The sequence below is a fragment of the Mauremys mutica genome, chromosome 3 (genome assembly GCF_020497125.1).
Source record: "Mauremys mutica isolate MM-2020 ecotype Southern chromosome 3, ASM2049712v1, whole genome shotgun sequence".
NCBI lineage: Eukaryota > Metazoa > Chordata > Testudines > Geoemydidae > Mauremys > Mauremys mutica.
Window position 1 is genome coordinate 34,827,777 of NC_059074.1, and position 144,179 is coordinate 34,971,955.

At 43.9% G+C, this 144,179-nt stretch overlaps 3 protein-coding genes across 5 annotated transcripts in view; 1 reads left to right on the forward strand and 2 right to left on the reverse strand.

The window, feature by feature from the left end:
- Positions 1-1,811: 1,811 nt before the first annotated feature.
- Positions 1,812-107,369, reverse strand: RNF144A (ring finger protein 144A). Of its 3 annotated transcripts, XM_045012056.1 has the most exons (9): positions 107,030-107,368; positions 44,995-45,140; positions 20,739-20,843; positions 20,485-20,545; positions 17,058-17,265; positions 13,953-14,100; positions 11,781-11,870; positions 6,540-6,674; positions 1,812-2,668 (listed from the first exon to the last, which is right to left on the reverse strand). In XM_045012056.1, the coding sequence occupies exons 2-8, from the start codon at positions 45,127-45,129 to the stop codon at positions 6,543-6,545; spliced, it is 879 nt and encodes a 292-aa protein (XP_044867991.1). In that variant the 5' UTR covers positions 45,130-45,140; positions 107,030-107,368; the 3' UTR covers positions 1,812-2,668; positions 6,540-6,542. The 3 variants fall into 3 exon arrangements, with proteins under 3 accessions (XP_044867991.1, XP_044867992.1, XP_044867990.1); XM_045012057.1 differs by lacking the exon at positions 6,540-6,674 and having other exon boundaries at positions 107,030-107,369; XM_045012055.1 differs by having other exon boundaries at positions 1,812-6,674; positions 107,030-107,364.
- Positions 107,370-108,806: 1,437 nt separating this feature from the next.
- RSAD2 (radical S-adenosyl methionine domain containing 2) lies at positions 108,807-121,238 on the reverse strand. The gene is made up of 6 exons (XM_045008747.1): positions 120,908-121,238; positions 117,588-117,749; positions 116,959-117,188; positions 114,606-114,755; positions 113,205-113,237; positions 108,807-112,555 (listed from the first exon to the last, which is right to left on the reverse strand). The coding sequence occupies exons 1-6, from the start codon at positions 121,236-121,238 to the stop codon at positions 112,391-112,393; spliced, it is 1,071 nt and encodes a 356-aa protein (XP_044864682.1). The 3' UTR covers positions 108,807-112,390.
- An 8,773-nt stretch (positions 121,239-130,011) lies between these two features.
- Positions 130,012-144,179, forward strand: part of CMPK2 (cytidine/uridine monophosphate kinase 2) — a 15,378-nt gene continuing 1,210 nt past the window's right edge. The window contains exons 1-5 of the mRNA XM_045011521.1: positions 130,012-130,718; positions 132,410-132,524; positions 133,744-133,945; positions 141,647-141,880; positions 143,963-144,179. The exon at positions 143,963-144,179 is cut by the window's right edge and continues 1,210 nt beyond it. Coding sequence (XP_044867456.1) covers positions 130,077-130,718; positions 132,410-132,524; positions 133,744-133,945; positions 141,647-141,880; positions 143,963-144,086 — 1,317 coding nt within the window. The 5' untranslated portion in view covers positions 130,012-130,076 and the 3' untranslated portion in view covers positions 144,087-144,179. The remainder of the gene's footprint in view (positions 130,719-132,409; positions 132,525-133,743; positions 133,946-141,646; positions 141,881-143,962) is intronic.

The window sequence follows — 144,179 nt, forward strand, 5'->3', positions numbered from 1 at the left end:
TTTTTTTTTAAAAAGGCTCCATAGGCAATTTTGGCAATTACAGGCCAATAAGCCTAACTTCAGTACCAGGCAAATTGGTTGAAACTACAGTAAAGAACAGAAGCATCAGACACATAGATGAACATGATATGTTGAGGAAGAGTCAACCCAGCTTTTGTAAAGGGAAATCATGCCTCATCAATCTAAGAGATTAGAATTCTTTGAGGGTGCCAGCAAGGGTGATCCAGTGGATGCAGTGTACTTGGACTTTCAGAAAGCCTTTCACAAGGTCCCTCAAGGAAAGGAGTCATGGGATAAGATGGAAGGTCCTCTCATGGATCAGTAACAGATTAAAAGGTAGGAAAGGGTAGGAATAAAGAGTTTTCACAGTGGAGAGAGATAAACAGCAGAGTTCCCAAAGGATTTGTACTGAGACCAGTATTGTTCAACATATTCATAATATGATCTGAAAAAGGGGTAAACAGTGAGGTGGTAAAGTTTGCAGATGATACAAAATTACTCAAGATACTGTTAAGTCCAAAACTGACTGCAAAGTTACAAAGGAATCTCACAAAACTGTGTGACTGGGCAAGAAAGCGACAAATGAAATTTAATATTAATAAATGCAAATAATGCACATTAGAAAACATAATCCCAACTATACATACAAATGATGAGGTCTAAATTAGCGATTACCACTCAAAGATATTGGAGTCATTGTGGATTGTTCTCTGAAAACATCTGCCCAATGTGCAGCAGCAGTCAAAAAAGCTAACAAAATGTTAGGAACTATTAGGAGAGAGAGAGAAAAAGACGGCATTATGATATTTTCTACTATGTAAATCCACTGTATGCCCACACCTTGGATACTGCCAGCAGTTCTGGTCACCCCATCTCAACAAAGATATATCAGAATTGTAAAAAGTATGGAAAAAGCGCAACAAAAATGATGAGGGGTCTGGAACAGTTTCCGTATTAGGAAATTAAAAAGACTGACTGTTCAGCTTGGAGGAGAGATGACTAAAGGGGGATATGATGCATGGTGTGAACAAAGTGAATAAGGATGTGTTATGTATCCCTTCACATAACACATGATGCAGGGGTCACGGAATGATATGAATAGGCAGCAAGTTTAAAACAAACGTAAGGAAGTACTTCACACAATGCACAGTCAACCTATGGAACTCAATGCCTGGGGATGTTTTGAAGGCCAAAAGTGTAACTGGGCTCATAAGAGAATTAGATAAGTTCATGGAGGACATCAATGGCTATTAGCCAAGATGGTCAGGGACACAACCCCATGCTTTGGGTGTACCTAAACCTGTGACTGCTAGAGGCTGGGATTGGATGACAGGAGATGCAGCACTTGATAAATTGCCCTGTTCTGTTCACTCCCTCTGAAGCATCTAGCACCAGCCACTGTCAGGATATTGGGCTACATGTACCATTAGTCTGACCCAGTATGGCAATTTTTTGTTATTGCGTGAAACACCACAGGCACCGGATAGACAGGAACTCAAACTACCCACCGTGGGAAGGTGATGGGCAAGGCTGACCTTGTTGTGACCTGAACCTGTGGTGCTTTGGATTATAGGTATTCCAAACTGATGCTTGGAGCACCAAATGAACCCATTTAAGACCTATTCCAACTGACTGAAACGATCACTGGATCAGACCCATAGCAAGTGCTTTCTCTCTTCTTTGTTCTGATGGAAGGAGCAGATGATATAAACAACTATTGTAACAATATTTAAATTTTCTTTAATTGTATTAATTGTGTATTAATAATTAAAAGCCACTACTCTGAAGAATCACAGGAGACGCATTCTTTTAAAATATCTATTGAAATTACAAATTAAACTTTCAGTATGATTCAAAGTACAAAACACAACATTAAAAGGCATTCAACAGCTCTTTTATACATCACAGTGTTAGTGGCACAAAAAGTACTTACATTTCAAATACATAAACAGAACTTATTTTTACACTGGTCAAATACATCATCATTTATACATATGCATGACTCCTTCATGTGTATCTCTATACAAAATTAAAATACATCCACGGTAAAATAAGCAAGAAAGGTTCAGTTATGTAGCACGTTCCTGTACCTAATGTTCCTGGAATTCTGTAAAAGAGAGACACAAATCAAAGCAATTATGAAGATCACAGGGCTTTAAACAAAACAGCATGCTTTACTTAGCAAAGAAGCACTGATGCAGGCTTTTCTTGATATCTTTTATGTCACTGTGTGACAACTTCCATGTTCTGTCCATTTTTGTAAGATTTTAGAATATATAGATATATATAGGAAACATATGGAGTTTGGTTTCAAAAAGCAAACTGGCATGAAGCTTTATGCATACTGTACATTATCAGGATGAAGAATGCTTTTTATTAAATATATGTATATCCTTAATAGGAAAGGGAGAACCTAGAAAATACACACAACCCCATTTTTGATTTCCTACACACAAAATTTTAAAATCACAAAGTGTAATAGCCTCTTCTGATCTAGGAATATTGTTCCCCTCGTCCTTCCTCATCAGACAGAATATTTTAGGAATCTTAATTTTAAGTATTTTCTGCAGGTCAGGTCATCAATTCTATGCTAAGAACTGGGCCATTCAGTTCTTCTTTGTGATCCATCATGATTTTAAGATAAATATTCTAGGAAAGATTATGATGCCTGAAAGAAAAACAAAATGGAAGTTTGCATGATACAATATGAGGATCCATGCTGAAGGTAGTTAGAAACAACTGAAATATTAACATAAAATAACACTGCTAAGTACTTATATAATGTCCTCTGTCAGAGGATCTCAAAAAGCTTTAAAAATAATTAAGCCCCACAACAACCCTGTGAGGTAGGTGAGCATTGTTCCACCTATTTTACAGATGGATAAACTGAGACAAAGGAAGGGTAAGTGACTTTTCTAAGAACACTGAGAGGGCCCAATCCTGCACCCACTGAAGTCAAAGGGAGTGCTTTTGCTACTCTTTTCAGTCAGAACAGGTCTGAGCCCCAAATCAGCGGTAGAGCTGGAGGGAAAAAAACAACTACCCTGGCTCCACTCTGTCTTTTCCTCTAACCACTAGAAACTCATCCTTCCCAATAGAACATGCAAACCATGTGCTCTGTTAAATTTCATTAAAAACAGCATTTAAGGCAATGCAAATGAAGTAAACAGTAGAATAGATATGAAACACAATTGAGATTAACTGCATGGTCTCTATTTTCTGATGAAGGTTTATAACAGATTGTCTGAAATCTGTTATAAATATTTTCCTTAGAAATGCAACAAAGGCATGAGCATATTTAAACCCACTATTATGGGGCAGTAATGTCAGAGTTTAAAACAATACATTCAGGGTAGTAAATGCCACAGCATCAACAGAGCTTGTAAATCAGTGATTACTGAAGACATCCACTCTAAGGAAACAAAACTGTAGTGGTAAAATTTAAAAATAAGATGTAAGGTTATGATATTCAGCATGCCTGAAAGTGATTACAGCATATTCTTTGTGAATATACACACATTATTATCCAAAAGTCAAGAAGCTGTATCAGCTGACAGCTTGGAAATCTGCTATAGTGAACCCAAGCATGCTGAGATCAGACACAGTCCTATATGTTGGATAGGATCAGATAAACCCAGGCATTTGTGTCTGTGTTAATGGTGATCATCAATTGAAATCTAACCTTTTCAAAATGTTTGCATCTATAATGCAGTGTGGGATTTTTTCCTTTCATTTTGAAGTAAATTTAGTGCTCTGCAAAGGTGTCAGTGACAACTGTGAGGAGTGAAGTTCTCTATCAAGGGCATCACAGAATCTCAACACTGCCCTGCTTCACCCCTGATCTGAAAAGACTACTTCTAAGAAAGACAAAGTAGAGGTTAATCTTTATGCCACAATACCTCAGATACTAGATTGATAGGCCCCATTAAACCAGTTTCTTGTCTGGAACTGCCAATTAGAACCATTTGTGATTTAAAGGAAAATGGTGTGTTGCTTAGTGCTCACATAAGTGGAGTGCAGAACTGCTAGTCCAGGAAATCTGGGGTCTGTTTTGCCCACTGAAAAATTAGTTCTCTGATGCTGCAATTGGATCTGTCCGGTGCAGATCAGGATTGGAGAATAAGGGCCAGAATTCAAGCCTTCCCACACTACCTCGACACCATGCCTCAGATCTGGAGAAACTAGTTATTCATCCAGCGGTACATACCTATTAATCACATACCTCAAAACGATGATTCAGGACAATGTGAGTTAAGTACTATCCTGAATCAGGGTGCTTTTCTAATCCGGTCAGTCTTTTGCGATAAGGAGACACATCCTCTAGGAGGAGCTTGACTGAGACTGAAACCTCATTAGCCATTGAAACCAGGGCTGACCAGTGGTGAGTAGTTAAAGTATGCCTATCCCACTGATAAACTCTTATGAGCCATTCAGCCCTCCCATGCTATTTCTGAATAGCTAAGCAAAAAAAAAAAGAAAAAAAGAAAAAACTCAATATCAGGATTTCGCCATTAAAGTTCTGAATTATACACTGTAATACCAAGCTAATGATGTAACATACAACTAACATTGCTTGTAATCAGATTGCCATCTTAAAAAGGTTGAACATCTTAAGACAAAACCAATTTCTGGATCTCCTGCAAGCATCTCTCATTTAGCCAGTTTGAAATACTAAATATTTTTTAAAATCAAGAATATTGAGGTTGGACAGAGGAGAAAATCTTCAAAAGTACCTAGGTGATTTAGGAATCTATTTCCCATTTTCAAAAGTGAATTATGCCCTTAAGAGTCTACATCTCACTGAAAGTCAATGGGCTTTTAAAAATTTTACCCTGCAACATTTCTGTTCAAATAATAGATATGCAAACTAAAACTAAACATAAAACAACAGAACAAACAGTTTTTTTGCTATGTCAGACTGCTGTTATGTTTTGTGGCCTTGGTCCTTGCCATGTCTTAGGTGGTGAGCCCCACTGACTTCCACATATACACATCACTGCATCATTTCCTACTCCATTATATCTTTAGGTTCTCAAACACAGTTTAACTTCCACTAGCATGCTCTGCAGAATAGTGGGCTCCGTGTGGACACAGATCTGCCCACGTGTACCACATTCCATGATCAGGGCCATTTCATTAAATTTTTGTCAAATTCTTTTGCTGTTTTTGAAGCCTGCATTTACAAAGGGGTCTCTTACAGTTTTCCATAAAATACTGCAGAAGAGTAATTTCTGTGTATTAACAATATGTTAATTTGGACATTTTACTACCCTGGAAAACTTATAACATTGTAAATTAAAAAAAAGAAAAGAAAAAGAAAAATTATGCCACATAAGATAATGTTGGAACAAAACAAACTAATCCTTAAAGAGAAATTTGTTTTGTTTTCTCACAGTATGATTATTAACAGCACATATGATATGAACTCTGGGAAATGGAGTATGTATTGTAAATGGTAGACAGAACTTTCACAAACACCCCAGGTGCTTTAATTACTAACTATAAGGATGTCTAGTACTTTTCATATATTGTAAAGACAGGAATCATTGCTGAGCTGAGAATCTGCTGATAAGCAGAATAAGTCCTGTAATTTTTTCCCCCCCAATACCTGCCTTTAAGACAGAAGCGAGCTATCTTGAACTTCCAAATATTCAATAGCACAGATATTTACACATTTGGTTTAATCAGGATTTTTTAATATATAAATAAAAGACTGAGATACCTGGATTAGAAGTTATGTAGCCCTGTAAGTGTACCAGACCCCTTAACAGCAAAAATTAACCACACAGAAAAAGACTTGTGATCCAGTGGTAATCAACACCAACTATACATTTTTTAAAGAATCTTGATTAGGTAGCAGGTTTGTGACACCACTCAATCTTGCAGCTTTCATATATTTATTTTGTAAAATGTAGTTTTTGATTGAATAGCATGTAAAACTTCCTAAAATTCTTGGAAGGCAGCAATTCAAGCTGTACCCTCCCCAAAATTCAAGAAAGGCATATATGATGGCCAAAATGCACCTTATTTATTTCCATTATGCTTGCAAAAATAAGTACTAAAGAGGTTTTTGCCATTGCAATATTAATAAAAACACAGTTGTAATAAACAGATATATTAAAGCCACATTTAACTGATAGGTGACTCATAGGAATATGAATAAGACACCTCATTTTGACGCAAATGTATATGTGAAAAAATTAGATTTGATTTGTTTTTAAGTTGTTTTGCTGATGTACCATAGCACAGTTCCTAGTCCACCAATATAGCCTCTGTGGGCAACATGAAACCATTAGTTTTATCTAGAGTATCTTCATCTCTTAATATCAGACATTTATCTTGTTCCACAACATTCTCTAAACACCTGACTTGCCTTCCACTACTTTACTTATTAGTACTTGGTCTATGTAACTGTACTAACAACAGTTCCTGGAATTATGGCACTGTCACAGAAAAGCAGGATGGGGGAAGTAAGGCTACAACAATGTAAGTGCAAGAGGGGGAAAAAAATGTGTGTGTGATGAGTCCCATCTTCTCACAATCTAGGTAGGTAGAGGATCATCATCTCCTTTATTACATTTGCACTTGCAGCAAAGGACAAATGGGGTAGCGAGTAAAAGGAAAGGTGAGGCCACTAACAGCAGTAGACCAAATCCCGCAAAGATTCCCACCACCTGAAAAAACAATGGAAAAATGACATGCATCAGTACTGCAATTGGCACAGCAGGGTTCAAATTCTGCTCCAACACAAAGTCAATGCACTAGGGGAGAAATCTTGGCCCCACTGAAGTCAAAGGCAAGACTCCCACTGATTTCAATAGAGCCAGGATTTCACTATAGTTGTACATCACAGAAGATTTGTGTGTTTAATAAAATGTATATAACTACAGTTAACAGGTGATTACTAATTTTCAGAATGGGAGAATGGTAGCAGGCTCTAATCTTGAGAAAATAGTTACTAGACTGCAACGGTCCTTTTCCCCTGTATCAGTCTGAATTCACATCGTGTCACCTACAAAATTCAATAGTGCCCGCATGCATGCGTTCACACACCCTAGATTAAACAGATGTTAATTTCACTGAACAAAAAGACAAGGATGGCTTTTCTATGTCTCCTGCACCTACCCACTCTTATTCAGTTCAAGTGGATAGTTTTACCTTTCTTTCTTGGTCGATAAAATGGGAATTTTAAGCCTCTAGCATCTGTGGTGTTTGAGGAATTCTGCTGCTAAGGGTAAACATGTTTATATTGGGGAAGTTCCACTGACAGATTCTTACAGATATTCAAGAAGGGACAATGTTTTCCTTTCAGAGAGCAACTATTTGGTCTCAAACAATTTAAAATTCAGTGTGAAGCCATCTTAGATATTTCTATAGTACCTATCAGTACACGAGTAGTTATATGAAATGTTGACTGACATTTTAATGTAGTCACAAGCTGTTTGCAAGCAGTAACCATGCATTTAAAGTTCCCTTGAAAGATTTAAATCTTTATACAGTTGAGGTTGCTAAGCACTACCTGTGCCAACACATCTAGAGTTTGAGTTCCTTTATCTTTCCTCTGTCACTGAAAAACCCCAATACAATCACCCACACAGCTGATAGAAAAAGGGGAAGGTGTTGGTTTTCCTACCAAGGAGCAGTCTCTGGGACTTTGCTCTGAGGCACCAAATTTTGCATCAGCTTCTGGCTAGCAGGTACATAATGCATTTGATCCCCCATCTCTCCCCTCTGATTGCTGAAAGGGAGGAGTATTTTCTCTCCTCCTTTCTACTCTCTCCTCCAACCCGAGCTTCCTGACTGCTACTAGAATGGTAGAGTGATCTCACCATAGTCTACCTCTCCTTCAGCTTCCTGGCTGCTACAAGGTTGTGAGTGGTTCTATTCTTCCCACAGCCTCCTTTTTTTTTTTTTTGAGTGCTTCTCAATGAACAGCTCCAGTGCCTGCTGCGGCACAGAGTGAAACTGACCTATTTCTCATCAGTTTCACTGCTGCCCACAACCTTCCCAACAGCAGTAGTGGAAATCGACAGTTTAGGAGCTAGAGGGCTGCTCGGGCAATCTATCTGACCTGAGCAAGTTGAGTTGTTTTACAATCCAACCCCAACACCCTCCGCCCCCTTCCCCAAATCTGTCACCGATGCTACTGCCTCCAGCCAGTGGGGTCAGTGTGGCCACTGTGAGCCCCACTTCTGCCAGCCGCTGCTCCCTGATGCACTGGGAGCTCTGTGGAGCAAGAGGCACTGCATCTCACTGGTGCACTCACCCAACAGCACACACACTGCAACAAGTTGGCGGTTGCCAGCAGGAGTGAGGCATGCTGCTGCTGCTGCTGCACCAACCCCGCCGGCTGGAGAAGATAATCAGAGGTTACCCAAGCTAACCTGAGCCTGAGAGGGTTGGGCTGGGTTGTTTTCTGACCCTCCTAACTCCAATCCAACACTTGTAGTTGGGTCCCAGTTTTGGGTTGGGTTGCTGGGCTCTTCTCTGAGCAGCAGAAACACCGCACAATTAAGTGAGGCAACTCTGCACTGGTTTCCACTCATTTCACATTTGTAAGGTTATAGGTTTTTCTTAAATTGATGCTAATTGCCTGAGAAAGCTTCCTACGTGCCCTAAGCAAATGAGAGTGTAGATTTTGGAAGGCCTGCTTGCAACAGCCTGCCTGCAAGTCATGCAACAAACCCACCAAAAATTATTCACAGAATAATTGTGAATAATGAATACCTGGGAAAATCATCATCTGCTCATGAACAATTGCAATTTGAATGCTCGGGCTTCCTAGGCACTACGGTAATACAAACTATAACACTACCATCACATTATTCATTAGGAATTCTTCTCCCAGCTCTTGTCAGATACGAAACATTCTGATTAATTGGCAGATATTCATTTGCCATAGTGTAGAAAATATACTCTAAACCTAAATTAACAGGCTTACTGATACCTTCTCTACCAGGGACTATTTTTCGTCCTGAACACTGGATTTCTTTTTGCAATCTCCTTTATCCAGCTATTTTTTATTCCAGGGCTGAAAATCAATACTGAGTTCAGCAGGTGGCGCTGCTGAACAAAATTAAGTTTGAGGAGTGGAGTGCACACTGCTTTATTATGTAATATTAGACAAGGATTCTTATTTTAAAATAAAAAGCTTAGTTGTGGCTCTCCAGAGACACCAATCTCAAATTTCTTTGTCCTAATATTTTTATTTTGTGCCAAAAGACAATTACTTTAAAATATGATGTGATAAGTACCTTTCACCACATATCCCTGTGTCAGACAGGCAGCTAATCTGATGTGTCTGCGCTTCATGTCTTTGGGGTACCTGCTGACACTGAAGGGTGAAAGCAAAGCCTAGATTCTTCCCTGAGCTTCCTTTAAATGCTACTGAGCTGCAGCCCATACTGGTCTTTGGCGATAGCACATACCCAATTAGCCATCTGCAATCTTTTCTGTGTGCACTATGGGGCACCATTAGCTGACCAGAGCCACGGTGAAATTTAACAATATAGTAGACTGGCAAACAGCGCTCTTTACAATCAAACAGGAGGCCAGCTTACATTTTCCTTTCAGTTCAGATATGCCAGTCAGTGAATTTACCCAGGATTTTTAAGATCAGGTCAATAGGTTGTCTGGTGAGAATCAGTGATACATGTTCCACTGGGTGGACTCAGCTGCTGTTGAACAATAGGCTATTTCCTAGCATATGTAATGTCTAGAAGTGATTTTTGCACTGGAAGTACACCACTTTGCATTACAGCATCATGCCTTTCACTCTGATGTTATGTTATGCTCCTCTTGGGTAATACTCCAAGAATGTTTAACGTAAGGACCCCCATCCTGCAAACACTAGCAATCGTAGTGCTCACTAACCTGGCTTCAATGGGAATTCTCAGAATATCAAAATATCAGAAATATCAAAAGTCTCAAAAATTTGGGACTGAGTGTAACAGCTCTTGTATGTCATCCAATCAACAGGTGCTCGTGCTACACTTCTTGACACATCGGTTTTTCTAATTAGCAATGCCAGCAACATCAGTCACGTAACCAATTACACCATAGCTCAGTGTAGCAATCATTACAATGATGGAAGAAATAGATATGACATAATATTTGTAACAAGAGTTCTTTTCATTCAAAACCCGCCTGTTTTAGAGTTCACTAAACTTCAGCAAATGTGGGGCAATTTTACAAATCCTTTTAATGCAATTTTGGCTCAATTTACTCTATTTATAAAAATAAAAAAGCTACTTTCACTGAAGCATTCCCCTAAGAAGAGAGAGGATAGTGCGCTGACAACAGCTGAGCTGCCTAGTGGATTACCACAGGGCTAGAAACACAGAGGTTCCAAGTTCTAGTCCCACTGCTCACACCTAGCACCAGCATGACAACCGTGAAATGGCTTCTTAGAGTCAAGGAACTGTGTCCACTTTTTCCCTGCAGGCTTGTCAGGCCCCCAAGTCACATGCTGCATCCTCCACATTTCTTGAAACTGACGCAAAAAAACAGAGGGCACCTCAGGGCTTGGCTACACTTGAGAGTTGCAGCGCTGGGAGTTACAGCTGTGTTCGTACAGCTGTGTAGGGGAAGCGCTGGTGTGTGGCTGCAATGTGGCCGCATTTGCAGCGCTGTTGGGAGTGATGCATTATGGGCAGCTATCCCAGCGTTCAAGTGGCAGCAACGTGCTTTTCAAAAGAGGGGGGCGGGGTGGAGTGTGACATGGGTAGAGAGAGAGAGAGAGAGCGCGCATGTGGATTTTTGGAGCGGACACTGTATCAGCTCCCTGCCTTGCAAAATCAGAAAATTTTCCCGACTCCTTACTCTTAACTGCAAACAGCCTGCAGCCCAGATAAGCAGCTGCTCCAACAGACTCCCTTTCTCCCCCCTGCCCTCGCTGTTTCTCTCCTCAAGCAAACACTCATCCCCCCTGCCTGCCTCATTCACAGCAAGGTAGTGGGTTATCTCATTTGATTGTTCACAGTCAGTTACAGATTGATCACAGCAAACAGGAGCTGTGTTTGTTTTTTAGATAAGCAGCTTCCGGAGCCCCGAGTTCACAACAAAACAAAGAGAGGCAGCATAACAAAACAAAGAGAGTAATTTAGTTAAAAGCATTCTGGGATATCTCCTAATACCCTGGAGGCCAATAACAGCGCTGGTGTGTGGCCACACCTGACTAGCAGCGCTGCATCACCAGCGCTGCACTCGTTATACCCCAAGCAGACCAGGTGTACAGCCAGCGCGGCAGCCAGGGAGTTGCAGCGCTGGATGTGCCTTGCAGGTGTGGACAGTTACTAAGTTGCAGCGCTGGAAAGCCTCCACCAGCACTGCAACTCTCAAGTGTAGCCAAGCCCTCAGTGAGATATGCCTGTTGCCTGCTTCACTGTGAAACAGGGAGAGACTGAAATCTGAAGCAGGTGAAGAAGTGGGGCAGGGTACAAAAATCTTTTGCTCATGATTGGTTCTTTACTGCTTGACTGACACCAGAGGAGGGAATCAACCTAGTGTCCATGCAGACTCAGCAAACCAGGAACAACTTTATACCAATAAACTCAACCAGTCATGTCAGTTAGGAGTCAAAATCCAGGATGGAGTCTGACTGTTATTCCCTGGTTAATGTCTGTCCTTGTACCACAATGCCCTTCTCTCAACTGCTGAATGGTTAAGACACTTTGACTCACATGCTTCATTTGATCTCTTTGTAGATACAACTGAGAGAGAGAGAGAGAAAACCATTTTACTGTGAACTTTTATGAAGTTTTAAAAAGCTCTGCACCTACTTGTGTTCTGTGCCAGATAACAGATGCCCTGGAGTGACCTAACTTGTTTCGACAAGGTCCTTTGTCATAATGTATAAGGAGGAAATCATCCTATGAAACATTAAACAGAAACATTAGCAATTAATAGAGAGTCTCTTTTCCTTCAAGATGGAGCAGATAGCGGCAGCAAAACAACAACAAAATATCACAGAGGGGAGCGGGTTTGAAGATCCCTGCAAAGCACTGAATATGAGGAGAAAAGTTTCAGAGTGGAAAACCAACTAAAATTGGATTTGTATTCTTGCATGGGTCAGAGCTTCCCAGAGTTGCTCCCCACCGGGTTACTATGGAAGTGATTTCATAAGATGGAACATAACACAAATAAAGCATGTGTTGGTAATAAAGAGAATGAGTTGTGCTGTGCCTGGAGGACAAGCCAATGCAGATCAGAGTAAAGCACTGTGGGAACCTTTCAGCAAGACGACAACAGCAATAAACAACAAATAAAGAACTAATCTCTCTATTTTTGTGTCTTTTCGATTTCCATGCACATCAAGTTAATATTGTACTCCCCCTTCCTTAAGGTAAAAGGTAATAATTGGAGATATACCAATCTCCTAGAACTGGAAAGGACCTTGAAAGGTCATCGAGTCCAGCCCCCTGCCTTTGCTAGCAGAACCAATTTTTGCCCCAGTTCCCTAAGTGGCCCCCTCAAGGATTGAACTCACAACCCTGGGTTTAACAGGCCAATGCTCAAACCACTGAGCTATCCCTCCCCCTTTCTTCCTCTATTTGATGTCAGATCATGTGGATTTCCCTGTCTAGCAAAGCTACTGGGTCTCAAGTGCAGCTAAGAATCCTTTTTCTCAGGAAATAAAAGGTCCTATCTTCTAACCAGGGAATGAACTGAAAGGAAAAGCGATATAATATGGATAAAAACATTTTCAAACCTGATTGCTTACAGTCAAGCACCTTAATAAGCAGACTGGTTTTCATAGTGCTGTGCACCCACAATTGGAGTCAATAGAGTAGTTGGTGCTCATCACTTCTGAAAACAAACCTGCTTATTTATTTAAATAGGAGTTCAGGCAACAGAATTTGAAAATACTGTCCATGCTAGGTCTAGAACATGGGAAGAAGAAAGCTACTTCTTGGATCCCAAGCCTCTCAAATGTGGCACTTCTTTTGCAGCTGGGAAAGCAAACCAAGGCAGATATCTACCCAGTTCTACAAAGAACGACGCATCTGCTTCCAGATCTGGATTGGTCACACTTCAGTACAGCAACCAACGCAGGCACAGGGGACCTCTAATTTTAACTAAGCATGGGAGTACCCAGGATTTAAAACTTAACCGTAAGGCACTCAAACATAACAATTGCAGGATTTGGAATAGTTAGGGAACATTTTTGGGACATGAAACATTTCCTCTGCCATTGTTAACTAGACTTTGCAATAAAACGTTTCCTTGGCTAATATGTGGAAATAGATGTAGCATATTGTATATACTCCAGTGCTTGGGCACAATAAGATATTGGCTTGTTTGTTCTTCATACATCAGTTCATTGGCTTTTTCTCTTACTTTGTCCTGAAGAAAAGATGTAATAACCAAAACAAATCAACATCAAGGAACAACTCTCACTACCAAAGTTCAGCACTAAAATGAATACTGACACTCTACATGGGATTCTGTATTTAGGGCTACCTTACACTATCATGCAGAGCTGAAAGAAATACAAATATATTCACCCTGAAAACACTCTTTAGAATATAAATTCTTCAGGAAGGAGCTGTCTGATTTGTGTGTACATGGTACAGTATTCAACACAAAGTGAGAAAAACTATGTAGCTGCAACCATGGAGATGGCAAAGGAAGAATAATTTTCATCAAATTTCAAATTACACTAACTTCTTTCCATCTCATTTACGCAAAGGGTGAACAGCACAACAGCTCTTCAGGTGGGGCAAGTAAGATCAAGAGCACAAGTACCATCAAGTAACCAGCTAAGGTCCAGCTCTGCCCTTGCCTATGCATTTTAGCAGAGAAATAGGTGCTAACAGTAGTGTTACAAAAGGTTCAGAAGAAACACAGAATGTGAAAGAGCAGCTAGTGAGGATATCCATAGGACAGTCTGAAGTCAGCATAACAAACTTGTAAGCTTACAATGTCCACCGAAGCAAACAGTGTATACTCACATCAAGAGATTCCAGACAGTACCAGCAAAAGGCATGTTTGCAGTTTTTACACATCATTTGGGCACAACCCTCATCTCGCTCGATATAAACTTTGCACTTTGGACAGCGTTTGATGGGAGCATCATCATCTTCCATTTTATACATAGAACTGTGGGAAGACATTTGCAGAAGTTTATAAGGTGTGTACCCATACGTGTTTGAAGCAAAAATAACATCCTAATTGAAAAAAAATCTGGGTTTGCATTTTAGTTTTGTTATCCGCTTTTTTTTGTTTTGTTGTTAAGTACCCGGAAAGCAGCTCTAGTACAACAATTAATTTGTATAGTGCCTATCAAACAGCTATGCACTTACCAGACAAAACACATTTCTCTCATCTACCAATTGTTTTCTGTGACCTGGTGACATCAGTGTGTACAATGCTCTCAGCTGAGCACGTGGGAACCAATCTGGAGTCAGGTTTTTACATGCCTAGTCCATCTGCCTTTCTCCTCCTCTTTTTTCTTATGGGAGAAGGAGAAAGGATCTCAATGGGGAGAACAGAGAGGCTGGCAATGCCCAGCTGACCCAGGCTATGGCCCATGGGCCTAGGGATTCCCTGAATGAGAAGGCAAAGGGAGAGACTGAGCGTCTCCTGCTTCCATGAGGATCCTCTCCTAGGATTCTCCTCTCCAAGCCAAAGTCCACTGGGTTTTCCTGGATACCCTGTTCCTCCCAAGGCTTGCCTCGTCTGTCACAGTTCAGGGCAACTGCATCTGCAGCTCCCCTCTGTGATCCACTGAGAGCACCTACTTGAAAGCTCCCAGTTCCTCAGCTGTCACTCTCTTGGGTAGACTCCATCGTAACCAGGGTTTCTCCTGGCTGCACAGTTCCCTGCCTACTCTGATTTCCCCAGCAAGTCAGACTGCCTAAGCAGGCCAGCATCTGCTTTCTCTCCGAAGGACAGGAAGAGAGGAATTGCCCCCAGTTATAAGTTACCACACAGCTCTTTATAAACAAGCACATTTATTCTTAAAAATTAATGCTGAGCACGTGGGAACCAATCTGGAGTCAGGTTTTTACATGCCTAGTCCATCTGCCTTTCTCCTCCTCTTTTTTCTTATGGGAGAAGGAGAAAGGATCTCAATGGGGAGAACAGAGAGGCTGGCAATGAAAAAAGTGAAAGCATTATAGAGAAAATATAAAAACAATACAAGTTCCTGTATGCATGCTAAAAGCTTACCGGGGTCACCCCTCAGTTTTGTGGGGCCTCAGTAAGTCAAAGTCCTTCCAAACCCTCCATGGAATCATTGACCCCACCCCCTTTCAACAGTAGATCCTGTCCATTTGCTGGATTAGAAAGAAGGTCCTGAGTCAGTTTAAACTCAGGGTATTTATCCCTTTCTTTGTCTCTTGATCTCTGGATAATCCAGTCTGAACCATCAGATATGAGCCTCTGCAAGTGCTGGCCCCCCTCTGGAGGTGTTACAACCTGAGTGAACTTGCCTCGTACCCCCTACTGTTCTTGGTTCCTAGAGGAGATGTGGTCACTCTCCCGCAGGGAATTACATGCAATCCCTGGCCCACAATGATACATAAACTTCATACAGTAAGTTCTCCCCAGAGATACTGCAGGAAATTGCCTTATCTGTCATATTCCCTCTCTCCAGTGCTGGCAAGGAGCTGCTGAATCATAGTGCAAACACCTGGTTCACAGTGCTGCTTCTCGATCTCATTCCTGCTTGCAGTACCATCACACAAAAGTGGAGGTTCAAGCCACATGGAATGGGTCCATGTCAAGGAGCAGGAGTGAGGGGGCATCCAAGGAGCATTTTTTCTTCCCTGATTTCCTGGAAGAGTTTTCAAGCTCCTCCTGCTCAGTGAAGGCTTTAGGACTCTGTAAGGTCTGGAAAAAAGGACGGAGCCTCAGACAAAGGTGTTGACAGAAGCTACTCCAATGGGAGGCAGGAGAACAACAGGTTTCCCAGCCTGTAGGATGATGAGAGGTGGGGAGGGGACTGGACAAAGTCCTGACTCCAGATTGGTTACTACTTCCTGACCGATAGATCAGAGGAGACACACACCCGTGACAACCACGCCATGGGAAAATATTTTGCACACACAAATTACATTTGTCATTCCCAGCACGTGCTGGCACAAACTGCTGCTGGGACAATGGTCGCCAGCAAGTTGCAAGGACAACCGCCAAATGTTCTAAACCTACAGAAAAGAAACACAAATCAAGCAAAATGCTGAGCAAAACATGCCATGAATCTCACCACACTTGTGCTTTGGCCGAGCGTGAATGAGAGCGCGTACCAAATCTAGGGGTGTTGAGAGTCCCACTGCAGGCTATGTAGGGTTTTACCCAGGAACTGAGAACAAGAGCAACCTAGCCAGTCAGCTGTCACTACAAGATAGAGGGGGAGAGGCAGTCTTGAGAATAGCCAAGCCCCAGACCATTCATGGCTTTAACGATCGTGACCAACATTTTGAACTGCTACAGGAAGTGAACAGGGAGCCAGGGATGAAGCCTGAGCACAGGTGTTATGTACATACAGTGACCTGCCCCATTCAGGTGGGTAGCTGCATTCTCTACCAGTGGAAATTGCTAACTGGTCTTCTAATGCTGCCTTCAACAGGGCTCAAGAATCACTCCCTCGCTCCTGGAAGAGCACCAGTCATGGTGCAACTGACAGAGGCCTCCTAAAGTAGCAAACCAGAATCAACCAACCCTCAAGCCCCTGGAACAGCAGCAGCAGTGGCGGGCAGGGGGACCTGAGGTGGCTGAATGTGTCATTGGCATCAATGGAACAACAGATGGAACAGATGGATGGGCAAGCAGAGCTGCAGATGGTGCCAGGAGCCTGGGTCGTCCCTCTGTGCTGCTTTAACTGGCTCCACCTGCTCCGTGGTGGTGGGACTGCCAGGCCACCAAGGGAGCCATCACCATCCATCTCTGTGTCAAGCACAGTGTCTTAAAAGAAAAGAACTGGAATGGCTGCTGAGGACAATCACTTAAAAAACAAACAGGAGAAAATGGCCTCTTGATTGGAGATGAGGTTATATTCCTCGTTACGCATCAAGTATATCTGTGCTGCTACCACTGGGCAAGTTACAGTACTGTACCTTGTCTCTCCTGGGAGGAAGGTGATTGGCATATTCTCTTGACAGCCTTGTCCTGGATGCCAATTGGATTTACAAGATGAGCAGAACTCTATGTCACAAGCTTTGCATTGGACCAGCTGGGGATTTTGAGGCCCTGATTCTTGAAGTTGGCAAACTGCCTGGCAGGCAGAAGATGGACACCAAGTCCGACATGGATCCAAAAGCACTTCTGCAAAAAAAGAGTATAAAATAACCAGAGTCAATGACAGCTACAGGAATGTCCTTTAATTATATACGGCTTAAGAATGCTCACATGCTCAGATTGCTCACCAGACCAGCTGTTTTCAAAAGAGGGCTCCAGTTTTTTTTTTTGCCCAGTCACTTATGGCCTGATTTGCAGATGTATTCAGCATCAGAGATATCTAAAATTAGAGACCACTTTTGCAAATGTGGGCCTACCTCCCTAACACTGCACTTCTCGAGATTGCCTGAACTAATTGCTTTTACATTGTTCACAGAACCACAGAACCATAGGGAAGACAAGGGTCATGTAGTCTAACCCCTTGCCAAGATGCAGGATTTGTATTAACCATCCAAGACAGATGGCTATCCAGCCTCGTGAAAACCTCCAATGAAGGAGTTTCCATGATCTCTCTAGGCAGTCTGTTCCATTGTCCTACTGTTCTTACAGTTAGGAAGCTTTTCCTGAGATTTAATCTAAATCTGCTATGCTGTAGTTTAAATCCATTGCCTCAAAATAAATCAATTTTTCTCCAATCTTTTTATGGCAGCCTTTCAAGTATTTGAAGACCACTATCATGTCTCCACTTAATCTCTTCTTTTCCAAACTAAACATACCCCCAGTTCATTCAGACTTTGCTTATATGGCTTGCATTCCATCCCTTTGATCATCTTTGTTGTTTGCCTCTGGATCCTTTCCAGTTTCTCTACATCCTTTCTATAGAGTAGAGACCAAAACTGGACACAGTACTCCAGCTAAGGCCTAACCCGCGCTGGGTGGAATGGTGCTATCACCTCCCATGACTTACATGCTTTGCCTCTGTTAAAGCAACCAAAAATTGCATTTGCTTTTTATTGCCACAGCATCGCATTGATGACTCATGCTGAGGTTGTGATCCACCACAACTCCCAGATCCTTGTCAGCAGAGCTGCTGCCCAGTTAGTTATTTCCCATTCTATATTTGTGCATTTGGTTTTTCTTCTCTAAGTGTAGCACCTTACCTTTGTCTTTGTTGAATTTCATTTGTAGCCCAGTTCTCCAGTTTCTCAAGATCCCTTTGAATTTTAGCTCTACCCTTCAAAGTGTTTGCAACCCCTTTGTCATCTGCAAATGTGATTAGTATGCTCTCTACACCCATCTACAGGTAATTAATAAAGATGTGAAATAAGAGTGGCCCCACAACGGATCCTTGTGAAACCCCACTTGAGATCTCTTCCAATCTGACATAATTCCATTAATAGTTACTATTTGTTTGCAGTTGTTTAACCAATTACGTATCCACTTAATGGCAGTTCTACCGAGCCCGCATTTCTCCAGCTTACTTATCAGAATGTCAGGTAGGACCATGTCAAAACCCTTGCTAAAGTCCAAGTACATTATGGCCATCGCATGCCCCCTATCCACCAAACCAGATATCTTGTAAAAGAAGAAAATCAGGTTGGTTTGGCATGATTTGTTGTTATAAATCCATGCTGGCTGCTAGTGATTATCCCTGCATCCACCCGGTATTTGCAAACTGAATATTCTATACATTGTTCTAATACCTTCCAGGTATCAAGGTCAGGCTGACAGGTCTATAGGTCTCCGGTGCCTCCTTTTCCCCCTTTTTAAAGATGGGCACTACGTTAGCCCTTCTCCAGGCTTCTGGGACCTCTCCTGTCATCCATGAGTTTGCAATTATTATTGCCAGTGGTTCTGAGATTTCTTCAGCTAATTCTGTCAGCACTCTGAGGTGAATAGCATCAGGCTCTTCTGATCTGAATTCATTCAGATTGGTCAAATGATCTCTGACGTGTTCTTTACTTACCCTGATCTGCATCCCTTCCCCTTTATTGTCTGTAATAACTTTGTTAGTCAAAGTTAGTGTTCATTTTTAACTTATGGATTAAAACGGTCTCTGAGAAGGGGAGGGGATATTTTAAATTTTATTGAACAAAATTATACAATTAACAGAGCTTATTTCAGATTTGGTAGGGATGTGAAATTCTCGCAATAGAAGTGTTTGTACAATGCCCAGCCCAAGGGGGCCCCATTTAAAGTTGATTGATAGGCACTGCCATAATAAAGATGACAAATTAATAAAATAAATAAAAATAATGCAAGAGAACATTATCTAGTTTTCCTGGAGACTGGTTTACTGGTAACTCAGGGCCTGATCCAAAGCCCAGTGAAGTCAGTGGAAAGAGTCTCATTGAATTCAATGGGGTTTGGATCAGTCGCTAAAAGAACCATAAGCAAACATAAACCTCAGTCTAAGTTCTCTCTCCTAGTGTTAGCGGTTCTTAAGCTATTCCACCCAGACTCAAGTTCCCTTTGCCTCCTAGAGTGCCACACCAACCCCTCATATTTAGATTAGAATCAACAAGCTGCACCTGTCACTATGCCTCACCAACAATTACCCCAGACCTGAAGAAAGCTCTGTGTAGCTTGAAAGCTTCTCTCTTCCACCAACAGAATTTGGTCCAAAAAGAGAGATTACCTCACCCACCCTGTCTCTCTGCTCCCCTGGGACTCAACACAGCTATAATACTGCAAACACTAATTTTCTTGCAGGATTCCAGCACCCGAATTTAGATTGGCTCCATAGAGGAGCCCTACATTTCTATACAGTCCTAGGTACTGCCATCCTACCATTAGTGCTATATAAAGCATACAAGTGCATGATGCCCAGAGAATTCCCCTTTCAGTAACATATTAATACAATATCAGAGGGGTAGCCATGCTAGTCTGGATCTGTAAAAGCAGCAGAGTGTCCTGTGGCACCTTATAGACTAACAGACGTTTTGGAGCATGAGCTTTCGTGGGTGAATACCCACTTCGTCGGATGCATGGCTCTTCGAATGAGCCATGCATCCGACGAAGTGGGTATTCACCCACGAAAGCTCATGCTCCAAAAGTCTGTTAGTCTATAAGGTGCCACAGGACTCTTTGCTGCATATTAATACAATATGCAGCAGTTTTCTGTCTGCAACTCAGTTTCCATCACATGGTACGTGGCAACATGCATGCACTAGCAGATAAAGGAAGAAACAATTTGAGCTTTCTTCCGCTCACAAATCATATAAGGCTCCAACACTACTGTATAAACACACACAGGACCACAGTCTGATCTCTGTGACATGGATCAATCTGGGGGTAACACTATTCCCACAGATTTGGAAGCCAGCCATTGGTCTGGAGTAAAGGCTGATGTTTCACGCTGTATACCTCTTTCAAACTGTAGCTTCTTGTACCTTTGCATGATTTCTGATGCAACCATACACTCAATCTGTTAAAATAAAAAAAAAGAGAAATTACGAATTAGAACAGCAATAATCCAAGGCATTCCAAATGAATGGAGACCCAGCATTCAACCTTTATAAATGATTAAATCATATTAAATCATAAACAACAGCTGTAATATGCCCTGAGCAAGACATGTCTGAATATACTGAAAGAACCAATGTGCTGTAAAAACATACCTCATTTTCTTGTAGATGACCTCGTTTTGGGCAGGAAGCATCAGGGCAACTAATTGCTGTTTCTAGACCTTCTTTGATCAAAAGTTCCACATACTGTTTCAGGCACTGTAAAAGAGGAGGGTGTAACTATTCTTCCAAATAGCAATTATTCATGCTTTGACTTGCTCATCTGAAGATTTAAAATCACTTTGCAGAGGTGGGTAAATATCTCCTATCTCCCTTTTACAACTGGGGAAATAGACAAACGCATTTAGAAACTTTCCAAAGTTATACACTAAACTAAATAAGTGTCAGGAACTACATCTCCTGAAATACATTTCCATGCTCTATTCATTAGACGGCTCTGCCTCAGTTACAAAATACACAGTAAATAAGAAGCAAGTAAAATGGAATGTTAGGAAAATAAAAGAAAATTAGATTAACCAGTCTTCATAAATCCCTCAGATTTATATCACCGGAAACCATAACATCTTAGTAAGCAGTAGCTACCCATTAACAGTCATCTGTCAAGTACAACAGAATGGGAAAGGTTATTTGGCTTGTTTCCCATTACACAGAAAATAACTAACTGAACTTCTTGGTGAGGATATATTTCATTCTCAATGTGAAGGAAGAATGAACAAATGAGGACTCGAAAAAGAATAGCTACTTCCATATGAATGCCCTGCATAATAAAACAATTATAAATTCATAAATAATAATGCTGCATATATGTAGTATTCTTCATCCTAAAGGATCCCACTGAGCTTTAGAGAGAGCAGAATTGAAATTATGGTCTCTAAAAGGGTGGTATATGGCAAAACACACAACTGGAGGGAGGAAAAGGGTGGTTTGGGCTAAGGGCAAACCTCTTCGCTTATTAAACGAGCCACACAGGGATCAGATTAAGCCAATACCATGTGATGTACTAGCATTTCTTTATGACCCTTAGCCAGTCTTATTTCTCCTCAGCTGCCATCTTGCCCTGGCTCTCTCCTCAGCTCCCCTCTTACCAGCTGCCACCTTCTTGATTTATGATGTCAGTACCATAGGCCAGTGGTAGAAATTTTTGAAACCTGGCTGTGTCTAACTTTTGAGTTAAAGGCTTGACCCAGATTCCTCCCCAACCTCACCCTCTCCCATGTGGAAGGGAGGGCTACCACCACATCAATATGCGCCAAGCTGCTGCTAGAGAAGTTGGACCTCCTCTTCCCTCCACAAAACTCATCTTTGGAATAAATCTTCCCCTCCCACAATCTGCCTTGGAACAGGGAAAGGACGAGTCAACCCTGCTGGAATATAAACCACCGATTCCAGAGAGCCTAGGTAAAGCACAAACTACTAAACCATCCTACTCCAGTTCTAGGCAATGGAAACAAAATACCCAAAATTATAAATAGCACTTTAGTCCTGCCATCTCCCAACTGACAGAAGCATCCTAAGCATCAACATCTCACTTTTACTTATTTACTTCACCTCAAAATCACTGAGTATTTTCAGTGCAATGGTAAGTATTTGAGAAGCTGGATCAAACTAACCCAACCAACCTAGTGCCAGAAATAACATGAGTCATGTAGACTCATGTTATGCTTAGAAACACAATAGCAACTCAAACTTCCCTCTCTGCTCTACAGGGGAGAATCACAAGTAAATAAATAAATAAAACTTTAAAGTTCTCTCAATTGGCTTTCAACTGAAATAATGAGTGGTGAACAATTTCTCCAGTCTTAATCATACCATCACATATAATGCACCCAGTAACTGCAGAGATCCACATTTATATTCTGCTCTTTCAGTCTTCCCTATGCACACTGTGCATTCTTTAAGCCTGCCTCCATGGCTCCTTTGTGAGGATTTGTTCTTAATCCCACACTGATATTTTGACTTCCTCCTCTTGCATCTTGACTGTGGCAAAATCCTCGCTTTCTCCCAACATCATCATTTCAACTACTGCAGAGTGTTACTCCATTGGTGGCAATATAGCCCTTTATATCCCAACAAATTCTTTTGTCAGATTCCCCATTATGAGGGGTGTTGCGTTTTTTTTTCCCAGAAGAAACAGTATCTCAGCTTCTTGGAGAAAAATAGAAAGAAACTGAATAGCTGATACTTTTAAAAGTTACTGTTTCCACAGCAACGGTAACTCCGCATCTTTGCGGACAGTATATTAAGGCCCATCTCCTTGCCTTTGTCAGAACAAAAGCAACAGAGACAGGGATTCACTGCAGGAGATGCTTGGCTCCTGGAATGTTTCTGATCTACAGTCTCCTGCTCTGCCGGGATTGGGGCTGCTGGGAGTATGGCTGGCAACTACACCTCTACCCCAATATAATACGGTCTTCGGGAGTCAAAAAAAATCTCCTTATAGGTGAGGCCGCGTTATATCGGGTTTGGTTCGGTATGCCGTCCCGGCTTCCCCGGCGGGGATTTAAAGGGTCCGAGGCTCCAGCTGCTGTGGGGAGTCCCGGTGTCCCTTTAAATCACCACCAGAGCTCTGGCAGCAGGGCTCGGGCGGGGATTTAAGGGCCCGGGGCTCCCCGCAGTGGCTGGAGCCTCTGGCCCTTTAAATCACCGCCTGAGCCCTGCTGCCAGAGCCCCGGCGGGGATTTAAAGGGCCTGGTGCTCCAGCTGCTGTGGGGAATCCCGGTCCCTTTAAATCACCGCCGGAGCGCTGGCAGCGGGGCTTGGGTGAGGATTTAAAGGGCCTGGGGCTCCACACAAATTTGAATATAACACAGTAAAGCAGCGGGGCTCGGGTGGCGCTTTAAAGGGACCGGGACTTCCCGCTGCTTTACCGCGTTATATCCGAATTCGTGTTATATCCGGTCGCGTTCTATCAGGGTAGAGGTGTACCACAGACAGCTGAAATCTGTGAGACCAGGGCCCTGGGCTGTGGATCTCAGCACCACCAGTGGCAGAGGTATCAGTCCTACCACGGTGCCATTGTCGGCTCTTCCCATCCCCCCCATCTGTAAATGGTGAGCGTGGATTCAGATGAAACAGCATATATATTTAATGACAACACTTAGCACTTAAAAGAACACTTTTTGAGCTCAGTGCGCTTTACCATCATTAATGATTAATTTGGCAATTCTCTTCACCACCCTGTTTAGGTCCTTTGCCAAAGCCAGTCAAACATACGTTTCCCTTTTCTAATATCCTCTAGGGAACGGAGTAGCTCATCCCTGCCTTGTACAATACTCAGAGCCTTCTCTATCCACTAACTTATCATTGAGCTTCCCATACTCTTAATACCAGGCAAGCCAAAATGGGCTTCCCCTGCTACATCTGCTTAGGAACCCAGCTGCTGCCTTGAAGCCAGTAAGTGTCAGGCAGAATCTGTTCCAAGTCCTGTCCCATAGGGGTTTTATTTCAGGCGAGGCTCTGTCTGTTCAAAATTCTCTTTCCCATAAAACAGAGGCTGCTGGGGCTGAAGAAGCATCAGTGTGAACTCCCTCCTTTTGGGTGGATCTCTCCTCCCGCCCACTGCCTGGAAGTGAATGCATGAGGTGCCACCAGCATTAGAAAACCAAAACTGGTAGCACGGTTAGAAATTCCCCATTGCATCAGCACATCACTATGTCCACACAGGGAATGAAATACAAAACAGATTATGTGCCCAGTTCACAATCCAGGGCTCAGTAACTAACCTTGGATGCGATCCCTTTTAAACCATACCAGTAAAATTACTGTAGGATTTTCCTCCTGTTATACCTTTTGTAAGATTGCCCCTTTGTTCTTCTAGGAATAAAGTGATTAAAAAAAAACAACTATCCATTAATTGCTATTTGAGTGCAATCACTGAAAATGACCTGTAAAATGATCAGTGCTATGTAACAAATCTCCTAGGAGGGAAGAGGAATTGAGATTAGCTGCCTACTGGATGGAATGGGTGAGAGAAAGTGACAAAGGCATCCACCTCCTATATGCAGGCTCTTGTGAATACCAATATGTTAAGCAGCATTTTTATTTTCCTTGTAACTGGACTAAGAAGAATCATCTGTATCTAAAAAAAACAATTTCCATTACATTTGTCATGTGTCCTTACTAACAATACTTAAAACTTGTAAATAAACAAAAAATTTAAACATGTCATTGCAGCTGCATTAAACTTGGCAACTGTGAACTAATTATACAAACATTAATTCTTTAGTCTCAGTAGATCAGTATCTGAGGTGATGGAAGTCCTGCTCAGAGAAGTTCTTCATAACTACATGCATCCGACGAAGTGGGTATTCACCCACGAAAGCTCATGCTCTAATATGTCTGTTAGTCTATAAGGTGTCACAGGACTCTTCGCCGCTTTCATAACTCAAGATACGTTTGTTTCTCAGCAAGGGAGAGTAAAGCAGCCAGTGTACACTGGCCAGTTTCTCCCAGCTCCTGACCTCCACATTCCCCTGCACATGTGCACACTACCATTTTCCCTGCCTTTTCCATTCCCTTCTGTCCTCACTTTCCTCCTCCCAACACAATTTGCCAATCCACCCATACGAGCCGAGGCACTGAATGCTGTTCAAGTAAATGAAAAAATAATAAATCCACTGGTCCCAATCCCTTTCCAACCTAGGTTTTCCACCATGGAGGAAATCTCATTCACAAGTTCTTTGAATTTTTCTCACATATCTGGCTTCAGGAAATGATAACGCAACAACTGAAAAATTCCAACATTGTCACCATTTATAAAAAACTTGAAGAGCACCTGTGATAACTATCTCAGTATCTCTTTGCTTTCTGTGGTCTGCAAGATTCTTGTACCGATCCTCTTGAACCAACTCCTGACCCAAATCATCAAAAAAGTTCTGAGTTACAACGTTGCTGTTGTACTCCGTGGAGCACTCCTGACATGATTTTCATAATTCAATAATTACAGGAAAAATGTAGGAAACATCACCAACCTTTGTACATTGTGGTTCTCAATCTAACCAAGGCATTGTATGCAGCCCACCTGCACTGCCCTACTGGATGGAAATTGGAAATTGCTGGCTAAATCTGGATGTCCAGACAAATGTATTAACATAATTTGGCAATTATAACAGATCCATTTCCAATCATAAAAGGGGCAAAGCAGGGATGTGTCCTTGCTCCTAGCCTTTTTGGTCTATTCTTTGCTGTGATGCTGAAAGAAGCCCTTTGTGGTGCTTCAAATGGCATCTTTACACACCTCTGCACTTGTAAGCTCTTTGATCTTGCTCATCTATATACAAACACCAAGGTGACAGAAATGCTGATCCAGGAACATGCTGGATAATTGTGCCCTGATGGTGCACTCTGAAGCAGCACTAAAAGATCTCACAAACAGCTGTGCTTACCAACCTAACTTTGGCCTCACCATCTTGCAAACGAAAACCAAAGTTCTGTATCAGCCTCACACCTTCTATGGGTAATCTCAATTATCACTTCAAAAGTTTTTTTTCTCCTGCTGATTGATTAGACTCTTTCTGCTGGTATGCATACTTCCACCTTTTCATGTTCTCTGTATGTATAAATATCTCCTGTCTGTGTGTTCCATTCTATGCATCCGAAGAAGTGAGCTGTAGCCCACGAAAGCTTATGCTGAAATAAATTTGTTAGTCTCTAAGGTGCCACAAGTACTCCTGTTCTTTTTGCAGATACAGACTAACACGGCTACTACTCTGAAACCTGTATCAGCCAGTTCTTAAACAACCTTACCAAGATCCCTCAATAAGCCTGGAATGTATCATGCTCCAAGCTGTCAAATAGTTTACTTATCTTAGCAGCATGTTGAACAATTAAGTGACAATTGACCGCAAAGTGGATGCAAGCCAGTGCATATATGGTCGCCTCTCACTGAACCTGGAAGCAACATGGAATCTGTGTAGACAAAACACCAAAGTCTATAATGCTGTTGTCCTCATGACATTGCTCTATGGGTGTGAAACATGGACCTATTAACAACACATTAAAGCGCTAGATAGTTTCCGTCTGTGATACCTACAGTGATTGCTGGGCATCAAATGGCAGGACCAGGTTTCCAATACTGAAATCCTGGTGAAAGCTGATTTGGTCAGCATCGAGGCTAATATGATCTGTGCCAGTTGAGATGGACTGGCCATGTAATTTGAATGCCTGAGACCTGTCGACCTTTACAGTCCCTTTTAGCCCTACGATGCTATGGTTCAAACACAAGTCTTACATTCTGAATTAAACCCCAGCAATCGTAAGCGAGGAGGGCACATGAAATGTTTCAAAGGCACTCAAACAAAATCTGTGCAAACACACATTTCTTTGAGCAACTGGCGATTGATGTTACTGCATGGCACCACATCGTAAGGCTAGGTGTGTCCATGACTTTGAGAAGAATCATCTGGAGCAGCTGAAAGCACAGTGCCAGGCACGGAAACAACTAAGCAATCAATACAACTAGGCAAATGGCTCTGTGGCCAGTTCAGTGAAGGCTGTTCTTCCCAAACTGGGCTGTGGTGTTATGCAAAGACCCATTAGTACCAAACTATGATGGCTGACAAATCCTCAAAAATCGAGGTGACCATCATCATCCTCACACACCTTCCCTGGTCCAACAAATCTCCTTACACCCTTGACCCTTCCTCCAGGCTGCTGTCTGGAAGAATTCTTGTTTCATGCAGTGGTCCAGGATTTTGAATATAATGGATTTTGTAGGAATGCTGCTGTCCTTTCACTGCTTGCTTTAAGAGGAGCCTGTCTGCTGTCAGGAGCATTGTTTCTTGAAGAAGCTCCCTCAGTTCAGTCACACACATGGTTGCAGGGGGAGCTGCCTCCTCTCTTTTCACCCCCGCTGGGGGCACTGCTCTCATCACTGCCTGCTGTCTGCTGGGCTAGATGCAGGAATTACTAGTTGACATTTTAAGTTCTATGTTAGGAAGGAGGTCAAACTAGATAACCATAACAGTCCCTCTTGGCCTTAAACTCTGTAAAAGAATGAAATCTGTGATGTCCTATGTCTCAGAGCAGTTTACATTTGGTTTGTTACAGCTCCCGATCTACATTCTGAGCCATGTGTAACTCTTCTGGCAAAAGGATAGTAGACAGCTGCTCAAATACTACAGTGACGGGTTTAGACAGACAGAGATGAGAAATGGAAGTAACAGATACACAATGTTATCTCTCTCTTCTTTGCAAGTTACATTTTACAAAGTTGTGTGGTTTTGCTATGAAAGATGATCTTCTGCTTTACAAAACGATCATTCTGTGTACTTTTGTTGCACATCCTCACATGTAAAATAAGTGAAAAATCATTTGGGGAGAAGAAATTCCTTTCTAAGGAAGACTCAGCAATGCTGTATTTATTCCCTTGCTGCTGCACATAGCGAGATATCCTATGTAACATTAATCATATCAGATTGACAATTTCAATTTCGCAGCCAGTTTAGCAGATGAAGTGGTTAAACTGGTAGACAGTTTTACCCACCTCCCAGTGTCTGGCTTTTGACTACACAGCAGACCTGGGACATGGTATGCAATTTATTCCTAAAGCAAAATACAAGGAAAATACAAAAAGGTAGCTTTGTTTGCTGTTTTTAAGCTTCTTTCCCATCTAATAGCTTGTGTGGCTCTACTATGTAAAAGGCTGGCAGCAAAGCTACCAGCATGACCGCTGCTCTGTAATCACTGAAAGAGAAGGTACTTAACCTTGAGAAGCTCCAGTATACAACTTTCCCCCATCACTGCTTCTCCAGTGTGCAAGATGCTCTGTGGCATCTACAAATCTAGTTAGATTTCTTCTTAGCACCACACTAATCCTACTTGGCTGACAAGCAATTTACTACACAACATCTATGCACATTTAATCATGGAGAGATTTGTAAAAGGCAACTGAAGTGACTGTGGGAAGGATTCCTCCTTAAAACAGCAGTGATTGACCATATGTCTACTAAAAAGTCAAGTAATATATTACTGCATCCATTCCCATAGATCACCTAGATACCATGGTGACAGATGTGTGCTAGACAGATCTTTATCCCAGTTATTCTTTTTTGAAAATGATCATTTTTATAGACCTGTTCTTTGAAACAAAGCTCTATATTAAGGCTAAAGGGGGCAAGGCCGGAAGCCATGACACCCTTCTAGTGTGCATGTGGCTGTCTGCAAGGTCTTCTCCAGCCATCTTTTGTTGGATCCAACACAAAGCTGGTGGGATAGTATGGACTCCAGCATATGGCGCAGATGGCAAAGCCACCTGAGCTGATGTTGAGTCACGTGGGAAGACATTGGAGGCTAGTTGTTCCAGCGCCTGACATCCTCATTTGTAACATGATGACACCACCATTTGCCTTCAATATATCATTGCTGTTTCACAATGAAAGCATGCAGCATTGTGTCTCTGTGGAGGTCCCTGTTTCAGAGCAATACAAAAGGACAGAAGCCACTGCTGTTTGATAGGTACACATCTTAGTCTGAGTTGATATGTGGCCCTGAGAAGACACCATCAAAGAGCATGCATAACACCCATAGTCTTCCTGATTCCATGCTTCATGTCAGCAAAGCAACCTCTCTCCTGGGTGACAACGGAGCCACGATACTCAAATGAGTGGACAAATTATGCTGGTTGGCATAAACCAGCACTACAGATCCCTCAGTACTGAGTGGTCTGCTTAGAATAGGGGCTCCAGTGGAGGAAGGTGCCCACAATTCCAGCGTCAAAGACCCAATATGGTACAAAAAGTAGGTGGCACCAACCAGGGAGCACATGGATCCACTGGATCCACTAAGCAGCTTTAGTCAGCAGGATTTGTATGAAACCTTGGACATAACTTAACTCTACCCCTCAACTACTAGAGCCAAGGGAAGTGAAGTGGCCACCAGGGCTCCAGTTGTGCAAATTCACTAATTAAAAAACCCAGTGCGGAGGCAGACCTACCAATATAGTCCATGGACTGTACTAGTAAGTCCTGCCCGAGCTCTTCCATTACCCAGGGGTTTTTAGCCAGCAGATCCACATAGTCAAACACCCCACTAAGCATGTGTGGTGCACTACCAAATTCACAGCCATGAAAAACGCATCATGGACCACGAAATCTGGTCTCCCCCCCGTGAAATCTTGTCTTTTGTGAGCTTTTACCCTACTCTATACAGATTTCACAGAGGAGACAAGCGTTTGTCAAACTGGGGGTCCAGACCCACAAGGGAGTTGCAGGGGGGTGGCGGTATTGCCACCCTTCTGTGCTGCCTTCAGAGCTGGGCGGCTGGAGAGTGGTGGCTGCTGATTGAGGGCCCAGCTCTACAGGCAGTATCACAGAAGTAAAGGTTGCAATACAATACCACACCTTACTCCCTGACTTCTGCATTGCTGCTGGCGGTGGCTCTGCCTTCACAGCTAGACTTTTGGCCAGTAGCCACCAATCTCCAGCGGCCCAACTCTGAAGACAGCGCCGCCGCCAGCAGCAGCACAGAAGTAAGGGTAGCAGTACCGCAACCCCCTCTACAATAACTTTGCGGCCCACCCCTCAACTCCCTTTTGGGTCAGGACCCCTACACTTACAACACTGTGACATTTCAGAGTTAAATAGCTGAAATCATGAAATGTACAATTTTTAAAATCCTATGACTGTGAAATTGACCAAAATGGACTGTGAATTTGGTGGTCATGTGACTGCTCCTTTTCCCACTGATGCAGCAAACACCCCCAGGGAACATCTGTGCGCGCTATCCAGAGAATAACAGTGTTCCTCTGTGCTGTGCCTTGCTGCAACCTATTACCCTGGGCAGAACAACTGCCATTCTACTGCATTAAGGGATTTCTGCACTAGTTTGGGCAGAGGGAGGTGGCCCTAAAACCATGGCTGTCAAAGTCATGTACAATCCTTCTTGCTCCATCATCAAGGATGGGGTTGAGTAGAGAAAGATTTCTCTGAAGAGAAGCCCTGTTGGCTTCTAAAGCATTAGACATGTAGGTGAGGTGAAGCTAAAAATCCTTTGAGACATTATAACTGATTGCTGTGGAAATCATTAGCATGCCAGATTAGGACCAACAAGCAGGAAATAAATGAGCTCAAAAACAAAAGCCTGTTTCCTGTCAAATATCTCAAGTAAGAAGAGGAACGGAAACACTGAGCTTGGAAGGTCTCGTTGATCTATATGTAAGACTAACACCTCAGGATTCACCTTTACTGTAATGCTTGTAAGAAATCAGCCAGTTTATAATGGCTGGAGGAGCAGATGGGGAGATTTGGCATTTTATGTACTTATAATTATCAGGACAGAAGTTGCAAGAGAATCTACGTATAAAAAATTCTACATATTTGATTTTCACCCATCACCCCTACCCTCGTAAATCACTTGTTTTCTCAGAAGATGAGCACAGAGGCCATATTTCTTTGGGTGTCTGCACTGTGCACAGTACCGTGGGGCCAAGGGCCTGACCATACTAATGGAAAATAGATAATACTCCAGTACATACACCAAATCAGTTCTAAACAGAGTGCTCCACAGCGTTCCCCATAAGATATTATTGGGTCACCATGGATAGTCCGTCCACACAGACAGTCAGTGGTGCATTACAACCTACCTGGCCAGGTTCCACCAACATTTTGGTCCTTGGTATCCAGGCACCTTGTCCATCTGCACAAAGACAACATACAACAGCTGGGAGCTGTGTGATGTGTTTCTTTCTGGTCACACTGTGGTGTGATCGGAGAGAAAGTACTATGAACCAGGGTGCCTATCCTCTATGCTCATGCTCTGGCAACAAATAGCTGTGAACTGGGCCCTCTGCTGTTACTCTCTCACTGTCCCATTTCCAAATATGAGTTCCAGACATATTCACCTACATTTTCAAATTAGTTTCAGGAAGCCTCCCCACTCCCAAGCCCAACTCCCCCCAATCCTCATTGCTAACCCTACTGCTCCCTCCACCCCACCAACAACTCCACTGAAAGTCCCACTAACACCCCCACTGACAGCCCCTTGCACCCCAGATACCCCATTCAGTCTCCCCCGAACCCAGTGCCTTGTACTCCAAAGAACACACAGCGAGGTGAGCAGAGTTGCAACTTACCTCCCCCACACCCCCAAGGCTATAAGCAGCTCATCCATAGGTGGCATTTGGGGAGGCAGGGCCGCAATTATACCCAGGGAAGAAGGAAAAGATGTTTGCTCTCAGCAGGGTGTTTGAGGTAGAATAGAAAAGCATGGGCCCCCTCCCTCCCCAGTCCCTCTCCTGCTGCATCCAAAAGCCTGGGGAGAACAGGGCATGGACCCCCCCCACCCCCACAACTGATACTCAACCCCCCATGCTGCACTGAGTCCCAAGGTGAGTCAGCCTGTTCCCCCTCCCTGAACCCCCCTTCTCCTCCCTGCTACAGCCAAGGCCTTGGGGAGAATCACCCCATCCCTGACTTACTGACCAGCCCCAGTTCACTCACCTCATGCTGCCTAGGCTCTCACACCACTGCATCCCCACACTTCAAATCTAGGTTTGGTCCCAGGCCCCCGTGAATCATGCTCTAGCCCTCTTCTGAAAATTGTTGTCAGTCAGAATTATGACATGAGACTGCCACAAGCTCATTAACACTGCTCAGTACTGTGGATCACCACCTACAGTATTTCCAAGCCAGAATCCAAGGCCACTGTAGCAATTCATCAGCTGCTCTTATATTTACTTTTTCAGCACTTCTATTATAAAAAAAGGGAAGAAAACTGCAACTTTTCCAAAGCGATAGTAAATAAAAGGGTTTGAGGCTTTTGTTGAAGAAAATGCATATAATAGTTCAAGATAACAGCTAACAATTTATGTTGATTCATATAAACTACATTTTAAAACTTTAAACTAAATGTTTTAGTCTGTTTTCAACAACCCCATATGTAGGAAGGAATTCTAAAGCCCTTGTTATGCAAACAGAATACATATTCCCTTATGATGCAGTTTGAGGAAGATTTCTTGTGACAGAATAGGATGAATGCCGTAGGTGTTGGCGAAATGTATAGCTGCAGGAAATGACTGGCCTTCACGTTACATATTCCAACCCACAGATAACAACCCACTAGTTTTCATGACATCCAAATGATGAAGATAAGTATTAATCTCATTTTGCAACATGATAGCAAAGAGTGAGGTGAACTGACTGGACCAAGGCCTGACAGCAAGTCAGGAGTCCACGATTCCCAGCTGCAAGTTCATTCTTCTAGGATTAGGCCACTTCATTATTATTATTTGCACCTCAGAGCCCCTGTCATGGATCAGGAACTGATTGTGCTAGACACTGTACGAACACAACTCCACTGCTACGAGTCTGCTCTATTCATCTTGCCTAAAGAGTGTTTGTATTTGTTTAGTGAAAGGGCTCGATGCATCACAATGGAATGGTGAAGAATAACACGCCTGTTAAAAAGTTACTAATTCTTGTGAATATTCACAAGGAAAAATCTTTTTAAAACCCCCACACTTTAAAATGATCAGGATAGCTCCTTTCAGTGGAGGGGACGAAAAGCCCTGCTTTAGAACAGCAGGGAGATGTCTCCCAAAGGCAGGTTTCCCCCATCAACCAGAGATAAACCAGTGCCTAACTGGGAAGGAAGCCAACCTTACCTGGTCACTTCCACATTGTTCTTTGTTCAGTCTGCATCCGGGGGGCGGGGGGGGGGGGAGAGGGAGGGTAAGAGAGAACAGCTGTAGCTTTGGAATGAGGGAGAACAAGATAATTAAGTCTCTCTCTCTTGCCTAGTATCAGAGGGGTAGCCGTGTTAGTATGGATCTGTAAAAGCAGCAAAGAGTCCTGTGGCACCTTATAGACTAACAGACATTTTGGAGCATGAGCTTTCATGGGTGAATACATTCATCCGACGAAGTGGGTATTCACCCACGAAAGCTCATGCTCCAAAACGTCTGTTAGTCTATAAGGTGCCACAGGACTCTTTGCTGCTTTCTCTCTTGCCTGTCTCCCAACTCAAGACCTAAGCAGTTCTGAATGCTCTGTTCCACTCACGATGGTAGAGGAAAGAAAGAGGAAAGTGACCACTGACAGCTATCAGAAGATCAAGAAAGCTAGGTATAGGAAGGAAAGGGAGACCCTACGGTTACAAGGTAAGTATCTTTAAACTGTAACAACAACAAAAAGGGGCCTAAATAAAGCAATGACCTGAGTTACTCAGGCAGCGGGTAGAACCAGGAAAGCCAAAAGGGAGGCAGACTGTACTCTTGGTGAAAGGGACCCAGTAACAGCTGGTGGAGACTATCCACATGTAGAGCAGAGTGAAAGCCTGTTTCATATGGTTCTGTCTTATCGACTGAGAAATCAACAAAGAAAGAGAGTCTCTAAGATTCCTAAAAGATTAGTGAGATCTGCAGGATGAGGGCTGTGGTCAACATCTGCATTCCTCAGGCCCAAAGGAGCTGTCCACAAGGGTGAAGCTCAGTGCAGAAGGCAGAACTTTCTGGGATGTTGTCCAAGGTTGTGGAACAAACTCTTGCAGGGTCTAGGCAAACCACCTCAAACCTCACCATTTTCTGTTGCAAATACCACACATGCTTCTTTGACCTCGTCCGTGATACTATAAAAAGATAGCACAGTGTACAAAAGATGGATTTCATTTTTAAAAAGTTCCCCACACATTTGCCCCCTGGGGAGACGAAGGAAGAAAACTAACATCTGTGACTTGTGGTTCTATGTCACAAAAAGCTCCTCTAGAAGGCACTCAGATTTCATGGTGATCGGCACAGTCTAAGAACAGAAACATTTTAAACAATGGGAAAACCAAATGGAGCTTTGCCCAAGGGTTTGTCTCGAGTATGAAAGGTGTTATCCAGAACACACTAGCTAGCACATTCTAAACCTCGAGCATAGAGGAGGCAATTGTATTTTAGCATGCGCTAAGCTGTTTGAGTTGAAGCCTAGGCCCCCTGCCCAGTGATGTTAGCTTTACCAGTTGGTAGGTTTTAAAATTACAACTGGCCTTGGCTACATTATGCGTGAATCCTGAAGTCTATGTGAGTTTTGCCTTTTACTTCAACAGGATCAATATTTCAGTCCTGAGGTTTAGAACGTGCTAGCCAACCCATTCTGTTATCCAGTCAAGCCAAAGCCTGACAAAGGACTAAGGGCTTGGCTACACTTGCAAGTTGCAGCGCTGGTAGAGGCTTTCCAGCGCTGCAATTAGTAACCGTCCACACCTGCAAGGCACATCCAGCGCTGCAACTCCCTGGCTGCAGCGCTGGCTGTACACCTGGCCGGGTTGGGGTGTAGCGATTGCAGCGCTGATGATCCAGCGCTGCTCATCAAGTGTGGACACACACCAGCGCTTTTATTGGCCTCCAGGGAATAAGGAGATATCCCAGAATGCTTTTAACTAAATTACTCCCTTTGTTTTGTTATGCAGCCTCTCTTTGTTTTGTTGTGAACCTCCGGAGCTTTTCTACCGGAGCTGTTTATCAGCTCCTGTTTGCTGTGATCAATCTGTGAACAATCAAATGAGATCCTCCTCCCTGTTGTGAACGAGCTCTGTGGAGCTCCTCCGTTGCCGCTGCTGCTATCTAAAAAACAAACAAAGCTCCTGTTTGCTGTGATCATCTGTACCTGGCTGTAAACAATCAAATAGAGGCAGGCAGGGAAACAGTGGGGAGTCCTGTTGCCTGCAGGCTGTTTGCAATTAAGAGTTAAGACTAAGGGGTCGGAAAAATGTTCTGATTTTTCAAGTCAGGAAGCTAACACACAGTGTTGGCTCCAAAAATCCACTCTCTCTCTCCCCCCGCTCCCTGTCACACTAGACCCCACTCCACCCCCCTCTTTTGAAAAGCACGTTGCGGCCACTTGAATGCTGGGATAGCTGCCCATAATGCATCACTCCCAACAGCGCTGGAAATGCTGCAAATGTGGCCACACACCAGCGCTGGTAGCTGTGAGTGTGGCCACACACCAGCGCTGCTCCTACACAGCTGGATGACCAGCGCTGCAAACTACCAGCGCTGCAAACCGTAAGTGTAGCCAAGCCCAAAGTAATGACTGGTTTGATTGTTGGGCCAAAACCCCACAAACAAAAGATTTGAATGCGAATATTCTTAGAGCAAAAATTTGAGGCCCTTGATGCACTTTGATCCCAAACAAGGTAGGATTATAGTGCTCATAAGAACAGTGTTTAGGTGCTAATTTTAAACGGAAAATGTATGGATTTATTTTTCCAACTCTAGGTGACTATTAATTGAACCACCACATCCCCAAAATTAGGATTGTACATTGCAGTGAAGACTTAGCACTGTATAAGAGGTCTGCTGTTCGCTAACTTTCACTGGTGAAGGTGACTAACAAAAAACAACAGTACAATGATTTAAAAAATCTGCAGTTTGAATACAGATGCCAACATAAATGCAATTTAGCTTTAAACATGATAATAGCTTAGACACAGTTTGGCTTCCTGGAGGACAAAGGTAATAGCTTTTCTTGTGACTAACACTCAAAAGGATAGTAACAGCAGGTAGTTTATTTTCCTCACATTTCCTAGATTTTTGCAACTGTAGCACACTACACAGCAGCTGAAATATTCCCAATGGATTTCACTGTGTACACAAAATTTAGAGAGCTCACAGTCATTGTATGTGCATTAACAATCACACTGATAAAGCCCATAATGGAATACTGTAAAAACCATCACAATTGGCTAAATATAATATGATGGGAAATTGTAGTGTCTTTGCCACTCCTCTGCTGCTAAGGCATAATCGGCTCCATTCAATTCACTGGCAAGTCAGCCGGTATGCAAAGGGAAACAATACCCGCATTCTATCTTTCCAAATAGCAATGTTGTGGTATTGTGTTAATGTTGGGAGGAGATAATCCTTCATGAGATTCTGACACTAGCACTTCTGAGGTCATACAGGGGGCAAAGATTCCTCAACGCTATAATATTTCTGTCTGTGCAAATCAGCACATTGATCTAAGTTCTGCATTCATTGTCCTAGTACCGCACTGAAAGGCTGCTTTGAGAGTAAAATATTCTTGCTCTCTCTATATATAATGTTAGAAAGTGACTCTAGAACTAACACAGAGAAAATCATCACAAAAATACCATTCACATTTTTTAACCAATGTGCTACAATATTATAAATATTCTGTATTTCCGTCATAGCACTTGGACAAAAACTTTGCATGCACTGGTCTGTCAAGAGCGTAAACACATACTGAGTTGAACATTTTGCTGGTGTATTTTCACCGACACTGGAGGAGCTGTACGATGGATTCACTAGTCCACTGTATCTAGGGCCTAATCCAAAGACTGATGAAGTCAATGGAAGCCTTTCCACTGATTTCAATAGGTTTAGGATTTGGCCCTTGGTAAAAATCAATTGCAGTCGTCAATGTAATTTGTTAAACTGTAAACGCTTCAGGGCAGGGACTGAGGCCTTGTGTTTAAGGCATTCATGAATTCTCAGTTGAATTCCCAGCTCTGCCTGACTTCCTGTCTACCCCTTGGGAAAGTCAGGCTGTCTCAATTCCCCATCACTACAAGGGGGATAATAATATTTCCCTATCTCACAGGGAGATTGCAAGAATAAATGCATTCATGTTTCTGAGGTCCTCAAACACTACTGCGCTGAGGGCCATGTAAGTATCGAGAGAGATGGACTGTTTAGGTATTTGTGTAATGCACCGTCTTGAGCAGACTATTGAGGATAAACAAATACTAATTCTAAGAACTGATTAATGTACCTGATTGAATTGGAGACACTAAGTTAATGTCTCCATGTTAAGTTTACTTAAACTGTTCCTAGGGCACAGTTTATCAGCACTTCCTAATGATTTATCTAGAAATAGAAAGCAATAATGATATTCTACCGGGAAGAATGGAAGAAGTGAGCAACAGTAGGGAACATGTCAGGGAAACATACCTGGTGTGGCAGTTCTTCTCTGGGCTACCATTTGGAAGTTACAGTGAAACGAAACTAAAATATCCAGCAGCTGATTTAGGGAATAAAGATGTGCAAAACCTAGCTGTGAATATAAAAACTATCCTATGGGCAACAGACTGGTTTTGCATGAAATTATTTCATACCCTTTTACATACTTGACCAATCACTCCCTAAACAAGGGCACAATGAAGCAATTCTTATTTTTAACTGAATGGGCACGGTATTTGTCCCAGGTCTCTCTCACACATTTTTTTCCCCCAATTCGAAATCATGGAATTATGATATTAAGAAGAACTTGAAGAAAGAAGTGACATTAAGGATAGAAAATGCACCCACAGCATTCACTAAACTCAACATCATATGGAAATAAAAGATTCACAGCACAGAACAAAACTGAAAATTTTCAACTCAAACATAATCTCAGTGCTAGTATACAACTACAAAAGCTACCAAAATGGTAGACGGGGGGGGGGAAAAAATTACTTACCTTTTCGTAACTGTTGTTCTTCGAGATGTGTTGTTCACGTCCATTCCACATTAGGTGTGCGTGCGCCGCATGCATGAGCGTCAGAAACTTTTCCCTTAGCGGCTCTCGTCGGGCCAGCAGGGGACCCCCGCCTGAGCAAGCGTCACTGCGCCGTGCATATATACCCCGCTGGCCCAACCCCCTCCAGTTCCTTTTTGCCGGCGACTCTGACAGAGGAGTAGGAGGGTGGGTGGTGGAATGGACGTGAATGACACATCTCAAAGAACAACAGTTACAAAAAGGTAGGTAACTGTTTTTTCTTCGAGTGCTTGTTCACGTCCATTTCACCTTAGGTGAATTACAAGCTTACCTTCGGAGGAGGGTAGGAGTCACGGAGCAATTGATCGGAGGACCGCTCCGCCAACCGCTGCATCCTCTCGGGCCTGCTAGTCGACCGCGTAGTGGGTTGTAAAGGTATGCACCAAGGACTGGGACCTGTGCCAGGAAAGCCACTGAAGCTGCTTGCGCCCTGGTCGAGTGGGCCATGACCGCCGGGGCCGTGACCCTGAGAGGTCATAACATGCCCGAATGCAGTCTGTAATCCAGGAGGAGATCCGCTGCGCTGACACCGGGAGGCCTCTCATCCCTTCTGCCACGGCCACAAACAGCTGTGTGGATTTACGAAAGGCCTTGGCGTGCTCCAAGTAGAACACCAACACACGGACATCCAAGGAGTGCAGACTGTGGTGACTTGGGTCCGCGTGGGGTTTGGGGGAAAAACACTGGCAGACAAATGTCCTGAAATTGTGAGACCATCTTTGGGAGGAACTTGATGGTGTGTGACAAGCTACCTTGTCTTTATGAAATATTGTATATGGCGGCTCTGAGGTGAGTGCCCTCAGCTCAGATACCCTTCTGGACAAGGTAATGGCCACCAGGAATGCCACCTTCCAGGAAAGGTAGAGGAGGGAGCAGGTAGCAAGGGGCTTGAACGGGGGCTCCATGAGCTTAGGACTAAGTTGAGATTCCATGGGGGAACTGGGGGGCGTGAGTAAGCGAACACCCTCTCCAGTCCTTTAAGGAACTGCCCCACCATTGGGTGGGAGAACACCGAGCCCCTGATAACCCCGGGTGGAAGGCGGAGATGGCCACCAGATGCACCCCGATAGAGGATGGGGCCAGCCCCTGCTTCTTGAGGTGCAGTAGGTACTCTAGAATGGTGGGCACTGGAGACTGGCATGGCTGGAGCTGTTGGGGCCCAGGCCAGCACGAGAACATTTTCCACTTGGTCAAGTAAGTATCCCTGGTAGAGGGCTTCCTACTACCTAGCAGAACCTGCTGCACAGGGAGAGAGCACTGGCTTTCCAAAGCATTCAGCCACAGAACTTCCACGCTGTCAGATGCAGTGATTGCTGGTCGGGGTGGAGGAGCCGCCCTCCGTCCTGCATGATGAGGTCCCGGTGTAGGGGCAGGGTTACCGAGGCTTCCACCGACAGCTCCAGGAGCATGGTGAACCAGTGCTGGCGGGGCCAGGCCGTGGTGATAAGAATGACCGCCGCCCCGTGCCTGCGCACCTTGAGCAGGACCTTGTGCACCAGAGGAAGCGGGGGGAAGGAGTATTTTAATTCCCCTCCCCACAGGATCGCGAACACGTCTGCTATTGAGCCCAGGTTGGGCCCTGGAACGAGCAGAACTGTGGGCACTGGGTGTTGCCCCTGGCGGCAAACAGGTCTACCTGGGGAAACCCCCACTTGCAGAAGAGCGAATACATGACATCCGCTCTGAGTGTCCACTCATGACCTGCTGAGGTGGTCCGCCAGTTTGTTCCACACCCCCAGGAGATGTGACACCTTGAGGCGAATGGCATGGGCTCTGCAAAAGTTCCAGAGGAGGAGAGCCTCGTGGCAGAGCGGCGAGGAACGGGCTCTGCCCTGCTTGTTTATGTAAAACATGGCGGTCGTGTTGTCTGTCAGAACTGTCACACTGTGACCACTCAAAGTGGTGTGAAAGGTCTGGCAGGCTAAACGAACCACACCGAGCTCCTTCACATTGATATGGAGCGACTGCTCCGCTCCCGACCACAAGCCGAGTCCTGAGGTCTCCTAGGTGAGCTCCCCATCCGAGGTCTGACACGTCCGTCACAAGTGTCAGGTCTGGCTGTTGTGCAGCCAAGGGGCTGCCTTCGCAAACCACGGTCTGGGACAGCCACCACCGCAGGGAGTCTAACACGTCCCTCAGGGCTGTCACTACCAAGTCCAGAGGGTCCCTGCCTGGGCGGTATACACGGGCGAGCCAAGCCTGCAGCATCCTGAGTTTCAGTCTGGCATGCTTGACCACATGTGTGCATGCTGCCATGTGGCCCAGCAGCCTCAGGCAGCATCTGGCCATTGTAGTAGGAAACTGGCACAGGGAGTTCACTGCTTGCTGGATGGCCAGGAATCGTGATACTCGGAGGCTCGCCTTTGCCTGTACTGCATCTAGGACCGCCCCTGTGAATTCCACTATCTACGTTGGAATGAGGGTGGACTTGGGGGTGTTGACCAGGAGCCCCAGTGTGCGGAATAGTCTCAGGGCCACTTGCACGTGGGACCGAACCTCCAGTCGTCGAGGTCTGGGTAAACTCAAACCCTCTGCCTCAGTGAGAAGGTTGCCACCACCGCCATGCATTTTGTGAACACCTGTGGTGCCGCAGCTAGGCCAAACAGGAGAACTGTGAACTGGTAATGTTCTTGGTTCACAGTGAGGCTCAGGAATCAGCAATGCGCTGAGTAGATGGTGATATGAAAGTACGCATCCTTCATGTCGAGGGCAGCGTACCAGTCCCCCGGATCCAGGGAAGGGATGATGGTGCTCAGAGAGACCATGCGGAACCGGGCCTTGACCAGGAACTTGTTGAGCCCTCGCAGGTCCAGAATGGGTCAAAGGCCTCTTTTGGCCTTGGGAATGAGGAAGTAGCGGGAGTAGAACCCTTTCCCTCTTAGGTCCTTTGGCACCAACTGTACCACCCCCGCCTGTAGGAGTGTGTGAACCTCCTTTTCCAGTAGGTGCTCATGAGAAAAGTCTCTGAAGAGGGATGGGGAAGAGGGGTGGGGGGTAGGCAGGGAGGAGAACTGCAGCCTGTAACCACTTCACACCATGCGTAACACCCAGTGGTCCGACGTAACACTGGACCACGCACAGGAGAAGCGGGACAGGCGATCCAGGAAGCAAGGGGATGGATCCAGCGATTGGTCCGGTACGCTGTCCTTGACAGCATCTTCAAAAGCCTGGTTTAGGGCCGGGCTGAGACTTATGCTGGCCTTGGCTCCAGCCTGGCCTATTGGAGCTATTGTTATCATCATTACGCCGCCTCCCGTTATCCCCATTTCGCCTGAGGTAGGGCTCCTGCCTAGGACGAGGTTGGTAGCGACGCTGAGGAGGCGGCTGCGGATTGAAGGGCTTTCATTGGGTCGCTGGGGTGTGAATACTCAGCAACCCGAGTGTGGCCCCCGAGTCCTTGAGGCTATGCAGCTTTGCGTCCATCTGGTCCGAAAAACGCCCGGTCCCTTCGAAGGGGAGGTCCTGGAGTGAGTTCTGGACCTCAGGCGACAGACCTGACTCCTGCAGCCACGCCGAACATCGCATGACCACACTAGATGCGATTGTCCTGGCCGCCACATCCGCCAAATCCACGGACACCTAGAGAGAGGTCTTCACTATGGCCTTGCCTTTGTCCACCAGCGCCATAAACTCTGTTGGGAACTCTGCAGGAGACTGTCCTTAAACTTCCCCACTGCCGCCCAGGAATTGAAGTTATGCCTGCTGAGGATGGCCTGTTGGTTAGCAATCCTCAACTGGAGATCTCCTGAGAAATACACCTTCCTGCCCAACAAGTCCAGGCGCTTCACTTCTTTGGCCTTAGGGGCCGGGGCCTGCTGCCCATGGCGCGCTTCCTCATTTACCGCCGAGACTACCAGGGAACATGGGCTTGGGTGGCAAAACAAGAAGTCGTACCCCTTTGACGGGGCGAAGTACTTGAATTCCACACCTTTGGCTGTTGGAGCGCTGGAGGCCAGGGTCTGCCATACAGTCTTATAGTTCGACTATATGGTCTTAATAAGTGGAAGTGCTATTCTGGATGGACCCTCTGGGCTCAGGATGTCCACCATGGGGTCCTCCTGCTCAACCATCTCCTTGGCCTGTAACCCCAAGTTATGAGCAACCTTACACAGCAGCTCTTGGTGGGCTCTGTTGTCTATTGGCGGAGGTCCTGATACCGCTGTGCCTGCCACCACTTCATCCAGGGATGACGATGTCAGCAGCTGCTCCGCTTCCTCTTGCTGGTCCCCCTCCCCTGAAGGAGGGGCTTCCAGCTCAGGCCCAGACAGCTGACCTTGGGGTGGCACCGGACTCGGTGCCGGTTTCTCCCGTCTCTCGCTCGGTGACGGTGCAGGTGGTCTGGATGCCATGGCTTCCTGCACAGAGGAGCATTGGTGCGGGGACTGGGACCGGTGCACCGAGTGGCTGGTCCTGGAGGGAGCCCCTTGCCACTGGTGGTGGGCCCAGGGGATTCAGAAGGGCCAGTGTCCCAGTGGTCCCCACTGGGGTTGCCATCCAGCTAGGTGTTCTCTGCTGTCCGGTGTGGGTAACTGTACCAGCCCAGGTTGGCGCCGGATTCTGGAGACACCCAGCGCAAAGGCCACAGCGGTGCCGTCGATCTGTGCTGGCGGGAGGTCGACGAGCAGCTTCTTGCCGATCGGGAACGGGACCAGTACTGCTGTTCACAGGACCGGAACTGGAATTGGTGCTCCGAAGACCTGGACCGGGACTGGTGACTTCCGGAAGCCTTCAGTGACGGCCGGCTTGCCTTCTCCTGGTGCCGGTCTCTGGAGGGTGCTCTCCGGTCTCTGGAGAGTCGTAGAGGTCACTAACTGGCATAGGCTTGCGGCTCGTGGCGCAAGCCTTAAACCCATGAGCCTGCAGCATGCCCCATGGCCTGGGGCGGGTGCTGGAAGCCTCCAAGCACCTAATCTATCAAGAGTCCACAACAACAGAATGCTAACGAACTGATAGCAGCTAAGTACTCTAAAGCTAAGGGATTGCTTCCCGTAGGAGAGCAAGCATTTGTTCCAATGCCACCACAGGCAGTAAGAAGGAACTGGAAGAGGTTGGGCCAGCGGGGGTATATATGCATTGAGCAGTGGTGCCGCTCAGGTGGGGGCCCCGCCGGCCCAACAGGTACTGCTAAGGGAAAATTTTCTGATGCTCGTGCATGCAGCGCATGCACACCTAATGTGGAATGGACGTGAACAAGCACTCAAAGAACTGGAAACCATTTAAAATAAGTGCCTATTAAAGATTCTAGGCATTGGCTGGAAAAACCTCATCACCAAAGAAGAGATCCAAGAATCACCGACCAGCGGCTTATCTCCAACAGAATCACAAGGAAGCACTGGACATGTCTGGGGCATGTACTCCACATGAAGTCATCAAATGGAAACCAACTAGTGTGAAGAAACGAGGGCACCCAAGGGGAAACTTTAAGAAGAACCCTTAGTAGGGACAGCAGAAACAGTAGATCTTAACAAAATAGAGTATGTAGAAGCAGCAGCAAATGAGAGGAATGGAAGAGACTATTTTCCACTCTTTGAGCCAACACTAGTGCAGGAAGGCTGTAATAATAAATAGTAAGTGACTTTAATGAACAGGGTGTTTTGATTATATGTTATTTTTAGATGCTGAATGTAAAAAAAAAAAGTCAATGCAGCTGTTTATAGACTGCTCTGATATCTTTGTTTGAAATACTGCTGCTAAACACAGACACTTCCAAGTTTTCCCTTTCCCTCTCTGCTCCCTCAGCCCTTCTGCTTCAGTTTCTCCATCTATAAAATGGGGAAATCAACTAACCTGCTTCACAGCAGCTCTGAGAGCATTAATCAGTTGATTTCTGTAGAGAGTTTGGATGATGGCGCTTGCTAAGTATCACATTTAAATGCTCATGACAACTACAAACATACAATATCCTGTATTTAACTGTCACTATGCTCTTTCCCCTCTCTCATCCAAGGCACATACTCACGCAATAAGGCAGTGCTGATACAGAGCTGTTACAAAACTTGGGTTATTCATTATTTGTTGACATAAGCACCCATAACGTGCCATGTAGTTTCCAAACACAAGAGAGTACCTGGCCTCTGATCCAAACAGACAAAAGGAAAAAGGATAGTTTACAATGTCTGAGTAAAGTGGTCAAGGAGGTAAACAGCCACAGCGAAATACTGCTTGATTATCCCAGTTGCTTCCCCACCCTTTTTAGGTGGGGCATAAAATTAGTTGCTAGCTCTAGGTTAAAAAGTGCAGCACAGATCTTAATTCTCAGTTCAAAGGCTCTAACTGCTGCTCACATCAATTAAAAAAAACAAAACAAACATGTTTGACAGATAACCTGTAACTCCTAGATGTTTTATCTTTTTTTATATGTAAAAAGTGAAAGTCACACAAAGCCTGAAAAAACAGGATGAGAGAAATCAGAATGGCCTCCCTCCCAATCACAAATAGGGCATGAGGCAGCTCTGTAGCCTTTGCACAGACAGAATTCCAGCTCCTTGGCTTTAATAGAGTGTATAATCCTGACACTTATTACACAAGGATTCGTGACCACTGGACCTGTGTGTGACTGCAGATGTACCAGATAATTCCTCTCCTGTCACTGGCCACACTGTAAGCCACATTCACCCTCCACATTGGGATACATGAGCCTGGCTGTGGGAGATTTTCAGACTGGAAGCTGCACAGGACCCCTGCATGCCTACCCAGAGCACAGGGGTACCATCGCATTGTTGCACTTCCAATGCTTTGGGGACCATCTCAGCGCCAACACTTTTGAGTGAATTGTACTCTACTAAAGTCAACATAAAAAACAATGCCTCATCCTGACCCTGAGATATAATAAGGCTATTTTTTTATACACACATACAATAAAAAAGCAAACCAACCAGAGTACAGAAGATGCATTGGCATTGTGCTATTGTTGTCATCTGTTCCACGGGATATTCCCCAAGACAGAGTTTACAGGACACCAAAGGGTCAAGTACCAAGTCCCAGGTAGGCCTGTATCTTGCTGTAGTCATTGCAGAGCAGTCTGAAAAAAACAACAACAAACGTGAAAAAATAAACATTTCTATCACAGCCTTACTACATTCCTGGGCAGTGCAAGGCCTTATTTTCCATATCCACTGCTGTCTACTAACTGTTAGGAAGTTAAACACAGTAAATTATTATTATAATGTGTACTGTGGTAGTGTACAATGTACTGTATTATGTGCATCTCAAAGATACAGCCCCACACCTGAGAGAACATAGGATCTAGATAGATAAAGGATAGGTGAGAAGTGCGGAAAAGGGATGTAGCATACAAGCAAAGTGATCCCGGGGATAGTAGGCACGGAAACATCCCATTAGTTGCAGATTTCTCTTTGCTGGAAGTTACACACTAAACTCCAACACCCGCCCCCCCTTCCAGCCCACAATTCTGCCCTCATCTGTCTTCCACATGGTATATCAGATTCCTTTCACCCTCATTTGATCCTCCATCGCACATAAGGGCCTGATACAAAGCTCATTGAAGTCACTGGGGGCCAGATTTACAAAGGCATTTAAATGCCTAATGGGATTTACAAGAGAACCTAAGAAAGGCAGGTGCCTAAGCCCCACTGAAGTCAGTGGGAGTTAGGTGCCTAACTTGTTTTACACAATCTCACTAGGTGGCTAACTGTATCTTTAGGCGCCTACCTACTTAAATTTTAAATCTGGCCCTGGGAATCTTTCCACAAGCTTCAAGGGGATTGAGCGCTGGCCTTCCATGAACGAACAAGCATAGCACCACAGTGCAACAGTGCCAGAATTTCAATTAAATGCATGAGTTTATAACTCGGTCATAAAAGTTCACTTGTAAGTCATTCATTTAATTCTGATCCATTTGGGCAGTGACCAAAAATCTGGAGCAGTTAGCTCTGGTGGCATGTATGAAACGAATGTGTGGGCTCTATCCAATGTTCAGTGGGCAGTTAACCAAAAAACCCCACAGATAATTGCTCCTCACTAGCACCTCTATCAACTATTTTGAAAGACCAAGGACTAAATAACCCTCTTCGTCCTTGGAGGAGATCTTCCAGGCCAGTGTTCAAGCACAGTGGTGAGATAGCACAGGATAGGCTTTCATGGCTTTATCTATTTTCTGGCTAAAGAACTGTCACTCTCCAGCACTGAAAATTCCATGAAGTGTTAATATACTTACTTTGGAAAAGGCTTTGCTCATGGCAGAAATGATCAGAGGCAAACAAACAATATTTCAGTTCAGCCATTGTTAAGTCACAGCAAAGTAGTAATTAACTGCAAATTCCACAAGGCTTTTGTGTATAGCTGTGATATACTGCTTATGCTGTTCAGTTGCAGGCCCTGATCCATAAAGCGACACTTGAATGGTTGAAAAATTAACAAAGTGAGGGCTATCAAATGCACATGAGCATTAATTTTTCACAACAGTAGTGCCCCAGACACCCTCATTTTTCCCTTTAATTCATGCTTCAAAAGGCACCAAGTTGCGTTCACCTGTTCTCCTGGCTGAGGTAAACCCCTCTTTGAAAGGCTTGCTTATTTAAAAAGAAAAGCCAGGTTCTCCCCTCTCGGGATACATGCACTGCCTCTGCGCTGCATTATTAGAGCTGAATATGATGCAAATCATGATCTAGCCAAAGAGACAGGCAGAGAAACCATTTGAGGTTGGGTGTTGTTTCCATTAAGAGCATCTGGTCATCGTTACAGTAGAGACTGTGTAGCAGAGGCTGAGGCACAGGGATGCCTGAAGAACAGACAGGCAGAGAACCTCTACCTGGATAGGAATCACCTTCATGAACTGCTCAGTATTCACTACGCCCACTCCTACAGATGCACAGCATTGCAAGAACCAATGTTTGTTGATATTTTTGTTCCTAGTACCAGCAGCAGGCTGATTACTTCACTGGTTTAATTTTAGAGTGATTTTAGAGAGAAATCAGAACGGGCTAGTCCTCATCCATGCCCCAGTCTCCATTAGATACTGGGTTCGGTAACTTCACACTCCCTTAGATGAGACTGGAATGTAAAGCTAGGTGTCATCAGGATACTGACCACACTGCCTCACTAATTCCCCCTGCATGCAGGCTGGGCAAAATAGGACCCTCTAGAACCCCACATGACAGAGCTTAGGTCAGATGAACGGTTGCCTATTACCCAGAAAGAAAACTTTTGTTATGCTCTCAACAAAAGTACCTCAGCTCAAAGACCTGAGGACTCCAGATACTGCTGGGAGTGCTTCACCATACCAAGGAAGTTAACCAACCTTCCAAAAAATGAGAGCTCCATAAAAGGCTGACAGAACTGGAGAGATTATCTACATTAGAAAATGGTTTCTTGAGCAAGCATCTACATTACATGCTGCAAGATATGCCAGTCCTTTTTGTCTTCCCTCAGGGAAGCACTGACTGCTCCAAAAATGGCCATAACTCTTCTACACTAGCTTTAACCAGGCAGGAAGCACATTGATCTATCTTACTCTGTATCTGTGGATTTCCCAACACCTCCAGAGCTGAAATAAGTATCAGAAGCTGAAACTCGGATGTTAGCTCACTCTGCAAAATTTGGTGTAAAGGCTTAGATAGAAACTCAAGCAAGAGGTGTCATTTTGCTTCAAAACAACCTACATACAGCGTGCAAAAAAATGTTTACAGTTAAAGCACAAGTCTGTTGATATTTGCAACACTGCAGATACGATTCCCGGAAAGTTTACAAACTCATTGAGGAGAGCAGAACTTTTGATGTTAGCTCTCCATCTGTTAGGGAAGCTTAGGCTCTGTTTACACTGCAGTTGGGAGCGAGTCTCCCAGCCCAGCTAGTAGCTACCACACTAAAAATAGCAGTGTGGATGTTGCAGCTAGTCATCTGAGCGAGACCCTGGTCGGCCTGAGCTGTCACCTGAGCTGCAACATCCACGCTGCTATTTTTAGTGTGCTAGCTCAAGTGGAGCTAGAACAAGTGTCTACCCGGGCTGGTAGGCTTGCTCCCAGCAGCCACACAGACATAACCTCACAGTCTCCAACACACTAGAAAATGCCCTTTTAAAGTGGAGAGAAGGGCACAAAAAGCAGTATCCCATCCAGGGCCGGCTCTAGACCCCAGCGCGGCAAGCACACGCGTGGGGCGGCATTTGCCGGCAGGGGCGGCAGGCTGGGTCGGTGGACCTGCCGCAGTCATGCCTGCGGGAGGTCCACCGGAGCCCCGGGACGACCGGACCTGCCGCAGGCATGACTGCGGACGGTTCGCTGGTCCCGCGGCTCGGCTGGACCTCCCGCAGGCATGACTGCGGCAGCTCAAGCGGAGCCGCCGGACCAGCCAACCGTCCGCAACTGTGGGAGGTCCAGCCCAGCCGCGCGACCAGCGGACCCTCCGCAGTCATGCCCGCGGGAGGTCCACTGCTCCCGGGGCTCCAGGGCGTCTCCCGCGCCTGACTGCTTGGGGCGGCGAATATGTAGAGCCGCCCCTGATCCCATCGTATTTATTTTTTAGTGAAAACTGATGTAGCCATGGGGGAGAAAAAACAATCTCAGGTTCAGGGATGTTCTGGATTGCTACCTGTGAGCACTGACATGCTGTTTCAAAGAAAATATAAAAGTACTGGAGGACTGCATGGCATAATGGCTCAAAGTCACAATGCATGTGGTGTGCTGTGCAATCTGACTTGACACACTCTGAGTTCGGACATCTCCAGGTGCCTCAAACCAAAGTTTTGAAGAACTTTAGCCAGTTTCCTTATTGTTTATCCCCACTGTATGCATTAGAGAAATAAACATCAGCAAAAGTGATTTCTCCACACCAAACCCTAATTTTACCTGGCATTGTTTACATTTACACACCGTTCCATGAAGCACCTGAGCTTGAATGACCGCACACATATTTCTGTGTTTGTACTGGCACCACATAAGAATGCACTTCACTAGGCAAATTTAGGCTCTTGTTCATTGGCATGTGTTGCTTATGGTAACAGACAGCAGGAAATATGAGACAGCAAGCAGTGGGGAAAGACATGTACGTGAGTTAGGGATGGACTTGCATGGCTCAGGAAGACCAAAATGCCACAGGTTGTTGTGACATTTCCAGCCCACGCTGAAGGGTGGGTGCTTATACAATTCAATCTAAAATAAATACACCAACCCATGCAAATCTGAGGTTAGTCACTAGGGTGCACGGGCCTGGGGACAATTCCACCCCCCACACTTGTCTGTCCACTGTGTCCTTCCACAGTCTTACTGTGACAGCTTCTCTCCTGCAGCTATAACTGGATTGAATAGCCTTCCTTTGTATTGCCATCTCATGTGAGGACATCTCTTCTCCCTCAGCTATTCCTCTATGACACTATGACACCTGTCTCAAGCAAGCACCCTAGGGGTGCAGCAGAAATTGGTTACCTAATACAATTGTTATTTAACTGATGGCCTCTTGAACTCAGTGGGACTCTAAAGATACAAAGTAAGCAGAATTTGACAAGGTTCAGATGGCAGGCAGAGGGTGCCGCTATAGGCTTGCTTAGAGCACCTTTGACATACCAGTCGTCAAACTGAGACAACAGGACACACAACAATTGATGATAAACATCAAGTGCATTTATAATGCGATGATGTAAAACCAGTTAGTTGTTCCCATAGTCATTTCAAGAATCACTACTACTTAATGGCATTTTTTAACCAAGTATTAATTTCAGTTTCTCAATATATTACAGCATTTCACGCTTGACTTCTCATCATTTTACAAACAGACATATATGAGAGTATGTGTCTTTACATCTTTCTCTTGGTCTTCTGCAATCTTAATCCAAGGCTTCCAAAATGATTACCCACTGCAACTTGAATCTCTGCCAAGTTCTTACTATCATATTCTTAGTAAGGAAGTCTGGCACCCACTGGTAAGAAAATACCCACATTTATCTGTGGTGTAAAACCAAGAACAAAGAAACCTGTCTACTTGTTAGTGGAAAAATGTTTTCCAAATCCAGCATTGTCTTTTTTCTCAGTTGGAAAGTACAGGGTATTAAGCTATTCAGGGTACAAGCTGTGACCTTCTTTGGGCTTGCTTGGCACATTTGGGAAAATACCACAATATAAATAACAAAATATTCCTACACGTAATAAGACAATTCAGCTACCAAAAACAACAGAAGCAGAGACAAAAGCATGTTCTGTCAAGATCCATTCACAAGAGTAATTCTTCCAGCTACAGACTAAGATTTCAGAGTGTGTTCCTATGTCTTTAAGTGACACAGAATGTTGCTTACAGTAAGAACAAGAAAAGTCTAAGCAGTTGGTTATCTGTTGCTGGGTGCCTAAATATCTGCTGGTTGAGTTGGGATACCTAGAAAATGACCCTGTAAATATATTTCAAATATACAGGAGTAAAGCCTTTTGCCCAGTGTAGTATGCTCCTCCCACTGAACAGATTTTATCTCATTGTCAATTTAGACCTTTATACATGTACTGCGATTTGTCAATTCAGTATGTGGTGCATGAGAGCTCCTCAGGTATTAATAGTAGTTTGCATAATTAAACCCTCATAAGGGTTGAAAACAAGAGTACAACTTGATCTTAAAATTCACCTCCAGATTTCTACTGCAGTTGATGGCAGCTTCATGCACACATCTGAGCAAAATTTGGCCCACACCATTGGGCAGTGAATTTGTGAGGGCTTGGCTACACTTACAAATTTGCAGCGCTGCAGCAGGGTGTGAAAACACACCCTCTCCAGCGCTGCAAATTGCGGCGCTGCAAAGCGCCAGTATAGTCAAAGCCCCAGCGCTGGGAGCGCGGCTCCCAGCGCTGTCCGTTATTCCCCACAGGGAGGTGGAGTACGGACAGCGCTGGGAGAGATTTCTCCCAGGCGCTTTGACTACACTTAGCGCTTTGAAGTGTAAGTGTAGCCAAAGCCTAAGACATGCCAGCATGACATTTCCTCTTCTGGAATAGCTTTGTATTGAATGCTGGGAAAAGAGATCATCATGAGCAGTGATGCATTCACTTTACTGAGTGATCCAGAAGCTATTCTCTCACATATAATAAGCTGCCTCACAGCTATCTGATTCTGTAAATTACCAACCATGCTCTGCACATCGCTACCTGGAAATGAAATCAGTCCCAAGAGTGACTCACTGACTCTTTAGAGTTCTGTTAATGTAGCATGACTATTTAAACACCAACGTATTTACATTCAGAAGGGAGAAAAACACCCTCTTATCCAACCTAATATTTACTTTCATTATTTCTATGCAACATCCAATGACCCAAAGCAACATAATGAAGATAAAATGGCTTTCTGTAGCACTCCTTGCCTTTGGGAAATTCTTTCTACTTGTTATGCGAAGATAAATGGCAATATTAATTTACTGATAAAATAAGCCATAATGTTTCAAGATCTCTAAAAGGCAGAGGGGATTGTGCATGGAATGAGGGAGGAATGAAGCGGATGCCCATCTGCATAAATCTCAAATAATTAATGCAATAAGAATTTCTAAGGTACATCGTCATTCTCTAATAAACATTTAAATCTACATACAATTGCTGTCAATGCCGTACTAACGTTCCAGATGCCTAACTGGAAAAAAATATGATTGCAAGGTAGTATAATGGGTTATATTGAACTACAGGTGTATTTATATTGGTGGGCCAACTCACCACCCAGTGCTACATATAAAGCTCCCACCGCAGCAGAATTTCAGGCTCTTTTTATAGGGATGGGTTTATTTCTCAAAACAGTCCAACATAAATCAAACAGATAAATTGGGTTCTGCTGCCTGGCCTTTTTCCAGCTCCTTTACCTTGACCCAGGGTCTTCTACACTACAGGATCTCTCTCACAGCTGAGCAGCTTGATGGCCTTTTGTCTAAGGACCAGGTAACCTGCCAGCCTATACATGTGCAAGGAGACTTCTGACTGGGTTATTTAAAAACTAAATAAAATAAAGAATTATACCATCTTTGCATCCATCTGCTGTGGACTGTAGACCTATAAAAGCAGACATGTGACTCAGGAATGGTAGCTATCCTAGAAACTTACATGCCTTCCTCACCCCCATCACAGTAGTATCTGGCCTCCTCAGAATCTTTATCACCCCAAGACCCCTGCACGGCAGGAAGTACTATCATCCCCATTCTATCACTGGGGTACTGAGGCAGATGGCCAGGTTTGATTTCAATGGGACTTAGGTACTTACCCTGTTCAAGTTAGTGGGGTTTCCAAACCTGACACCTATCTGCATCAGCAGCATCTAAGTACCTTTGTAAAAGACTTGCTGGGATGGTTCTTGGAGCACCCAGAACCGGGAGTCGCCTTGTTACTCCCTGTCACCAGTGTGAGGGACTATCTTGCCTGTGGTAACAGGGTGTCAGCTCCCTAACCCCACCAGACTTCAGCCACTCAAGCACTCTCCTCTGGGCTATGCCAGCCCTATCTTTGCCTTGCAGATTAACAATAGGTGCACCCTAGTCCTCGACTCCTTTTGAATCATTCCCCTATGATATTCGGTGCCTAACACTGGCTAATCACGGAAACACCAGATCTTCTGCTCGCAAAGGAGCAATATACCCCAGTTTACTAGTTTTATCTTAATCCCCCCAGCGCCCATATCACACACAGGACTTGTGAGCTGTTATAATAAAACAAACATAGGTTTATTTAAGAAAGAAATAGAGAGCTAAATAGAAACAAAACAGAGTGATGAAAACAAATGATTAAAATACAAAACAAACCATAAAACATTAACTTGGTTCTACACTTATTAACAATTACTTTTCCTGACTAATAAAATAGGTTCTCTCTCCGCTCCCCGCTCCCCAAAATTCAGTCTGTTGCACAGCTGACTGGCTCCACAGGAACCAGAATCCAATTTTTCCATGAGAACATCCCTGCTCCCCAAGATATGAAAGGATTTAGACAGACAGTCTTTCCCCCTCCTCTGTTATAATGAAAAAGCCCTTTGTCTTTATTCATAGACAGGGTGACACTCTGTCCCATGCAATGTTTCCTTTTCACATCCAAGTGGTTTGAATTTTTTGCATTTCTCTCTGATGGTTTTCCATTCATAGTCTTGGGATGGAGCAAAGGTAGACAACTGAGCCTTGAATTACATCATCACCTAAAGAGGGAGGGTGTGACAATTCCCTCCTGCATGAATGGGCCATCACCGAAACATATTGTCCCCTGGTGACTAACTTTTACATCGAGACCATAAAGCATACTTTCAATATAGTTACATTATGCCTTATGTATTTCCCATATATTGTGCAATGATTATGAGTCTTGTAAGATGTCTACAGAAAGCTTGTAACTTCTCACATTACCTTGATGGATAAATACCCTGCAAGACATGTTTGGAGTCGTAAGTTTGTCAGGTGTGAGATGAGAGTTGTTTACAAAGAACAGGGAACCTTTGGTCAAGGAATTTCTGTGGGTATATCTACACAGGGATGAAGGACCCTCAGCACAGCCACCGCTGGCACGGGTCAGCTGACTTGGGTTCAGGCCATGAGCCTGAAAAAATCACAACGTAGACGCTTGGGCTCCAGCTGGAGCCCGAATTCTGGGATGCTCCACCCTTCCAGGGTCCTAGAGCTCGGGCTCCAGCACGAGCATCTACACTGTGATTTTTTTCAGTCCTGGAGACTGAGCACCGCAAGCCAGAGTTAGCTGCTCCATGCCAGCGTGGGTTTGTTTATCCCTGTGTAGACGTAGCCTGTGTCACACTTGCCCAAGGTGGCCAGGCATTCTTCTTATTTTGAGCACCTAATGTGCACATAAACTGCTTCCAAAAAGTGAAAGCCTGATTCTCTCACCATTACCCATATAGATTCCAGGCCAGAAGGGACCACTGTTATCTATTCTGACCTCCTGTATAACCCAGGCCATAGAACTTCCCCAAAATAGTTCCTAGAGCCGATGTTTTAGAAAAACATCCCATCTTGATTTAAAAATTGTCAGTGATGGAGAATCCACCATAATCCTTGGTAAATTGTTCCAATGGTTAATTACTTTCACCATTAATAACTTACACTTTAATTCCAGTCCAAATTTGTCTAGCTTCAACTTCCAGCCATTGGATCATGTCATATCTTTGCTAGACTGAAGAGTCCATTATTAAATATTTGTTCCCCATGTAGATACTTATAGACTGTAATCAAGTCACCCCTTACCCTTCTCTTTGTTAAACTAAATAGACTCAAAGATAGGCTCAATCTACCATTATAAGGCATGTTTTTTAATTCTTTAATCATTCCCGTTGCACTTCTCTGAACCCTCTCCAATTTATCAACATCCTTCTTGAATTGTGGATATCAGAACTGGACAGAGTATTCCAGCAGTGGTCAAATACTGATCCATAGGCATTCAAGATCATTTTCTTCCAAGTAACAAGCAACTCAGAAAGAGGTACTGCCATTTCTGACAGAGCGTCACTCCCCCTCCTGTTTTGCCCATTCGATCCTTCGTAAATAGGTTTTAACCACTGATTTTAATATTCTAACAACTGTGCGAATCATACCACCAGGTTTCAGTAATACCTCCTATATCAAATGCATGCTCATAAATGAGCAATTCTAATTCCTCATTAGTTATGCCAATTCTATACTTAACTCAGCAGAGGCCAAGGGACAGAGTGGGTCAAAGGTTTGGTGACTAACCCATCTCTGCCAGTGCCAGAACGACTATGTATCTATTTTTAGTGTACCAGTGGAAGCCTTGCTAGCACAAGTCTATCTACCCAGATGAAAGACTCGCTCTCACCTGTAGTGCAGCCAGACTAACCCTTTGAGCCTAACAAAACAAAAGTGTGCAGCTTCTAGTATAAACTATATCAGAGATACAACAAGCCAAAGAGAGAGTCAGGAAAACATTCAAGATGTGAAAATCTACTTTTCTGAGTGCTTGATTCTCACATGCCATTTGTCTAAACTTCTTTTCTGAGACATTTGAGGTTAATATTATCCTAGCACAAATTGAGACATGTAAAATTTCAAACACATTGGTTTACTTACGGCACAGCCGGGGAAAAGATTTAAAAACTGGGGTTATAATGGAATGCACCTACTAACTATGAAACTATAAAAGTCCCCTCCCTCAAACACATCAGAACAAAAAAGAAAAGACATTATGTAGACAAATATAAAAAATAAAATAAATGCAGACTTAACATTTCTGCAATACTGCCCTCCAATTTTGATTAACATGTGTACAAATAGATGTGCCAAAGAAGTCTTTAGAAAGACTATCCCAAAAGCTTGATGCATGTGGCCTACTACCCCAGTGTGTAGGAAGCAAGCCCTGTTGAGTGAAAGGTCCTGTGATTTATTCTACACCACCCATTTATGCAACTAAATAAAGTCATCAGGGAAAAAACATACTTTTTCTGGCCTTTATGCATCTTCCTGAGTCTACATACAGCTCCAGGGCCTCTGCTGCTTCTTATAGCTCTGCCAAGCAACAGCAGTATGAAATAAACAAGATTCTGGCTTGTTTCACAGCTGTTATTCAGAACACTGTAGGCAGCAGTAAATGTAAAATAAAAAAAATCTGATAGCAGCAGCAGGCACAGGAGCATTCAGTGAAGGTAGGTGTGTGTGTGTGTGTGTGTGTGTGTGTGTGTGTGTGTGTGTGTGTGTGTGTGTGTGTGTGTGTGTGTGTGTGTGTGTAAAAAAGTTGGGAAGAGGTAGAATAGCAGAGACCTTCCCTTGAACCTGCAGCAACCAAGAGGCTGGGAGGCAGGATGGGGAAAGGAAGAATGTGAGATGGGCAGAAAGGGAGGGAGAAGAATGCAGAGGCCTGGGATAGCTCCCTGATAAAAATCCCTGCACCATCCCCTGCTCCCACCAGCTGAGTGTGGGTCCTGGGCTTAACGCCAGGGCACTGTCATAAACAGTTAGTTAAGGGTTAAGGTTTTTGTCTACCTGTAAAGGGTTAACAAGCAGTACCTGTGGACACCTGACCAGAGGACCAATGAGGGACAAGATATTTTCAAATCCCTGTGGAGGGAAGTTTTTTTCCTGTTCTTTTTTTTAGAGAGTCTCTCTTGGGAATTAAGAGAGTCCAGACATCTTAATCAAGTCCTCCCAGGTTTCTGCAATAAATTCTTCTATTCAAGCTAGTGAGTATTAGCAAGGAACTAGTATTCTTATACTTTTATTTCTGTATTTGCAATTCTGTGTTTTGCCATAGAATTTCTTTAAGTCTGTACTGTTATTGCTTTTACTGAGAAAGAAAGGAGGGGGAATTCTCTCCAGAGATTGATAAGTTTAGACCCTGTATATTGTTCCATCTTGGTTACAGAGACAAGTGACTTTCTTTTTATTCTTTAATAAATTCTTTTCTATTAAGGACTTGGTTAATCTTTCGTTGGGTGGATTCTCAGAGAAAGGGGAGGGGGAGGCATCCCTCTGTAGTTAGATCCCGGTATCTCTCCTAGGAAAAGGGAGGGGGGAGGAAGCAGGGGGGAATGGTTTATTTCTCCTGGGTGTAAGAATTCCATAGATTTGGGGCTCTTGGGATCCCCAAGGATTTTGGGGAAGGACTGTGTCCCAATCCACGTACCTGATTGGGTGGTGGCAGCTTTTACCAGATCTAAACTAGGATTTTTAGTTTAGAGGGAAACCAGTGCAGGTCCCCATTTTGGAACCCAACAGCTCTAAGTGGGGGTGAGACCTATGACAGGCACTGTCCAAAAAGTTCACTGGTATTTCCCCCGCTCCTCCAGTTTTCAAATAAGCCTACGGCTAGAAAGTTATCAGAGAGAGTGGTAATGGGAAACTGCTCCTTCTCTGTGAAAACCCTAACCCTGACTATCACCCTTCTCACTGGGAGAGATAGTGAGACTCCATGGGCTCAGCTGCCAACAACATGCAAGAGGCCTCCAACCAGCTATCTTAGTCACGGATTGAGACCGGAAAGGACCCTGTATAACACAGGCAACAGAACCCCACCCAGTAATTTCTCTGTCAAGCTCATCATTCAGTTGGAGCTACTGCATGATGCATTCTCTACTAACGTAAGCACGGTCACCACTACAAAATTCACATGCCTATGAGAGATCAGCCTTGGGATGAAGAACAGCTGGCTCAAGCTGAACCCAAGCAAGACTGAAGTGATACTGGTCAGGAGGGCCAAACTGCTTTGAAGAACTTGGACACTATCCTCCACCTCCAACTGAAGACACGCAGTACCCCCTTTATCAAAGAGGTGTGGTGTGGAGCCTCAGAGCCCTGTTTCATTTTCACTAAGCTTGGATGACCGGGTACTACTGTTTAAAAATGCCTTCCTTCTTCTCCAGCTCACTCAGAAACTTTGTCTCTTTCTCCTGGACGAGGACCTGGCCAGAGATCCATGCATGGGTAGCCTCTAGGCTGGATTACTATAACTCACTGTATTTGAAGCTAAGTGAAGAGACGATGCATAGGCTCCAGCTGGTACTGAATGCAGTTGGCCCCTTCTCCCTGGCTCAGGCTGCTGTAAGCTCATCAGACCTGTGCTCAAGTCCCCGGCTCCCAGCCCGCTATTGATAGCCATTTAAGGTCTTGGCCCTACTCATCACAACAATGAATAGCTCAAACCCTAACTGCACTAAAAAACTGAATTTCAATCTACAAACCACTGTGGCAGCTGCATTCCTCTGGGACAACATGCAATTCAAAAAAGCCAAAGACAAAAGGCAGGAGAGTGCAGACACTGCCTTCTCTGTTGAGGGGATCTGGCTATGGAACAGTCTTCCAGAAGAGATTTAGAAGAGTCTGACAGACTTCAGGAAACACCACAAAACCTTTTACAAAAAGGCTTTTTCACCATAGAAAGAATGGCACAACACGGACACTCCTTCTATCCAAATGTCCTCCCCTCTCTCCCCCAAGAAACCCATACCTGAAAAACCCTACCCTGAAACACAGCTTTTCACCTCAAAAAGGTAGAAGTACCAGAGACTCCTTGAAGTTCAATAGGTTCTTCACTATTATGATTATTGGGTCACAGTATAAAATCCTAGCAAGAGGGGCTAAGTTGATTTGCAAAGAGCTCTCACCTCAGACCTGACAAACTCACTCCATGAAACACACTTTATGGGATATTTATCCAGGAATAGTAACATCTACAGAAAGCTCATAACTTGTCAAGAGTACAAATCATTGTAAGATGTACATGTGGATAATACTTATGGAGTAATGTATTTATACTGAAAGTATGCTTTATAAACTTAGAGTACAAAGTGTCTTGGAGACAACCCATTCAACCAAGAGGGAGAGGTCATCCATCCCTAGTTATAGGGCAAGGTATCACAAGGTTCTATTGTTTACCCTGGCCACATCCTAGAACAGTAAATAGAAAACTGTCAGAGATGAGGACAAAAAAAAAAAAATCAAACCCACTTAAAGGTAGAAAAGAAACTCTAGAACAAGGCAGGGGTTCTCCTTGCCTCTGAACAGAAACAAAAGACAGTTTTCAGTATAAACACAGATTAGGAAAAGGCTGTGTATCCATTCAAGGAGGAATACCCCGGGCGGGAGAGGGGATGCTTTCATGAACATTTGGATCCTGGTTGTTGTGAAACCAGACAGCTCTGTAATGGACTGAACGTTGGTGGGGGTGGGTGTAGCCTACTTTATTAGATAGGAAAGGTAACCAGTGATAAGCGTTTTATTATTTTGTTTTGGGCTGTAATCACCAGTTGTTTCCACCACTCTCTCTCACTTCTAGGTAAATCTTTATTCTTTCTTAAATAAACCTACTTTTGTCTTACAATAAGTGCTCACAAGTGCTGCGTGGTTTACAGGAGCAGTGGTTTAAGGCAAAACTGGTAAACTCGGGAACACTGCCCCTTGGGGGCAGAGGATCTGGAATTTCTGTGAGTGGCCAGTGTCACGGGCTGGATCTCACAAGGGAGCAATTCAAGGGGACTGAGGTGCACCTATTGTTAACCTGCAAGGGGAAAGAAGAGCTAGCATAAGTAAGCAAGAGTGCTTACCTGGCTGAAGGGCTGGCAACATCAGGAAGCTGACACCCAGCTACCACAAGCAAGACTCCCCTGGCTAGCGGAAGGGGGTAACCAGTTGACTCACAGTCCTGAGTATCACAAGAACGGCCACAGTGCCTCAGAAGCTTTCCAAGCTCTGTGATGCATATCAAACAGCAGCCAGGGCCTATTAGATGTTACATTTAATAATGCTATCGTTAGCTAACCAATAATCTATAAACAAATGGTGCCACTATAGAGACAGCAACCTGCAGTAATAAACCTTTCAGATCAGAAGCAGAAATTCAAAATTAATGGAGCCAGTGTAATGACCACAGAAACAAGGAGGCTTGGCCTAACTATTAGCAGCATGAGACTGAACTCTGCTGAGAGTAGAATATAAATCAAAGCAGAATGATGTAATCTTTCCTGAAGGGAGTTAAGATGTGAATAAACATCTCAACAGATGCTCAAGAAAGCATCGGCAACAATCCGGAGACATTCTTCCAAGTAAAAGAGACACATCTTGCTGCCTTCATTTTTTTATATCTATCTATTCAAAAAAACAAGTTCTGATTGTTGTTTCTGAACTATTTTCCCAGCTGAGTGTAGTAGGATTATGTTTCTATCACATGAAAGGAGACAATTACACTAAGCTTTCATATTTATAAAGGTTTTCTACTGTTTACAGCCACCAGCCTTGAAAACATGATTCACATTCAAAGTCGTGACAAAAAAGGTACACAGCTATAGCTCATTGGTTTACAAAGAAAGTTCAAGTTGTACTTAAAAAACCAAGTTCCAACTGAGTAGAAATAGTCAGCAAATATTATTTATTATCTGTACTGAGGTAGCACTTCACCTCTCTCAAATCATAGACCAGAACCCCACGGAACTAGACACTGCTCCAATACATAATAAAAAGTGTTTCTGGCCTGAGGCATTTACAGTCTAAGTTTAATAAAAGAGACATAGTAAAGGACTTAAAATTGCACCAAAATCAAAACTCTGTGAGACAGCGTACTGACACGGAGGACATTACATATCCTGATTTTTGTGTGTGTTTGTGGTGGTGGCAGTCACAGGAATGGGGACATGGACAAGACCCCCATGCTCTCTGAGATACAAGGGCTCCAGTTTTAGTTGTCATTTTGGGTTCAGGAATTTTCTACTAAGCATGCCCTGTTGAAAATCTGCCTCTCTATTCCCTCTCCCGTCTTTCCTAGCATACATTTTCCTCCCCTCTTTTCTGTCATCTCCTATTTCCTCCTGGCCCCTGGATTTACAAGGAGCAGTGTTCCTGTATTATAGCAATAACCTACCAAGCAAGTTTCAAACTGTAACATATGACAAGGACTTTCTTCTTGTCAATTTCAGGCTCTTAGGAAAGTAACTGCCATGCATATGCAATGCCCAATTAGCTCTAAATCCAAGTTCTGTGTTTTTTCTCAGTTGGCAAGAGGAGGAAAACCTGGGAAGCTTGAAGCTAGGCAATATATTTAAACACATGACAGACCCTTATTCAAGAAACACAAAAGTGTGCAAAAGAAAGGGTTTGGAGTCCTGAGATGTAGTCTTGGCTCACATTTCCCCTGTTACCTTGGAAAAGTTGTTTAACCCTTTTTGCTCAGTTTCCCGTTGTCTAAAACGGGATCAAAATACTTAACTACCAGAGGTATGGTGAAACTTACTCAATGTGTGTAAAGGACTTTAAAACCCTCAGATGAAAGATTCAAAGTACATTTTTTTAAAATCCTCATTTTCTGCTACTTGAGTGCTAGCAACGGCGCCCACATCATAGTTGCATGGAGATATCAATCATGTGGATGACAACCTAAACAGCTTCAGATGCTTCATAGTCTCTTAAAAGTGGATACTTCTGCAGCAGAAAATAACCTTAACCACAGCAAGCAGAAACCCTGTTAATTTGGCTGTAACCTGTGGTCTCCTATTCCTGCCACTCCTGTGGGTATCTAGCCTTTCTCAATTCCCCTTGCTAACTGCAGCCAAAATCCTTGCAGCACTTTACCGGAAGGAGCATCTTTCCGAACCACTATCTTTGACTAAGCGCTCCAAGTCTTTTGCCCCAATTCTAGATTTAAATTTTCCTTGTTTTGGAGAACGGTCCCACTAGGTTCACCCCATTAACAGGCTGAGGGTATGTTAAGGAAAGCAATGTTTATTAGAAGAAGGCAAGTAAAAAAGCAAAATGACTGTATGCCATAAGGCTTGTCAGAAAATGCCATCAATACACAGGGGAAGAGAGAGGGACATTCATGAAAATTATTGTGTGTTTTCCTCCAGCCAGCTTTAGTAAGCATTACAAAATCATAACTAATCCAAGGACTAGGTAACATTAATCAACCCCACCAGTGCAGTCTCTCTGCAGTAACAATCACGGAGCCATTACACTTCTTCTGGCCATTACAGCACTACAATAAGAACTATCTCGTCTCTCCCCAACCTTTTCTAAAATCTTGACCAAAAATGGAAGACTAGAGCCATGTCAAATGCTGGACAGACTGTCAGCATTAATAACTGACTTCAGAAGTGAAGGCTATGCACATGGCTCCATCAGACCAATCTGTATTCTGCATAGCAGCAAGAGCCCAGTAATGCCCTGTTAGACTTCAGCAACCAGAGATGGCATGGATCCAAACCACAAGTTGAGGGGCACAAATTCTCACATCACATCCAGAAGCTCAGCAAATGACACTGCTCAGACCAACTTGCAAGGGTTGAAGCAAATAACCTCTTCCTTTCCTCCTCCACAGCCACAGCGTAAGAGTTTCTAAAACCTTTGTGCCACAATCATTTGGCTTTAGCATGAGACTGATGCTACTTGGGAACTCCAGCTATTTTTTCATGCAATATGGTGGCAAATAAAGCCAATCAAGTTTAGGCTTGAATGTACTATACAGGTTATCACACCAGAGATCAACAAGACCATAGCCTCTGATCTGAGGCACTGAGGAAACCTCACCCAGGTCCTGCCCAGACATGCTCCCTGTGGGGCAGCTAGCATTGTCAGTGACAGCAGCTGCTCCTTCAGTTTCAGTAACTCTCTTTAGGATGAAGATTCCCAAATTTACCACCTCATCCCCTCACCTATTGCTCATTTCCCCTCTCCAAATGTCTCTTTCACATCACTTGCTAGATGATACTAGGGATTATTCCATGTATAACATGGCCAAACCATTGCTTCTGCCTCTCATCTCCATCACCTATGGTAACTTCACTGTCCTTCCAGCCACCCAAGCTTGCACACTCAGAGAGAAACCAAACATGGAACTCGCGTTCTCCCCCCGCCCCATCCTGTGACTTATTTTTCTATATACCCTCTCTAAAGTTGATCCATTCCTCTTCCTTCTCATCATCTTCCCTGCGCAAAGTGCTGCTACAAAAATTCCTTCCCACGCTGATCATGTCATCCTCCAATTCCTCTTATTTCTTTAGTCATCTTTCTCCTTTTCTGAGTCCAGTTCCAGTTGCTCAGCCTCACATTCATAGACGTGCACAACAATGGCACTCAAAATGGATGAGTGTATCAGTCAATTATGTGTCGCAGGTCATGTCATCCTGCCTTCGCCATATGGGGAAAGTCAGACTGTCCCACCAGAAGACTGCTCTGGAAGGAATCTTCCCTGCAGGGAATAGTCCTGAGAATTTTGTTTTCCCTTTGTGAGTCCACTAGTGTGGATTTGAATTCTATTATGGCACTGTTAATGGCTCAGCCACACTGGCCTCCAGAACAGACTGGCATTTGGTCCCAAATCTCCTTTTGCATGTTTCAGAATTACATGTTCCAAGGAGAAATTGCTTTTGGTAGAGTATCAAGAAACTCTCTCTCTAAACCATGAGGCATTCAACCAGTCTATACTTGGACAACTGAAATTACACATTATTACTGGCAGAGAGGCCTTAAATAGTTGTCTCGCTAAAATGCTGTCACCGTATGACAGAACAGCCAGACAGATTCCAGATATATTGTAGTCAAACCACTATTATCTGTGGCTCTTCTATAGCTGAGGTTAAAACCAGCTTTCCATTTAAAGCTTGGCTCTTCTAAGTGCTCTAAAATCCACACAGTTATCTGGACTGCTTCGAAATTTGGTGGGTCTCATGGGGCACAGGGGTTCTCCAGACATAGTCTCTCCAAAAAAACCCAACAAAAACAGCTTTTTTTTAAAGTTGATAGATTCTGGCAACCTATTTTTGCTCACAGATAGAGATCAAGCCAGGGCTCAGGGTTACCCAAAGAGGCGCAGGGCACCCACCAGACCTTTGGGAAAAATCAAATTAAAGCCTCCTTTGAAAAAGATTTTGCTTCTCCAGTTAGGCACGCCAAGGCTCATGAGCCTACTGGGCACCCAACTGATTTTATTTAGCATGTCCACAGATGGATAGTTCAAGGAGATAAGCAGTAGTCCCTTGAACTTGACAGTGTCAGGCGTTGTCTACACTGGCACTTTGGCAGCAAAACTTTTGTTGTTCAGGGGCATTAAAAAAACTCCCCCCTGAATGACAGAAGTTTTACTGATGAAAAGCACCAGCGTGGACATTGTTTTGTCAGCAGGAGTGTTCTCCTGCTGACAAAGCCACTGCCGCTCGTAGGGGGTGGAAGCTTTTTGTTGGCAGGAGAGCTCTCTCCTGCCAACAAACAGCAGCTACAATGCGTGCCGTTTAGCGCCACAACTGTAGCAGCAGAAGCCGTGTCGCTAAAAGCCTCGTAGTGTAGCCATAGCCTCAGTTAAAGAGAGTCCCAGAAATTTGGGAAAGGGTGGATTGCATAATGCCAAAACCTGTCTCTGTAAGGGGGATTTATTTTGGGGGAATGTATGTGCAAAAGATAACTGAATGCTTGCTGGCAGGGGAGGGGCATTTTAGGGGTGGAGAGGTAGGGAAATAAGGGTGAGGAGTTTGAGGCTGCATGGAAGGTAGGAGGATAAATGGGACTGGGTGATAGGGGTGGTGAGAATGGTTCGGGGTCTCAGGTAAGGGACCCATAGGGTTGAGTGGCAGTGGAACTGGGGGGAGAATAGGGGCAGGAGCACCTGTCAGATCCACATTCTCCCCTTCAGTGTGTGTGCCAGGATCTCAGGGTTATGAGCCTCTGTCCCTATCCCGCTTGTGAGCTGGGATCTGGGGGTGCTGCCTCCAGGGGTTTCTGAGCCCCACTCCCTGCCCGTGTTAGGATCTGGGTCCTGATGCTCTGGGGGGGGGGGAAGATGAGCCTTGTTCCCTGTCCCACTTCATGTGAGCTGAGATAAGGAGGGGATTTGCTTCTCTGCGGATGTCTGAGCCCCATTCCCTACCCCCTCATCTGTGTTTCAGGATCTGGGGGACCCCTGCCCATCAATGGAGATCTGACCCCTGCTCTATATCCCCCCTTATGTGAGCCAGGTTCTGGAGAGGGCATGCCTTGCCTCTCTGGACGTCTGACCTCCATTCTCTGCCGCCATGTGTGTGCCATGATCTGGGGGCCCTGGCCCCCATGTTCCCTTCATGAGAGCCCATTCTCAGCTTGTCTTTCTGGGGAGGTCTGAGCCCCAGGGCTTGTCTACACTGGCACTTTACAGCGCTGCAACTCTCTCACTCAGGGGTATGAACCCTCCACCCCCAAAGCGCAGCAAGTTTCAGCGCTGTAAAGCGCCAGTGTAGACAGTGCTGGCCCTTGGACGCCGACCTTCAGTCCCGGTGGCACAGCATTAGGCTCCGGTGGGTGCTGGCCCAGGAAGCAGACTCCTCGCCCCGGCTGTGCAGCAGCGGGCGCGGACCCGAAGCGCCGACCTGGGTGCCGATCCCTGGCCCCGGTCACACAGGAGCGGATACCGGCTCCGAGTGCCAACCCCTGGCTGCATGGCAGCTGGTGCTGATCCCTGGACCTGGGTGCCAATTCCCAGCCCTGGCCATGCAGCTGCAGGCACTGACCCTGGGTTCCAGTGGGGCCTGGCAAGGCAGTGACCCCCGGCTCTAGGCACTGACCCAACCACACGATGGCAGGGCTCCCCCATCCATCATCCCTGGCCTCTGCTGCTTCACCCCCCAACCCCTCCATCCATCCTCTCTGCCTCACTCCCCACCTCTCCATCCAGATCTTAACTTGCCAGAACTTGCTGTGAAAAGTGATATTAAACATACAAATATCACTTTTCACAGCATTTTTTTTATTATTGAGTACACAAAAAAAAGCCCCCAACAACCTACATAAATAAATTACAATGAACTGGGTGTGTATACGTGCATATTTATTTGTTTTTCCTAAAGTTAACTGAGTATTTTAGGAAAAAAAGTGCCAGTGCGGCCACCAGCAAGAGTTGGCAGCGCACTCTGAGGCCACACTTGTAAAATCTAACAGCCACTTCACTCTCTACCCCCAGGATACCATCTAAACTATACATTCCCTTATCCATCAACAAACCCACAGACTCCTCTCATATGCCACCTCACTACCGACAATTCCTGAGACAACCCCCACGCCCCAGCCCCAGTGCCTTTGGACAACCTACACAACTTTGCAATAAAATTATGTAAACTAGCTCCTCAGGGAACACATGGTCTCCTTTCCTTACACACATGGCGTGGGCACAAACCCTGATCTTCTCATAACATAATCCCAGTTGTAATGCTCGTCAAAGTAATCCCCATCTCTTCACCTCACAAACACACCTCTAACCAACCTGCCGCATCTACTGTGTCCACCAATTAAATAATTCAATAGAGCTACAACTCCTACACTGAATGCAGTCACAGTGCAGGTAGATAATTTGCAGTAGCCATTGCCAGCTCCAGGACACAGCTGTCTCTGGGAAAAACCTTAACTGGGCATGTCAAGGCTGATTCCCCACTCTGGCACTTCGAGTGCAGAAGGTGGGGCCCACAATGATTTTAAAAATTAATACTTGCCACTTCAGGCTTGTCAAACTCCCAAGGTTACAGCTTCTCTCTGACCTTGGCTTGATAAATGCTGCCACCACCCAAATGCAAAACCCCTCTTGGAGCCCAGGAAGGTGCACTTGGGAATTCTTTCCTGTGGGGTATCCTCAAGCCCTTTCACCCCCTCCGCCCCCTCCCGGGGAAGAGCTGAGAAAGAAATCAAAGGAAATTAGCTGTTGCCACAAGCTAATTAAACAACATATGCACAAACCTCTTAGGACACCAAAAATCCAGTCCTGGTCTTAAAAAAGATTCTTACATTTTATTAAAAACAAAAAAGAAAATACATCTGGAACTTAGGCTTTTGCTAGATTTTAAAAGAGGAATTCCAAAAATTAAGCACCCAAAATAGCTTTCTTGGGAGGTCAGCTTATAGGTTACAAGCAAACAAAAGCATCTGGGGTTAGCACAGAGTCATCCACTAGCCATAAGAAATAAACAGAAATAAACCTAATTGCATCTTTCTAAACATTCCTGATCTACTTACACATCTGAGGGTTCCAAATAAGTATTCTAGGTATGATCTGATGATTTATGATCACACCTGGCTTAAAGCTTCTCATAGCATAACTGCTCTGTGTTCCCCTCTTTCCCGAAGAACAACAGAGACAAAGGAGAAGTTTTTTTCCCCATTTTAAAAAAGTTCTAGCCTTCCCACTGGCTCTTTTGGTCAGGTGTCCACTCCCTTTCCTTCACCTGGGGGACTTTTTTAACCCTTTACAGGTAAAGCAGGCAGAGAACAGCCACCAAGAGGGACTTCATAGCTAACTGGCTGGCTGTCTGTCCATAAAAGGGATCAACACCCACTTTCATTTATCACAGGGTATTAAATTCCTTTGCCCTTTGATAGTTAGATATTTGGTTTATCTGGCATCCTCCCTCATCTTTAGCTGGCTGGTCTTGGACAAGCTGTTCAGCCCTCAGCAATAAGCCTTGAAAGAGATATCTGACTTTCAGGAAACACTATCAGCTGAAAGTTTTCTACCTATCCTGGTACAAGTAACCACTAACATTAGAGAGGAAGGGTCCAGTGGTTAGAGTGCTAACTTGAGCTGTGGGAGACAGGGTTCAATTCCTGATGCACCAGACACAGTGTGTGACCTCCAGGCCAGTGGGCTACTCTTTCAGTGTCACAGTTACCCTCTGTAAAACAGAGAACACCTCTCCCCCTACTTCACAGGGAGTTGTGAGGATAAATACATCAAAGGTTGTGAGGTGTTCCAGGTACTACAGTGATGGAGTGCAATGTCACAGCCCCTGTATGTTTATGGAAATATGCTTATGAGTGTGAATATAATGTAACTGGAATACGCTTTATGCAAAAGGTCTCTTGCAAGGTATCATAACAAAGGTTATAACTTACTGAATATATTCCTCCTATTTGTATGTATGTATCATTCTTGTATCTAAAACTAGAAATGTGAAGTATTACTCTGAGGTCCTTTTGTAATTTAGCAAAGTGTGGGCCATTAATGGCAGGGACGGTGCTACCATTTAGGCGAACTAGGCAGTTACCTAGGGCGCCAAGATTTGGGGGCGCCAAAAAGCGGGGGCGCCAAAAAGCGGGGGCGCCAAAAAGCAGCACCCTCCAAAAAAATTTTAAAGCCGTTTCAGCGGCCGCTGCGCTGGGAGGGAGAGGGAATCTGAACCGCCGCCGGCAGCCCAGAGGTTCCCCTGGGTCAGTGCGCCGCCGGCAGCCCGGGGGTTCCACTTCACAGTCACTGCTTCGCTTCTTCCGCCTCCCAGGCTTGCAGCGCCAATCAGCTGTTTGGCGCCACAAGCCTGGGAGGAGAATTAGAGCGGAGGCAGCGTGCTCGGGGAGGACGCGGAGCAGAGGTGAGCTGGGGTGGGGAGGTACTGCACGGCTCCCTGGGCCAGGGGGTGGGGCGCCTCAGGGCAGGTGGGGGAGCTGCTGAAGGGGGTTCAAAGTGGAAGTTTCGCCTAGGGCACGAAACTTCCTTGCACCGGCCCTGATTAATGGTGGCTTAGGATCTTGATGGCTCCCATTAACTAGAACAATTGCTTGTAAATGGCTCTATTTATTTGTAAGCCTTCCTGTGTTCCTGTGAGTCAGGCTGGAAAGAATGGAGGCTTGGGGTCTCACAGGAGATATGACCATGTCACCTGGTACTGGAATCCATCTTAAACCTGGTACTTTTCCATTTAGAAGGAGGGGTGGGGACCCAGAGACACAAAAAATTCCCACCTTGTGTCAAAGTTATAAAGGGGGTGGAACAGAACAAAAGGTGGCTGCCAGTTATAAGAAATCCCCTAGTTACCACCTGAGCTGGAACTAACAAGAACTGTACCGGGGAAAGGATTGGGCCCAGACTAAGGATGAGTTTAGTCTGTGAAAGAAGCTTACTGGAACATCTCTGAAGGTGAGATTTACCTGTATTCAGTTTCTTAAATGTATTAGGCTTAGATTTGCGTGTTTTGTTTTATTTTGCTTGGTAACTTACTTTGTTCTATCTGTTATTACTTGAAACCACTTAAATCCTACTTTTTATACTTAATAAAATCAATTCTGTTTATTAATTAACCCAGAGTAAGTGATTAATGCCTGGGGGAGCGAACAGCTGTGCATATCTTTCTATCGGTGTTATAGGGGGTGGACAATTTATGAGTACACCATGTATACGTTTTATACAGAGTAAAACGGATTTATTTACGGTTTGGATCCCACTGGGAGCTGGGTGTCTGGGTGCTGGAGACAGGAAACCTGCTGAGCAGTTTTGGTTAAAGTCTGCAGCTTTGGGGGGCATGGTCCAGACCCTGGGTCTATGTTGCAGCAGAGTAGTGTGTCTGGCTCAACAAGGCAGGGTTCTGGAGTCCCAAGCTGGCATGGAAAATGGGCTCAGAGGTAATTCCAGCACATCAGGTGACAGTCCCAAGGGGGTCTCTGTGACTGAACCCCTCACAGGGGCCATATAAATAGATATGGCACTGTAACTAATCTTAACATAATAGGTTAGATAAAATATACTTTTCTCTACTTCTTCCATTTGTGCATCTGACAACTCTTCAAGTATAATCAGCTTCACTATTTCATTGCTGAGACAGGAAGCACTGTCAGAAGCCATGCATGACAGTATCCTGCAATATCCTGGGCAAACCTTGTGAATTTAAGTTAAACCTTACTGAATTACATTCAATACTTTGGGGGCCATTTTACTGAAAATGCAAATTTTGTGTACTATTCTCACCATGTATGGTGGGTTGGGATTGCGTGAAAACTTCTTTAGGAGGCTGAAGGGTTAATGAAATCGCTGGGAAATAATGTGACTTGCAAAAAACTATGCTGAACAACATAGCAGACATGACTGATCTTTTGGGACAATACCTAGGAAGTACTGGGGAGGTGGGCATTGCAAACCTCCACTTAGCGACTCAGCCTTTGAAGCTTTTCCTGAGGGCAGACACCTTTTGTCTGATCACCTGTTACAGAAGGGCAGTTCAAAGACTTAGGCTGTGTCTACCCTACAGACCTTACAGTAGCACAGCTGTGCCGCTGCAGCTGCGCCGCTGTAAGGTCTCCCATGTAGTCGCTCTATGCCAACAGGAGAGAGCTCTCCCATTGGCATAATTAAACCACCCCCAACAAGCACTGGCAGTGACTCCTGCCAACATAGCGCTGTCCATACCGGCGCTTCTGTCGGTGAAACTTGTGTCGATCATAGGGTGTATTTTTCACACTCCTGACCGAAAAAAGTTTTACTAACAAAAATGCTAGTGTAGACAGAGTCCCAGTTTGGATCCTCCAGGGACCAACAGACCAAGACCTTGTCTATGCTACAACTTACTTCATTACAATTTACATCACTCAAAGGTGTGAATAATCCGCACCCCTGAGCAACATTAATTATATCAACCTAAGCGCTAGTGTAGACAGTGCTGTCGGAGGGAGAGCTGCTACCGCCTCTCATGGGAGGTGAAGTAATTAAGCCGACAGGACAGACTTAGAGCATCTCCACCACAAACGCTACAGCAGCGCAGCTGCATCAGCACCCTGCTGTAAGTGCTGTAGTGTATATGTGGCCAAAGAAAGCATTTTTCAATAAATAGCCTGGTTTTAAACAGGTTCAGAGGGGAGAAGTGACGTAAGCCTGCTTAGGCAGACTGTCTTTTGCTGGGAATAACACAGTCAAGGCAGAGAACTTCAGCCTGGAAATACACTGGTCACAAAGGAGAGAGATGCAGCTTTCCACCCAAGAAAGGCAACAGCTAGGAGGCCGGAAGGCTGAGAGTGGAGTGCCCCTGCAGGATCACTAAGGGGAAATAGAGGTGCAGTTGCCCTGAACTGTGACACCATGCAAGAGGTATCTATGTAGAGCAGTGGTAGCAAGACTGAAACTGAAGAGGTAACAATCAAACATAGGCATGTGCACTGAGGGGGAAGGAAAGAATGGGCCCAAGCACGATTCGTGACATTGCTCTTTTGTCTTTCTAGTCTCCCCTGCTCAAAAGATCCTTATAAACATCAGCAAGGGAAAAGAAAGACACTTTATAAAAAGATTACTTTGCACACATTCACCAAATTGAAGCCTAGTTATATGGGAATGTTCACTACACTGCTTTGCAATTAGGATCCCAATTCTATTAAAATCAGTAGGAGTTGGGTCCTGCCATTAGTGTTCCAACTTTCAGTTTCATTTTGGTTTTCCCTACCCAATTATTAAGTATAATAAAAGCAGATGTTCTTGTGGTTAAAGTACAGCTTGGTTTCCCTCACTGTTAAAAATCAAAACTGCATCTACAATTGGCTGTTGTGCATTTATATGTGGTTTGTCCTGCCTGTCTCTCTTTTTTGGTAAGGAGGGGCAGATAAGTTTGTTCCTTTTTGGCGATGAAAGGGGTTATTTTCTTTGTTTTGTTATTATTATTTTGAAATATTTGACTTTTGAGTTATATGAACAAAAATATTGAATCATCTATTAATGAAAATATATAAACAGTACAGAATAAGATTTTTAAGTAGATCAGAAGTAGAAAACCTGCTAAACAGCCAGTGGAGCCTCTTGATGATCGAGATACAAAAGGAGCGCTTAAAGACGATAAAGTCATTGCGGAGAAACTAAATGAATTCTTTGCTTCAGTCTTCACGGCTGAGGATGTTAGGGAAATTCCCAAACCTGAACCGGCTTTTGTAGGTGACAAACTTGAGGAATTGTCACAGATTGAGGTGTTACCAGAGGAGGTTTTGGAATTAAGTTTATCAATTAACAGTAACGAGTCACCGGGACAAGATGGCATTCACCCAAGAGTTCTGAAAGAACTCAAATGTGAAATTGTGAAACTACTAACTATGGTTTGTAACCTGTCCTTTAAATCAGCTTCGGTACCCAATGACTGGAAGTTAGCTAATGTAACACCAATATTTAAAAAGGGTTCTAGAGGCGATCCCTGCAATTACAGACCGGTACGTCTAACATCAGTACCGGACAAACTGGTTGAAACAATCGTAAAGAATAAAATTGTCAGGCAAATAGAAGAACATAAATTGTTGGGTAAGAGTCAACATGGTTTCTGTAAAGGGAAATCGTGTCTTACTAATCTATTAGAGTTCTTTGAATAGGTCAACAAACATGTGGACAAGGGGGATCCAGTGGACATAGTGTACTTAGATTTCCAGAAAGCCTTTGACAAGGTCCCTCACCAAAGGCTCTTACATAAATTAAGTTGTCATGGGATAAGAGGGAAGATCCTTTCATGGACTGAGAACTGGTTAAGAGACAGGAAACAAAGAGTAGGAATAAATGGTAAATTTTCAGAATGGAGAGGGGTAACTAGTGGTGTTCCCCGAGGGTCCATCCGAGGACCAATCAGTGAGGTGGCAAAGTTTGCAGATGATACTAACCTGCTCAAGATAGTTAAGACCAAAGCAGACTGTGAAGAACTTCAAAAAGATCTCACAAAACTAAGTGATTGTGCAACAAAATGGCAAATGAAATTTAATGTGGATAAATGTAAAGTAATGCACATTGGAAAAAAATAACCCCAACTATACATACAATATGATGGGGGCTAATTTAGCTACAACGAATCAGGAAAAAGATCTTGGAGTCATTGTGGATAGTTCTCTGAAGACGTCCACGCAGTGTGCAGAGGCGGTCAAAAAAGCAAACAGGATGTTAGGAATCATTAAAAAGGGGATAGAGAATAAGACCGAGAATATCTTATTGCCCTTATATAAATCCATGGTACACCCACATCTTGAATATCGCATACAGATGTGGTCTCCTCATCTCAAAAAAGATATACTGGCATTAGAAAAGGTTCAGAGAAGGGCAATTAAAATGATTAGGGGTTTGGAACGGGTCCCGTATCAGGAGAGATTAAAGAGGCTTGGACTTTTCAGCTTGGAAAAGAGGAGACTAAGAGGGGATATAATAGAGGTATATAAAATCATAAGTGATGTGGAGAAAGAGAATAAGGAAAAATTATTTACTTGTTCCCATAATATAAGAACTAGGGGCCACCAAATGAAATTAATGGGCAGCAGGTTTAAAATAAAGAAAAGGAAGTTCTTCACACCGCGCATAGTCAACTTGTGGAACTCCTTGCCTGAGGAGGTTGTGAAGGCTAGGACTATAACAGGGTTTGAGAGAGAACTGGATAAATTCAGGGAGGTTAAGTCATTAATGGCTATTAGCCAGGATGGGTAAGGAATGGTGTCCCTAGCCTCCGTTTGTCAGAGGGTGGTGATGGACAGCAGGAGAGAGATCACTTGATCATTACCTGCTAGGTTCACTCCCTCTGGGGCACCTGACATTGGCCACTGTCAGTAGACAGGATACTGGGCTGGACTGACCTTTGGTCTGACCCAGTACGGCCATTCTTATGTTCTTATGATGCTGAAAGTTTGTCAATTTAAGAAATGTGAAAGAGTATTATCTTGCATTGCATATTCTCCTACAACATGTGATAGGTTATCAGAAAGAGACTAGAGGTCAACAGAAGACAGGCAGGTTTCAGAGTGGTAGCCATGTTAGTCTGTATCAGTTATTTTAGAAGACAAAACAATTACTTACATGCACGCACACACACAGTACATCTACACTGCACAACCTTTACAGCGACACGGAGAGTACATATATTGTATGCAACCCTAGCACGGGTATAAACAGCAGTGTAGACGGTGAGACACTACTTAGACAAGTAACACCACCCTGAACCCTACATGCCCGAGCTGTGCCTCCCCCAGCTACACTGCTATTTTTAGCAGTGCAGTGTCCCATTACCAGGGTATTTCTTCGCTGCAGGGAAAGACTCTGACAGGGGAGATGAAATGCAGAAAGGCTCTGGCAGCTCCTGCTGCCTCCCTCTGACGGAGCCTTGCCCTACTGCATCCCCCTTGCCCTTTCACTGCGGCATGCAGTTAAATACAGCATGTGGATGCAGCCTGCTTTTCATTGAGGCATGTAGATACATGTACTCTCCATACCACCACCAGTGTGTGCAATGTAGACATAGCCTCCTCCCCCTCACACCGCCTCCACACACATACTTCATCCTAAAGGGCAGGCTGTTTAAAAGATGGGAATCAACTGCAGCTGATAATTGTTGAAACTAAGCACTGAGAACATGCAGTTTAAAAAGCAGGCTTTCAAAGTCCTGGCATGATAATCATGCTACCCGAGGGCAGGTAGTTAGACTAGCCTTGTGTTGGTTTGTGGTCCTACACACAACAAGTGCACTTTGCTAAGTCCATACACTCTACCTGCTGCTCTGTAATTTTAAGTAGACAGGGTTTAGAAACTGAATCCTCAGCAGATTTCAATGCTCTACCTACTTTTCATATGGAGCATGCAGAGCAGAGAGAGGGTGTGCATGTGCTTACTCATGACTCGTTGTTAGTTCCCCAGCAAGGAGGCTAAAAGTTCAGCGGTGCTGCAGTTAATTGTAGGTCTGATGACACTTATTCCAGCATTAGGAGGAAAAATATTTTTAGGCGAGTTTAAGTCTCATGCCCATCATCTTTGAAAGGATTTCGTTAAATAAAGTACTTTTTACAAAGCTCACAATGGTAAGGACCCACCATGCTTGTTTGGGTCATCAGCATCTGATTTTAAAGGGAGTTTTGATTTGAGATCAGGAAACTGTCATTGCCAGATTTAGCCATTGATTTGTTACAAAAAAATTAATACCCAAATTTAAAGCACTGAGACGTACCATTGTGCATCCTCCCATACCACCCCACATGCATGGAAGACGGTCCCCGCAAAGGTCCATAAGGCCACTACATTATCCTCCTTTAAACCTCTTCTTAAAGTCACTCTGCTACAATGCCCAATGAACACTTGACAATTAGGAAGCTAATTTACTGTGGCTGATTCTTATTCCACTGTTCATGACTGTCACTATTCCCTTGTTCTATCCCATGCACCTCCACCCCCGTCCCCTAATCTTTTTCTCATATCCACCTATTGCCTCTGGTCTTAGACTTAGACTGGAAGCCCTTATGGACAGGGACTGTCTTTCTGTTATATATTTCTACAGCACCTAACACAATGGGTCCCCAGCCTCTTGGCACGACTGCAATACAAATAAAATTACAAAACAGTAAAACTAATTTAACAGCATCACTGCAAACTGAATTCTCTACCACAGAGAATGCACCAATCTTGATCTTTATTTAAACTAACAGACAGTCTTTTACTCTAGGTTTAGTTGGAAAGGAAGATATCTGAAATAGTATGTGTCTGAACAATTGAGTCCTGGATTTTGTAGGACATAAATAGGAGTGATCATGCCCACTCAGCATTATTTCAATAATTAAATAATAAATAATAATAAAAAGTAGTTCAGCAAAAACTACTTATTCAAACCTCTATTCAAAAATTGCTGTTTAAGATATTGTACATGTTCAAGAGACTGGTGAATATTTTAGATAACAGGAATCTTTCCAAGTTCAACTCATGATTTCCCAAGTCAAACCAAAACCTAAACCACTGAGCTCTGCCCTCTCTTCAACTTTCGGAGAGATCAGAGATGAGGCCGTCCTCTGGAGCCTGATCCGAGTCATGTGGCAAAACAAAATCAGCTCTTGGGACAGCGACTCCTATTTAAAGAATATCCACTGTACCAAAAAAGTTTCATTTCTCGGTAAACTCTAATTATTGCGCTCTACTATTTACTTTAATGACCACCGTTTTCTTAATATAAACATGGCAGTGAAACAGTAATCATGCTGGTCTGACTTACCATCTGAAAGTTAAACTTAGGACCTGCTTTTCAAGAGCACTCAGGATAGAGTTTGTACATTAAACAACCTGAATTACATTCTGTTACTTAAATTAACATTTGTGGGCTGTTTTTAGTCATTTCTAACAACAAACTCAATCTGACTGCTCTCTCTTGGTTGATTTTATTCCACCTAGCAATCTAGGAGACTATTAATAGAAACTGCATTTCAAATACTGCTATTATAATCTATAAAGAGGATCTATACCACAAATACCATACTTCTGAATTGATCCTAGAACTCAACTTGTCTGTCCCAACCAGAGGTGGAGGAAGTAGGTGTTCAGACAGAAGGAAGATAGGAGCCTTCCAAGTACTTTAGTAAAAATCAAGTCTGATTTTAGTAAATCTCAGGAAAACCCCTGAGATTTTCCTAGACTGCTGTTTTATTAGTGAAACAAAAATGCTGGAGACATCTCACTGCCAAAGGTTCCCCAATTTCTTCTTTGTTCTCCCCAAAAGGGAAGCCAGAAATAATTGATACAACCCAGTCATCTGCTCACACAGAGAGAAAAAACTGTGCCTGAGCGAACAGACTCAGGCCTGGTCTACACTACGCGTTTAAACCGGTTTTAAGAGCGTTAAACCGATTTAATGCCACACCCGTCCATACTAAGAGGCCCTTTATATCGATATAAAGGGCTCTTTAAACCGGTTTCTGTACTCCTCCCTAACGAGAGGAGTAGCGCTAATATCGGTATTACCATATCGGATTAGGGTTAGTGTGGCCGCAAATCGACGGTATTGGCCTCCGGGCGGTATCCCACAGTGCACCACTGACCGCTCTGGACAGCAATCTGAACTCGGATGCAGTGGCCAGGTAGACAGGAAAAGCCCCGCGAACTTTTGAATATCATTTCCTGTTTGCCCAGCGTGGAGCTCCGATCAGCACGGGTGGTGATGCAGTCCGAAATCAAAATACAAAAAGAGCTCCAGCATGGACTGTACGGATGTGATCGCTGTATGGGCAGGCAAATCTGTTCTATCAGAGCTCCGTTACAGAAGACGAAATTCCAAAGCGTTTTTAAAAAATCTCCAGACAGAGGCCACAGCAGGGACTCAGCACGCTGCTGCGTGACAAACGTAACGGAAAGCCAAAGAATCAAATGGACGCTCATGGAGGGAGGGAGGAGGGACTGAGGACTCAAGCTATCCCACAGATCCTGCAGTCTCCGAAAAGCATTTGCATTCTTGGCTGAGCTCCCAATGCCTGTAGTGTCAAACACATTGTCCGCGGTGGTTCAGGGCATAGCTCGTCAATTTACCCCCCTCACCCACCCCCAGAAGTAAAAGGAAAAAAAATCCTCGACTCTTTTAAATGTCACCCTATGTTTACTGAATGCTGCGGATAGACGTGATGCTGCAGCAGTCAACGGCAGCATCCTCGCCCCCCCTCCTGGGTGGCTGATGGTACAATATGGCTGATTTCCATCGTCATCATCAGCCTTGTGGCAGATGGTGCAGTACAATAGGACTGGTATCCGTCCTCATCATCAGCCCGTGAGTGCTCCTGGCTGGCCTCCAGTGAGGTCGGCTGGGGGCGCCTGGGTAAAAAACTCCTCATCATTCCCAGTAGAAGGTACAGAACGGCTGGTAACCATCTTCATCATAGCAACAGGGGGCTGAGCTCCATCAGCCCCCGCCCTTCATGTGTAAAGAAAAGATTCTGTTCTGCCTGGACTATCATAGCAGCGGGATGCTGGGCTCCTCTCCCCCACACTGCTTAATGTCCTGTCTGGACTATCATAGCAGCTGGAGGCTGCCTTCCCCTCATTTTATCTCACTAACAAGTCACTGTTTCTTATTCCTGCATTCTTTATTACTTCATCACACAAATGGGGGGACACTGCAACGGTAGCCCAGGAAGGCTGGGGGAGGAGGGAATCAACAGGTGGGGTTGTTGGCATACAGCTCATCATTTCTGCGGGATCTGACACAGAGCGGCTGTGTTCTCTGGTTCTCTGATACACTGGCTCTCTAGTACACTTGCCCCATATTCTAGGCAGGACTGATTCTATTTTTAGATACCATAAAGGAGGGATTGACTCAGGGAGTCATTCCCATTTTTGTCTTTTGTGCCCCCGGCTGATCTCAGCCAGGGGCACCTATGACAGCAGCAGATGGTACAGCACAAAAGGACTGGTAACCGTCATCTCATCGCCAATTTACAATGGTATGGTAGATGGTACAGAATGGCTGATAACTATCTCTGCTATCATGCAAAAGCAAGTGAATGCTGCTGTGTAGCGCTGCTGAATCGCCTCTGTCAGCGGCATCTAGTACACATACGGTGACAGTGACAAGAGGCAAAACAGGCTCCATGGTTGCCATGCTATGGCGTCTGCCAGGACAATCCAGGGAAAAAGGGCGCGAAATGATTGTCTGCCGTTGCTTTCCCGGAGGAAGGAAGGAATGACGACATTTACCCAGAACCACCCGCGACAATGATTTTTGCCCCATCAGGCACTGGGATCTCAACCCAGAATTCCAAGGGACAGGGGAGACTGTGGGAACTATGGGATAGCTACGGAATAGCTACCCACAGTGCAACGCTCCAGAAATCGATGCTAGCCTCGGACCGTGGACGCACACCACCGAATTAATGTGTTCAGTGTGGCTGCGTGCACTCGATTTTATACAATCTGTTTTACTAAACCGGTTTATGTAAAATCGGAATAATCCCGTAGTGTAGACGTACCCTGAGTAGTCACTGGCTTCTTCCCTGGAGGGGATGGGGAAATTCAAAAGGCAGAGAGGTGCAAATGCCTTTGCTACTTTAAACAGGAAGGGAGGGAGGGGCAGAGAGGTTGCTGATTTTCCAGAAGTGGAGCAAACAGCAGAGCTCCCCATAAGAGAAAAGGCGGAGGAGGCACCAGGAGAAAAAAAGACCTCCTAGTGCCTGGGACAGTGGAAACAGCAATGGCAAGAGCATTAAAGCTCTGAACTGATGTGCTCTGGGGATTGACTTATTGGATGTGGGTACAGTCTAGAATTCATGTGTTTCTGGGAAGGGCCAAGAATTTATTAAGGGTGGGGAGAACTGAGGGTTCATTCATTAAAGAGGGAAGAGGGTCTATTCTAGTCTATATAGGCTGTTATACCAAACTCATCACCATAGTACCTGTAGGCATATAGGCCCATATTACATTTTGATAAACGATGGTTTTAAAATTGAGCTGAGGTATTTGCATGTGCAATAGGCCCAAAGTGTGTGACCGAAAAGAATGAGATAATGAGAAAGAAGAGTTGTTGTGTTAAATTTGTAGTGACCCTTTGAAATATCAGTGTTCTCTTATTTAAGGTTTGGGCTGAAGTGACAGAAATAAAATATGGTTAATTGGGTACCCGGTGCAGTAAATAATTGGCTATATAAGAAACTTCTTCATCTGGCCTTAGCTTAGCCGATAATTGGCAATGACATCACTTGTTTGTTAAAGAGTATAAAAAAAGTAAACTCTTAAAGGCTTCATTGCTAATACCTGCCTGACAAAGTTGGAGCCAACCAATATTGGTCTAAGCACCCCCGGGTTTGTCAGTATCTTGATCAAACGCTTATAAAATATTTTGTTATTGTTTAGATGTGGTAAATTGCTTATTATTTAAGCTCTTTAGGCATGTTTAGAGCAACTGGATGTTTAGAGCAATTTGACCTCTGGATTTAATAAAGGAATTCATGGTCAAGTTAGCATCATGGTAATACCCTGTGTAAATAATAATAATTCCAACAGTATCTGAGCACCTTCCAGCAGTGCATTAAACAACATGACTAAACATCTATCACATGTGGTTTGTTGTCTCATCCTCTCCTCAGGAGAACTGTATGCACAGTGGAATGTTTTGTTTTGGTAGGATTATATTTGGAGTGTTTTGTTTTTCTTAATATGCATGCCGCTCTGTGTTTACATTAAAGAAGACACGGTCAAGATACGTGCTTTGCGTTTGTTGAAGAAGGTGATTAGGTTTGTGATGTTTCATAGTTCCTGGGCAGTTCATTCCAAACTGTGACCGGCACCCTTGTAAGCTCTGTCCCCCGCAGAGATGAACTTTACTCTTGTGGTAGGAAGTTCCATTATGCCCGAAGGTGCAGAGTTTATAGACCACTGTCTTCCTCCCAGAACTTTAAACAACATTTAAGATATCATGGGCCCAGGCCAAGTAGTGCCTTGACGATAAGGACTCAGACCTTGAATTTGACCATTTACTATGTGTGAGTAACAGCTATAAAGTAACCTCCTGACCAGAAGATGGTGGCTAAGGCTGGAGGAGCAGGGCTGAGACTTAGGACTCCTTTCCTGAACAAGATGCAGAGCACTTGGGCAGCCAGTTCCTAGGGGTGATTCCTGTGCTGGAAGGAAAGCCACACCCCCCACTGCTTCCAGTGAGGCTGGAATGAGACATGCAAGATGAAAAGCCAGAATTCATGAGTGGGGGGAGCCCAATATATATGCATCACCTGGGGACGGGAGGTGAATCCAGGATGTAGTAACTATGGTGTGCGCATGTGAGGAGGGCATCAGAATTGATTTTGCTTGGGGGAGGGGCAGTTGATTTACTGATCATAGAATCAGGGTTGGAAGGGACCTCAGGAGGTCATCTAGTCCAACCCCCTGCTCAATGCAGGACCAATCCCCAGATTTTTACCCCAGTTCCCCAAATGGCCCCCTCAAGGATTGAACTCACAACCCTGGGTTTAGCAGGCCAATGCTCAAACCACTGAGCTATCCCTGGAGTTCAAATATGATAAAGTAAATTAAATAAGCATGGCTTGTAAACTTAATCCTCAGGCTAGAAGGTGGAAAGGAAGTTTCATAAAATCTACGGAAATAAGCTAGTTTGTATTACCATGAATATGGTTCTCTATCTATGTGTACAGATTCTCCACACACACGAGGTCAAGAACCAGACTGGTTATATGAATGCATCCTGATGATGCAGCATATAAGGAGACCAACCAATGGAGGGATTGGAAAGCATGTGGGAGCATCTAACCCTTCTCTATGCACATCAGAAGGCACACCTCAGATATACAATAGCTTCCCCGGCATCTCTTCCCATTTCTTACATTGCCTCCATTCCAGCACCAGGCTGCTGCTGTTTCTGCTCCCCTAATGGAGAGGCTTGTGCCAACAATGGTCACTTCCCTATGCTCCCTCTTCCCACCTCACACGTAGAAAAGCAGGTGATGAAACTGGATTATACAACACCTCTCCCATTAACTCTTCATAGTCCCCTCATAATAGAATAAAACTGCCCTCTCTCTCTCACACACACACACACACACACTGGACAACACTATTCAGACACCTAGCTTCATACGTGACACTCTCTCACAAATCAGACATTTATCTGGTCTGAATGAGAGGTTTTGATTCTGGAGAATGTTTTTCTTTTAATGAAAGTTTATAAACAAGTAAATGGATAGCCCTGCCATTCTGAGAAAAATTTAATCTGAACTAACAGTAAACCAATGCTGTTTTTCCTTTATTTGTCTGGCGACAGGCTGAAACAAATCTCCAGAGATGCAATCTGCCCCTATTCATCTCAATATTTGAACTTGTTTCTGTAATTTTCACTCCATGCATCTGAAGAAGTAGGTTTCTTTACCCATGAAAGCTTATCTCCAAATAAATACAGTCTTTAAGGTGCCAACGGACTCCTCGTTGTTTTTGTGGATACAGACTAACACGGCTACCTCTCTGATTCTTTCAGAGCTACAATTTTAAATAATTTAGGTGCACTACTGTGCATCTAATGCTTGGTCTACACTATAGAGTTAGGTCAACATTAGGCAGCTTATGTCAACCTAACTATGTCAATGTCTACACTACAGCCTTGCTCCTGCCGATGCAAGTGCCCTACTACACCGACAGGCATAGGGCTTATGCGGTGTAGTTAGGGCAACAGTGTCTGTGTAGACACTGCATCCTTTACATTGGCTGTTAGCTGTCTTGTCTCCAGCTGGGCTGCTGCTGGTCTCTGCTCCAAGCGGGACTGCCACCCAGCTCCTGACCTGGGCTGCCGCCCACACTCCTCACTACCTCCTGTGGTCCCAGCTATCAGTTCCCTACCAGAAGTGAAAAGCCCCAGGTGCCTGCCCTGTCCCCACTCCCAGCTGGGAGCAGGGAGGCAAGAAGCCCAGGGGGTAGCTGGGCTCCTGGCAGGGAGCTGCGGAGAGTTGAGAGCCTTGGCTCTCAGCCCCCCATGCTGCCCCTCTTCAGTTGGTGGAAGCACTACTGGTGAGGACACACACTACTGACAGGAGGAGGATAGTGTGGACATCAGCCACCGCAGTAATTACTGTGTGGCTGTAAGTCGACCTAATATATGTCGACTTAAGACTGTAGTGTAGACACGTCCTTAATAGTGCAATGCCACATTTGCATAAATGTGCAAACAGACAAGTAACAAAAAATGAGATGGAGTGGTGGTTCTAAAGGGGCCTAGTATAATTTTATTAATGAAAAGTTTAGCTACTACATAAAAGCCATATCCTACCCTCAATCTTTGTACATGCTTTCCTTCATTATCTGAGGGAGAGCTGCTGTGGACTATGGGTAGCACATAGCTCTAATTTTGTAGTTCTGGCCCACAGACGATAAAGTTAAAAGAGGTACTTTGGCCCTCACCACGGAACGAGTTCTAACACCCCTGCAGGATGGCTCTTCCTTCCTTTTCGAGACCATAAATAAGCCATTTGACCTGTGTAGGCAGGTTATACTTACACTCTTCAGAATCCCAATTTACCCATCAATTATCAAAGTTTCCAAATCAGAATACAGGAAACTAAAACAAAGGAACTTTTCTGTACTCCTCATAATAGCTTGACTACATTACCCAAGGTTTAAGTAATTTTTTATTAAAAAAAGAGGAAAAATCAAACAACAAATGTGTGTGTGTGTTTGTGTTTGTTACTGGAACTAAACTATTAATACTGTACAATTTATCAAAAATCACCATTATGCTATACTGCCCCAGCTATCATTAAGGCTTTCTTAAAAGAAGTGACCTTCGCAGCAGCATCTGAAGCAAGGCCAAAGCACAGTAGTGGAGGTTTTGATTCCCTCTGCTACAGCAAAGTGCATCACTGCAGCTTTTTAAAAAGCTTTAACGGTCACATCTGTTGTGTACACTCTAATATCAACTGCAGTAAAGTAGAACCTTAGAGTTACGGACACCTTGCAAATGGAGGTTGGTTGTAACTCTGAAATGTTCGTGACTCTGAATACGATGTTATGGACTTCAGCCACAGGGGTGGGTAGGTTGGGGCTGCAGCCCTAAGGGGGTGGGGAGGGGTGGTCAGGGCTTCTGACTCTCAGGGCCTCAGGTGGGGGGGGGGGTTCGGGGCTTCTGACCCTCGGGAGCACTGGGACCCAGGGCTTTTAGACCTAGGGAGAGGGCTGTGGTTCAGGGATTCAGCTCTGCAGCTCCATTCCTGGTTTCAGCTCCGCAGGGGGCTCTGGGGCTCCCCACAGCTCCACTCTTGGTTTCAGCCAGGGTTGGGGGTGCACCAGGGCTCAGGGCTGAAACCAGGAGCAGAACCACAAGGAACCCTGGTGCTCCCCCCGCCACCCGTAGCTAAAGCCCTGAGCCCTGCCCCTCTTCCTCCCCCCATGGGGCTGATGTCAGGAACGGAGCTATAGGGCTTCAGCCCCAAGCTCCAGCACTTCCCCCCTAAGCTAAAGCCCTAAGCCCCAGTGCTCCCGAGGGTCAGAAGCCCCAAGCCCCTCCGCCTGGGCCCCTCCCACTCTGTGGCTGCAGCCCCAACACCCCCTGGCTGAAGCCCGGAGCCGCCTCCTTGTGGCTGACACCCCAAGCCCATCCCCTGCTGGTCCTGGAGTTTTTATAGTATGTTGGAGGAGGGCCTCAGAAAGAAAAAGGTTGAGAACCCCTGCAGTACTGTATTTGGTGGATTTTGTTTGTCTCCGCTTCTGCCTGATTGATTACTTCTGGTTCCACATGGCGTCCAGTTCACTGGTCAGTCCGTATCCTTGAGGTTCTGCTGTATATATAGTAATTCAACTGACTTCCAAGCTTTCATTCATAGTTAATGGCTTTATCTTCCATTATAGACTCATTTTTTGTGGACAAGAAGAGAGATATTAACTAGCTCTGAACTATATGACTCCATCCGTCCCCTAGTGTAGGAGGTTATATAGAAAGCTATGTTTGGAATACCCACATTGTTCAGGCATACTCCTCCAAAAACAGTTTGTGCATTCTTAACCTTCTCCCACCAACCCTACCTGTCACCTATTAATCTGTGAGCTTGTTCAAAAATCAATACCATCTGAATGAGCAAAATTTCAGTGATACCATGTTCTGACAACATTTCACATGAGCAGCTTTGACCAGTGTTTATAGACTCATAAGGTCAGAAGGGACCATAGTGATGATCTAAACTCACCTCCTGCACATTACAGCTGTTATGTAAAGCCTCCACTCAAATGCAATTGTAAGATCTGTAACTTGTATCATTAAGTTCTGCAACCTTTTTGCAGACTTTGTAACTTCAGTTATTGTTAGCATAGCCTTTTAAGTTTCGTAACCTTTGCGAGCTCTGTGGCCTTTTCAGGTTGCCACTTGTATGAACTTCCAAGCTTTGTAACATGCCATCCCTCAGAGAGAGTGTGAACGAGGGAGTGTATGTGGGACTGGGCAGAGAGGAACTGCAAGGAGCCAGGTGTGTCTGATATTATCTGCCCTGAGAAGGCAGTCATGAAGTGCTGAAAAGAAAAGAAGAACCTGGTATGCATGAAAGGAACTGGTCTGGGAATGCTTCTCGGTGATGGACATAGAAAGGAAACTCAGTGTACGTGACAGGAGCCGCCCAGTTCCAAAATAAGAAGAGGAAGGAGGCATGCACACAAGCCCCTGCTTCTTGACCCTCTCAGCAGCCTGGATTCGTGACCACAGACAGACACACCAGATCTACCATGCTTCGACTTCTCGGCCTCCATGCTGTCTCCGGTAACACACCGCCTGTGTAAGTGTGTGGGTGCATGAGGGTATGCATGCAGTGAATGTGTGCTTGTATGAATAAGCTCCATCTCTTTTCTATCTGACCTAACAGCGGCATTGTAATAAAACTAATACAAGTGTGACCCTGGGTTGGTTTTTAGGGGAACTTAGGTAACAACAGCCAACAGAACCTCACCCATCCCATACTGTAATAGACCCCTAATCTCTGGCTAAGTCACTGAAGTCCTCAAATCATGGTTTAAAGACTTCAAGTTACAGAAAATTCACCATTTACACTAGTTTAAATCTGCAAGTGACCCATGCCCCATGCTGCAGAGGAAGGCAAAAAAAAAAAACCGAACAACCCAAATCTGACCTGGGGAAAATTCCTTCCCTATCCCATATATGGTGATCAGTTAGACCCTGAGCAGGTGGGCAAGACCCACCAGGCAGATACATGGGAAAGAATTCTCTGTCGTAACTCAGAGCCCTCCCCATCTAGTGTCCCGTCTCCAGCAGTTGGGGATTTTAGCTACTGGCAGTCACCAATGGGCCACATGCCATTGTAGGCAGCCCCATCATATCACCCCCTCCATAAATTTACCAAGCTCAGTTTCTATAGGACAGGATCAGCCCTTAAACAAAGAGTGAACCAGTCTTTCAACATCCTACCAGCTCTGCAGTCAGCCCACTTGTATGCCCAAGCTGCTGAAATAGCATGGAAGCATCTTGTCAGATTCAAGAATATCATCTGGCAGTATGTGTGTGTCAGTTTTTCTCCAAAGGCTTTTTTCTACTGTGTAAAGTACAATCAAGATGCAGTGCAAAACAATCTCGATGAAGATTATGGTATCACAGTACAGTCATTAGAATGAGTGAATATAAATTGCAAATAAAATGGAGTGCAGCAAAGAGTCACAATTTGCTGTATGAGGCCATCATCAGAGCATCATAGGAGGGATTCCTTCCTTTTAGTTAACTGATATGTGGGTTTTTCTTACTTGGAGGAAGGACTAAGCTACCTTTCTGATCGTTTCTCTGAAGCAGCCGCTCCAAAGAACTGTTCAGGATGAGATGAGATGTCAGGAGCATGCAGATGCTCTCTGAGATATCAAGAAGGTCTGTCAACATCTAAATGTCATATTGATAGAGTGGAGGGTTCTTGTTTGTTACTGGCAGCCAGGTATGGAAACTAGAGGCCAACACACATCTTCTTTCCATCCAATGACTATTTAGTGCTTTCCATATTAAAGGCTAAACTGTGCATGCTACATTTCAATCTGGTAGGCACATCTCTCAAGATAACCCTTTGATCATCCACATACCATGAATATTTTCAATACAGACCCTTGCCAACATACCCTAGATCTCAGTAGCCCTTCAGGAGAATCACAGTGGAACAAACAGTTATAGTGACAATGAATAAAGTAGGCAGGTAGTAGGAAAAGATTTAGTATTAAGCCAAGACTTGCAAACTCATTCTGAAAGCTGTACACGGAGTATGTCTACACTGCAATTAAACACCCACAGCTGGTCTGTGCCAGCTGACTCAGGCTAAGGGGCTGTTTAATTGCAGTGTAGACATTCAGGCTAGGGCTGCAGCCCAAGCTCTGGGACCCTCCTACCTTGCAGGGTCCTAGAGCCTGTGCTTCAGCCCAAGCATCTACCTACACTACAATTAAACAGCCCCTTAGGTCAAGCCCCACAAGCCTGAATCAGCTGGCATGGGCCAGTCATGAGGTTTTAATTGCAGGGTACACATATCCACACAGACCAATATCTGATGTCTTTTCTTCACCACTAAAAATGTTCTTTTAAAAAAAAAGAAACAAAAAAAAAAAACCTACCAACCAACCAATTAAGGGCTATTCCAAGGTAAGAACACAGTGAAGACGAGGCACTTCTGTTATACCAGGATATAAACTTCCAGCGTCAGCCCTATACTTTCAGCTGGGGTTTACCTCAGTGACTTTACCTCATGGTTAAACTAAAGTGTTTTATCTTCACTAAGCTTTTACCTCAGGACACCCCATGCACTTTAGTTACCCTAAGAAAAAACACATGTGATGGAAGAATTCTTCTGTCAACCTAGCTACCACCGCTCCAAGAGGTGGATTTAGAACAGTGACAGAAAAATCCCTCTGTTGCTATAGCAAATGTCTTCACTGCAGCGCTACAGCTGTAGTGCAGCTTTAGTTAATGAATATATTTGCTGCAAATCAGATCAATAACTAGGATGTAAAAGATGAGCTAGATGACCAGTGAGGAGAATTAAGTTTAAATTAGCTGCCTGATATTGGAACTTTCATGGGAAATTTCACAAACTAATTATTTTTTTTGTTTGTTTTGCATTAAATTTCTCCTTTAATTAACAAAAACATTGAAAACAAAAATGAAAACTTTCATTTTTTCAATTAAAAACTTTTATTTAATTGTTTTATTTTTTCTCCCCCTCCTTTTTATTCTCCTCCCCTTTTCCCCATTAGAAAAGTAAAAAAAAAAAAAATGAAAAAAAAAACCCAAGAAACTTTTCAAAATGAAAAACAATGTTGTGATCAAAAAGAAAACTGCTGATGAAAACATTTCAAAGAGCTCTGCAACCAAACAATATTTTTAAAATTCATCCAAAAGAAGTTTCTTCACTAAACCCCCAACTTGTTATGTAAAACCCACAAAGTCCTCAAAATGAAGAAACTATTACAACATTTTGGTTGCACAAGTTTATTTAACTTGCTTAGATGCAGCAAAATAGAACATGATTTCACTCTCCAAGGCTAAGTCGATAACAGGAGTTGGAAGGGGAAGGGGAAGTGTATATTTTGAGCCACTAGAATTACCAAAAAGCTGCCACTCTACAACTACTATAGCAAAAAACCACATATAAAACATAAAGCCTTTTCCAATATTATTGCTAGAAGATGCATGAACATAGAGATGGCACAGACTGCAGAGTAGGAAGGAGCCAAAAACATTAATTGCAAGGTTGGGGGGTGAAGAACCCAGAAATTTCATCTACTTTCTGCATATAGGTGTGTATCAGACTAACTATATAATGTAGCATTTTTTAATTTTAATCTCAATTATAAGGTGATATTTTACAAACTACAATTGTTGATAAACGGTACATTTCATTACTTATACTAGAAGGCAATAAAAGTATCAGGGTACACTGAGCTGACCAAGTGCAACCTGTAGCTTTTAGTCAACTGTGTACACAACTGTTGTGCGTATCAACAGCAGCAGCTTCATAATATGTACAGATGTGTGTCTACCATTAAAAGGAAATTAACTTTTGTAACTTTCCTAATTTCTTATTTGGAGTATAGCTTTAGTGCTACTTAAAAATGAGAATGCATTTATTATGTAACATTATTTTTAAACTGAGCAGCACATATAAAATCTGACAGGTTGTTTTGAAGATGTGAAAAACGTAAGCTAAAACGACTCACTTTAGACACCAACATGCAACTGTACTTTGCAGCTACCCAAATGACAACACCAAATCAAATCTCTCTTCATAGTGGAGTCCAGAGCACGTGAGGTTAACTGGAATGCACATTTTGTTGTCATCTTCTGCTCATTTTGGTAGAGACAGAGTCTTTAATTTTAAAACACCTTAATTAAAAAACAGACTCCGTCAGATTTTCTTCTCTAATGTATCTTGGCCTATGTTTTTTATTTTTATAAAGAAGTGTAACACACCAGCATTTCCAAACAGTCAGTAAAATCCACCACTAAAAACCTTCTTCTAGCTCCTATTGGCATAAAATTCTTATAAAAGAATGGTTGCATTAGAAACTGAGTCTGTCTGTGCATAGGCCAAATGTTTTCAAGACAGATAATGCAATTTCCTAGCACAACACTCTCGCCTTTGTCAGTCACGGGGATCCTATGAGAAAGAGCCAACCAGCTAGGAATTTGGATCAACAGAGCATGAAAGGCTGGAAAATAAGGGTCAAACTTTATTGAGATTGCCAGTACAAAACTAGAACTAGCTGTTCCCTGTGGTCAAAGAGCCTTTAAATTATGACATTGTGGCACTTCTGCTTGCAGCAAAATAATCTAAAATTCACACCATTAACTCTTTTTCCATGTATTCACTTTTTAGTGCAGGCTGTACTAGTATCTGTGTGGAAAGGGAAAGTGTCCTCACACAGAACATACTTTTGGGGTTGCAGTGTGCAACCTTCCAAAGGGAGGGCGGGGGAAGACCTCTTACTGGTATACTGCAGCTCTAGTACTGGTGACTGTGATTTATAGGATATTCTATAGGATCCAAAATAGCATCTCCATACAGAATACAGAGACACTGTGTACAAAAGCTACAATGAACTGAAACAAACTTTCCACTCGTTTATCAATGTGATTGCAGTAGCCATTACATGGCAACTGAATAACTTTGCTCAGTACTGAGCAAAATTAATCTATTTCCTGAGCATTTTACTGAATAAAAGGGGATGGCAGGGTGGAGGAAAGAGTAAATTCAGGGCAGAACAGTTGCCAGCAGCTCTAGTCTCACTTCAAATACAAGTTACTTACCACTTACAGAGTCATACAGCAGCATTATTTTTTAAAAAACATCATTGTATTGCTTTGCAGTGAGTACTTGCATTCAGTTTGAGAAGACAGGTTTCAGATGCAAACTGCAACCATAAAAGTCATCTCTTGGTGGTGACACTTGAAAAATCTGTCCTTGAAGTAAATTTATATCCAGACACAAGAAAATGTTGGGTTTCCTTAATTTAATGACATGGCTTATGAAACAAGATGACCATTTAAAAGTATGTAAATTATAAAGCCACAGATTAAAAGTTTGGAACTTGTTCTAAAGATGACTGCTTTGCATCCACAACATGCTCATATCGCTGGAAGCTTTCTCCTCCCCAGTCCTCAGTACGGAGATACAGAATAGTTAACTACCATATATACTCTTTCAATAGCCCATTCGTTTATAAGCCAACCCCCCAAGACAGTTAGGTAAAAATAGCAAAAATGCTATGACTCTTTCATAAGCCGACCCTATATTTCAGGGGTTGGCAAACTTTGGCTCCTGGCCCTCAGGATAAGCCACTGGCGGGTCGGGACGTTTTGTTTACTTGGAGCATCTGCAGGCATGGAGCCCCTTAGCTCCAAGTGGCCTGGGAACAGCGAACCGCGGCCACAGGGAGCTGAGGGGCTCCATCCCTGCAGACGCTCCAAGTAAACAAAACAACAATGTATTAGATATTCAATTCAATGACTCCATAGAGTTTAAAATCATCAAATTTTGGCGTAGACCTGTTTAGAAGCCGACCCCCACTCTTTCATGTGTCACTTTTTTACCAAAAATATTCAGCTTATGAACGAGTATATACGGTACTTTTCCATCGCGACTCTTAAAAACAAAATACAAAACAAAAAACCCCCCACTACGTGTAGGGATTGTATATGGCTTGACTGTCCTCCCGATACCTAAGCTGCAGAAGCATGTTTTACAAGCTCTCATATATGCACAGACACAAGGGAAAGTGTGACACTGATGAGATATCGTATACAATATTAGGGTGGGACATTCAAACCTCTGCTCCCATTCAAATCAAAGGTAAGACTCCAATTGACTTGAATGGTAGCTGATTTAAGCTGACAAGGAGCGTTTTTGAAAATTCCACCCACCCTCTGCCTCTCTAAATCCTTGCTCAATATCTCCCAGCATTAACTGAATAATGTTTACTCTGACGGCAAGTACAACAGCAAGTACAAGTACGGCATGGTTACTCATCTCTGTTGATTCAGGACAATAAGATGCTTTTTATCTGATCAGAAGGGGGGGTGCTTTATGTTTATAAAAATTACAAGGACAGAAAAGCTAAAAGATAGTTTAATGGATCCATTCACATTAATATCTCAAAATTGGTGTACCTGAGCTTGTGCATATTGGGAGTAGAGAAATACACTACTGCCACAACATGATATGTCGGGAGGCATAATTAATAGCTTTTCCTTGAATGTAACAATTGTTAGAACTCCCTACATTCTCAGGGGTGCAGACAGAAAAAAAATGCTTTTCTTTTAGACTCCTGAAAATGGCTGGTTGCATTTAGAACTGGTTTTACTCTACTATGCACAATAGCAAAGCACAGACAATTAAGCATTTAGTGGCAAATTATTTTTCCCCTTAATCTGTGACACACCTAGCGCTAAGAAGTTGGAATGAACAGTGGCTTTCCTGTCTGTGTTTTTCACTTGCAAAGAATAAATGTTTGAGCACCATTCTTAAAATAACAAAATCGGCCCTTGACATTTTCCTGCGTAAGAAGGTTTTGAATACGCTTCTGATTTTGTCATTCCTCTCCCTGATTGCCGCAGAGTTGAGCAAATATCAGCTGCTTTGCAAGGATGCCTATCATGGAACATGCAGAATGCCCATCTCAGGTTTGTTAAGAGCCCAACACTTAATAGAAAACTGATTTTCTCAGATGGTTTGGTAAGTGCTTCAAGGCAAAACATTAAAAGAATTTAACTAATATTTGAAGGAAAATGTCAAGTGGTACAGCATGGGCAACACAACAGAAATTGTATGAACTGTTTTGCACCAAGTCTTTCTTTCACATTTAGAAATGCAGCTAAAAGCAGCTCTCCATTTAAAACACTAAACATGTGTTTAAGAGGCTATCAGCCTAATCTATAATTCTACATTGTTATTAATACAGCCTGTTTCTAATAGTCATTAATAAGGGAAAAGAAGAGGTTGAAGACTGGGAAATGTACATACAGCACATTATTGTTAAACATATGAAGGGGGAAGAAAATGAAAAGAAGAATCTTCATGGTCTCATTTTAAATATTCGGGGTCCACACTCCTGCAGTCCTGAAACAGAAAGAACTGTAAGGGCTTCAACACATTGGGAGCTTAACTCACAAAGTGTTGGCTGGGTTGCTGGGAGGTACAAGGGCAACTCCTGTTCAACCAGAGACCATCCATGCGGAAGAGTTTTTAGCAGTGGCATTGTTAGAAGAGCAGATCCGTGACTACATCCAAACCAGACACGGGCAGTGCATAAGCTAGTCAGGAATGGTAAGGCAGTGCCGGTATGGAAGAAAAGCATTCAGAATTTTGTTGATGTCAAAAACAAAAACACACAAGAACAGTGTTCCCTCTAATTTTTTTACATCCATATGCAGAATGAATTTTGTTATGTGCACCAATACGGAGGTGATGTGTGGTGGGGATGGAGCCAAGGGGTTCGAACTGTGGGAGGGGGTTCAGGGCTACGGCAGAGGGTTGGGGCGGGATGAGGGCTCTGGCTGGGGTGGGGCCGGGGATGAGGAGTTCGGGGTGCGAGAGGGGGCTCAGGGCTGGGACAAAAGGTTGGGTGCAGGGGGTGAGGGCTCTGGATGGGGTGAAGGCTCTGGGGTGGGTCGGGGATGAGGGGTTCAGGGTGCGGGAGGAGGCTCAGGATGGGGCAGAGGGTTAGGGGTGCAGGGTGCCCCAGGGCTGCGGCAGAGAGAGAGAGAGGACTCCCCCCAGCCCTCTCTTGCCGCAGCAGTCGGGGCCAGTGAGAGGTGCCTCTCCCCGGCCATGACAGTTCCAGCAGAGCTGGGCCGGGGCAGAGGCGCTTCTCCCCACCTGTGCGACCCTTGACAGTCTGCTGCATGGCCACGCAGCTTACAGGGAACTTAAGACAAGAAACTTGCTCAGTTACTTGCAGAGTGGATCATGTGGTCAAGCAAGAGGCAGCACACGGTGGAACATGGTCTCCCTTTGAAATATACGCACCCCTTGCAGCTTCAGTATTTAGATTGGTTGGCCCCTCAATGCAACTGCAGAATTAATGCATTCTGAACACTTGGTGCTCCCTCCCTTTCTCCCCAGTTTTTATACTAAATAACTGTCTTCAGCAAAGATGCTGCATTCATCAGCAGAGGACAGTGGATTTATGACAGAGGTGGGAGTTGAATAACGTAGGTTTTATTCCTTATTCTGCTACAGACTTCCTGTGTGCCATTCAGCAATACACTTAGGTCTATGGATTTAAGTTTCAATACATTTTGGGTGACCAAACAGACACGCCTAAGGCCTGATTTTCAAAAGGTGTTGAGCACATGAAGCGACTGCTTATTTTACTTGGAGGTGTGGGTGCTCAGCATTTCTGATAATCAGGCCCTAGATGTCACAAGAGAAACACCAACATTTACATTCTAGCCTTAACCTCTGTGCCTTGGTTTCCTCATCTGTAAGAGAGGATAACTACCCATCTCCAATGGGCATCAGAAAGATTCAATCAATGACATTTACAAAATGCTCCGAGATCCTCAAGTGGAAGGTTCTGTACAAGAGCAAAATATCATTGTTGCTTGGTGGGCTGATTTCAGATTCGGAGTGACCTCTGCCTCACATACCTTTTCAGAACAAGGAGTAATGGTCTCAAATTGCAGTGGGGGAGATTTAGGTTGGATATTAGGAAACACTATTTCACTAGGAGGGTGGTGAAGCACTGGAATGGGTTACCTAGGGAGATGGTAGAAGCTCCTTCCTTAGAGGTTTTTAAGGTCAGGCTTGACAAAGCCCTCACTGGGATTATTTAGTTGGGGATTAGGTCCTGCTTTGAGCAGGGGGTTGGACTAGATGACCTCCTGAGGTCCCTTCCAACCCTGATAGTCTAAGGTTCTATGAATGTTACAAAAAAAAAAAAAGTTTATCTCAGCAACCCTTTGCAATCTGACACAATATCTCCCATAATGTACACACACCTCCACTAACTACAGGCATAACTCATTTATATGAGCCACTTCAACAGTAAGGGCTGGTCTACGCTACCGTGGTAAATCGATCTAAATTATGCAACTTCAGTTACATGAATAACGTAATTTAAGTCGACATAGTTAGACCCACTTACCACAGTGGCTACACTGCGCTGTGTCAATGGGAGAGCATCTCCCGTTTACTTCCCTTATGCTTCTCAGGGAGGTGGAGTACACAAATCGATGGGAGAGTGCTCTCCCATTGATTTAGCATGTCTTTACCGGACCCTAAATCGATTGCAGCGGTGCCGATCTACTAGTAAGTTTAGACATGCCCTAAGTTAACCATCAAAACACTTCAACATGGCCCAGTGATGAGTTCCTCAAGTTAAGGATGGGGGTGTGAGAGCTGTGGATGGTGGCTGGAGGTAGCTGAGGTTGAGTAACAGAACGGATGGGTAAATAGTGATGGAATATTGGAAAGCTTAACTGCTCCTTTCCTTCGTTGTGTGGTTGGATTTGGCAAAATACGCAGTTTAACAATATTAACTCTAAACTAATGATCATTTGGGTATTTTTGGAATGTAGGGGATATATTCAAAGCTTAAATTAGCATGGTGGCCAGTTAAGAATGAAGACATACTACAGGTACTAGGTGCTGATCCTGGTACCTCGTTCCCTAGGCTATTTGGACAAGGAACAATTGGATGGCAGAGTGCCTAGCCTGGAGCAGACTGTGGGAAGCAGAAAAGGAGAATATTTCCAATTACCAGAACAATGAACTTGTTTATTAGGCAATTAAGAAGCGACATTAGGGAGTTCTGAAAACAATGTCGTCCAGTCCCATATAGCCAAAGAAAGGACTGGGACAGGGAAGGGCAAAAGGAGGAAGCAGAAAAGTGGAGGGAAGTAATCAGAGTTCTGAGGCACCCTGCCCCGCCAGCCCATAATCATCATATCAGACAGTTACAAATGGGATCATTTTAAATCATTTTTGACCCTGCACTGCATAGTCCACTGTTATATATCTATACCATGATAGCAACCAAAGGCCTCAATTAACCTTGGATCAACGATTGTGAGGAGCACTGGACAGCCCTACATGAAGAAAAGGTCCCTCTCTCTCTCTCTCTATCATTCCATCATATGCCCCTGGGAGGGTATGCTGTTTACACATGTGGATAAAGTCCTTGTATCTTAGATAATACAGTGTCTGAATTTTTAACATGCATCAGATGTCCAGTGTTCTTGTTCCTATTCAGACAGATTGCCTCGCAGCCATTCCTTTTGTATTTACAGTATGTGCTTTGCTTATGTGGTATTACCCAGAATAGAAGACATCTGCCAAAACACATTGTGATGGGGGGGGGGGGGGAACACTACATGCACATCATTCTTTGATTGCTGAGGAATTTGTAATGAAGCTAAGAAAATAGCATAGCTTAGTTAACATTCCCAAGCCTCAAGAATAGCAAATAAAGTACCTTATTGAAATAACCTAATTAAATAACCCTTCATTTTCAAACTGTCCCACTCTCCTTGTTTCAATGTCTAGGACTGATGAATGAAAATACAATAAAGGAAGGGGAGGAAGGGAGAGGGCTTTTTTGTTTGTTTTTGTTGGAGATGCAGCTACTTTAAAGAACATATGGGAACACAATATTTGGAAGAGTTCTCAGGCAACTCAGGAAACATTTTCTGATCCCTACACAGAGTTCCCAACACTGCAGACATATTAAAATTAAAATTAAAATGACTGGAACATTCTGATTAAAGGGATAGTTGATTCTCCATTTTTTCTTAGAATCCTTAAGTATTCATTGGTGCTACAGGAGCAGATACAGTTATTGTGATCATCTCTGCCACGACTACTTATACATATGTACATTGAGCATCCTGATCTTGGTATTCAAGGAGAGTTCCATCTTAAATATAAATAAATCAAATAGAAGCCATATATTTTTTAACTCATTTATACCCTTTACTGTTTTTAGGAGGAAACAAGCAAAGCCTAGTTCTTAACATCGCAAATATACTGTATATACTCATTCATAAGCTGAATATTTTTGGTAAAAAAGTGACGCATCAAAGAGCAGGGGTTGGCTTTTTAGTGGGTCTACACCAAAGTTTGACAATTTTAAACTCTATGGAATCATTGAATTGAATATCTAATACATTGTCATTTTGTTTACCTGGAGCATCTGCAGGCATGGAGCCCCTCAGGTCCCTATGGCTGTGGTTTGCCGTTCCCAGCCAAGTGGCACGCCACTTCCCACAGCTTCCATTGGCTGGGAACAGCGAACTGCGGCCACTTGGAGCTGAGGAGCTCCATGCCTGAAAATGCTCCAAGTAAACAAAACGTCCTGACCTGCCAGCAGCTTATCCTGACGTCCGGGAGACAAAGTTTGCCTACCCCTGAAATATAGGGTCGGCTTATGAAAGGGTCATACAGTTTTTGCTATTTTTACCTAACCATCTTGGAGGGTCGGCTTATAAACGAACGGGCTAATGAAAGAGTATATACAGTACCTTTTTTTAAATAAAACATTACGTTCAAAAGGGGGGCTCACCCACTAATGGGAAATAAGAGCTGGGATATATTTTAGCAGGGGAAACTGAAAGGCCAGCTGCAATTTTCTACCATACAAACACTGGGATAGTTTGAGAAGGAAGGTGAAAGTGGGAGAGAAAAGCGTGGATAATTCAAATGGGTCCATAGGGCCAGGTCTTCACTGTGTGAATCAGAGTAGCTCCACTGAAGTCAATGAAGCAACCTGGAGGAGGATCCTCTCCTAATTGAAAACGCTAAGGAGAAATCTGTCCTTCATGGAGGACAATGACTTCCACACACACCTCTCTCCCACCACAATTCTGTTGTCTCCAAGCATGTGAGGGGAGAAGTGGCTCTCTCCCCCTTCAATCACCACCCCAAAAACACTGCCATAGCAGAGCTTGGAGGCAGACATCACCTCTGGCACCTTCCCTCTCCCCTCCTCCCCTTTTGTTATTGTACCTTTTTAAAAGCTAAAAAACAAGATACCTTTATGTGGCCCTTTTGCATTGGATAAACTTTGGGCCCCAATTTTCCACTTCCTTACATCACATGTGTCATCCAAATTTGTGCAAAGCGGGTGTAAAGCTACTGCTGGTGTGTGTGAGTAGACTATTCCCACTTGCTAGTGGTCTACACACACACCTTGCATTGGTGCAGATGACTACACAATACACGAGACATAAGGCAGTGGAAAATACAGGTCCATTGTTCCTGGAGCAGTTCGGGACTATATAGTTTTTACAGATATGTCCTTGATTTGTATGTGTCAGTAAAGAACTGGGATTAGGGTTTGCTAGTTATGTTACAAAGCCAGTGAGGGGACCACAAAAATTAGAGTCCAAAGGATACATCTCATTTAAAGATTTCTGATAGGAAGTATCTAAGGTACATACATATATGGCTTCCACCACCCTAGTATCTGAGCACCTCATAAACTTTAATGGATTTATACTCTCAACCCCCCTATAAGACATGGAAGTGCTATTATCCCCATTTTTACAGATGGAAATTGAGACAAAAAGACTAAATGAGAAGCCCAAGGTACCACAGCAACTCTGTGGCAGAGCAGGGAACTGAATCTGTCTCCCCCAAGCCCTAGGATAGTGTTTTAACCACTGGACCATCCTTCCTTTAAAGCTTGGGACTGTAAGTGACTTGACAGAGGTCTACTGAACAGATGTTTCTTCTAAATGTACCTCCCTAAACCAGTTTTGACCATAAAGATAAATGAATGTTTGCTGGAAAAGAACAAGAATTTACTCAGTCACCAAGAGACCCGTTCATATCAAACTCGGCTAAAAAACACACTAACGTGTCATAAATATTAGTAAGGCTATGGTGACTGGATGCTTCCTATGTTACTGCTGCCTGACAGGTGTATCATACATGAACAAATGAAGCAATACCCTAACATTCAGGAGAGCATCTGGACTTAAATGTTAACTATAGCTAGCTCCATCTACGATAAGTACAGATGCATATTCTCTAATTACGCCTTTTCTTCCACAAGTCCACTCCGCCATCTCATTAATTAATTTTTAAATGTTACTGCCATTCTGTCAGCGGCAGCACAATACAAAACCCTCTCATTCCTCTTTAATAGGTCAAGAGTGGAATCAACTGAATCCAGACAGACACCCAGCCCTCCTCAGCTGGAAGAATGGGTCAGCCTAACATGGGAATTCAAAGGAGGAAATAAAAAGAAATTCAGAGGAAGAGAGAAAAGCAGAGATCCTGAATGACCCTCCTACTCCTTCATCCTCCCAAACAGCTACCAGTGCCAGCTTTGCCTGTCAGGAAAACGGGGCACTGCTATTATTAACATCCTCTGGTTGCACTGTCCCTGACACAACGATTTGCCTCTTCCTCTTACTTGCTGACAAGAACTGTTGTCTTTGGCTGGGACAATTCGACACAATGCTGACCAGGCAGGACAAAGGCAAAGAAAGCAGCTCTGTGTTGGCTTGGAGACCAGCACTGTGGCAGCCTGCAAAGAGACTAAGCAAAAACAATACTTTCTGGGTAACAAGAGCCACCCCGGAGAATCCATTTACTATTAACAACAATAAGAAGAAATGTCAGGAAATAAAATAGTGTTTAATAGTAGCTAGCCTAAATCAAAAGAAGGGAACACCAACCAGATGTGCAAAGCTTCATTCAAATCTTTGAGCTTCAACTGTTTGAGGAGTTAATGGAAATGTTAAATGACTGGAGAAAATATTTAGCACTAACTGACAATTTGCTAAGAAGATCGCACTCTTTAGACTTACATGTCTTCTAAGGATTTGTCATAGCTTGATTTTAACCTAAAACATTTAACGTGCACTCCAGCTACACTGCATTGCTCCCTATGAAACTAGTCTTCCAACAAGTTTGTTTTAAATAGAATGCCATCCTGAAACAAAAGAGAACGACTCAGAAGTGGGCTATTGTTGTGCTAAAAGTGTCTTTTCAGAGATGCAAGGAGAGTGCGTAACAAGCAAGAGCAACTAGATTTTTTCTCCTAAATGACGATTAAGAGCTTAGAGAATTTTACTGAAACCTGGAGGAAGGATTCTCAGCCATTTAAACCCGTGCAAGTGGGTGTCACATGTGTGCTCTAGCTTGGTAGACTTACTTTCACTTTGCACAGGTTTAAATGATTTCACGAGATGCCTGGTAGTGGAGAATCAAGTCCATAAAAAGAGAAGAAGAGGTGGATATCGGTTGCTATACTTAACACTTTTAATGGTAGCAAGATAATGAGGAGTGGGATAGCAAAATAATTTGGGCCAGATTTTGGCAGCTCTTCTCCAGGTCAAAAGGAATGCCCACCCCTCCCTTGAGCACCAGAGTGCGATCACCCAGAAACTTGCTCTCCCCAAGTGGAAAAAGATGGATCCACAGCACTTCCACTAGTACTAGACAGCAAAAGGAGCACGGATGGGTAGAACACTAGTCATGTCCCTTCCACCACACTGATTGTCCAGGGCAACACATGCCACTCTCTTAAGGGAGAAGAAGTTGTCACGTGCCTTCATTAGTGTAATATCTCAGTGCCTTACAGCTTTTAATGCATTTATCCTCACAACAGCCCGATGATCTAGGGAAGTATTATTATCCCAATTTACAGATGGGGAAAATGAGTCAGAGAGAGACTAAGTGATATGCTCAAGGTCACACAGGCTGCCTGTGGAAAAGTACGGAATCAAACCCAGGTGCCTCAAGGGCCAGGCTAATGCCCTACCCACTTGACCACCTTTCCTCTCCTGTGTTTGTCCACCATGCCTCAGTACCCACAGAGGCACTCTCACACTCTAAGCCCCCGGAAAGGCAGAACGCTTTCCCAGTCACTGCCTAACCATGGCTAGTACAACCATAAATAAGGCTCAGATTCTGTCACAGGTATTTTTAGTAAAAGTCAGGGACAGGTCATGGGCAATAAACAAAAATTCACGGAAGCCCATGACCTGTCCCTGATTTTTACTAAAAATACCGGGGTGGGGAGAGGGGGGGACAAATAGAGCACAGCCAGGGGCTTGCAGCTGTTCCAGCCCTGCCACTGCTTCTGCAGCAGGGGCTGACCACTGCTACCTCCACCCCAGGGGGCCTGCCCCAACCCCAGCTGCTGCTTCAGTCCTGGGGCCACTGCTCCGGCAGCCCCAGGGCTAACAGCTGCTCCAGCCCTGCCCCAGAAGAAGTCACTAAGGAAAGTCATGGAATCCGTGACTTCCATGACAGAATCGTATCCTTAACCATAAGGATATGACTGCTCTTGGAATTCCTGGGCATCCCAGGAGGCGATATTAACAAATGTTAAGGCGATCAGAGAAGAGGAACAAAACTGGTAAGCAAATTGGAGAGACTGATTTACAAGGAAAGATTAATTACAGTTAAATATGGATCACTTGCCCTCCCTCTAATTAAACAAGGTACCCAGTATGACATTACTCAAGTTTGTGCTACACCTTTCCTCATCTATACCCATTAAATCAGTGGGGTTATGCAGATTAAGTCCAGACAAGATTTGGTCCTACATTAGTAATCTGAACAAGTCCAGATGAAATGGGGCAGGGAAGTTTACCCAGAATGCTCTGGATACGTGACTGGAAATGCACGAATACTTCAGCAGCTTCTTCCTTCATTTGTTACCAAATTAATGTTAAAAAATAATGAAAGCAAAAAAATAAATTAGTATTCAACAGATGCCAGTGTGAGAGACTGAGCTGTGGAAATGACAGGGCCATAGACGGATCATCTTGCTTGTGCAAATGAGCACATGGAGTTTAAATGAGGGAAATACAACAAACTGAATTCAGGAGTAGAGAAAGAACACAAAGCAGAGCCATGTTCTAGATTCAGGGACTAACCTTCAAGTGAGACAGCGACAAGGAGAATTCAGTCGGGGTCTCAGAAAAACACTATTACAAACGCCCACATCAGCAAAGGCATAGGGGGAGGGGGGGCCTTAAATACTGTACCCTCTATTATAATATACCTAAGTGGAAAAACAGCTACTTTCTTCTCCTCTGTTATTGTATAAAGTGTTTCTGGATCATCACTCTGACTCGGAATGATACAATGTTCAGATTAAAGCTTAGTTAACAGTTAAATAATTAGCTTCTTTTTCAACACTCAGAATAGTCACAAAAAGGTGAAAAATAAAAGGAAATTACCATATCATTCTACTTTGAGAAAAGTTTTGAGCATTGTTTCTTAAACTGTATGGACTGAATGTAAACGCTTTGATATTGGTAATGACAAATAAAAGTTCAATATGTGCTGGATAGTTGGATTGCCTCAAGTCATATGGCATTGATTCAGACTTCTGACTAGATGAGTGTAACTCTTAATATCAGGTGGAAGACTTGGAGAAAAAACAAAAACAAAAACGGGCATTGGCTCTCTCAGGAAAAGGTAACAGGAAACATAGGATTAAAAGAATTTTAGAAAACAACCCTTTTCCTTTGGGGGCCATGCAAGCCTTACCTGAAGGCATCATGTCTTGAAAAACTAGACTATAGTACTTCATGGGAATAAGCTATACTGACATAAGCATCTTTATACCTGCAAAACTGAGTTCACACTAAAGGAATGCACTGTGTTACCAGCATCAGTTTCTAAACTATTCATAGTTACAGTGCTATAAAATTTGTAGGCAAGACCTAGGATTTATTTGCTAGGTGCAGAGTTTAATTCTCTCAGAATATGCAAAGTAACTTACACACCTGATTGTAGCTGCAGAGCATGTGATCTGATTCTTTTTCAGCTCCTGTAATTGTCTCTGTGGCAAAGCCCTGGCAACAGGCCTCTCCACTGCATTAAGCAGCAGCCGCACATAAAGGCATTAACTGTCTTCACCAGTTATTCTAAGTAGTTACACTCAGGGAGGATTGAGAATTTGGTCTGCCAAAAAGCTACCTTTAGATACCAGGCAAGACTCAAGACGATATTCCTAACATCAGCACTAGCATAGACAGCTTCATCAGCACATCTTGGCACTTCTGCTAGTCTCAAAGGACAGCAGACTGCCATAAAGAAATAACATCTGTTTGTACTGTTTGATTGGGTTGTATTGACAGTCTGGAATCAGGGGGCATCCAGAGGATGTGGTGCAGGTTGTCCAATAATACTGATTTCATCTGCATCGCTTGTGTCTGGAGATGATACATTTCCAGGGTAATCTGTTGAGAAGAATAATGCCACAGAACTCCTTACTCAGGATGATGTGGAGTGCCACTAGGGAAGGTGCTACTGGGCAGGATGGAATTGCTTACAGGGGTGTGCTGCTAACTCCACCAATGTCCACAGCACAACTAGTGGGAAGGGAGCCGACAGAGGGCCAGTAAAAGTGGGCTACAAGACTAGTAACCGGGGATGACGGAGATGCCCATGGTATTCTCTCTACTGCTCCTCACTGCCAACTGGCAGCTGCAGCATGGATGACAGTGTCTGGTAAACAGCAAAGGCAGAAATCATGTGTGGGAGCATCCTAATGTTGTGACAGCTACTGGTGGACCCATAGTGGATTCGTGCCAGGCTATGTGCTCCCCTGCTTAATTCAGCCTCACATACCACGCCTGCTAAATGAGTATTTAAGGCCATCAGGGATTTAGGGAAGAGACAGAGTAAGCCATCTTCAGCATACAGACAACACTCTGCTTTTTGTCTCTAACTCAACCAATCCTGCTCATGCAAATTACTTAGTGTCTGTTAGAGACAGAGGAGTGGATGAAGTCTGAGAGATGAGCTCCACCTAGATCAGATGGTGACAGTCATCACAGGGTACAGGGCACGGACCTTGCTATATGTTACCCATGCCCTTATCACTTCAAGATCAGAGGACTGTGATGTTCTCTACCAGGAGTTGCTTTTTGAGACCACAGGAACTGAAGCTGTTACTGAATGCATTGGCTAATTTTCTGAGTGGAGGTTTGTCCAGGCAGCACATAACACCAGTGCTTCAGGTGTGAATTGGCTGCCAGGAAGTTTCCACAGGAACTCAACATGTTGATTTAACCTTTAAAGACTGAAGTGGTTTGGGACCTAGTAGAAGAGTCTGTTTCCCTCCATGTGCAGTACAGCCAGAGCCCTGTGATCAGGGGAGGCACTCACACTGGAGCTCCCCTCAGTACAGAAGAGAGAGACCTGAACTTACTTCCCCCTTGGTCTACCACAGTCCAGATCTGATCATCTTCCAGACACACTGCAAGGCCCCATCTTTTCTCCCAGGCACTTGGGGAGGGGACTACTGGAGGGAAGTTCCTTTATGTGGTACATAGAGAACTGGAGGGGAGGAAATAGCTATTTAGTAACTTATGATGGAGTATTTAGTACATGTTTCTATTGGATACCATAGGAGATGGTCACATTTAACTGCTGCAGTGGTGCCCACAGGAAAGCATAACTAAAGAGCTCAATGAGTAAGACTCCCAGCAAGTGACTATCCCTCGCGTATCATGGATCACATCCGAAGAAGTGGGTATTCACCCACGAAAGCTCATGCTGCAAAACGTCTGTTAAGATAGAAGTGATGTCATAGAAGGGATGTGGCAATTGCTGCTGCCTCTCTAGAGCCCAGGACCAACCTGCTCCTCGGATGCCTTCCTCTCTTTATGGCTACACATTATTTTATTTTTCTCTTTTCCTTCCTTTTTTCCCAGCGGATCTTTAAAACGTGGTCCCTCAGGCAACTCTAGTGTGATTAGAAAGTTCACTATCTGCAAACACTTAAAGGGGCTAGCTGAAAGTCTGCGTTCTGCAAGAATTCTCTGACTGCTCCAGGATTCACACACAGTGTACGTTGAAGGGTTGTGGCATAGCTAACATGAATTCATGTAAATGGCTTCCAGAAGCAGGGAACCACTCCCATTACTGGTGCAATGTGAATGCAGCGTGGCTACCATGTATCCAAAAGCTGTACCAAGGTCATAGCTTTTAAGGATGTTTAAGGGACCGTTATGATCATCTAGTCTGTCCTCCTTCAGAAAGGATCTCACCAGCTCTCAGGGAGATGAACAGCACACCAGTGACTCACTTCTGCACAGCTAGTTAGAGACAGCCTGTTTATAAAAACAGCAACTGACAATAGACCAAGCAGTATACAGAATTATTAAACCACTGAAACTGAGTAAGTGTTGTGCTAGGTTATAACTGGTTTGTGCAGTTTGAGAGTTATAAAAGGAAACTGAAAACAATGTGGTCAAGAACCCACACATATACTATTAATACTGCAGCCTAATTTTCATGATGATAAAAAATTTAATAGCTTATGGAACACACTAAATTTGCAATCAGATCCACAAGGGCGGAAGGGTCTGCCTGTGGGGATCCACAGGGTTAGTTTTTGCAATGGATCAGCACTGAGAAGTCCAACAGGAGAAGGCCTCTCCCAGGTCAAGAAAGGTCTGTGGGCCTTTTCTAGATAACGCCAGGTACACTAGCTCCATTCTTACCAACATATGTTTTATGCAGCCAAAACTGACGCTTAAGTCAACCGTACAAGGCTGAGAGTTTAGTTGGGGGGATAGATGACAAATCTTGTATTATATTATGAACACTTCTTACAACCACAGAATCTGATGCAGGAAAAGATTTTAGAAAAAGTAGTAATAAAAGCCAACTATGTATTTGTAATTCTTCAAATGGCTCCCTTACAATATATGTTTTGTATATTTTAAGCTTAAAAGTGGACATAATTAACAGTATTAATAGGGTGCCTCATACCCAAAAGTCTATGGGTACCTAACATAATACAAAACATGGAGACAATCTAGCCCAATAACTACCAGAGTTGGTGTAGGAAAAAGATAATCTACTACCAAACTGTTCGAACACAATGAAAACATCTTTTATTAGCTTAAAATCAAAGTTTATCAGCCTCACACTTATTGTGGCAGTGTCTACAACTAATGTACAATCTGGCAGTCAGTGTGTGCGCATGTATAAAGAGAGAGACATACATGTACACACCTGCTATGTTTTGTTACTGTAAATATATTCATGACCTGTAGTTTAGATCAGTGAATATGTCAAATTACACATTAACGTTGGCATAATAGAATACAAAGATACATATGTAAGAAAGATTACTTCCAGGACACTGGTGACACTAAGGGTGAAATAAAGCATGAACCAGACCTACACTTCTGGCCTAATTTTTTCCCCATTGAAATCAGTAGCAAAACTCATTTTCCTCAAAGAAAGAAAAATTTGTCCCTTTCTTTATCTCATCTCCAAAGCACTACTGCTAGCCAGTCTGGGAACATAAGAACCACCATATTGGGTCAGACCAAAGGTCCATCCAACCCAGTATCCTGTCTGCCAACAGTGGCCAATGCCAGGTGCCTCAGAGGGAGTGAACCTAACAGGTAATGATCAAGTGATCTCTTTCCTGCCATCAAATGAAGTCATAACTCTTACAAACAAATCATTTCACCATGTAAACAAACCAAAAATAAGTCCATCATTCATAAATCATCATTGTAAAGCTCAAACAATTTGTTTCGCAAAAGGAAGTGACTGATCATCTAGGGATATGATCGAAATTAAAATGTATAATATCTGTTTTCATTCCTCATCAATATCTCTCCTCAATTCAATGGTCCAAGGGCAAGTACTACATACAGTGATATAGTGCCTGCCTTTTTCAAATGAATTTGAGGGTGCTAAGCCTTTCAGAAAAATCAGGCTAGTTACGATCTGGTTACTTCTTATTCCTGTGTTGATAAAATCAAGGACAGTATCACTTTTGTATTGGGGGGAGGGAATTCAGAAAGCACTTTTTTTCACTTTTATAACCCAAAACCAGCCAAACCTTTTCCCCCCTAAAATGTTGGCTAAAAAGAGACTGCTGTCCATATCTCAGGGGGATTCATGCTTATTCATTCTCCATACGAGACTTGTTCCCATCACTATTCAGTAATGGGTAGCTCTCCTTACTTCAAGATACAAAATTGTTCTGAAATGGTTTAGTTCCTCTCTAAGCATCATATCATAGAAGATATATGAGTGTTAATAAGTATGGAGTATGATCAGGGTTTTTTTAAGTTACAGGTATCAGAGGGGTAGCCGTGTTAGTCTGGATCTGTAAAAGCAGCAAAGAATCCTGTGGCACCTTATAGACTAACAGACGTTTTGCAGCATGAGCTTTCGTGGGTGAATATCCACTTCGTCGGATGCAAGTAGGGTATCTACATCCGACGAAGTGAGTATTCACCCACGAAAGCTCATGCTACAAAACGTCTGTTAGTCTATAAGGTGCCACAGGATTCTTTGCTGCTTTTAAGTTACAGTTCCTGTAAACAGCCTCTGTGAGCTATACCATCTGTAGCAATTTTTCCTTGTTTATTACAGTATCTTTTTCATAATAGCTGTTATAGTTTGGTAACGTCTCTAGAATTGAACAGCCTTTGCCAGAGGTTCTTTAAACTGAAATAATACCATTTCCAGAAAAGAAAAGTCAAAACACCTTCACAGTTCTTTAAGACTTGTTGTACAAAAGGAGAAACATTTATTTTTAATTACTCGTAAAAAAAAAGACCCCCCCCAACCAGTGACAGGAGCTCATACTTGTACAGAGAGTGTGTAGACTAAAATAGAGCCCTTTATGTAAGTGGATTTGAAAAACCCTATGGTGACCTACAACATTAACTAACTGTGCCCTAGGTTCCCGTCCAGCACAGAAAGCAAGCATAGTTGAACAGCCACGGACAAAAGGGGCACAGAGGAGCACGGCACAATACATTAGGCAGCCTCATTTCTTCCCTCCCTCACCCAACCTACAACCAGCTCTCCCTAATGCAATCACTAACTGCCCTTGGTGACACAGGATGGGTTTCCTGCAAGCCCTTTCATAAGCCTTTGTTTAAAACATGGACACCAAGAATAATAGCAGCAGCCGAATTTACAGTGAGTGGGGCTGTCATGGCCAGGACTGGAGTGTGCATGGAGCCCTCTGCCAGTTTTTTGTTCCCCTGAGGAGGTGGCCACACAGACACACAGGAACTCTGTTTCTTCTTTCCACCATAATTTGAGACTCTCTGCTCATTCTGGGGTTGTTAGGCCTCGGCACCAGCTCCCTACAAGAAACCTGCACCACCACCTTGCAGCACAAAGGCAAATTGTTCATATGATCACAACCCACCTGCACTAGACACAGGTGGAGAAGGCTGGGGGAAGCAAAACAAAACCTCCTCCCTTTATAACAGAAAGCTGGACACAGCACAAAGGGATCAGAGAAGTGGAGGGGCCACCACCCAGCCCCCTACCCACACCAAAAAAATAAAACCTAGCCCCCCCCCCCCTCCCTCCAAACAGCCACCCCTCCTCCACCACCACACTTCACAACTCCAGGCAGAGCCAAGGGTTGGCAACTCTTGCCTTTTTTTTCCTGCAGAAAATCTGTCGCTCGAAAGGATTAGCCTGAGAGATTGTCTCGCTGCTTCTTCCTCGCTAACAAGCCGAGTGGAATCGGGATAGCAAAGTGGCAGAGGCGGCAGCGCCCGCCTGGCTGCATCCTCCTCCTGCTGCTGGGCTTGTGCAAACCCCAGCCGCCGCCCCACACCTGCCTGCTTCTGGGGCAAGAGATGCAGGGGGTGGGGTCGGGGGCTGCACAAATAGGACCGCAGGCAGTAGCAGCAATTGAGCTCAGTCACAAGAAGGGTGGGCGCCAGTGCTGCTGGGACAGGAGGCTACAATGGTGAAGTCTCACACACACACACACTATCAATGCACTCTTGCCTCTCTCCTGCGCGATTACTGCTGGGGCACGAAACAGCCCGAAGACGCCGTGGCTCACTGCCATTCATTCACCGCGGGTATGGAGCAAAAGAGGGCAGGACAGACCCAGATCCCCCACGTATCCTCTGGGTGCTGGGCCCTGGCACCACACATTGGCCTAACCTACAACCCCACCTGGGGCGGCTCTAGAGCTCTGACACCCCCCACCCCCGAAACACACCCCGCGCGGCTGGCTCCGAGGTGCCACTGGCCTAAGTACCACCGCCAAGTTCACGCCACCTCCCCGCCTCTGGGGCGATACAGGGATGCCCAAGATGCTGCCCCCCGCCCCCCCTTACCCGTCTGCCGCTGCAGCCTCGGCGGGGAAGAAGAGATGCTGCTGTCGCCTCCGTGCCTGCGCCGGCTGCCTCCCCAAAGCGGGCGCCTCCTGCGCCCTGCAGCCTGCGCAGCTCCTGCGGCCGCTTGCACGGACCATGCACCGCACGCTTAGCAGCCTGGGCAGGGCGGCGGCCGCTTGCACGGACCATGCACCGCACGCTTAGCAGCCTGGGCAGGGCGGCGGCCGCGCGCCGGGCATTGCTCCGAACCCAGCCCCGTGAGCCGCGCAGCCAAGTGTGCGCCGCTCGGGGCTTTCCGGGGGCGGGGGAGGGAGGGAGCAGCTAATCTAAGCACAAAGACGCCATTAAGCTTCAGTGGTTTTGCAGCCGCTAGGTTTCCAGCACGCCCACGTGGGCGCCCTCTGCCGACCCCACGTTCCCACTACAACTAGCGAGATGCATCCTCCCCCTTTCTCCCCCACAAGTCTCCCCCATGTGGAGGCAGCCTCTCTATTGAGGGGCTCGTTTGGGGGCAGTTTGGAACGTGTTTCCCTTCCCACTTTTAAAACTGCCCTAATTCAAAGTGGCCTACGTTGCCATTGCCTGGGTATCTGAACAGTGATGTTGGACCTAGGGGTGCTGCTGGCTTGGAGTAGTTATAAGAAACACCAAATACATGGTTTCCGTTCCGTCATCAGCAGCCCCGCTATAAAATTATTCCAGCACCCCGTATCTGAATGCTTGGTTCCTGCACCATTTGCTCTCTTCCTGGTTCATCAAATCATTCAGCAGCTGAACAGAGACTATTGAAATTAGAAAAAACAGATGCAGGATAGATTTGCCTGCTAAAGAAGCAGGAGGAAAAGTTTATTGAGGAACACTGATGATTTTAGAAAGGACGTCAAACAATAGCCGGTCTCTCTCTCTCTCTCTCTCTCTCTCTGCACAAGCCAAGAGAGGAACAGTGGCAGGAAAAGATAATCATAGACATTAGAAATGGGAAATATTCCTTTAAATCAACTAGACTACATCCCTGCCACTGGGAGGGAAAATGTTAGTATTGCAAAATATAGTAAGGCCAGCCATGCAAGCCTACCCAAAGAACTATGAAACCTCAATCTTTTGGACCGCCAATGCAGGAGCTTACACTGTACCCCAAAGATGGGTGGATGATGCTGTATAGGTATCACTTTCAACTACTCCCACCTTGGAGCCACCAGGTTTTGTCACTTCTATCTGCACAGGCAAAGAGATGATCTACCCCTTTTGTGCCTTTCAAATACGTATAGCAACATGGCCTGTCAGGCTGACAATACAATGTAATATAATTGTGTTCATATAACATGGAGTGATCAGCTCAGGCATATAATACTGATATCTAGCTCTTACATGGCACTTTTGGTCAGTAAATCTGAAAGGACTTACAAAGGTGGTTGGTATCATTATCCCCATTTCATAGATGGGAAAACTGAGACACAGAGACAGGATGTGACTTGCCCAAGGTGGTAAAACTGGGAATAGAACCCAAATCTTTTGTGTCCCAGTCCCACATAACAAATGCACTGCAGTAAGAAAAGAATCTACATTTAGCCCCAGATCCTGCAATCAGCTCTGCATGGTCAAGGCATTCTTACAGCGTTTGTTGCTAAACTAGGACCATATATTCAAAATTGAACACTCCTTGTGAATATGATAGATTATATGGTTCTGTGTTATATGTTACAAAAATAAACTATAGGTACATTTAAGAAAGTTAAAAGACTTTATTACAATGCAGAATATATTAATATAAGCTTTTTACAAAACATTTTAAAAAAATTCAGTAGTAATAAATAAATTCAACATCATATTTCTGCAACACACTAAAATATTACAGTTACACTTTATAATGCAAGCTAAGCACATCAAATAGGTCATATCCTACATTACTTACTCAGAAAAAAATCTTACTGACTTCAAGTGCATTGAGCTCTTTCTACCTGTCACTTTTCCTAATATGAAAAGCAATAAAAGTGCTAACAAATTACTGTGCAAGCTAATGCCTGATCCTGCAAACACATATGCATGTTCTTAACTACCATGAGATTACTCATGCTAGTAAAGTTAAGCACATATGTGTTTCCAGGATTGAGATCTAAAGTCACATATTTAAAGTCAAGCGCGTGTATAACTGATCAGGGCCTAAAATATACAATTTGTTCTAATAGGAACCACATCTATATACTGTATCAGTGTAAAAATAGCACACATCATTCTAGATTAATACTGAAACTTATAGCTATTGATAAAAACCCTTCATTTTGTTACAGTAAAAAAACTACAACTTTAAACAACAAGGATTTTTTCATTCAGAAGCACCTAAAATTTTAAAATGTATAAAAAGTGTCTATTCACTGCTAAGGTTTAGCCTTCAAAGTATGTTAAAAACTAAAGCAAGTTCTCATTGTGATGTATCTTGGTGCAAACAATTTCCATCTCCTTTGAAGCAATACCACATACGGTGGGTTTGGGGTTTTTTTTATTGCATATTGTAGTAAAGATGATGAAAATCCCACAGGACTGAATTCCATGTGAAAAGTAAGAACACAAATCAGAACTCTCTTCACAGCACTCTGAAAATTTTGGCTCTTTATCATTCTTTTCAAATGTTTCTAAATGTCTGACTGTTTTTTAGTTGCTTTTCTATTCACTTTTTAGCTTCTGCTCTCTAACTCTTTTATTCCTGTAGCAAAACTGTTGCATTTATCTTGTGCAAATGACAGAGAGGCAAGAAGGGTGGCAAGATTAAAAGAGTTTGCATAGGGGTCTGATGAAGTGGGTATTCACCCACGAAAGCTTATGCTCCAATACATCTGTTAGTCTTTAATGTGCCACAGGACTCATTGTTGCTTTTTGCATAGGGGTTGTATATTTCTGTGTGTGTGGCTCATACCTGAGGAGGCTCCCTGCATGTTGCTACACAGCAGGCATTTTGGGTTAGCAGTAGGCTGATGGATTTAATGATACAAGGATACACTAGCCATTCCTCAAGCTAGGGCTAGACCAGCAATCACAGAGAATTCAAACTCTTCAGCTGACTGGGTGCAGAGCATATATGTTGGATCCAAGATTTTAGCCATAAGAAAAAATCATATCCAAGGACACAAGTATATACTTTGGGTGTTGTCCCACAGTCTTTACTCAGGGAAAACTCTAAATGAGGTCCTGTGGAATTTCACCTAAAGATTGTGGGATCAAGCCTTTTAATTCTATCTGGAGCAGTTAAAATGCCTTGAGGGGAAAAAAAATCTATGTATAGGCAACGTAATGATTGCAGAATTCTCTCGACACTCTTTTGTTCTTTAAGGGCTCTATGTCATTATGGTTAGGAAAATAAAATACAGACCTAAGGAATTACTATTTAAAAATATTTCCCGATTTTTTCAGCAGGGCGTAATACCATAAAACTATCTAGAAGCTGTGGCTTCTATTACATTTAATTACTTCTACCTTTCATAGATTCCAAGGCCAGAGGGACCATTGTGATCATCTAGTGCTGCACCTTTAAAGAGTGAAATTAAAAGTTTAATTTCTCTCTGAAAATACTTTACCTATTATTGTTAAAAGAAGAAGTAAAAGTACTATAATTGAAAGAAATTAAAGAAAACATGTATATTTCTCTATTATTTATTTACACTAGCATTTGACACATGCTATGGCCCAGATGCTGCAAACTCTTATGCATGTAAGTAATTGTAAGCATTGAGGCCCATATCCTCAAAGATATTTAGGCACCTAACTCTCACTGATTTCAGTGGAAGTTAGGAGCCAAAATATCTTTGAGGATCCAGGCCTAAGTTCAATGGGACTATCTGAATGAGTAAAGTTATTCACACATAAGTGTCTGCAGGATCGGATCCTCAATGAGTTGCCCATTTGTAGGGTTTTTCACACAAAAAATAAGGAAGAGAAAAAAAACATTTTTAAAAGTAGAAAAACATAACTGTAAAACCATCACGAGTGGCAGTGGGGCTCAGGCACAAGTGTAATAACTGAAATTACTTCTAACTCGTGTTTTTGAGTTTACTATATTTCAAGTTGATGCTACCCCTTTAAATCAAAGGTGGCTGTTATTAAATTTAATTGGTTTCACTCACAGCTTGTATGTTATTGGTGCAGCTACTAAATAAGGGTGATTACTAAGCCAAGCTGACTTCTAAATGAAGACATATGGTATGTGAACTTTGTGGTTTCTGACTTCCTGGCTTAGCAAAATATACAGCAAATAACTCTAGCATTTCTTTAACACAAGGCAGCCATTACAGAATTCTGTCCACTCTCTCTAAAAGAGCTCCCCGAGAGCTGGATGTGAGGAAAAAATCATTTAAAAGGTAAGATTTGAGTGGATTCACGTAAAAAGCAAAATTTGGTTTTTACCTTGAATACTTTTTATTAAAACAAAAGGCTATTTCCCATGGGAAACACGGTCAGTTTCCAGTGAAATAATGTTTGCCATCAAGGGTAAAAACATGATTATGTTTTGGGAAAAATTTCATATTCTCCTCTAACAAAAGTAGTGTGCTCTAGTGAACACGAGAAAATTGCACCCTGCATCACATTTACAAATACTGGAGGAAATATGCACTTTCACAAATAAATGCTTGCAAAGTGAAAATTGGATGTTTCACTTGGCACTGGTTTCCATTTAACTTAATTTAGCCTATGCCTCAGTCATATATTAGGGTAACTAACCCTATTCAATAGTTCTTACTCAAGAAAATGTCAGCGTTGTCTTCGAAGCGCTACTGATTTGCCCCCTAGTGACCTAGCCTGGAATTGTAACTTGTTATTTCTTAAGAACTAGGCAGAACAAGCTTCATGATAAGAAAGCTACCTGTCTAACTGGTCATTAAAGAAATATATTATGATGTTGCATTTGTTGTTTTTCTGAGTCACTGATTTATTATTTTAAAACTATTTCCTATATGACTTTTTCTAATTTAATGCAATACTCTTTATGCCTAGAACTACATATATTTTTACAATATATTTTACCATAGTGGAAGGTGTAGTCTAAGAATTTTAAGAGACTAGGTAGGTACTAGATTTGGGAGATCATCTTATATCTAAATTCAATCATTATTTAGCAATCCCTGAGTACACAGTAGATAAAAACAATCTAAATTTCAAAAAGATTAGTTTTAAGCAAGCTAAAATTTAAAGTTACACACACTATTTTCTCTGCAATTAACATTACTCTACTTTTAATTTGGTATTAAAATTTGGTATTTGGCATATATATAAATCATAAAAATAAGAAACAAATATACAATACTTATGTCAAAAATAATAATTATTATTATCGTACTACAAAGCGCATGTGCAATAAAAAAATACTTTGAGTCACCATTCTAGCTTCATATCTGCTTTACTCCACACATACTTTCCTCCTCGATTCAGAAACATCTTCTCATCAAATCCACTGAATTTTATAGCATGTTCTACGCCTACATCCAGGACAGATTTGGAAGGCTCTTTCCGTCCATTTCTACAGTTCAGAAAACGCATCTAGGAAATTCATAGATTAAGAAAATTAGAAAGTGGCTAAAAGTGGAGTATTTCTACAAAATTAATTAACTTAAACCCCAATCCTGTGAAGGCTCATGCACATGGTTAGCTCTATGCAGAGTAATTCCATTGAAGCCAATGAAACTACTCGCAAGTGTAAAGTTAAGCACATGAGTAAACCTTTGCAGGACCAGGGTCTTTTTTTCTCCTAAAAGATGGTACAAAGAGCGTTACAAAATATCCTGCTTAGTTTACATATAGGTAAAGAATACACATTCCCACACAAATTAGTTCTGCAAATTGAACTTCACAGTGAGGATCAAATATAACAGACGTGTAAACTATTATCTTGATCATGCAATTGGTTGCATGCAAGTGGACCCCTATGCACTTGTGAAGCTGCTCACTCAGGTCCATTTGCAGGATCAGGTCCTGTGTTTGAGTTGTCTAAATGTTTATGATGATGAATACAATTTCCTTGCATCCACATGTAGCAGGCCATTCTTTCAGAAACATGTGGAAAGTGCTGTATAGGGGTAAAATTAAACTGAAATACTTGTAATTTAGTCTGCTAAACCATGAATAATAGCTTAGCCCATATTAACTGATAGACAAATATTAACTCATTAAGTAGCAAACAAAAACTTACATATTCATCCAGAATGAGGTATGAGTCTCTCATCTGTAAAAGCATAGAAAAAAACTAGAAATTACTAGGCAAACTAAAATCTATGCTTTTAGTGAAAGTTAGGGGAGAAGTAAGGTATAGGCATAATAAGTATCCATTCCCTTAGGGCCTGATCCAAAGTCCTTTGGAATCAGTTGGAGTCTTTCCATTCACTTCGATGAACTTTGGATCATGCTCTTAGTGAGTAGCAGATAGAGAACCATGAAGGTGGCTTTTTACGAAAAAACAAATTGTTGCTTGACTACCATTTTTTGTTTGGTTTAAGGATCAGATTGAAATTCATCTTTGATTATTAGCAGGTAAATATGGCCAATGGTCTGTGATGGGATGTTAGATGGGGTGGGATCTGAGTTACTACAGAGAATTCTTTCCTGGGTGCTGGCTGGTGAGTCTTGCCCACACGCTCGGGGTTTAACTGATCGCTATATTTGGGGGTTGAGAATCTTCCTCCAGGGAAGATTGGCAGATGCCCTGGAGGTTTTTCACCTTCCTCTGCAGCATGGAGCACGGGTCACTTTCTGAAGGATTCTCTGCACCTTGCGGTCTTTAAACCATGATTTGAGGACTTCAGTAACTCAGACATAGGTTAGGGTTTTGTTCCAGCCCAGGAGTGGGTGGGTGAGATTCTGTGGCCTGCATTGTGCAGGAGGTCAGACTAGATGACCATAATGGTCCCTTCTGACCTTAAGTCTATGAATCTATGAAATATGGGTGCTCAAATGGATACAGGTGCTTTTAAAATATATCCAATCACTTACTTGGATGTTCACATCAGCACTTAGATATGTACAGTGAATACCCATTTTACATGTTTAAATGATTATATGAAATTCAAAAGGAAGGATGTAGCCTATTGAGGCATCCACATGTGAAAACTGGGTTACGAATTTTAAAAAAAACTTGTTATCTATTAAAATGTGACCATCCTTAAATGTTGTGATCTGGCACTAAATTCCTCTGGATTCTTTTTTGTTTTATTTTGTTTTAAATTCACTATGCAGGTTTTCGCTTAGAAAACCTAGCCTATTACTGTTACGCTATTGGTATTTTTAATGCTCCCATCTACCTTAGTACCACCAACATTGCCTGGTCCAGCTACTATAGAAATCAATTGCAAAATTCCCACTGATTTCAATGGGGGCAGAATTGGGCTCCATAACTGTAAGTTTCCCAGTGTTATGTGCTTTTCACTCCATATGTAATAGATTTTTGTAAAAAATTCTCCAAATATAAAAAAACCAGCTGCTAAAGGAATTATATTGTCTAACTTCTAAGCAAAGTATTAGTAAGCAAAGCATTAGCTATCATGCTATTTTCTAGTTTCTGATAATAAAGAATTATCAAAGAATAGCTTCATTTTACCTTCTGATTAGATTCTGGTACTAAACATGAGACCTCTCTATGGCGATCTAGGAATCGTTCAAAATCTTCATTGCTGATAATAAATTTCTCTGCTTCTCTCAGTGCATCTTCACCTGTATTCTCTCCTTCAATGAGCAGGCATTGGAATACCTGAAAGACAGAAAGTATATGATGAAGGCTGTATATCTGTCATAATTACCATGGGAAAAAACAAAACATAAACTCCACCATGACTGAGAGGCCCTGGGTCTCTTTTCACAGTGGTTTCAACTGGCTGAATCTTCAGTGAAGTCAACGGAGTGACACCAGCATACCATGGAGCATAAAACTAGCATAAATGAGAGACGCCAATAGGATGAAATCCTGGCCCCATTAAAGTCAATGAGAATTTTGCCATTGACTTCAATGGGGCCAAGATTTCTCTCATAATTTTTTTCCTAGCGATCAAACTGCTTGATGCCCCACTCTGTTACACCAGTTTTATTCTGGTTCAATTATATTTATTTCAATGGAATTAAAATACTGCAAACTAGTGTAATAGAGTGGAGGATCAGGCTCTAACTATTGAGAAAGACTCTTCCATGTGTCTCTGCACATTTAAAAGCATGCGAGCCTTACAAGATTTTAAACTAAAGAGGACAGCTATTTAACTTTTCTAATGAAAAATATACTTAATAATAATTAATATTGTGTATTCAGACTTCTTCCTTTTTTCAAAGTAATATGACATTTTCCATTTTTTTTCCTATAAAAAAACATGACGTTCCCTATATGTCCCAAAATCACCAGGTTTCTGGATGGTGAAAAAATATTTCCTTGTAAATAACACAAAAGGGCAAATTCTTGACTGTATCTGAGTGTCACTCAAATGCAGTGAGGGAGGTGGCCTGTCTGGGAATCGGTTACGGATCCTTGATACTAAGTGCCATCAGAAATTAGAGCCATAGCTCTATCTCACCCAGTTGGAAGATCAGGCATAGTAGAGCTCTGCTCCACCATGCCCCCTTCCTGGAGGGTTGCCAACTTTCTAATTGCACAAAACCAAACACCCTTGTCCCGCCCTTCTCTGAGGCCCTGACCCCGCTCCCTCCACACACACACCCCCCTCCATCACTTGCTCTTCCCCACCCTCACTCATTTTCACTGGGCTGGGGCAGAGGTTTGGGGTGCAGGAGTGCGTGAGGACTTGAGCTGGGGGTGCAGGTTCTGGGATGGGGACAGAAATGAGGGGTTCAGGGTGTGAGAGGGGACTCTGGGCTTGGGCAGGAAATTGGGGAAGGAGAGGGGGTGAGGGCTCCATTTGGGGATGCGGGCTCTGGGGTGGGGCGAGGGATGAGGAGTTTGGTGTGCAGGATGGGGCTCCATGCTGGGGCCAAGGGGTTCATAGTATGGGAGGAAGCTAAGTGCTGAGGGAGGGGTTTTGGGTGTGGGGGTGCGGGCTCTGGGGTGGGGCTGGGGATGAGGGGATTGGGCTGCAGGAGAGGGCTCCAGGCTGGGGCCAAGGGGTTTGTAGTCCGGGAGGGGACTCAGGGGTGGGGCATGGGATTGGGGTGCAGGAGGTGGTCAGGGCTCCAGCTGGGGATGCGGGCTCTGGGGTGGGGCCTGGGATGAGGAGTTTGGGGTGCAGGAGGGAGATCCAGGCTGGGGCCAAGGGGTTCAGAGTCTGGGAGGGGGCTCAGGGCCGGGGGAAGGGTTTGTGGTGTTGAGGGGGTGTGGGCTCTGGCAGGGAGTGTGGGCTCGGGGGTGGGGCTGGGGATGAGGGGACTGGGGTACAGGAAGGGGCTCAGGGCGTGGGCCGGGGGCTGGGGTGCAAGAGGGGATTAGGAGTGTGGGAGGGGGTTCCAACCTTGAGCAGGGTGTTGGGGTGTGGGAGGAGCTTCAGGGTGCAGGCTGTAGCCGGCCGGCACTTACCTCAGGCGGTTCCTGTAAGCAGCCGGCATGTCCAGCTCCTAGGTGGAGGGGCCAAGGGGCTCTGCGCCCTACCCATGCCCACAGGCGCTGCCCCTGCATGTCCCATTGTCCACGGTTTCCAGCCAATGAGAGCTGTGGAGCCAACGCCAGTGCCCCAGGCTGGGGCAGTGCATGGAGCCCCCATAGACACCCCTGCACATAGGAGATGGACATGCAGCCACTTCCAGGAGCCGTACGGAGCCAGGACAGGCAAGGAGCCTGCTTTAGCCCTGCTGCGCACTGACCGGACTCTTATAGGCCCAGTCAGTGGTGCTGTCCGGAGCCGCCAGGGTCTCTTTTCAATCAGGCATTCCAGTCAAAAACCAGATGCCTGGCAACCCTACCTTCCTGCTTCTCCCCTTTCCCTGAGAAGAGAACATGTGGCCTTGTATTTCTTGCTTACCTTCCATCGGACAGGATTTAGTGCCTTAACCTGTTCATTCATATCTTCGTCAACATTAAATCTATTAATTACTGAATTTAATTTGAAAGCCACAGCATAATCTTGGCACCACTTTCTCAGTCTTTGGAGATTCTCAATGTGGTTCTTGTTTCCTTGTCCACGGCCAATTAAAACATTGACTTCCTCATCAAAACTATCACAGGAAACTGCAAGAATGTCTAGATATTCACCTGAAATAAACAAAACATTAAATTATATTCAATGTCTGTAGTAAAGAGTCATTAAGTGCCCAGCTCTGCCACCTTCCACCTTCAAGTACACCCTCAAAACCCATCATGAGGAACCCTATCAAAGAGGATTCCACATGGTCATGGGAGGACTGGAGAGCATCTTAAAGGTGACACACCTCTCTTCTACACAGACATGGGGACACCTGGGGCTAATGTATTTAAAGTCAGTCTAAATACCTCTGATCTAAAAGTACATATAAAACTATTTGGTTTTGTTTGCATTTACTGTAAATATATTATTAAAAAATATCCACAGACAGACTCCTTACTATAAAGTTGAATTGAAAAGACTCCTGAAACCTGTGCATCTTTATAAACATATACATCATTTTTTCTTACCGTAACGCTTGAACCATCGTTCTCTAATCATGCTGCCATTGCTCACAATGCTGACACTTGGCAGTTTTAGCTCCTGCTTGCAAAACTGGACCAATTTGCCCACAAATTCTCCTCTCTCTTGCAGAAATGGCTCTCCTCCTGAAAAGTTTATTTTTTCCATACCTAGTATTTGACAAAAAAAGAGAAATACTATTTAGATTGGATCAATTTAAGTTTTGGGAACTTTTTCTCACAACATATGCACAGAAGAATGCAGATGATTTGCACAGATATACTAATGGTGAACCACAGTCCATAGAGCTCCCATTGAGTTCAATAAACTGTTTCAAATATGTATGAAGAGGGGCAACCCCTTTTTCTGCTAAAGTTTTGCTATGATTTTCATAAACATATGAAATTCCCATTGACTTCAATGGAGCCAAGATTTCACCCCTCGTCTCTATTCATGATGTAAAGTACCATGCACATTATTGTATTGAAGATTATTTACAAATCATTAAATTATAAGGCCAATATTTTCAAACCAGGGTATCTGAAAAGCTACTCCTAAATCCACATTTAGATACTTTATTTATGGATTTAGCAAGCTATCTTCAGGAACTCAAGCTTTGAAAATGTGGGCTAATAATATAACAACATTGGTCTACAATTTTTGAGAAGTCGTCTGCTTCAGAGATAAAATGTGCTATTTTGATGTGCTGAATTCAAATATGACAATTAAAACAACTGATTGGCTACTGTTTCTTAGATATTTAAGTTTTTACATTTTATGTCTATGTATATTGTGTAGATAGTAGAGTTTTAATCATAAATTGTAAACCTAGGTCTTTTCATGTGTTTATGGTTGCTTTACAAGATAATATTTCACCTGTCCTGTTTATGTAACACTTTAAAAATCAGCAAAAGGGTTATATAACTAAAATGTATTATGAAACAAAAGGCAAAAAACTATTATGTACATAGTTTAGTCCTATTCAGTGTCTACTTGGCGCTTCTTGGCTTGTCTTTTGTATTCATTAAATGGAGCATCTCTTGTCACTGTCCAGCAATAGTCTGCAAGCATTGATGGGCTCCATTTGCCCTGATAGCGTTTCTCCATTGTTGCAATGTCCTGCTCGTCGCTCACTGCTCCGCAGTTCGGTGGAAAAAATCTAGATGAGAGTGCAAAAAATGTATCTTTAGTGACATGTTGCAACCAAGGCTTTTGTATGCCTTGAGGAGGTTTTCCAACCTGTAGTTGTCTGCCTTGTTGTTTCTGAGAAAATTTATTGCCACTAACTGGAAGGCTTTCCATGCCGTCTTTTCCTTGCCACACAGTGCATGGTCAAATGCATCATCTCGAAGAAGTTCACGAATCTGAGGACCAACAAAGACACCTTCGTTTATCTTAGCTTCACTTAACCTTGGAAATTTTCCACAGAGGTACTTGAAAGCTGCTTGTGTTTTGTCAATGGCCTTGACAAAGTTCTTCATCAGACCCAGCTTGATGTGTAAGGGTGGTAACAAAATCTTCCTTGATTCAACAAGTGGTGGATGCTGAACACTTTTCCTCCCAGGCTCCAATGACTGTCGGAGTGGCCAATCTTTCTTGATGTAGTGGGAATCTCTTGCACGACTATCCCATTCGCAGAGAAAACAGCAGTACTTTGTGTATCCAGTCTGCACACCAAGCAAGAGAGCAACAACCTTCAAATCGCCACAAAGCTGCCACTGATGTTGGTAATAGTTTATGCACCTCAAAAGTTGTTTCATGTTGTCATAGGTTTCCTTCATATGGACTGCATGACCAACTGGAATTGATGGCAAAACATTGCCATTATGCAGTAAAACAGCTTTAAGACTCACCTTCGATGAATCAATGAACAGTCTCCACTCATCTGGATCGTGAACGATGTTGAGGGCTGCCATCACACCATCGATGTTGTTGGAGGCCTTCCATGAAGAAGAATGGGACAAGATCCTTTTGACGGTCACGGAACATGGAAACCCTAACATCACCTGCCAGGAGATTCCACTGCTGTAGTCTGGAGCCCAACAGCTCTGCCTTACTCTTGGGTAGTTCCAAATCCCTGACAAGGTCATTCAGTTCACCTTGTGTTATGAGGTGTGGTTCAGAGGAGGAGGATGGGAGAAAACGTGGGTCCTGTGACATTGATGGTTCAGGACCAGAAGTTTCATCCTCTTCCTCGTCTGACTCAAGTGAGAATGATTCTGGTGCATCAGGAACTGGCAGTCCTTCTCCGTGGGGTACTGGGCGTATAGCTGATGGAATGTTTGGATAATGCACAGTCCACTTTTTCTTCTTTGACACACCTTTCCCAACTGGAGGCACCATGCAGAAGTAACAATTGCTGGTATGATCTGTTGGCTCTCTCCAAATCATTGGCACTGCAAAAGGCATAGATTTCCTTTTCCTGTTCAACCACTGGCGAAGATTTGTTGCACAAGTTTTGCAGCATATGTGTGGGGCCCACCTCTTGTCCTGATCTCCAATTTTGCAGCCAAAATAAAGGTGATAGGCTTTCTTAACCATAGTGGTTATACTGTGCTTTTGTGATGCAAAAGTCACTTCACCACAAACATAGCAGAAGTTATCTGCACTGTTCACACAAGTACGAGGCATCTCTGCTCACTTTGGCTAAACAGAAATGTGTCCCTTTGCAAAATCAAACACTGACAAATAAGAGAGCACGACACTGTATGATTTTGAGAGCTAATATAGGGCAATTTGTTCAGCAGAGTGATGTAAGCTTCGTTATGATTGCATCATCCATGACTTCTAGGAATAACATGATGTAATTCATATCTTGTATGACACAATACCAGCTTCAGATTGCATCATTTATTGTTTTGCCTAAAAAGCAAGTACTGTCCAAACCCAGTCATAGATTTATTCATAGATCCAGTCAAAGATGTATTTTAGTCATTTCTGGTTTAAATTGAGATCCCTTCCCTTTATAACTCACTTATCCTCCGCTATTCCCAAGTCAAGGGTTGTATATACTGACTCAATAGCATATCTTGAAAACTAGGCTAGTAGAAAAAGGTGCAGAGGGAGGGAGAATTGGGGCATTTTTTGATCAAAAGAGGGGGTTTTGTCAATTCCCTTCCCCATTAAATTCAACATTTGGATAATACATTTAAAATAATAATTATTAATAATAATAGCAATCAGTCAGAATCTGGACCATGTCAGAGTATTTGCTGCACTAATTGGATGACCCAGCCAGGCGGGCGGCGGATGCCCTCAGCCTACAGCCCTGGTCCCAGCAGCGGAGTTCACCCCGGGGGTCCCAGGGCCAGCAGTGGGGCAGACTCACCCGCCTCCTTGAGCATGGCCAGCCCCCTCTTGGCCTCCTCGAGGGGCAGCACGAAGGAGGTCTTGGCTGTGTGGAAGCAGAAGCCGCAGCGGTAGTTGCACTGGCGGGTGAAGTGATAGTTGACGCTGGTGGGGACCGTGGGCACCTCGGCGCCATCCGGCTCCCCAGCGCCCTCCTCCAGCAGCGGGGGGCTCCTCCCCGGCAGCAGCGCCCCCCGGAGCCGGCAGGAGAAGGGCGCTAGGCAGAGCCACAGGGCGCTCAGCTGCGCCTGGAGGACCCGGAGCAACATCGCCAGCGCCTGGGGCAAGCCGCGCATCTCGGCCAGGTGCATCGCGGCGCGGGGCTGCAGCGCTCTGGAGCGCCGGGCAGGGGCGCGGGCCCCATTTAATAGCGGCGAGCATGTGACGGGCGCTGCTGCCTGGGGAAGGGGAAGGGAAAGGGGCAGTTTCGGTTTCCTTTACGGAGAAGCGAAACTTGGCCCCGGGTGGCTGCAGCAGGCGAGGTGTGTGCGGAGACCGCGGCGAGCCCGTTTACACCGGGCCACCCCCACTCCCTGCCTAGCTCCAGCTGCCGGCTGTGCATCCCCCTCCCCACTCTGGGCCCGTGCCCCGCACAGGCTTGCGCCAGGCTCCGAAACCGGCGCTTGGGAAATATGCCCGACTCCTGGTTTCAGCTGGTCAGAGCCCCGCTTCCCAGCCACACGAACGGAGCGGTTCTCGCAGAGCTACCCTGCAGCTCTGACTGCACCGGGCATGCCCCCCCCCCCCGCCCGGGTATCCCCTAGACGACACATGGCGTGTCTGCAAACCGCATTGCAGCCAGCAGGTGTGATCCAGGTGTGTGCACCTTCACAACTAGCCATACGGGGAGGGATGCCCTCGGGCTGTAAAGCAGCGGGGCGCTGTGCGGCTGGCCCATAAGGAGGATCATTCCAGCCTGACTCCTACCTCTCCTGCTCTCCCCTGTTCCTGGGGATTTTCTGTCTGTGATAAAGGCCCTCTCTGGGGGTGCTCACAGCTGGCACAAGTTAATACAGCCTCAGAGGACCAGCCCAAGGCAGAGCAGCCTCAGGCTTGAAGAAGTGACGCAAAATTCCCAGTCACCTCACCCCCCAACGTGTGTGCCAATCTCCAGCTGATGCTTGGGGTTAGGGTCACCGGATGTCCAGATCTTAGGGTCTTTGTCTTATATATGCAAATATGTCCTCTCTCCTCCCCCCCCCAAAAGACACCGGCCTTAGCCTACCCTAAACCCAATTGTCCATACTATTTGCAACTGGGAACATCTGACAGTGGCATCAGTGCAGTCCTCCTGCAGGATCAGGGGACTGGGCTGCAGCTGGTGGCTTATGGCTCCAGAGTTGTGAGTGAAGTCAAGAGGTAGTTCAGTGCCTGCGAAAGGGAGGTACTCTGTAGTTTGGCCACTCAGCCACTGGGAGTACCTGGCAGGGATGTCCCCTGTCATCCTCAGGGCTTCCCACACCCCAGTAAGGTATGTCCTCTCTGGTCGTGTGAACGAGGGCAGGGTGTCATCCCCTCGCTTGGCCAACTGGACCCGCAACCTCCTGAATAGAGACATCACAGTGCAGAGATCATCCTTGTTGAGCATACTACCGTATACATTGCTGACCAAACACCAGGAACTTGAGTGCCCACTTCCAGCAACGGACCTAGTCATCGTGTCACCTTTCTGGATCGAACCCAGCTTCAGTAAAGCAAAGGAGCAGGGTTTAACCATTTGGGCTGCCAATGGAAGTAGCTATTACCAGGATGGCCTCCCAAGGACTGGGTACACTGCTTTTCAGTGCTGCAAGGAACTGTTAAGCCCTATTCAGCACAAACTGCGGAAGTGGTGACAATAGTAGCAGTACTGTATGAAGAGGACAGAAGCAAGCACCTGTGCATCTGTTCCGACTCAGAATGGATGGTGTGAGCCCTTACATCCTGGATGCCCATCTGGATGCAGCGGAGCATGAGATCTGCCAATGAAAAGCCAATCAAGTATGCAGCATACTTGAGACGTACATGGGAGCTGGTTACAGTTTGAATTTGCCTTTTTTAAGCATGGGAGATGAGAATTGCACACATTATTCCAGATGAGATCTCACTAGTGCCTTGTATAATGGTACTAACACTTCCCTATCTCTACTGGAAATACCTCTTTTTGCCTTTTTCACAGCTGCATCACATTGGCAGCTCATAGTTATCCTGTGATCAACCAATACTCACAGGTCTTTCTCCTCCTCTGTCACTTCCAACTGATAAATCCCCAGTATATAGCAAAAATTCTTGTTGTTAGTCTCTAAATTCACAACCTTGCACTCTGCACTATTAAATTTCATCCCATTTCTATTACTGCAGTTTTCAAGGTAATCCACATCTTCTTGTATGATATTCCGGTCCTCCTCTGTATTGGCAGTACCTCCCAACTTTGTGCCATCTGCAGATTTTATTAGCACACTCCCAGTTTTTGTGCCAAGGTCAGTAATAAAAGTGTTAAATGAGATTGGTCCCAAGACTGAACCCTGAGGAACTCCACTAGTAAGCTCACCTTTCAGCATGACCCATTGTAGTCTCCCCTTTAACCAGTTTCCTATCCACCTTTCAGTTCTCAAATTAATCCCCATCTTCTCCAATTTAACTAATAATTTCCCATGTGGAGCTGTATCAAATGCCTTGCTGAAATCCAGGTAGATTAGATCTACTGCATTTCCTTTGTCTAAAAAAATCAGTTCTCATTTCAAAGGAAGAGATCAGGTTAGTCTGGCATGATCTACCTTTTGTAAAACCATGTTGGATTTTATCGCAGTTACCGTTTATCTCTATGTCCTTAACTACTTTCTCTTTTAAAATTTGTTCCAAAACCTTGCATATAATTGAGGTCAAACTAACTGGCCTGTATTTTTCCTGATCACTTCCCCCCCCATTTCTTAAATATAGGAACTATATTAACAATCCTCCAGTCATAGGGTATTACAGATTCATTAAAAATCCTTGCGATTGGGCTTGCAAATTCATGTGGCAGTTCCTTTAACATTCCAGGGTGAAGATTATCTGGGCACTCCAATTTACTCCCATTGAGCTGTTTGAGTTTGGTTTCCACCTTGGATGTGATAATTTCTACTTCCATATCCTCATTTCCATTAGCCATCCTGTGACTACCCCTAAGCTTCTCATTATCCTTATTAAAAACTGAGGTAAAGTATTCATTTAGATGCTGAGCCATGCCTAGATTATCTTTAATCTCCAAGAGTCCACTCCATCTTCAGTTCTTAGGAGTCCCACTTCTTCTTTCCTTGTTTTCTTCTTATTCATATGGCTATAGAACTTTTTAGTATTGTACTGCCAGTATTGCCTACCTGACTATTAGTGTAATTGGTATTGTCACTATGTTTCCTCTTAATGTCCATTCCTCTATTCACTGCTGTTTCTTTTTCCATTGCTGTATTCTCTGTTTCTTTATTTGCCTCCCTATCAATATTAGACTCAGGCATGGAGATTACATGAGCATCTCCCAACCATTTCCCCTGAGTTCCTAGTTTAAAGCTCTTTTAATCACTTGTGCAATCCTCCATCCACCTGTCCGAGACTAATGCAGGTTCGAATGAGTATTTGAGTGAGAGAGGAAAATTAAAGCAAAACCAGATTGCAATTCAAAACATGTGGCTGTTTATTAATGGGGAATGAATTACAACTTGGGCTGGGGAGGAGCACTTTTACCAACTAGCAACACTATCAGAACAAAAATATTCACACAACTCTAATTAAGAGAGAAGCGAGTCATCAACCAAAAGTATCACCAGAACAGCAATATATACAACTTGAAACAGTCTATTTACATCCAACAACAAAGAACCAAATGATCTATAATCAACGGTTCACTAAAAGCCAGAACAGACATACAAAACTGAGTAAACTGTACATGCATTAATCGAATCCTATAAAATACACCAACTGACCACAACAGCAATTAATACAATTTGTCTCTTATATACTATATACGGAACTTGGTACCAAGTAAGGGAGGGGAAAAGGGAAGAGGCTAAGCAAGCAGAATATTTACAGAAATTAAAATGCACATACCACACTCCAGGCACAGCTGACCAGCAGTACAGACACCAAGGGCATGACGAATTAGTGGGAAGTAATCCGAAACGACACGACACGAGACGGCTAAATTCGGAGGAGACCCTGGCTGAAAGGGTGATCAGGCCTTTCAGCTAACACGCGGACACTCCTGCAGATTTTGGTGGAAGGCATGGTTTTATTTGAAGGCTCTTACTATTGTCAGTGTCTGTTTGGTCCCTAGCTCCTTCACCTTCCAGGTTCCGAGCTGGAGCCCTTCACGTAAACAGGATCTGCACACAGCACACTACCCTTATGCACATGGCACTAGCCTGACCCCTAGGTGATCAGGCAAAAAAAAGTGGGAAAAGGCACACGGCATTATAATGTTGCACACCGCACCACCGTGTTGCACACGGTACCAATGTAACCTTTTGACCGACAATTGGCCATACAGATGCCATGTTTGTCCATGCATGCCTCCCAGTGGTCAAACATCCCAAAACCTTCCTTACAGCAGCATTGCCGGACCATTTGTTGATCATCATAATCTTGTCTTGCCTTCATTCTCCTCCTCTAGGGTCAAGTAGAATCCCACTGAAGATCACCTGAGTCTACATTTCTTTAAGCAACTTCCCCAGTCTGGCATAGTCACCCTAGATGTGTTCCAGAAAGAATCTAGCAGTATCATTTGTTCCCACATGAAGCACAATCAGTGGATTTTTTCCTGCTCCCATTATGATACTCTTCAGCCTCAGGTCCACATCCTGTATCTTAGCTCCCAGCAAACAGCACACCCTTCTGTTCTCCAAAGCAGCTCTGGTAATAGGCCCATCTGTTCTTCTTAGCAAGGAGTCACCAGTCACATAGACCTAGACCTGTCTCTTACTGCTGTTGGTGTCAGAGTAGCAGCCGTGTTAGTCTCTATCCGCAAAAAGAACAGGAGTACTTGTGGCACCTTAGAGACTAACAAATTTATTTGAGCATAAGCTTTTGTAGGCTACAGCCCACTTCATCGGATGCATAGAATGGAACATACAGTGAGGAGATATATATACACATATGGAGAACATGAAAAGGTGGGAGTTGTCTAAGAGGCTAATTAATTAAGAGAGAAAACATTTGTAGCGATACCCAAGATAGCCCATTACAGACAGTTTGACAAGAGGTGTGAGAATACTTAACAATGGGGAAATAGATTCAATGTGTGTAATGGCTCAGCCATTCCCAGTCTCTATTCAAGCCTAAATTGATAGTGTCTAATTTGCATATTAATTCAAGTTCAGCAGTTTCTTGTTGGAGTCTGTTTTTGAAGCTTTTCTGTTGCAAAATTGCCACCTTTAGGTCTGTTACTAAATGGCCAGAGAGGTTGAAGTGTTTTCCTACTGGTTTTTGAATGTTACAATTCCTGATGTCAGCTTTGTGTCCATTTATTCTTTTGCATAGAGACTGTCCGGTTTGGCCAATGTACATGGCCATTCACAGTCTTTGTTTAATCCTGAGCTGATGGTGTCAAATTTGCGGATGAACTGAAGCTCAGCAGTTTCTCTTTGAAATCTGGTCCTGAAGGTTTTTTGCTGCAGAATGGCTACCTTTAGATCTGCTATTGTGTGTCCAGGGAGATTGAAGTGTTCTCCTACTGGTTTTTGAATGTTACAATTCCTGATGTCAGCTTTGTGTCCATTTATCCTTTTCCACAGAGACTGTCCAGTTTGGCCAATGTACATAGCAGAGGGGCATTGCTGGCATATGATGGCGTATATTACATTGGTGGACGTGGAGGTGAATGAACCGGTGATGGTGTGGCTGATCTGGTTAGGTCCTGTGATGGTGTCGCTGGTGTAGATATGTAGACTGTGAATGGCTTGCCAACTACAAAAGCAGTTTCTCCTCCCTTGGTTTTCACACCTCAACTGCTAGAAGGTGTGTGAAACCTCCCTGATTGAACTAACTTCATTATCTCTAGCCTGCTTCTTGCTTACATATATATACCTGCCCCTGGAAATTTCCACTACATGCATCTGACGAAGTGGGTATTCACCCACGAAAGCTCATGCTCCAAAACGTCTGTTAGTCTATAAGGTGCCACAGGACTCTTTGCCAGGGCCGCCCAGAGGGGGTGGGAAAGTGGGGCAATTTGCCCCAGGGCCCGGGCCCAGCAGGGGCCCCCACGAGAGTTTTTCGGGGCCCCTGGAGCAGGGTCCTTCACTCGCTCCGGGGGCTCCGGAAAACTCTCGTGGGGCCTGGGCCCCTGGAGCTTCTTTGCTCCCGGTCTTCGCTGGCGGGGGGTCCTTCCTCTCTGGGACAGAAGGACCCCCCGCTGCTGGCGTGCAGCTGGATCTTCGGCGGTAATTGGGCGGCGGGGGGTGGGGTCCTTCCGTTCCGGGACCCGCCGCCGAAGTGCCCCGAAGACCCACAGTGGGGGTTGCACTTCGGCAGCGGGTCCCGCTTCGGCGGTAATTCGGCAGCGGGGGGCCCCCGCCGTTGGTCTTTGGGGCACTTTGGCCCAAGACCCCGGGCCCCCGGAATCCTCTGGGCAGTCCTGCTCTTTGCTGCTTTTACAGATCCAGACTAACACGGCTACCCCTCTGATACTTTATTTCCTGTGTCAGCTGTGGTCAAAGGAGGGGAGGTGGATTGGCTTCCAGGGAAGTACATTCACGAAAGGGAGTGGCTTTGCATCAAGGACAAACACACACAACTGTCACACTGTAGCCAGGTGAGTCATGGAAACTGTTTTTCAAAGCCTCTCTGATGCACAGCGTGCCTCAGTGTGCTCTTCTAATTGCCCTGGTGTCTAGCTGTTCAAAATTGGTGCAAAATGATTGTTTGCCGTTGCTTTCAAGGAGGGAGGGAAGGAGGGGAGACCGACAACGTACCCCAAATCACCCGCAACAATGTTTTTGCCCTACCAGGCATTGGGAGCTTAACCCAGAATTCCAATGGGCAGCGGGGACTGTGTGATAGCTACCCACAGTGCACCACTCTGTGAGTTGATGCTAGCCACGGTATTGAGGACGCACTCCGCTGACCAATGTGCTTAGTGGGGACATGCACGATCAACTCTATAAAATGGTTTACTAAAGACTGATTTCTATAAAATCAACCTATTTTTGTAATGTAGACATGTCGTAACATAGGCATTGAGAGCATAAAAGTTTACTCTAAAGAAATCTACAAATAACTCCATTACTTTATTGTTTCTGAAGAAGGCACAAGTTCTCTTGTGATTCGCCAATTGTTAGAAAACATTATTTCAAACAAAGTTACTTACAGAAGCTCTCATAAAACTAGATAACTTTGGAACCCACTTTGAGTGCTTCTGGTTCCTATTTCAAAGTAGGTGAATGTTAAAATTGACTAAAGCAAGTTTTGCTATATCCATGGCTATCTGTTAAATGGAAAGTTGTTAAAGAAACAGGGAGTGCCTATACAATGGCTCCTGCCTATTCTCATTTATTTATTTTAAAGTTTTACTTCCAATATATTTAAGTCCATAACTATAGTGTTCAAGACACTGAAGACAAAAAGTTCTGGGTCACATTAGGGTCTGGCAGTGTTGTGCTGCTCTGATAATACAGAGGTGCTGTAAACCTGCCTTAACTGGCCAGTTAAACAGGGTTTATGGCTTCAAAGCAGTTTATTCTATTTAGAGACTGTTTGGATCCAACTATGCTCTCACCGCAGTCAATATGAGCTTTGCCATTGATTTCAGCTGGTAAAAGTAGGCCCCTGATGTATGTCTACTTTTTGCCCCAATGTTTTATTGCTAGGGACATTTTCAAGGAAACAGTATATTTTAAGTGTTGATATGCTCTTGCTATTTAAAATCCCCACTCAGTGAAGTCAGCCCCTATGATCTGCAGGATTTACATAGACATTTGCATAGAAATCTATCTGCCATCATATACAGAGCTCCTGACTAGGAATAGAGGATAAACTGCTGAAGAGATGAGGGCTGCCAGCAGATTTCATTTCCATCTCCATGTTCCTATTGAAAACTGGATGAAGCAGAACCAGATACACCTCTGCCCCAATATAATGGGACCTGATGTAACATGAATTTGGATATAACATGGTAAAGCAGTGCTCCAGGGGGGCGGGGCTGCGCACTCCGGGAGATCAAAACAAGTTCGAAATAATGCAGTTTGACCTATAACGCGGTAAGATTTTTTTGGCTCCCGAGGACAGTGTTATATCAGGGTAGAGGTGTTATAATCCTCCTGATAGGATGCTAGTCCCCCGCCCCCCACTTTTCTATTTGTGATGATAACTCAACAAGCCTTTGGAAGGTTTCCTCAAGGTGATTTTCACATAGTCATTATTACTGGGCTATTTGGGTGGCTGATTTCCTCTCTTTCCCAGCTGTACATAAGTTTCTTTTTATGCCAAGAGCATGACTTGCACACCCAGATAAGATATGAGACCCGTGAGTCTGATGATCTGAGCTGCTGCAGTAAGGAAATAGCATGTAGCCCTATTAAAATACTTGCTTTCTGGCTGCTGCACTGTATTCCAAGTGGACTAAAAAGTTGGCTGCGCGGTTAAGGGTGTGTGGAGGGGCACCTTGGTAAGCAACGTAGTCAGACATTTGAGCTGAGAGGGCCATAAACACTCCATCTGCAAACACGGGGCTCCAAATCCCTTGCAACCTGGACGAGTTTCGTTTCTTTCCTCACAACTGCTTGTTGTCAAACATGCCGTCGTCACCTAATGCGCAAACAGTTCGTTATAGCCTCCCAGTCCCGTCCCTCCCCCCTTTTGTTGTGTGTGGTTTCCCAGCAGCAGCAAGAGACGGCTCGGTTTCCCTGTAGTGGTTGCTCTGCAGAAGAACCTGCTGCCGCTGCTGGCTACAAAAGCTGCCCCCATCGCTAACGTGACAGCGGGGCGTGCGGTTTGCGGCTCCAGTTCAAAGCCCGGGCGATAGCTGGAGGGCGGGCGGCTAACACACACCCGATCGCTTTCGGTTCTCCCCCTCCCCTCCCCTCCCCCCGCCGCCGCCGTATCGGGTTTCCCTTTCCCCGCCCGTGCCGCGGAGGGGGCGGAGAGGAGCGGCGGGTCCTTGGCGCGGGCTCGGTTTCGTTTCTCCGGGTGGCTGCGGCGCGATGCTACATCCCAGCCGGCTGGCCCGGCTCACGCTGCTGCCCCGCTCGCTCTCCGCCATGGCGGCGCCTCCCGCGGGCGCCTCCGGACAGGCCGGACCGTGCTTCGCCGTGGAAGGGCCCGGCTCGGACCTGGTCTGCTTCACCCTCAGCGCCAGCGGCAGCGGCCGCCCCGAGCCCCGCTGCTTTGTGCCCGCTCCGGGCAGGTGCTATTCCCTCTGCGTCCCCGCCGCCCCCAGCGTCCCGGCGGCCAGGCTGCACCGGCGCTTGCAGCAGAGGCTGAGGCAGGGGCCGTTCGGGAGGTGCCGGGTCCTGGGGCTCCTGTGCTACGGGGCGCAGGCTGCGCTGGAGAAGGGCTTCCTCCTCCAGGACCCGCAGGGGGGCCCGGAGACCGAGCGCGCCCTGGAGGAGCTGCTGCGGGGCCTGGGCGAGCTGCCGCCGCCGCCGCTGGGCGTGTACGAGGCGGGCGAGCGGGGCGAGCTGTGGCAGTGCCTGTGGGCCCTGCGAGGGGCGGGCGGCAGAGAGCTGCTCCGCAGAGCCCGCGTGGTGGCCGCCGAGGAGCCGCCGCTGCACCCCGCAGTGCCCGGCCTCAGCCACGCCGCCGTGTTCCACTCCCTGGAGGCCGCCCGCAGCGTGGTGGAGCAGGTGAGATCCCGGCCAGGGGCCGTTCAGAGGGAAATGAAGCTCAGCCTGATTGCACCTACTCAGCTCCCCAGGGGCTCTGCGCCTGCCGCCTTCTCGCAGTGCAAACCCCCCCCCCCACCACCAGCTTCGAATTGACATTGGCCTAAGGCTACGTCTTCACTACCCGCCGTATCTGCTGGTAACAATCGATTTATCGGGGATCGATATATATCGCGTCTCATCTAGACGCGATATATATCGATCCCCGAACGCGCTCCTGTCGACTCCGGAACTCCACCAACCCGAACGGTGGTAGCGGCGTGGACATGGGGAGCCGCGGACGTTGATCCTGCGCCGTGAGGACGGTAGGTAATTCGATCTAAGATACTTCGACTTCAGCTACGTTATTCACGTAGCTGAAGTTGCATATCTTAGATCGATTCCCCCCCGTAGTGTAGACCAGCCCTAAGTGAGGGGGATCAGATCCATGATCTATTTTCCCTGCTTAACCCTTGGGCCTCCTTAGCAATTGGAGTCTCCATCTGGGACACTGCATCCTACCTTCCCCAGGGTTTTATTTTTGTGTAGAAGTGATGGGGCTTGAATCTGAACTCACAGCCCAGAGTCGTTCTACTGACTTAAGTGGACATTACTTCTGAATGACACCAGCTTACATGAAATCAGGCACAGGCCGGAAGGCTGTTGGATCATAATACCTAGCACTTTTCCTCAATAGATCTCAAAGTGCTTTACAAATGAGGTATACGTGACTATCCTCATTTTACAGAAGGGGAAACCGAGGCACAGAACAGTAAAGTGACATGCCCAAGGTCACCAAGCAGGCTTATGGCAAAGCCAGGTCTCCTGAGTCCCAGTACAGTGCCCTATCCAATAAGCAAAACTTCCTCTTTTAAGTACTTGAGTGTAATAAGTTACATGTACATAAACAGATTACTTTTAGTAAATGATTAATGAAGTCCTATCTAAAATGCTACCTCCTTGCGTTCAGATAATTTTTCAGAATAACTTTAGCAGCCCTTACACCTGAGGAGTTTACTCCACCCAGGGCCGGCTCTAGACCCCAGCGCGGCAAGCACGTGCGTGGGGCGGCCCTTTCCCGGGGGGGCGGCAGGCTGGGCCGGCGGACCTGCCGCAGTCATGCCTGCGGGAGGTCCACCGGAGCCCCGGGATGACCGGACCTGCCGCAGGCATGACTGTGGAGGGGGCGCTCGTCCCACGGCTCGGCTGGACCTCCCGCAGGCATGACTGCGGCAGCTCAAGTGGAGCCGCCGGACCTGCGAACCGTCCGCAGATGTGGGAGGTCCAGCCGAGCTGCGCGACCAGCGGACCCTCCACAGTCATGCCCGCGGGAGGTCCGCTGCTCCCGCGGCTCCGGGGCGCCTCCCGCGCATGACTGCTTGGGGCGGCCAAAAAGGTAGAGCCGCCCCTGACTCCACCTTTCCTTACTGTCTTCTTCTTGCTTGTTTTTTTTTTTTAATCATACCTTATTTTCAAGAAGAAATAGAGCAGAATCACCACATCTGGGCCAAAAATTGGGATTGTTCAAATCAAAGACTTTGATTCTTGTGTCTGTCTTAAAATTGTATTGTGCTTCTGTATTAAACTGCACCCTTTCCAGTTAAATATGGTCTTTTGAAAAATACCTGTGTACCAGATTGCTTGTTGAGTAATCAGTGTTACATTAATTACAGTGCACATCGTTCATCCCTGAAGCCGCAGCTGTCCTTGATCTAGTGGATAAATGCCCCAAGCATTCAAAAAAGGGAGAATTTCCTGTCATAGTTATTGAAGGATTAGATGCAACAGGTAGGTGCATAATGTGAATATAGAATCACAACTGAATAATTGTTAAAATAATGTCTGATGTGACTTCTGTGCATGCTTAAGGCTCATGAGATGTTAAAAAATAAGACTTCAGAAGTGCTTGCCAGAGTCCAGAAGAGCAAGTCAGAAAGATTAAAATTCTCCTCCCAGATTTGCATCTCAACTCCAAAGCAATTTTTCACTTCAGATGCAAATTTCCTACTAATGTCATTGGAGGAGTACTCATGTAGGCAAAGTCGAATATTGGAGAAGAGGAGAATCAAGGTACTTTTGAGCAATCATTAATTGCTTTTCCCAGAACAGCACTGTATATGCCTCTTAGGGTGACCAGACGGCAATTGTGAAAAATCGGGACGGGGGCGGGGGGTAATAGGAGCCTATATAAGAAAAAGACCCAAAAATCGGGACTGTCCCTATAAAATCGGGACATCTGGTCACCCTAATGCCTCTGAAGAGCTATGCCTTCTGTATTTTCAGTTGTAGGGAACCACCCAAAATGGGGAGCAAAATTCATCGTGGTGTCACTCCACTGAAGTGAACAGAATGATACCAGGAATTAATTCGGCAACATCTGTGTATCCTGCCATGTTAATAAAGTTATTGAAACTGAAATGTAGAGAAGTTACCATATGCGTAGATGGCCTAAAGGGCAATAGAGTCAGGCTAGGCAAAAGGAGAAAATGACTCTTTGACTAGGTATTACATTTCCAAAGCAGGGGTGTTCTAAATGGGGTTTTTATAATATAAACAAACAAACACACCTTAGACAAGTCCCATACCAGCTCAATCTCATTGGCGCACAACATACAACAACCCTCCTGGGATCACTTCTTGTGTCACTGCTGTATTCCCTTTGATCTCTTCAGCAGAGCTCCAAATCCTTAAAGAGACAGGGTGCAGGTAAAGAGAACCCCTCCAGCAAATATAACTCTGATATACTCTTATGGGTACTACATAGAAACTGTGATAAGACCTCGAATAGTCAGATAGAAGCGTACTGTGACATAGTCAAAACCCTATCCTGTAACAACACAGTCAAGATTCGTAGTAAGATACTAGATAAATATATCAAAATGTGTTTTCCAGCTTAAAGGATAAGAACTTTTTTTTTTGCATTTTTAGAAATGAAAGCTAATTGTTATGATGTGCCATGCTATGTCTAAAGATTTTTTATTTGTTTTTATTTGTATGTTAACTGCAGGCAAAACAACTGTAACCCAGTCGGTCAAGGACTCACTGAATGCACTTCTCTTAAGGTCACCACCAGCTTGTATCAGCCAGTGGAGGAAGACTTTTGATGATGAACCAACACTCATCAGGAGGGCATTTTATGCTCTGGGCAACTACGTTGTTGCTTCAGAAATAGCAAAAGCATCCACCGAGTCACCTGTAGTTGTAGACAGGTTTGTAAAAAAATATTTTCCTGTTGTTTGAATGTGACCATCCAGTCTTTCAGTGTGACAAGCAAAGCTACTTGAGTTATCTTTCTTGTCTTTAGCATTACTTTGGTGATAGCCTGGAAAATATTTATGTATTTCTACTTAATTCTGGTTGGTGGTTTAAGTGCATATGAAAAAGGCAGCTTGATAGTATTGTCTTAAACCACACATATTATGATATTCGTAGGCCATCAGATTCACCAACATTCTGAGGCTAGTTCATGATAGCATGCTCGAAAAAGTCTGCTTAGATGGTGTTCTGGCTGACCCATTTCCTATCACTAAAGATGTTAAAAACAGAGCTGTGTAAATGGTCCACTCTTGTATAATTTCTTGTATGCAGTAATGCTCAGTGATGCTATAGGAGACCTGAATGCTGGTATTGGGATACATTTCCGATCCTCTGGAAAATTATTTAATCTGAGCGGGCTTGCGCTGTGAAGGTCTTTGAGGCAATTGTTCATGAGCCGCTGTGTGCCGGTGACTGTGTTCTAGAGGCACATACTTTAGAAGAGATACAGTTTATTATGGACAGATTTGCAGTTTTTGCAGAAAGGTACAGGCTGACAATCTGAAAAAGACAGAGGTCATGTATCAACCTGTGCCAGGGAAACCCTATGTGAAACAAACAGTCACCATCAGCAACACAGCAAAATGCTGTTACAGACTTCTGCTGTCTTGGCAATACATTGTGAAATGATGTTACTACAGATAAGGAGCTGACAAGTCATGTCAACAAAGCTAGTTAATCATTTGACAGATTTTCAGGCAGAGTCTGGCAGCAACATATTAAGCTTCAAACCAAGTTAAGTCTAAAAAGCAGTTGTGCTGTCCAGCTTGTACCAGTGTGAACCCTTGACCTGCTACATCATATTAAGCTTCTAGAAGAGTTCCATTTATGACATCTGCATGACATATTCTGCATCAAATGGCATGATAAAGTTACCAGTAATGAAGTTCTGTAATGTAGTCACTCCACAGGGATTGAAGCCATGCTTATCTCATCACAGTTATGGTCACATATTGAGGATGGGTGACACTAGAATGTCAAAACAGTTGCAGTTAGCTGAACTGAAAGTAAGCAACTGAGTATAAGGCGGCCAGAAGAAACACTTCAAGGACACACTGTGAATGCATTTCTCACCAGATTGTATAAGCCAGTGGAGGAAGCATAACTTGAAACAGTGCAGCATTGACATTGACAGCTGTGAGTCATCAGCAACAGATGGATCACGCTGGTGAGCAATAGTAAACCATGAGGTTCCTAGTTCAAGATTAACCGCCGTATGGATCTTGAGGCACAGCGGCTGAGTTGTAAACAGTGGTGGACTCAGCAGGCACAGATTGTAATCTCTTCCTCAGCATTGAGCTACCTATGCACGTCATGCGGAAAGGACTGCCACTCGCGCATCAGCCTTTTTAGCCACAGTAATACCGTCATCAGCATCAACTTGAGTCACGAAGCACAACAACCAGATTATTATAGCAGCTGAATGTCTCAAAAAATGATGCTGTAGCTACCAAAGCAGTTCCATTACTGTGTGTGATGCTGCTGTGTTGCGAATGGCTAAAAGTCCAGGTCTCGAACAGCCAGGCGTAGTGCAGGCAACTACTGTGCAAGATTCCTTAATACACTACTGCCTATTTGTAACAAACCAAAAGAGAGTGCAGACTGCCAATTGCAGCTGGCTGTAAGGATGTTTTAGATGAGTGTAAATTGAAGATACAAAGGTTGCGGATCTCTTGAAACACCTAGATAGATTTATGTGTGGGTCTTGGGAGGAGCCAGTGGTTATGGTACATGTAGGTACCAATGACATAGGAAAAGGCAGAGGAGAGGTTTTGGAGGCCAAATTTGTTTCCAGGTAAGAGATGAAATTCCAGGACCATCATAGTAGCATTCTCTGAAATTCTTTCAGTTCCACACACATCGCCAGTTAGACTGACAGAACTGCAGGGTCCCAATTCATGGATGATTTGATGGTGTTTGGAGGAGGTATTTAGGTTTATTACGATCCAGTGATCCCTTGGGAAAAGGAGGACCATATACTCAAAGAATGGGCTCCACCTGAACTAAAACAGAGCCAGATTGCTGGCATGTAAAATTAAAAAGGTTGCAGGTGAATTTTTAAACTAAGGGCTGGGAGAAAGCCGACTGGTGCAGAGGAGCACACGGTTTGGACAGACACATACCTTAGGGGAGAATTTGTTACAGGTAAAAAGGAGAGGATAGAAGAGGATAAGTATAGGTAAGAACTGAAGAGAAACAGTGAAACAAAAAAGAGTCCCATTCAGTTACATTACATGAAGTTAGAGATTGAACATTTTTATAAGTACTTATTAAATGAGGATATTAATATAATAGGCATCACAGAAACAATCAATGGGACACAGTAATACCAGGATACAATATATATATAGGAATGACAGAGTAGGTTGTGCTGGTGGGGGAGAGGCACTATATGTGAAAGAAAGCATAGAGTCAAATATAGTAAGAATCTTAAGTGAATCAAACAGTACCACTGAATCTCCATGAATATAAATTCTGTACTTGAATAATAAGAGTAAACAATAGGAATATAGTACCAATCACCTGATCACGATGGTGATGATAATTGAGAAATGCTCAGAGAAATGAGAGGATACAAAACTAGAAAACCCAATACTAATGGGGGATTTCGACTAGCCCCACATTGACTGGGAATATGTCACCTCAGAACAGGATGCAGAGATTAAATTTCTAGACACCATTGATGAATTCTGCTTGGGACAGCTAGTCCTGGAACCCGCAAGGGGAGAGGGAATTCGTAATTTAGTCCTTTGTGGTGCACAGAATCTGGTTCAAGAGGTGAATATAGCTGAACCACTTGGTAATAGTGACAATAATGTCATTGGCATTTTCCCTCTACAAGGATATTAAATTCAATCACAGTAACGTTTCACTTTCAAAAAAGGGAACTACACAAAAATGAGGAAGTTAATTTAATGGAAATTAAAAGGAACAGTCATGAGTAAAATGCCTGCAAACCGCCTGGAAACTTTTTAAGAATACTATAATATAGTTTAAGCCTCTGTGTCCCCCCTCAACCGCTGCCCCAAAAAACCAAAACAGTAAGAGAGCCAGAAGCAACACCATGGCTATATAACAGAGTAAAAAAGGCAGGTACAGACAAAAAGACGTCCTTGAAAATCTGAAGTCAAATCGTACTGGGAAAGTAGGAGGAACAAACTCTGGCAAGTCAAGTGTAAAAGTATAATTAGGCAAGTGAAAAAATAATTTGAAGAGCAACTAGCAAAAGACACAAAAACTAGCAGCAATTTTTTAAAAGTACATCAGAAGTCTGAAGCCGGCCAAACCATCAGAGGGATGACTGGACAGTTGAGGTGCTAAAGGAGAACTCAAGGAAGACAAGCCCATTGCAGAGAAGCTAAATTAATTCTTTGCATTGGTTTTCATTGTAGGGGATGTGGGGAGATTCCCACACCTGAGCCATTCTTTTTAGGTGACATATCTGAGGAACTGTCCCAGATGAGTTCTCAGCAGAGGTTTTGGAACAAAATTATAAATTAAACAGTAATAAGTCACCAGGACCAGATGGTATTCACCCAAGAGTTCTGAAGGAACTCAAATATGCAATTGTCAAACTACCAAATGTGATATGTAACCTATCACTTAAATCTGTCTCTATAACCAGATGACTTGAGGATAGGTGATTTAACATGGATTTTTTAAAAAGGCTCCAGAGGCAATCCTGGCAATTACAGGTCGATAAGCCTAACTTCTGTACCAGGCAAATTGGTAAACTACAGTAAAGAACAGAACTATCAGACACATAGATGAACACGATATGATGTGGAAGAGTCAACACAACTTTTATAAAGGGAAATCATGCCGCATCAATCTACTAGAATTCTTTCAGGGTGTCAGCAAACATATGGACAAGGGAGATCCAGCTGATACAGTGTGTGTGGACTTTCAAAAAGCCTTTGACAAGGTTCATCACCAAAAGCTCTTAAGCAAAGAAAGGAGTTAGGGATGAGGGAAGATCTCTCATGGATCAGTAATTAGTTAAAAGATAGAAAACAAAGGTTAAGAATAAAGTTAGTTTTCACAGTGGAGATAGGTAAATAGTGGGGGTCCTCCAAGGATCGGTAATAGGATCAGTGCTGTTCAATATGTTCATAAATGATCTCAGAAAAGGGGTGAACTGATAGTAAAATTTGCAGATGTTACAAAATTACTCAAGAGAGTTAAATCCAAAGCTGACTGCGAAGAGTTACAAAGGGATCTCACGAAACAGGGAAAGAAAATGGCAAATGAAATTCAGTGTTGATAAATGCAAAGTAATGCACACTGGAAAACATAATCCCAACTATACATACAAAATGATGGAGGTATAAATTAGCTGTTACCACTCAATAAAGAGACTTTGGAGTCATTATGGGTTGTTCTCTGAAAACATCTGCTCAGTGTGCAGTGGCAGTCAAAAAAACTAACTTTAGGAACCATTACGAAATGGATAGATAATAAGGCAGAAAATATGATAATGCCACTATATAAATCCATGGTATGCCCACACCTTGAATACATCTTGCAGTTCTAGGTGCCCCATCTGAAAATATATATTAAAATAGGAAAAAGTACAGAGTAGGGCAGCAAAAATGAACAGCTTTCATATGACGAGAGATTAAGAAGACTGGGAGTGTTCATCTTGGAAAAGAAATGACTGAGGGGGATATGAAAGAGGTCTATAAAATCATGAATGATGTATAGAAAGTGAATAAGGAGGTGTTATTCACCTCTTCCCTGATTCTTGTGTTATGTGGTGACCCAATGAAATTAATAGGCAGCAGGTTTAAAACAAACATAAGGAAACACTCCTTCACACAATGCACAGTCAACCTGTGGAACTCATTGGCAGGGATTGTTGTGAAGGCAAAAAGCATAACTGGGTTCAAACAAGAATTAGATGAGTTCATGGAGGATAGGTCCATCTATGGCTATTAGCCAAGATGGTCAGGGATGCAATCTCATGCTCTGGGTGTCCCTAGACCTCTGACTGCTAGAAGCTGGATGACAGGAGATGGATCACTTGAAAACTTGCTCTGTTCTGTTCAGTCCCTCTGAAGCATCTGGCAACAGCCACTGTCAGAAGACATGATTCTAGACTAGATGGACCATTGGTCTGATGCAGTATGGCCATTCTTATGTTCTTATGAAGTGACTGAATTTAAAACACACTTAGCCCTACAGAGGTGAAAAGATAGCAGTGTAAGTGGAGAGGAGTCCTCTAAATCCCCATATCTGTGCAATTTACTAGTTCATTAGCATAATCAAGAAATGTTATTTCCTCAATTCTTCTGTTAAAAATATGAGTACTCTTTTTGTTGGGATGGTGACAAATTGGTGTGGCCATCCTGAATGAATGGTGAGAACATGGCTTGACATGACTGAACTGCGAAAGAGGGTTCTGGGAGCAGAATCCTTCTCATACCATCAGGCAGATGCCAGAGGTGAAACTGACTGGCTCCATGCGGCATGTATGATCAATACTGATCCTTGAGTCCTTTCCATCTTTATGACTCACCCTAGATTAACATCGCCAAATTGAAGGAAAATAAAGTGAAATGATAACAGATTGGGATATGGAAATACAAACTAATCAAAGCACACTAGACCAAGTAGAACAATAAACTAGACTGATAATATCTGCAAAAGGTATGCTTGCTCAAAAGTATAAAATTGTTGAAAAAGCTGTAGAAAAACTAAGATCTCAGATGTGTGCTTGGTATGATGTTGTATGTCAAGTAACAGAATAAAATGGAGTTAAATGGGCAATGTTATTTTGAATTTGTAAAACTGCAGTGTTACTCCTTATATGCTTCTGTTTTAAATATCAAATGTGTAAGCAATATAAAAAAACACCAAGCTTTGTGAAAAACTTATAAAATTGAGTTGTTGTATGATGCTACTAAAATTGTAAGATAATGCTTTAAGTTTTATAAAAACCAGAAAAGGAGACACATACAAATTGCAGGTATGATTCATGTGATATTACAATTATGTTTGGTAATTTAATATCGAATGTGGGATTGTTGGGATGGTGCCAAATTGGTGTGGCCTTACTGAATTAATGGTGAGAACATGGCAATACCCCTCTGCCATGTACATTGGCCAAACCGGACAGTCTCTACGCAAAAGAATAAATGGACACAAATCTGACATCAGGAATCATAACATTCGAAAACCAGTAGGAGAACACTTTAACCTGTCTGGTCACTCAATAACAGACCTGAGGGTGGCAATTTTGCAACAGAAAAGCTTCAAAAACAGACTCCAACGAGAAACTGCTGAACTCGAATTGATATGCAAATTAGATACAATCCATTTAGGCTTGAATAGAGACTGGGAATGGCTGAGCCATTACAAACATTGAATCTATCTCCCCATGTAAGTATTCTCACACTTCTTATCAAACTGTCTGTACTGGGCTATCTTGATTATCACTTCAAAAGTTTTTTCTCTTACTTAATTGGCCTCTCACTAGTTGGTAAGACAACTCCCACCTTTTCATGCTCTCTGTATGTGTGTATATATATATATATATATATATATATATATATCCTCACTATATGTTCCATTCTATGCATCCGAAGAAGTGGGCTGTAGCCCACGAAAGCTTATGCTCAAATAAATTTGTTAGTCTCTAAGGTGCCACAAATACTCCTGTTCTTTTTGCGGATAGAGACTAACACGACTGCTACTCTGAAACCAGATTTTTCAAGGAGCTCATCCCACATCTAAGAACCAAGTTAAGTGGCTAGATTTTCAAAGAAGCTCAGCAGCCAATGTGATTGATCTCTTTAGACAATCTGGCCATAAGTGTCACAGTGGGAATTGCTGGGTGCTGATCATTTGAAAATCTCGTTCTGAGCTCTTTCAAAAATCAGGCCATAAGGGGTCTATTTTAGATGTACTGAGTACACACAACTGTAAACTGTGGTTAATCAGTAACTCTGAAAATAAGGCTCAATCTGTCTAACTTTTTTGTTTTTGTTTATGTGTCTTCATATTTTTCTTCCCATTTTCATGACATGTATTTATTCAAATATGTGTATTTTTATTAATGAAGGAGACATAGGTGTGAGTTCAGATACCCAACCTATCTACATATTGGAAAAATAACCATAATCATGTAAACCAACTGATCTGTTACCTGAAAAAAAGTGTTGTTAGTTATTTGGTGTCCTAATGGAAGCAGCTGTCAAACAAAACTTCCTCATCATAGAATCATAGAAGATTAGGATTGGACGAGACCTCAGGAAGACGAAGTGGGTATTCACCCACAAAAGCTCATGCTCCAAAACGTCTGTTAGTCTATAAGGTGCCACAGGACTCTTTGCTGCTTTTACAGATCCAGACTAACACGGCTACCCCTCTGATAAATAATAATCATTAGACATTTTGTTTTATTACTTTGATCAATTATTTATGGGTACAAAATCCTCATGGTCCCCCGCACATTGTGACTGTGTATTAGGCTAGCATTATTAAAGGGTACTGATTTCTTTTACATAAGTAGTTCCTTCTATTAGGAGGTTTTATCATGTTAATTTTTTTAAATGGTCATGTATGCATCTCCCTCCTATATCTTTTCCTGACAGGTATTGGCACAGCACTGCTGCCTATGCAATTGCCACTGAAATAAGTGGAAAAGTGCAGAATCTTCCTCCAACTCACCATGAGGTGTACCAGTGGCCTGAGGACCTGCTCAAACCTGATCTTGTCCTGCTGTTGACAGTTAGTCCTGAGGAGCGGATCCGGAGACTGCAGGGACGGGGGCTGGAGAAAACGGAGGAGGAAACCGAGCTAGAAGCTAACAGTTTGTTTCGCCAAAAGTATGTCTTAATAATGAATAAGAGATGGAATCCTCACCCAATTAAAATCAATAGCAAAACTCTCATTTACTCCATTGGGGCCAGGATTTCCATGCCTAGACTGTCCTGTTACTCAAGTAATACTGACCGACAAGGGTATATCCTGCCGGTTTGAGTCACTGGATGTGCTGATGGGCCTCAAGTGAATAACTTCCTTACTCCCCCAAGTTCAAAGAAATTCATAGTGAAGGTGGAGTTTTGGCCCATCTCTAGTAATTACTGACATTTTTGACGGCTACAAGAAGCCAGAAGCTTGGTTTTAGATCTCACATGAAAGGCTGCATTTTCACCATCACCATGCCCTGTTGTAGTAACAGAATAACTGTCAATGTGCAAAAGTATTTCATAAGGTTGAAAACTCATTATTCATTACAGAATTTACCTTAAGCTCTTTTTTTGGAAAATTCTATGGGCGTGCAATGGTGACCACTTTCATAAAACAGTTATAGAACTTCTCAGAATTTAATTATCTGATTTTGTGGGCTAAGCTAGATTTTATAAACCTAAAATTGACCTTGACAATGATGTATTAAGAGACCATACAAATCTCACTGTTTTCACCAAATTGTAAAAATCATGTTTTATGCTCCTTTAATTACATATGATCATGAACAAAAAAAAAACTCTGGAAGGAGAATCCAAACGCTACAGGGAAAAGTGTAACAGTGGCAGAAGCATTTTTTCCATCCCAGCATGAGAGAGCTAATTGGACTTTCTTTCTGGTTAACTATATTACATACGTTAATTATCTGTGCCAAAGACTAGCCTATTGGCTTGGGTTGAGATCATCTTTCCTCCTGGGGGAAGAAACAAGTTACGCACAGAATGGAGTTCTCTAGGTGTTATTCCTGAGGATTTCACTATAGTGGAGTGGAAAGGGGGCATCGCCTTAAATATTACTTAGATATTAGATATCCAGAAATCTGTTCAAATCTCTGGGTATCTACATGGAGCTGTGTCACTCTCCAGGATCCTCTTTACACTGGCAGCACAGCTTCCTTTTTAGTAGCTTTTTGGTAGCACTCATTTTCCTGGGGGTTTGGTGGCGTAGAAGTTGCAGAGCTGGGAAATGAGGAGCTTAATACTGCAGTACTCCACAGTAGCTTCCACGGGAACGTCCTGAGGAGTTTCCACATATCTGGAGGTGTATAATGCCAGGTAGAATAACCATCCTCCCAATTTTGACCTAAACCACACTCAGCTACACTCCTCTGCAAACACAGAGCCCGAGCCCCACACACTTCATGCAGTAGGATCTGGGAAAGAGCAGGGGAGTGTGTGATGTGTGTGTGGGGGAAGGGCGGTATGATGCTGTTTGGCTTTCCTTCTATTATGCCCTTGGCTGTAATCTCTGTACAATATCTTGCTTTAGATATGGCCCTTAGTTATTACTGTTCATTAGATACAGTCATCCTGGATTTGGGAGCAACTTCAGAATCTTGCTCTGTTGTTCCTTCAGGTAGAAGCCTGAGTGGGTTTGAAATGATTAGTTTTGCAGGAGTAGAGAAAACAACCTCCTTCATTGTTCACACACCCCTCAGAGGCTAGTTGTGGAAGAGCCATGTTTAATAAGAATTGATTGCTTGTGGACCAAGCAGCAAGGTTTTCATAGTATTGTTTGCATATGCACCAGGGAGGAAGATAAATGGAAGGTGTGAGAAAGTTGTCTCACAGGAACAACAAGCTCCTAGTTGAAATCAGATCAGAGAAAAAGGAGCCTGTGCTGGGGTTATTGTATTCCTCCATTACAAAACAAACAGACCTGGGGAGAGAAGCATCCCCTGCAATGAGCAGATTGTTTTGTCTCAGGAACATGGTTTGGCGGTGAGTGTGCATATTGTGAATCCTATCTTCATAAATAACTGTTCATGCTTTGTTGCGCCTTGTGGCATGCTGCAATATATTTAATTCTTGGTTTCATTCTAGAATTTTTCTGCAGCCAGTGCATTTTCAGAGTCAGATATACCTTTTCATTTCATGGCAGTTTATAGTTATAGAATGTATCTCTTGCTTTATTTTTATGTATTTATTCTTTTAAAATAGAGTTGAAGAGTCATACAAAAGGATGGAGAACCCTGGATGCCAAGAGGTTGATGCCAGCCCCTCCAGAGAAGAGGTTCTGAGGACTGTTTTGCACCTAATTAAAAAACACTGTGGTTCATTATAGCTGCTTTTGTGTGGCAACATTTACAGTGAGTTGCTTTTGTGTCCTCTATTTTTCCTCCCTGGAAATGCACTGCACTCAGCTCTTTTCCATCCA

Excerpts from the sequence above, each read along its gene's own strand:
- RNF144A (XM_045012056.1), bottom strand. The coding sequence starts at position 45,129 with ATGACTACAGCAAGATACAGGCCTACCTGGGACTTGGTACTTGACCCT. Across the intron at positions 20,844-44,994 it reads AATGCATCTTCTGTACTCTG|TGCCTGAAACAGTATGTGGA; the intron begins GTTGGTTTGCTT and ends CCTCTTTTACAG. Across the intron at positions 20,546-20,738 it reads GTCATCTACAAGAAAATGAG|ATTGAGTGTATGGTTGCATC; the intron begins GTATGTTTTTAC and ends TTATTTTAACAG.
- RSAD2 (XM_045008747.1), bottom strand. The coding sequence starts at position 121,238 with ATGCACCTGGCCGAGATGCGCGGCTTGCCCCAGGCGCTGGCGATGTTG. Across the intron at positions 117,750-120,907 it reads GGCCATGCTCAAGGAGGCGG|GTATGGAAAAAATAAACTTT; the intron begins GTGAGTCTGCCC and ends GTCAAATACTAG. Across the intron at positions 113,238-114,605 it reads TACCAGAATCTAATCAGAAG|ATGAGAGACTCATACCTCAT; the intron begins GTAAAATGAAGC and ends ATGCTTTTACAG.